Source organism: Magnolia sinica, chromosome 5, assembly GCF_029962835.1.
Source record: "Magnolia sinica isolate HGM2019 chromosome 5, MsV1, whole genome shotgun sequence".
Lineage (NCBI taxonomy): Eukaryota > Viridiplantae > Streptophyta > Magnoliopsida > Magnoliales > Magnoliaceae > Magnolia > Magnolia sinica.
Genome location: NC_080577.1, coordinates 112,187,425 through 112,331,603, shown reverse-complemented (window position 1 = coordinate 112,331,603; position 144,179 = coordinate 112,187,425). Strand labels below are relative to the sequence as shown.

General features: G+C 41.7%; 6 protein-coding genes across 12 annotated transcripts; 3 read left to right on the top strand and 3 right to left on the bottom strand.

The window, feature by feature from the left end:
* Positions 1-9,627: 9,627 nt before the first annotated feature.
* LOC131246747 (cell division protein FtsZ homolog 1, chloroplastic-like) lies at positions 9,628-29,225 on the bottom strand. 2 transcript variants are annotated; one of them, XM_058247130.1, is made up of 7 exons: positions 28,824-29,225; positions 12,877-12,888; positions 12,689-12,788; positions 12,270-12,499; positions 11,184-11,351; positions 10,831-11,064; positions 9,628-10,031 (listed from the first exon to the last, which is right to left on the bottom strand). In XM_058247130.1, exons 1-7 carry the CDS (start codon positions 29,208-29,210, stop codon positions 9,792-9,794), a joined length of 1,371 nt encoding a protein of 456 aa, XP_058103113.1. In that variant the 5' UTR covers positions 29,211-29,225; the 3' UTR covers positions 9,628-9,791. The 2 variants fall into 2 exon arrangements, with proteins under 2 accessions (XP_058103113.1, XP_058103114.1); XM_058247131.1 differs by lacking the exon at positions 12,877-12,888.
* Positions 29,226-33,241: 4,016 nt separating this feature from the next.
* Positions 33,242-39,605, top strand: LOC131246748 (thylakoid lumenal 17.9 kDa protein, chloroplastic). 2 transcript variants are annotated; one of them, XM_058247132.1, is made up of 4 exons: positions 33,242-33,581; positions 33,695-33,809; positions 33,908-33,977; positions 39,219-39,605. In XM_058247132.1, exons 1-4 carry the CDS (start codon positions 33,295-33,297, stop codon positions 39,437-39,439), a joined length of 693 nt encoding a protein of 230 aa, XP_058103115.1. In that variant the 5' UTR covers positions 33,242-33,294; the 3' UTR covers positions 39,440-39,605. The 2 variants fall into 2 exon arrangements, with proteins under 2 accessions (XP_058103115.1, XP_058103116.1); XM_058247133.1 differs by having other exon boundaries at positions 33,442-33,612.
* A 36,340-nt stretch (positions 39,606-75,945) lies between these two features.
* Positions 75,946-82,997, top strand: LOC131246746 (protein NUCLEAR FUSION DEFECTIVE 4-like). The gene is made up of 3 exons (XM_058247129.1): positions 75,946-76,504; positions 80,259-81,193; positions 81,876-82,997. The coding sequence occupies exons 1-3, from the start codon at positions 76,169-76,171 to the stop codon at positions 82,393-82,395; spliced, it is 1,791 nt and encodes a 596-aa protein (XP_058103112.1). The 5' UTR covers positions 75,946-76,168; the 3' UTR covers positions 82,396-82,997.
* Positions 82,998-98,726: 15,729 nt separating this feature from the next.
* LOC131246745 (uncharacterized) lies at positions 98,727-105,089 on the top strand. Of its 4 annotated transcripts, XM_058247128.1 has the most exons (4): positions 98,727-98,877; positions 101,825-104,145; positions 104,203-104,259; positions 104,290-105,089. In XM_058247128.1, exons 2-4 carry the CDS (start codon positions 101,992-101,994, stop codon positions 104,473-104,475), a joined length of 2,397 nt encoding a protein of 798 aa, XP_058103111.1. In that variant the 5' UTR covers positions 98,727-98,877; positions 101,825-101,991; the 3' UTR covers positions 104,476-105,089. The 4 variants fall into 4 exon arrangements, with proteins under 4 accessions (XP_058103111.1, XP_058103110.1, XP_058103109.1 ...); XM_058247127.1 differs by having other exon boundaries at positions 104,203-105,089; XM_058247126.1 differs by having other exon boundaries at positions 101,825-104,259.
* Positions 105,090-109,606: 4,517 nt separating this feature from the next.
* Positions 109,607-115,634, bottom strand: LOC131246744 (peroxidase 55-like). The gene is made up of 3 exons (XM_058247123.1): positions 115,375-115,634; positions 111,946-112,137; positions 109,607-110,365 (listed from the first exon to the last, which is right to left on the bottom strand). Exons 1-3 carry the CDS (start codon positions 115,576-115,578, stop codon positions 109,802-109,804), a joined length of 960 nt encoding a protein of 319 aa, XP_058103106.1. The 5' UTR covers positions 115,579-115,634; the 3' UTR covers positions 109,607-109,801.
* An 8,210-nt stretch (positions 115,635-123,844) lies between these two features.
* Positions 123,845-143,885, bottom strand: LOC131246743 (sm-like protein LSM7). Of its 2 annotated transcripts, none has more exons than XM_058247121.1 (6): positions 143,725-143,885; positions 141,990-142,056; positions 135,548-135,629; positions 126,994-127,065; positions 125,991-126,043; positions 123,845-124,197 (listed from the first exon to the last, which is right to left on the bottom strand). In XM_058247121.1, exons 2-6 carry the CDS (start codon positions 141,990-141,992, stop codon positions 124,108-124,110), a joined length of 300 nt encoding a protein of 99 aa, XP_058103104.1. In that variant the 5' UTR covers positions 141,993-142,056; positions 143,725-143,885; the 3' UTR covers positions 123,845-124,107. The 2 variants fall into 2 exon arrangements, with proteins under 2 accessions (XP_058103104.1, XP_058103105.1); XM_058247122.1 differs by having other exon boundaries at positions 141,990-142,042; positions 143,725-143,866.
* Positions 143,886-144,179: the final 294 nt, after the last annotated feature.

Sequence of the window (144,179 nt, the reverse complement as noted above, 5' to 3'; positions counted from 1 at the left end):
GTGATGAGTAAACCAGCTTGGCTTTCTGTGCGATGAGTGATTCACTTTACTAAATTCATAGATGTTAGACGAACCACACGTTTAACGCGTGTAATACCTCTTAATTTTCTTTTTAAATTTGATACTCTGGCAGAGGATATGGATGATACGCAGGCACTTAAAAATTACAAAAAAATTGCATACGTCAAGCGTCATACATCACGTAACTCTGTTTTGTTTATAAGGAAAGCGCGTCGAAAGAATGCGTGAAACCAAAATGCTGACGATAACTGACATAAGTTCGTTGCACCTCTGTCGGAACTCGAGCGGATTAGGTGTTGCTCAGGTTTCATCTTAGTCAGTGTACTCTTATTATGTGGGCCCCACCTTAATCAATTATTTTTATATCTACACCTTACATCTATTTTATCACATTATTTTATTACGTGATACAAAATAATAAGCAGGAAAAAATCTCAGGTGAACCACACCATTGGAAAGAGTGGCTCATGTGCATTAAAAGCTTTTTATGGGCCACCAAAGTTTTAGATAAGCTTATATTTGTAATTTCAGTTAATCTAGTTCTTTTTGACTTTATCAACGGTTGGATGGAAAATAAAATTACGGTGACCATTATTGTGGGCCCTAGGAAGTTTTTAACGGTGGGCATTGGGTCACCACCTTTTCTTTTGGTGTGGTCCACCTGATATTTGGATCTACTTAGTTTTTTGGAACACGTACCAGATTGGGCTCCTGCCAGGACTAAAGATCCTGCCTAAGTGGCCGACCACTGGGGTCCACATGCTGAGTTTTATATGGAATTTCAATGGCTCAAGTTCAATTTCAAAATCAAAGGTTAGGATCAACATCCAAGTCTACCACCGAGGCATGAGTACGGACCCGATGGTGATAGCTTAATTACGGCAACGAAGAGAAGATTAACTGTTCAACTCATGAGATTACTTAAAAAAAAATTCTAACATCTGATTCGTGGATGCTTGTTCGTTGAAGTAGGGTTGTCTGGTCTTTTTCATTTTTAACCGTCCAATAAATGTCCATTGATCTGAGGTGCAGATAATCAGATAAGCGTATTTATTGGTTCAAGAGACAATCAAACTTCGACACATTATTCGCACGGGATAATTTGAATTCACATACGCCATGTGAGAAATTTCTAAGTGGATGTATATCATACATCGTAGTCCGCCAGAGTATCAATGTTTTTCTAGGAATAAAAGGTTAGGCGCGGCTGCACTAGAGAATGCTAGTGGATTCGCTTCTCGGAGGAAGCGGTGGTCACGTGTGAAATATCCGAGCCACTCCAAAGGTGATCCCCGCCGTCAGTATACCATTTCTTAAAAAGGGTGGGCCACACGACCACATGGAATTTTAGATTGGTTGTCAATTTTTTAACCGTTGATATATGTTTTTGTACGTGTGTTAAACGTGACAATATGATAATATACGCCGCACTTTGAGAAGTGATCACCTAATGAGCGGCTCTGATTTCACACGTGTGCCTTTCTTCCGCTTGGTGACGAGTGCACGTACTCATTTCTCCCCAAGTCTATCTTGCCCATCACGAACCATCAGACGCACGCACGTGCCAAAATTGATCTGACCCGTGCATAAGGTGGGCTACATGGTGAATATGTTATGAAACGAAACGTAATCCACTCCACCCATCAAAAGGGCCAACCCTGTACGAAAATAATGAACGGTTTAAAAGAAGATTCCAACGGTCCACATTCGTTTTATGTGTGGCGGACCTGAGAAGTGGACAGTAATGACGTGGGTGGGATATTAGGGAAAGTTTACGCTGATCAGACGATCCTAACCATCTGATTTTGCCCATAGAGTTTGGATTTTGGAGTCTTTGGACCTTTGACAAATTTCATCTCTACCGTTCATTTGTTGCACACTAGTTCAGTGATCCAGGCCGTTGAAGTGATTGATCCCATCATGGATAGAACAAACACCAAAACGCCTCTACAATGGAAGATCATAGCCATCCATTTTCGGCCATTTCCTACCGTTGGTTTTTTGAACTCTAAACCATCTATTCAGTCCCGCGATTTAGGTGCTCCGAAGTGCTAAGATGGACCTGTCGAGATGATTTTTGGGATGATCCATCGACATTGTAGGTCCATCAGATCAACGATCCGGATCACGTGGCCACATGTCCCCTCGCAAGGACTCAGGACCCGAAGAAACTCCGCGTCCTCCGGCAGAGGATCATATACTATTCCTCTTTATCTAGTTTTTTCACTTTCCCGCGTGAAGATTCGGCCAATCACGAAGTGACGAACTACTTCTGTACACGTGGCGCGCGGGAAACCTGATGAACAATAGACGCGGAAGAATCTGATCCGTAGAATAAGGCCCTAAAAAATATTTTCCTGAAGGAGAAATCTCGTGATTTGGCAGAGTATGATACGTATACGCACGTACACGCAAATTATAAAACTGGCATAAATGTTCCGCAAATCCATCCATCCAAATGGTGGGGCCCACTTTATATGGGGTATAACACGAAAAATCAGATTGATTAAGAAATCTAAAATATCTGATTGATACATATATATTTATATATTGTACATGGACCGTTCATTACTGGTTAAACCATAAAATAGATATCCACCAATCAGCTACTAAGGACCATATGTTATATACTGTTTTCAAGTTAAGAACCATCGACAGTGGGGCCCACTAATCTACCGGTTTGATTTAAGGTACACATATGCAACGTGTGGGATTTTTGTGTGCATGAGTATGGATCGTGACACTCTACGAGAGTATAAATGTTTCACTTAAAAAACGCTTTCATTAGCTTTCAAGGGTTCAGATATTGTTCTTAAATTGGTATGTGGTAGGCTAAGCCACTCATCATAAGTGCGGGACAGTGATGCTTCCACGTGATTCATACCTAGGGCGAGCTACATTATTAGATATGCTCCCTCATTTTCACATTGCAAGTGTACTTGCCTCACACGTGGGAAAGAGTAGCACGTGAGTCAGATCGAAGCCTCTCCTTCTGAGTAGTTGGGAGGCATGTGATTTGATCCTTAGATGGACCACAGGAATTTAAAACAGATGAATGGATCAGAGAAATTGAAAAAGGGACCATGGTCTGGATGCACGTGTGGACCACCTGATGATCAGATCGACGGTATTGTTTTAGACAAGGAATCTATACACGAGGTCGCTTGATGAGCGACTCCTATCTTCCACACGTGTGGATCCTTCTCACGCGTGAGCGAATATGCTTGCAAAGTACACTCGAGTGAGGAGTTCGCTGAGCATTTCCCGCCACTTTATTCCTTGTAAATTGTAATAAATTAGAAGCCGTAATTAAATAATTGCAGAACTAATAATCCCTACACGCAGACGCAGTACTGAAACTTGATAGACATTTTTTTGTATAAATGGTCCACGACATTGGAATCTGAACCGTCCAATGGATGGGCCACATATCAGATGAAGTATATCGTAGATATCAGCCAACAAAGATCATCTAAACCATTAGATTAATGGATTTTTCTGGACCGTTGCCTAAACTTTTACTTTCTTATTCTTCTGGAAGTTAGGCGACCAAATGCCAAAAAGGTAGCTTATAAACGCCGGCCTATAATTAGAGAACAAATCACCTACAGCCGACTGTATCCTAAGTTACCATCCAAACCCACTTTTTCGCCAACACGTCATTTCCAAAAGAAATCTGAGCCATGGAAATAGTGGACCCCTGTAGGAAGATCACCTGGACGAAACATCAGTCCGTCCAAGTAATAATTCGGTCATGATCAATGGATATCCGACAATAGGGATCAAAGTTCGGTGTGGCCCTAAATGAGTGGATCAGATTTGTTTCTCACTCGAATGATCTTTACAGTGGGGCCCACTATTTGCACGGGACAGATGTTCTAAACAAGCAATAAACTAGTGCAGCCGGCCGTAGATTATCCTTCTGTATTAATTATGAGGTATTATGCAATGCTGACGTGAGGGTGAACTGTACTAATCGGCTCCCATGCATGCAGAGAGATCGTGGATATGCAATATCTGGCCTTGTTTTGGTTGAATAACCGTGGTTGTATTATCGAAGGGATAGGATTCTTCCAACATAGATTTTCTATGGTGCATGGGCCACTCACTGATTAAAGCATAGTATCAACGGTTTAGATCACTGGAAAATTGGTCCCACTTATACAAACTTATACGGCAATCGGTGCCGTGCAACCTTTCCACAGGAGCATTATAGAATAAATGATCACCTACTAACTTTCCATGCAGACTCATCCATCCATGTAAACAGTGGACCCCACCATGATGAACACCTGGTGCAAAAATCAGGCGGATCTTCTTATAAGAGAGTGCTGCACAATCAAAACCAAATGGTGGCCGATGGTTTACTCAGGGTAGAGGTGTGTCCTATTTAATGAATGGATATCCTAAATTTTTAAGGAAGATCATATTCATCATAGGGCCCACCGTTTTCACGGCTTGGATTTTCTAAAAGGTTAACAATTTGGCGGGAAATATGAGATAGCGTGCAGCCGTTGGATGTAGGTGAGCAGTTCTCGGAATGAGTACCCTCATAATCTATTGGATTATTGCGCGTGTTTAAGAAAAGTTTGATAAGGCCACACGCAACTGGAATCGCGTCTGTCCACACGAATTCGTACGTGCCAATATCGAACAAGTGCGTGCAATCGGAGATTTCCATCAAGTGGGTCACACTGTTTAGATCTTATGACCTTAAAAAAAGGCCCTTTTACCTGTCAGATGGCCTACTGTGTAGAAAAAAAATGGACGGCTAGAAAAAAATGAACTCACCTGAGGAGTAAAATGGCCTGATTCTTTGGTTAAGAGTATCTAAACATGTGGCCCACCTGACAGAAAGATCTGATCTCACACGAGTTGTGAACGTGTGCTTGAGTGTAGATTGATAGGCTCCACACGCGTGTGGGCTTAGCAAACCTAGTGTTTAAGATATTCAGGTAAGAAACTATAAGATATATGGAGGTATTATTCGAAGTCGATATTCAGTGGGATCTCATCTGCACCGTACATGTGGCATGAAAGTAAAGCGAACATCAGATCCCCGACAGAAGGAATCACAGGGTCCTGCTCATCGTCAAATCTCTATTTTGCTGACGACTGTCAGTGGGTCTCTCGTTTGGATGATCCCATCCGTCCATTCGAGTAGATTTCCCAAATTGGAACATCCCAACCCTTCGATACCGGTTAAATAGAGCAACGGTCCACATTCAATGCGAATGTTGAAAGTGTCATGAAATTTCAATCTGGGAAATTTCGAAGGCGTCCCATATCCATGAATGGACCAATCAATTCAACGGTCTATATCATGCTTGAAAGTAAACAACATCAGAAAACAAACATCCAGCTAATGAACACTCCTCCCAAGTGAGAGCGGATTGCATACTGAGTAACTCAGCATGCTCCCTGTGGGGCCCACCGTAATTTTTTTGTCTTATCCACACCGTTCATCCGTTTTCCCAGCTCATTGTAGGGCATGAGCCCAAACTTGAAGTATATCAAAGCTCAAATGAACCATACAACACAAACAGTAGGAATTAAACACTTACCGTTGAAAGTTGTTGGGGGCCACAGAAGTTTTGGATCAAGCTGATATTTATGTTTTCCCTTCATCCATCTCTTTGTGACCCTATGAACAGGTTGGATGATAAATAAACATCACCGTCGGCCCCAGGAAGGTTTCAATGGTGAAGTCATTATCCCCTCTGTTTCCTGTGGTGTGGTCCACTTGAACTTTGGATATACTTCTATTTTGGACTCAGACCCTCAAATGAGCTGGTAAAATGTACGGTCGGCGTGGATAAGACACATACATCACTTGTGGGCCCCACCCATGATTTTAATACTTTGAATCTTCAATAACCCAAAGAGAAATGGCCCACTTCATACTAAAATGGTTTTAAAGATCTTGATTAGGAAACCAACGTGAGGGATTATTATCAAGATCTCCACCACTAATTATCAGGATCAAGATGTCCTCATGGCCGTTGATCTACCCTCCAAAATTTTAAAAACCAAAGACCCAATAATGCATCTTTCCATCTTGACCGTCCATTTGGGACCACACATTGGACAGTCTAGGATTGTTCAAATGGTTCATGCAGCATTCATCTACGACTAATCCGAAGGTGGGAGGGGTGGGGATTGAAGACAAAAAAAGATGCAAAGAGGCCAGCGAAGATGGGACAGAGACTACACATGCTGACTTCACCTAACCAACTAAAGAGCATCTCCGCACGTCCTTTTTTTTTCTTTTCTCTTTCGTACCCTTGCTTTTGAGGCCAAAATTCTTCAAAGGGCCCACCTCAAGATGCCCCCATTCATACATGCATGACGTGGCTTCTGGTGCTTCCTTTTTTTAGCTTGGAGTACTTATCCATATCCGTTTGCGCGTGTACGTATGGGACGTGGATTGCGTGATGAAGCCTGCCTTCGTCGTGTTAGGACTGTGTGGGGCCCACCGTGATGTATTTGTTTTATCGATGCCTTCCATCCATATTGACAGCTCGATTTAGAGGATGAGCCCAAAATTGAAGATTATCAAAAGCTGAAGTGGACCATGCTATAAGAAAAAGTGGGGATAGTGACATCCACCGTTGAAATCTCCTATCGCTCGTGGTGATGTTTACTTGTCATCTAAGCTGTTCAAAAGGTCACATGGGACGAAGGGAAAACACTAATATCATCTGGATCCAAAACTCCTGTGGCTCTCAAGAAGTTATCAACGGTAGGATTTCAATTGACACTGTTTCCTGTGGTGTGGTCCACTTGGGCTTTGGATATACTTCGATTTTATTAATATGCCCTAAACTTATCTGGACAAACGGACAGATGGCATGGATAAAATACATACACCATGGTGGGCCCCATAGAGGTTTCATACTATGGTAAAGGGGGCTCACTGCACAATCCGCGTCCCCTAAACGGTGGTGAATCACCCACCTCACACGTGGCACGTGTATACATAAATCTGGACGGTCCAAATACGCTGGTCCATTGTGGATGGAGAGTAGCTTTGAGATAACTGACAGTCATCGTACGATGGGGGTCCCTACGGTAGGGGGTGCGCATAGGACGCGGATTGGGTGATGACACCAACACCACACATATCCCTGGGGACCGGACTCTGTGGGGCCCACCGTGATGTGTGTCTTTTATCCACACTGTACATCTGTTTAGCCAGCTCATTTTAGGAAATAATAGAGATAATGACGTCCACCGTTGAAAATTCCTAGGCCTGCACTGATGTTTAGTTGCGATTCAACCTTTTGATATGGTCACAAGGAAGGGAAAACACAAATATCAGTTTGATCTAATGTGTGGTCGGCTTAAGCTTTAGATATGCTTCAATTTTGGGCTCACGCCCTATAACGATCTGGTAAAACGGATGGACGGTGTAGATAAAACATATACATCACCGTGGGCCCACAGAGTCAGGTCATCAGGTATATGGGTGTTGCGGTCACCACCCAATCCGCTTCCGTGCGGGTCACATCGGATTGATGGTTAATAACTATCCCATTAAAATATCTATCGGCTACAAGCCAAAAGTAAGTCGGGTCTGGGTGACGTAGACCCGACCAATGAGTTGTGGATAGAGACGCACACGACTTGAACCGATTCGAGCTGGGCACGGCTCCACTCGGCTCTGCCATCCCCAGCACAAACTCAGCTCCGCTCGGTCCTCGAGCTAACTAGGCAGTTCAACTCGGTTCACCCAGCAACTTGGGCCAGTTCAAGCCGAGTCTGCTTGTGCAGCATTTTCACAAACACATGTACTGCACCTTCAAATTTTCACTGTATGTAAAGCAACAATAATGATTTTATAGGTATTTCATCCAACACTTTCTAAGCAACATTAAAAAAAAGAAAAAAAGAAAAAAAAAGTTTTTGTTTCATATACATATCTTCCTTTCCACCAACCACACTTTGTTAAGTTATTTCATCAAACACTTGGTGAGCACAAGCGGAATGAGAGCGGATTAGGTGTTAGAGGTCGTCATTTGGGCGTTGAAGATAATCGAGTTTGAGCTAAACTTAGGGTTTTTAGGGTTGGGCGAATGGCTAAGATGAGAAGACGGTGAGAGTTAGGGTTTTTTATAAAAAAAACCTATTTTTGACATCTAATTTTTATATATATATTTACTTAAAAATCGATTCGAGGTGATCTGAGCCGAACCGAGTTGAGTCGAGCTAAGTCAAGCTCAAACTTGAATCGAAAAGTTTTGAGCTCAATAAAACTGGCTGGACTCGGCTCAAACACAGCTTTAATCCGAGTCAAGTCAATCTAAGCGAGCTATCGAGGTAACTCAAATTGTGCACGCCTCTAGTTGTGGGATCTATATCGGGATTTCATACTTGGGTTTGAAGTCTCAAGCAAGTCTGATGCGACTCAACTGAGTTGATCCGAACTCCTTCGAACCCCATCTGGTTCGATGCTACGAGTCAACCCTCCCCCAGTCACCCCTGACTAGGGTGAGTCAGGCCGTTTCAGCCCCAACTTGGGTGAGTCCTGACTCAGACCCGAAAGAGTTTGGTTGAGTCTACGAGTCTTTTGACCATATACATTGGACGGATCGATGATAGTAGATAGGTGAGATGAAGAGAAAGAAATTGATTTCCCAAATCACTAATTTATAATTATTACTTACCCTGTGTTTGGTTGCCCCAAATATCACGATATTTCAAATTCTACAATTAACATTTTTCGTGGGACGGGCCGGGTCCATATTAGATACAGAGAAATCCAAATCAGTTGATGGGTGGGCCTGATTATGAGAGGTTCCAACCCGACCCATTTAGCAATCCCATTAAACTGTTGTCCCTACTGGCTCCAATGGTTTCCAACTGGACCTGATCACTACGGTGTCGGGTCCACTGGACCCATCTTCATGGTGTCCTCCAAGAATGGTCATCCTTGCATCACACGTGTGAATTGAAGCCCTCATCTGGTATCACCATTACATGGATAGATTGCCACTAGGGCGGGTCAAAATGCATAAACCTGACCCAATAGGCCCAACACCTGCAGTTCAATATTTCAGGCTTGGAAGCAGTTGCCATCATTTCGGTGCCACAGCTCAAAAACCAAAAATCAAATACAGTTATCAAGTGGGCCACACATATAGGTAAAATTTGAACCACTGGTCTATTTCCCCACCCCATTCCTCAAATTTGCAGGTGTGGCCCACTGAAACTTAAAGACGGTGGGGACGGCATGACAAGTGGCTTGATCTTTGCAAACCTATGGCCGGTATCCATGTGTGTGGGACCTGTTACGAGGTGAACTTGAGTGCCGCTGACCTGATTTGTTGCATTCTGTTGGATACCACATGCATAGAAAGGCAGCATCCTCTGCAATGTCCTTGTGCAGCGCTGCACTGGAATTATAGGGTCCCCACTCAGTAGCTGCAGTCTACTGACATGCTGGAATCCACACATGCAAGTTTGGAGATCCAAGATGTTGATCTGACGGGCCCCACCGAGGATCTCTCAGATTGCTCTGCCGGGCCCCAAATGCACGTGATCCTCGGCAAGTGCCTCCCATTCGATGAATGAAGGGAAGAAAAAAAATCACAAGATGGGGAGAGGTTATTAGAATGCATGTAAAATAACCATCAGCAAAAGGGATAAAACATGATTTTTTTACATTGTTTACTATCTCTAGAATTTGATTCATGAGGATATTCGAACTATTCTGTGAGGCATCTGCATGCAATTTTGTGAGAAGTATATCTTCTAATTCATTAATTGGCTCACAAAAAGGCTCTTCTGCTCGGGAAGGGCGACGGCTCGGGTACTGAGGCTGGCGTCTTAGCTCTTTTAGCATTCTGTGCTTCCTGTCTGGATGACTTGGGATCCATCAGGAGGGTCTTCTGAAATGTTTGAGAAAATCCAGTTGCAATTATCGTCACGTGGACCTCACCACTGTATCTGTCGTCAATCACCGCACCGAAGATGATATTTGCTGATGGGTCTGCCAGGCTAGTCACGATCTGCAGGCCAGATAAGCATTGTTGTTAGTTGTTTGCTTTGGTAGCAGTCATGGCAACCAAAAGGTGGATACAATTTCTGAGAAACAGGTTTCCCGATATCTTCAGACGTTAGAATTGGCTAATAAAGCAGAACAAGAAAAATAACTGCCATAGGCTCACCACCTGAAGCAAGCATTTTGCTCTCTCCTACAATCTTTACCATACACGATGCAAACATCTAAGGTGATAAGAATGTTGATCTGCTGGGCCACTGCAGGGATGATGCACATTTTGGCCCACTGAAGTTTCATTGCTGCCGTCCATTCTTTTTAACCACTATTGGAAAACTTGTTATTTTGGAATGGAAACTAGCAAGTCTCTCAAGTTGCATCTTCCACACGCCTCATATGCTTGGTAAGTTTAAGACTTGGCAGCCTTGGATATACGTTCAACCAAATGCTGATTTGGGGTACTTCCAAATGCTAAGCCTAGTGGTGGCCCACTAGATTAGTGGCCCTGATCACCCTAAAAGTGTCACATGCATAGTGAAGACGGAAGATAGAGAAGCATGCTTTCCTTTAGCATGGCAAGACTTTAGCGCAAACCTCTTGGGACACCATCCAGGACTGTAAGCCAGAATCAAGGGAGGGACAATCAACAGTTCATTGCCATCATCATCTTAGCCTCTCTGAGTGATGATTGACGGTTCAGACATTACAATTATTGAAGCTTGCTCAGCTTAGAAAACAGTGAGGAAAACCATCAAGTGAACCAAATAGTAATAATAATAGGGAAAAATGATTTGTTAGGCAGCATTTACCTGTGACACTCTGTTTACTTCTTGCAGAGTTAGGTCTTTGCCTCCAGTAATATTGTAGACGACACCCGTGGCCCGCTCTATTGACCTTTCAATCAAGGGAGTGGAGGTCGCCTGCAGCGCTGCTTCTTCAGCACGGTTCTTGCCTGTAGAAACCCCGACCCCTAGCATTGCAGTTCCAGAGTCTCTCATTATAGCCTTGACATCAGCAAAATCCACATTTACTAAGCCTGGAATCTGCATATCAGTAATAGAGAAAAGAACAAGATATCATTTTCAGATACTACATATGAGAAGTTCTCTGAAGAAGAAAAGAGAATTGAGGCCACGAACTCAAGAGGTTCAACAGTGCTCACGGTGATAATGTCAGAAATTCCTTGAACGCCTTGACGCAGCACGTCGTCAGCAAGAAGAAAAGCCTCTTGTAGAGGTGTTTGAGGAGGGGCAACATCAAGCAACCGATCATTGGGAATGACGATGAGGGTGTCCACAGATCCCTGCAGTTTTTCAATTGCTTCCAAAGCCTGCCCAAAAATATAAATAAATAAATAAAGCAAGGCATTGTTAGTGACAAAAAGGAGATCAGAAGCCTCAGATGGATGTGAATGTGATGCTAGTCTGCAAAGCATGTCCTGATGAGTGAGGACAAACATGTCAGGAACAGCTACCAACAAATACCATACAGTGAAGAAAGTACATAAGCAATATTTGGCAGTGACAAGAGGTATAGGGTCCACAAGTCTTGCAAATGTACAGATTGCTGAGAAGCTCCTACTGTGTGCACATGCGCAGGCGCATGTGAAGCATGTTCCAAGGAGTGAGGACAGACACGTAACAATAAATACTATACAGTGAAGAGAGTACATAAGTACAGATTGACTAGAATCATGTCAGGCTGTAGGGTCCATCATGAGTCTCGCAAAAGTAGAGATTGCTGAGAATGAGTTGGTGTATCTGTGTGTGGGGCCCCCAGTGTTTGGTGATCCAGACTGTTGATCAGAAGGGGCATGTGGATGGTGTATGCCCCAAAAATTCCCAGATCCTAATCCTTCAACCTACAAATACATAGTGTCAAGGAAAAAAAACAGCAATGATCCACAATTGATAGAAAAGGGCCAAAGGGATTAGCTACCGATCCAGGAGAATTTTGGGAAACCCATTCATAGTGAAGCCTATCAGATCAGCGATCTGGATCACTCAACCATGGGACCCACATGCATAGAACTGGGGGCCTCTCAGAAAACAGTGCATGCCCTAAGCTCAGGACCCTAAACTCCCTCCAGCAACAATTACCTGAAAAAGGTACTATAAAAAGTTCTATACAGGAGGATAAGACATCTACCACAGGAATGCAATGACAGAGAAAATAGTTCAGAAGATCAGCTACAATATGAGTGAGGAGTCCAGAAAGAGGCATTTGTCATGTGAAGAAAGACACAAACCTGTACAGCCCTTCGGCGACCTTCGAAACTGAATGGATAAGTGACCACGCCCACAGTCAGATAGCCGGCTTCTTTGGACAACCGAGCAACAACAGGAGCTGCCCCAGACCCAGTACCACCCCCCATTCCAGCAGCAATAAAAACAAGATCTGAATCAGCAAGGACTTCACAGATTGCATTTTTTGATTCCTCAGCGGCCTGCTCGCCCAACTCTGGATTGCCTCCAGTACCTGTATTTCTGATCAGAAAATCTGTCAATGACGATAGGAAGCCAAAAACTAATAATAATAATAGCCAAAGAAATAGATGTGGTTTCTACGGAGAAAATGAGCCTATCCACAAAAGATTTGAGATGGTACCGACATCGGAAATAAAAATCTCACATGAATATACCATGCCAACCCAAGAAATTGTCATACCTAACCCACGAGTTAGTTGTTCTCCTATTTGAATCCGTTTCTTTGCACTTGACTGCAACAAGGCCTGAGCATCTGTGTTGATGGCATAGAATTCAATTCCCTGAATATGGAATGAGAACCGTCAGGCTTGAAATGTAACTTAGAAGAGCATCTCAATGAGTAACAACAAACAATCTAACTGAACCTGCCTCTTCAAGTGCCTATATGAAGAACAATGTAGCAACATTAGATGGCAATTCAGAAAACTAAGAGCAAGTTTCTTCACGTGTGCTATGAAGATACCAGTAATTGGAATATGCCAAGGCTAAGAAATTACAATACTAGCAAAATATTGGAGTTCCATTAAAGAAATTTCATCAAAAGATCATTTCTCGATCATTATGCAACTGCCGTTGAATCTTTCGACCGATTGTTCCCAAGTCTCAACAGATATGCTCTATCCAGCAGCTCCTAGTATCTTTACAAAATTCTCTCTGAAATGCCTAGGTATTTTATCATGGATGATCTAACAGTTTAAAATGTCCGTTCTTTCTGTTTTTCTATTGAGAATGTTTTACCCTTGGGTGATGACCTTCTGTCTTCTGTCCTTTGGTAGAGAGAAGCCCTATCTTCTCAAGTAGATACCCAGATACTTCAAAATAGGCAACACATCTATATCAATGTTTTCAAACCAGTGCAGACTGCAGACCCCATACCGTTTTGGACGGTGGTTGAGTCCATACCTGTCCAACTGACAGTCCGATCAGTCAAACACATGACATCAATGTAAATTGAAAAAGAATAAACATTTGAAAAAAGTTATAATGACACAAAAATGCCAGCAGCAGGGGGATTGAATGTATGTTTAAGATGCCCTAGCTTCATCGGAAAAATAAATAAAGTTTACCTGTCCAAACCATGGTGTGCCATAACAGCACAGTGGCAACCGTTACGTGTTATGGGGTCGTAATGGCCATTGCAAAAAAAAAATAAAAAATGATCCGTAACAGCTCTAACGGGGCCAATACAGGTCTTCAAAAAAAAAAAGGCGTAATAGCCATTATGACCCGTATCATAACAGTAATGGTGGTGGCTGTTATGGCCACCGTTACCGTTACCGAATACCTTGGTCTAGATAGACCGAACAAAATGCATGAACCATATGGTTGGACCAGTTGACAGCAACAATTCATATCGTTTCTTGCCCAAAGTGGGTCCTGGTGACCCGACAGGTTTTTCTGACCAGTTCCAGTCCAACTGCTAGTCCCAACTCAGTTTTAAAACACTGATCTGTACTGTATCCAGTTTGATGCTTCAACTTTTTATGTAAAATCCAAAAAAGTTTCGCTTTTCCTTCTCCTCCTCTTCTTCTTTTTTGCACATCATAGATACAGTCCTCTCTTGCTCCACACTATGTGTAACATCCTTGATTTTCACTGTTTTGGATTTCCAAAAAATCCATCAATTTTTATTTTTATTTTTATTTTATTAAATTAACATAAATATTACTTAATGACCATTAGCACTCAATGTCAGTTTATACAGGGTGTACCAGTGAAGAACCGCACAAGTCCGATTAATCATGTAACGTCCTGTCCAACCAAAACAGTGTACTGGGGCGTCCACGTCGGACTTTTCGCAGGACCGAGCGTTTAAAACATTCGTGGTGGGGGTGCCATGAGCTAATTAATCTAGGATTAGCCCATTTGAATATGCCGGACAGGCCATGGCAAGACCAAGTGCGGGCCACCAAGCCGGATCACCATTTACACTGAGCAACAGCCCATGCGGGCTGTACCGCGATGCCGGAAGGTCAGAAAAATCTAGAAATTCAGGGGATTATAGGACTCACTGGGCTTGTGGACCATCGCGGACTGCGGGCCCAGCAGGCACTCAGAAGTGGGATCTGGCACTGACTTAGTGCACCCCACCCTCGCTAGGACCAGAATCTGGCGCTTGCAAATGAAATCGAGATTCCAGGCTATCCAACCATTGGATCTCTTCCATATTTATGGTGGAAGTCTAGTGGATTTTCCTACGCATGTCCACCAACTCTGGGACCCGATCGTGGGTCGGTGACCGTCGATCACAAATCGGACCCATACGACCAAACCGCAGGTCCGATCGTCCCCAAATTTTGCATGGCCCTTCATCGGGCCATGTAGCATCCAACTTAGAAATTTCATGGTCGGGGGACCACCAGAATCTCTCCAATCACCAGAATGGGCCCCACAGGGCCGTTTAAAGATCAGGACCTTTGACTCAAACCCCACTTTCGTCTATCCATTTATTCCTAAATTTTACACGGGCCCTAATCGGGCCATAAGGCACCTACCCACCAAATTTGGTGGCCAAAGGAGCATTAGGGCCACACCAACCCCAAAAATGTCCCCTAGTAGGCTAATTTGGGAATTTGAGAGAACTTAAGGCCAAAAGAGCCTAGTTTAGGGAATAAACCCTATCCCTCATAAATCCCTCTCCCATTTGCTACAACCACCAAGAGAGAAGGAGAGTAAAGAGGAGAAGGAGAGAAGAAAGAGATTTGTGGGACCCTAGATCAAGGTGGGGCCCCAAGAAAAGCCAACCCTTCCAACTCGTTGCCTCTCTTGCAAGGAGAAACTCCTCTCCTTAGCTTCAACAATTGTCCGCGGGTTGCCTAGGTGAGGTTTTCACCCATCCTTCTTGAAATCCACGTAGCAAGGTGGGTTTGGTTTGGAATTCTAACATGCAATAGCTTGGTTTAGGGATTCCGACCGATCGACCCGAAAGCCCTCTTTCCTAAGGCGTTTCCGAATCTCCAACGAACCATAGGTGCGGACTATTACTCCTAGGTGGTCTAGCACCAATTTCATTATGGGATTAATGATTTTGATTGCTTGGTTGAAGCATTTAGAGAATATAGAGAAGAACCTAGGATTTTATGCTTATTGGAGTGGTGTGGAATTATATGATTTATTTGATTTCCTCACATGATTTTTGTTCTCGTTTCTTACATGACTTGTTGTAAAATTTGTTGATTTCTTGTTAATGTCTTGTCGGATTGCTTTTATGATGTGGCCCTATAGTATGCATGCCTTAATTATTTCCGGTACAAATTGTTTTCCATGAGTTGTGGGAAGTGAGCAACTTCCTCACTAACACACACAACACACATGCACCATTACTCATAAGTCGTGATATCTTGCTTAGTAGATAAATTTGAATTATATGTTTGTGTGTGAGAATGTGATGATGATTTTGCTAGTTGATAACCCTGTCCGTTGACATGTTGTGGACCGCCATTTGAACCCTAGGTTGGTAAGAAAACAAGGAAAGTTGAGGCGGTCCCGTTGGTAGGACCGCCTTGAGGCTAAACCCGCGGATTTGGGCAAGTGCGTGTGGGCGACAGTAGTTGGACTACATGGGTTGCTCGCACCCGATGTCGTACCGCCATGTACTCTCCTGGACTCGTGCGGTCTAGCCTACTGTCTGACCAACCATGATTGTTAACCATGTTTGCTCACATCTGTATGGAACCTGTGACACCCTACAACCGAGGTAGCCCATCAATAATCCACTGAAAAATGGTCCACAGTCTCGTGAGCCGAGCATGGTGGAATGGGACACTGTGTTCGAGCTGTCGGCCTACGCTGGGGTGACGCGCCTCCACGTAGCGACCCCACATTCAGCACCCCCATGTGCTTGAAGTCGGGGATGGGGGAAACCCGACGGGGTCAAGGACCGCGGGGTCTCGGCCTCACGCATTGGGGGGCCTTGGCCTCGCAACTAGTTCAGGGCATTTGATATGTGGGGTGTGACAGATTCCCAAACTTGCTGGATGAATGGACTTAACTAATAACTCGGCTAACACGATCGTATCGCATCGCACTAGTTAGGGTAGTGACTCGGCAGTCGAGGTCGCATTGAGGGAGTGTTGGCATTGGCGATCGTTAGATGTTGTCGCAAGAGGGAGCGTTGTAGTGAGGGCATGCATCATATCATGCTGCATACATGCGCATTAATAAGATTACTTAGATGTATGTGATTATGTGCTCTTCATTAAGACCATATTAAAATTGATGTATATGATAACTTGAGATTAATAGCCTCCACTGAGTTGATCACTCACTCCAGCTCTGGGACGGTGTTTTAAAACACCAACCAGACCCATTCATAGATGCAGGTGACTCGGGACTGGAGGAGCCTAGCGAGACGAGCCTGGACGAGGAGGACGAGCCATCATACTTCCAGCTGATGGAGGGTTCTCCGCCAGCTTGATCGGCGGGATTGGGTCACTGAGCGGGGGACTCAGTCCTATTCTTTTGGTCTTGCTATTCTTTTGTAATTTTGTTGGGTAGCATCTTATGCAACCCATGTATTCTTTTGGACATGTATATATCTATATATATATATATATATATATATATATATATATATATATTTGTATTCGATCTATTTCATTTCAGTGGACTTGTGTGGATGTACTTCATGTTCCAGGAGATTCCAGGCTGCGCATTTAGACTGGATCGCATATTAATGAAAATTAGCTATAAGTGACCCCGGGAACTCGGGAGTCGAGTATATGCACGACCCCCGATTTTTAGGGCGTTACACTATAATACCCATATTCTTCAAAACAGGCAACTCATCTATATCAGATCCTGTTCATCACTTCAATTTTAAGTTTAAAATCCATAAGTTTTGCCACAACTTGTCTAGCCCATAGTTATCAAATGCCATACAGCAGACTGGTCATGTTTGATACAGTCTGCATCCTTTTAAAAAAATGGTAGAAATACGATCAAAAAACTGGGACACCAAAAAATCAGAATATAGAAAGTTCATGTTTAATGGATTCATCTAAAAATGGAGTGAATAAAATGTCCACACTCATATAAGATTAAAAATAGAAAAATTCAATTTGCAAGTAATAATGGTTAATTTTCTATTTTCTTTAGTAATGTCCATGGTAATTAAATGGTAGGCTAATGTCATTATTTGCCTCTCAACCCATGCTTTCCAACTAATTCTTATACAAATTTTTTTGCGATCTACAGAACTTCCCCACCTTCCACTCAATTCTATGAATGGATAATTATGACCAATCTCTATCTTTAAATCACCCTCAAAAGTTTTTTTTTTTAATAAACGACTTTTCTCTTTTCTTTTCTGTTCATTTTCTTTTCTTTTTTTGAAAAATTAAAAGAGTTTAATTCAGGCTTGCCTAAAAGAACGATTGTTTTGCCTATCCTTTAAAAGTACGCAGTTGTAAACGTTAGAGCAATTATACCTTTTTTTATTTTAAAAAATACGAGAGTTTAAAAAGACTGTCACTAACTATGGTCTAGTCATAATACCCAGGTATCATAACTCCAATCCACTTTGAGGTAATCCTTACATTCATTCTAGATAGAGTATAATTCTATTACCCAGTCAAATCCTTTAAAAAAATAATTAAAAATAAAAAATAAAATTATTACCCATTCAAGTCCAATCTTTATCATCATTCAGATTCATAGAACTCTTTCATTGTCTTGTTTGTTAGTCATGTTTTCATGCTAAATTATTGGTGAACATTGTCTATGTTGAACAGTTTGTCAGCTAACCATCAGTAACTCTTTTCTTAGAAATTAGGTAAAGGATCTGTCTAGGATCTAGAGGAGTTGTCGATCAACGATTGCCCTTCTACATCAATAGTAAGTCAACAAAACTATGCATCGAGGCAATGCACCGGCTGATTGTGAGCTCGGTCAGGTAAAGAAGGGTTGATGTCATGTAGGCAGCCAGGCATTAAACTATTGTGAAGCAATCATTAGAAAACCAACCCCAAATAGCTAGTAAACCATTCAGAAGAAGAAGGAAAAAAAAATCCCGGCTGAAACACACTCTATCTACCACCAAGGCACAGTCTATTATTAAGTCATTTAGGTGGTTTTTAAGAAAAAATGAATCACTATTTGTTTCCTAATTTACTTAGGAAATTCAAGTCGCAAGTAGTTAGTGTCGGTTTCTTAAAATGTCATAAACTTAAGACATAAGTTAGAAAGCCTACTCACAAGTATGGAAAATAAGGGCAATGAAGTTATTTTTTAGAGTCTTTTAAGAGCCAATAAAGATTAGACGGACTATCTGGATTGCTTAGGATCTTTAAGGTTCTAAGTCTTGTCAATTGTAGTATGTCATGAACAAATAACTTTTGCTAATTTTGGCTTTAGAGTGATCCTCTAGCAGTTGTAGGAATCAATCTTTTAAGATCATGGGCATGATACTCGGTCCAATTGGTGTGGTGCTAATCCAATTCAACTGCATGATACTATCCATAATTGTATTCTGTATCGGTAACGGTGGCCTTAACAGTCATCACTGCTACCGATATGAGTATAGGTCGTAATGGCCGATATAATGGCATAACGTCTGTTACAACCCCTATAACGGGTGGAAAAAAAAATTGTCCAAAAAAATCTGGAAAAATATTTAGAAAATCCATAATAATGTAAACATTCCAAACCTGCATCCATTTTTTAAAAACATGTTTATAGTAGCGTAATGGTCCACTCTTTAGTGAGAGTGTTCTATTGGATTGTCCGGTCAATTTATGAACGTGGTTATCTGTCTCTAATGTTTACGCATCACAATCAAGCATTAGAATTAGAAATCGGGGGGAAAATAAAATTAAAAAATCATATGTACCATTTTTTCTTTTTTGAAAAAATGGCCCTCATAACTTCTATTCGCCCAAATGAAATCGCTTCAATCTACTATTTCAATCCTAAAAACTATAGTACGAGTGGTCAAAATCTGCTATAAAATGATCCATGGAAAGTTTTTGGAATGAGAAAAGTAAAACAAATGAATTTATATAAAAAAAGAAGTGATTATGTTTTCAACCGTTACCCCTGTAACGATCGTTATGCTCTGTAACAGCCATTACAGCCCTTGTAATGGCTGATACAATCCCAAAAAACCAACTATGCCATTTTTTTTTAATGATGATAGGGTGTCCCCGCCCCATTTTAAGGGGGGACTAATCCGTGCAGATGCAGACAATCACCCGCAAACCACGTGCATCGGGTAATCTCGAGGGGAATCGACTTCGTGTCTGGGGAGAGCAAACCCAGGACGGTAGTCATTCGTCCAAACCCTAGATTCACCCTCATATCGTGTAACATCATGGTCATTACCCATATGTATCGGCCTTTATGGCCGTATTTTAACGGATACGGAACACCTATTAATGTGGTAATGTGACGCCCCGTCACTATGTGGTCACATGTGGGCAGGTACATGTAGGTGGACGCTGATGTGGGCGGGGCCTAAGCGCCTGAGCGAGCTACCAGTGGTTGGTAGGCTACTGTGCTAGCAGGCTACTGTACCCACAATGAAGGCGGAACCTTGTCCCACATTGGAAGAGTTGTCTGGAGTTGTGGTGGTTATATGTTGGGCTCCTCCCTCAACAGACATGACGCGTTTTAAAGCCATGAGATTCGGCAAAGCGGACAATATCATGTCCTGTGGGGGTAGGCCTTACAAATGGTATCAGAGCCGAGGACGGCTCTGCCATCGGTGGGGGATATTGTGACGCCCCCGTCACTGTATGGTCACATGTGGGCGGGTACACGTGGGCGGACGCTAATGTGGGCGGGACCTAAGGTCCTGGACGAGCTACCAGTGGTTGGCAGGCTACTATGCTAGTAGGCTACTGTACCCACAGTAAAGGCGGAACCTTGTCCCACATCGGAAGAGTTGTCTGGAGTTGTGGTGGTTATATGTTGGGTTCCTCCCTTAACAGACATGACACACTTTAAAGCCATGAGCTTCGGCAAAGCGGACAATATCATGTGCTGCGGGGGTGGGCCTTACAGGTAAGATGTAAAAGCAAGACATGACTCATTCTTCTTTATTGAAAATGGTTGTTTATATTGCATCCATGCTTGAGATAGTGATTTAAAGTGATACATAGTTTGATCATGACGATCCAACGGTACATCATGCATGACTAGGGTTCTATCTCTAGTCTACCATATCATTTCTTTTAGGCCGAGGCCTTGGGACTCAGTCCCAAGAAATACTTCGTGCAATGTGTTATCAGCATCATGAATCTCAAAGGCAACATTGATTTTCAATTTTTCAATTAAAGAAGAGAGATGCTCCAGTTCTTTCAGAGCAATATAAGTTATCGTTCTCTTAGTTGCATCGGTTGACTTGGACACTCCAAATGATTGATCTGAACTGTCCATTAAGTCTCATGACACATTTCACAGGCCACCGAATCACATTTCATAGGCCACCAAATCGCACTGATCAGATAATCCAATCCATCCTTAATTTGGACTTATTTTCTATACTAATGCAGGACCAATATATGAAGCCAAATTATGAGTGAGATCAATAAGAAAAAATAAATTAATTAATAAAAATCACAAATCATGCTAACAACACCACAAATCTCAAGATTCTATGAAGAATTTATACATAGTTTAAGGCTAAGTTGTCAAGCATCGTCCTACATGATCATTAAATATGGAAAACTAGGATCTAATGGATGTAGAGACATCCAAATAGCATAAGGTTAGGTCTAATTCAGGGAGGAAAACATGATAATACCTAGGGTTTGCTAAATCAAGATAAGGCTAAGTCTAGGGTTAGAGAAATTTGGGGAAGAATGAAATTAGGGCTTAATTGTGCCAATTGGATGAGAACATTTTGGGGATTTAGGTTGTAATCAGTGTTTCAAATAGCGCCCGTAGCGTAGCGGTAGCGTACGCTACGTAGCGTACGCTACGTAGCGTAGCGTGGCTGTAGCGCTACGTAGCGTCCCAAATAGCGTAAATCTAAGCTACAATGTATTTTTTTTACTATTTTAATTTTTTATTTATTTTTTCACGTTTTCTTTGTTTCTAATGTTGAGGAATGTGACACTTGTATTGTACTTGATACTTTTAACCTATGGGATTTTTATTTCTTTTCATAATTGTGACTAGTGGTTTCAATTAGACATTATTAATTAAAGTGGTTTGCTTAGGAAGTTGTTGATGCGATAATTATTTGATTTGGCTTATATATGTGGATTGGCTTTTGATAAATGATAACTAATAACTTTTTTGAACATGCTTATAATTGATAAAATGAATCATCTTTTAGGCATTTTTATATTTTTTTTTCCCTTTTTTTTCACTATTTATTATATTTGTCTCATTTTTAAATTAAAAAATAAAAATATCGTGTAGCTTACGCTACACGCTACATATTTACGCTATACGCTATGGAGGGCTAAGCGCTACGCATCACGATACCGCTATTTAAAGCACTGGTTGTAATTAAAAGGAATCAAGGTTTGGATGAGCTAGGGAATTAGGAAGATTTGAGAACTTATGGTTAAGGTTAGGGTTTAGGACTAGGATTAAGAAGGTTTTGATGGGGAATCAAAAGGAAAACAAAATGGGAAGAGGATGGCCATACGGACTAGCACACGGGGTGTCCACTCGAGCCCGATGTGAAAATGCCCCTGCATTGATCATCGCCGGTGAGGAGTCTCAAACACGAGACCTACTATGATACCACTTTTGAAGCATGACAACTAACCACTTGCTCTAAAACCTCGAACTGATAGAGTGTGGCGAATCAATCCCTTTATCTCATAGTCCAGGTCAGGCCCTTGGCCGACTACCCCTCGAGCCCCACTTGACATAGGTCCCACCTCACACGGCTGGCCACCCCGAGTGTGCCCTCTCACACAAACCACCCCACTCGAGGCAGGTGTGAAAATGCCTTTACATTATATACCCATCCTTTTTCCAAGACATGATGGGATGGTTGCGATTGCCTAACAAAAGCGATTATTTACAATTATTTACAATCCACGATAGTCCTTAACAAACAGATGGATCAAATTGTTAATTGGATCTATTTTCTTTAAACAATCTCAACCGTCCATATTAAAAAACATTGATTGAACGGTTAATATCTGTCAGACAGGTGTGACATTTACATGGTAGCCCGTGAAGTGTGCGTTGGACCTAATGAACAGTCTAGATCAATGGATTGGACTGGCTATGTGTCCCAACGCAACTAGGAGCACTATAGATTTTAGTGCTCTAAGAGAATTGGAGCATTTCTCAAAAGTCTTTAAAATAAAAATAAAAATATGCTCGATGCAAACCTTAGATCTACAATGGCTCAACAAAATCATCTTCAATTGCAAAATTCTAACTGTTCCAACACAATGTATGTTAACTGCATGCAGTAATTTCATTTCTCGGGTAACTAAATTCATAATCTCCAATTCACAAAAATAATTCAAAATATTATACATAAACTGCAAAATTAGCACAAATTGATGCATAAAAACCCTAGATTCTAAGTGGTTGTTTGGATGCCTATAAATGGTTCAAGTGGTAAATGATTTACAATTGTAAACCATTTATAGCCAGTCCTGTTTGGCTGTAAGCTGTAAATGATTGTCTGTGTTTTTTTTTTTTTTTACACACGCACGCACACACACTCACCCTTAGTGGGATTTCACCACCTATGGATACTCAAACCCTTGACCGAGTGTTGAAACACCTGAGAGCCTACCACTTGAGCAAGAGTAAGGATCCTAAAGGAGAACCGATCTATGTTTGGATAGCCCGTAAATTGTTTAAGTTCTATAAATGGAGAACCAATCTTTAAATTTAGCCATTAGGCTGTAAATAGAGAAACTATAAATGGAATCCCTCCTTTTTGCCTGTAAATGAGATGGGGGTAAATGCTTTAAATCATTTATAGCCTATGAATGATTTACAGGAAAGTAGACCACATCATAGAAAACAGTGGGCCTATATCGTTTACTAAGTATGCAATCACTGTCTCTACACGTGTCAGCTCCAGATGAGCGGGGTAGTACCCCGCCCTTACTCGTGTCGAACCTTCGTACGCGCGTTCCCATCAACTAATCTTTATAAAAACATCTTTCCTGACATTCTTCCGTTACTATGTCTATTTCTTTCTATATATTCCCTCTCGACATACTTTCTAAATTTTAAATACATGCTCTTTCTTTTCCATCAATTGCTTGTTTTCTCAATTGAAATAGAGAATAACAATGGCAATAAGAAAAGATGTTCTGCCCTTTGGGCTAAGGAGGCTGTCGAGAAGAAGTTCAAGTCCAATGACTTGAATGGTGCAATCAAGTGTGCCCACGTCGCTAAAGCTCTCTTTCCAGGCCTTGACGGCATTGATAAAATCCTAGCCGCTTATGAAGTTCATGTGGCTGCAGCCACGAAGAAAATCAATGGCATGATTGATTGGCATGTGGTTCTAGGTCAAAATTCTACGGCTCAATTGGAAATGATCAAGAAGCAGTATAAGAGAAAATCTCTTATGGTCCACCATAACAAGAACAAGTCCATAGCAGCAGATGGGGCCTTCAAGCTAATATCAGAGGCATGGAATGTATTATCGGATGTGGTACCCACGAGGATGGATTATGCCCCTCAGTCATCATCGTCAGGTCTTGGTTTTTCGAGTTGGTGCATGAAGGCACGCTGCCAGGGTATCCCAAATCGGTTACGTATCGGCCGTAACGGCCGATACGTAACGGTAACGGTGGGACCCGTTACGCGATACGGGGTCGAAACGGCCGTTACGGAATTCTGTGACCGTAACGGCCGTTTCGGGGCCGTTACGGACCCCGTAACGGCTGTGACGGGCCCTAAAAAAAAACAAAAAACAAAAAAAAAAACTCACCTTTTTTTCCTTTCTTTTCTTCTTCTTCTTCTCTTTCTTCTTCTTCTTCTTTTTCTTCTTCTTCTCGAGCAGCTGCGGCTGCGCCCTGCTGTGGCTGCGGCTGTGGCTGCGGCGGCGGCTGCGGCTGCGGCTGCGGCTGCAGCTGCTTCTTCCTCTTCTTCTTCTTCTTCTTCCTCTCTCTCTCTCACTCTCTCTCTCTCTCAATCTCTTCTCTTCCCCTTTCCCTCTTTTTTTCTTTTCTCTTCCTTCCCTCTTTTTTTCTTTTCGTTTCCCTCTCTGCCCTTTTTTTTTTTTTAATACTGATGTAGGAACGTGTCACGCAAAGACGAGCGCTGACACTCCTCGAGCTCCGAGTTGTACGAACGGTTAAAAGGAGATCAAAGTTATATGGGCTCCACAGTGATGTATTTATTACATCTACACCGTTCGTCTATTTTCAGAGATCATTTTAGAGCACCGCCCAAAAAATGACTTATATCCAGAGATCATCTGGACCACACCAAAAATAGCAACAAAGATAATGATTTTCACGTTAAATAATTCGTACGCGCACGGTAACGTTTATTTTCCATCCAATGTGATCAGACCCGAGTGGGCCCACTATGATGTATATTTTCTATCCATATCGTCCATCCATTTTGCCACATCATTTTATGTTAGGATTCAAAAAATTAGTAATATTCAAATCTTAGGTGGACCACACCATAGGAAAAAATGGTTATAGAATGCTCACTATTAAAATTTTCTTAAAGTCCACTGTAACATTTATTTTCAATCTAACTTATTAAGTGGGTCACATTGACGTGGATAAAGGGAAAACACACATGTCAGCTTGATCTAAAACTTTTCTAGCCTTCAATAAATTTTTAACGGTGAACATTTAATTATTGTTGTTTTTTATGGTGCAATCCACCTGAGCTTTGGATGTGCCTCATTTTGGGCTCATGCCTTAAAATTATTTGGCAAAATGAATGGACGTTATGGATATAACACATTCATCACGGGTGGGGCCCAAAAAACTTTGACACGTGTTGCACTTTACATCTGAGTCCCTCCTAATTCAAGCCTTAAAAAATTGTACACGAGACATATATTAACTTAAAATTTGACAATTAAATTATGGACTGCAATTGCTAACTCACAATGCCAAAATCAAATTACTTAAATAGTTTTAATTATTAATTTGTGAGTTTTTATTTTTTAAAATAGGGCCTTTTGATTTTATTTTATTTTTTTATGATTCACTATCCAATAAATGTCCACCAATTTATAAGTGGGATAATGACAATAAATGACATGAATTTGAGGCTGATTTGGAGAATAGATTGGTCCTCCAAGTCAGCCCCAAATTGGTAACGCCATCTACCTGAATTTAATTTCATTTTTTTTAAAGAACTATAGGGAGAAATAATATCAAGTTGTTAAGTATATAAATTACATATTTAAAAAAAAAATTAAATATATGAATTTTGTAGTCAAATTCAAGTTACCTGGTTAAAAAATTAATCAGACAGTCCGATACAACTTCTCACCAAATAGTGGACCGTTACACCACCATAAACATGTTCCAATTTATAAATGAATGCATATTTGGAATGCTTAGAATATTCCGGATTTAATCAATATTTTTTCATATTTTTTTGGCAAAAAAAAAAATTTGCGCCGTTACGAGCCGTTACGCCTCCGTATCGCCGTTACGCCCCCGTATCCGTATCGGTTTCGGAGGGTACCGTTACGCCAACCGATACCGATACGGGACACCTTGCACGCTGCAGATGCAACAAGGCATGTGAATATGATAACATTAAGCAATCGTTAATCACGTGTGTAGATTGTGGACGTAGATTCGTCTTCATCCGGCGTCGCTGCCACTTATATATGCTTCATCGATTTTTTGTTTGATTTGTTTATAGTCATTTGGTGATCAAAACGCTATGTTATTGTACAATCACCAGTTTCAATTGAAAAAAACATGCAGGATTTGTTTCATGTGAGCCTAAGATCCACTTATGCAAGTTGTTGATTTGATGGGTCTTATGTACTATGGTGGATGCTCTATAAATTACAGGAATTCAAAGTTCCTAATGCTTTCATTTTGGACTTTTCTTTGGAGACTGGTTTAATGCTTTGATTTTGGGCTTCTCTTTGGATATGGATAATATAATTTAAACCATGTATTGTTGGTCATTTTTGTTATTAGATATGAGCAATCATTTCTTATTTTTAAACCAGCAAACTTCTTAAACTCTAATAAGCTTTTTACATGTAATGGGACAGTCCAATGTCAGATCAGAACTGTCCATCAGATGATCCTATAAAAATTAGGCCGTTTCACACATCAAGTGGGGCACAACATATCGAAACAAATGAATGGATAGCAAAAAGCTTTAAAAGTCAATTTACGTTGCGGCCCAACCAAGAGAGATGAAGGCAGACATTCCAACCTTATGGTACAATACACGTATTTTATACGTGCATGTGCACTTGAGCATGGATGTTGTAATTAGCAAACTTTCATTTGTGAAGCTTGTCATGAAAGCATGGAATGTCTTGTCAGAGAAGGTATGTGGATTCCATTTACAATTACATAGCATTTTGATCACTGAATGACCATAAACAAATTTTTTTTTTTAAAAAAAAACCGATGAAGTATATATCAGTAGCGGCAACGCCGGATGAAGACGAATCTACGTCCACAATCTACACACGTAATTGACGATTGCTTAACGTTATCATATCCGCATGCCTTGTTGCACCTGTGGCATGTCTTCATGCACTAACTCAAAAAACCAAGACCTGACGATGATGACTATGGGGCAGAATCCATCCTCGTGGGTACCACATCCGATAACACCTTTCATGCCTCTGATATTAGCTTGAAGGCCCTATCTGCCACTACAGACTTGTTCTTGTCAGGGTGGACCATAAGAGATTTTCTCTTATACTGCTTCTTGATCGTCTCCAATTGGTCCGTAAAATCTAGACCTAGAACCGCATGCCAATCAATCTAGCCATTGATTTTTTTCGTGGCTGCAGCCACATGAACTTCATAAGCAGTTAGGATTTTATGAATGTCACCGAGACCTGGAAAGAGAGTTTTAGCTACGTGGGCACGCCTGATCGCACCATTCAAGTCATTGGACTTGAACTTCCTTCTCGGCAATCTCCTTAGCCCAAAGGACGGAACATTTCTTCTTGTTGTCATTGTTGTTCTTCATTTCAATCGAGAAAACAAGCAATTGATGGAAAGGAAAAAAAAAAGTATTTAGAATTTAAAAAGTATGCCGAGAGGAAATATATAAAAAAGAAACAGAGATTGTGACAGAAGAATGTCAGGAAAGACGTTTTTATAAGGGTTAATTGATGGTAACGCGCGTACAAATGTTCGACACGAGTATGGGCGGGTACTACCCCGCACATCCGGAGCTGGCACCTGTAGAGGCAATGATTGCGTACTAAGTAAGCTACTTAGTAAACGATATAGGCCCATCGTTTTCTATTATGTGGTCCACTTGAGCTATGATGTGGTCCACTTAAGCTACTTAGTAAACGTAGAGTATAAATGATTTCCCTGTAAATCCTTTACAACTTGCTCCATTTACAGACATATAAATGACCTGATGCAACCAAATGGCCACACGTGCCGATTGATCAAGATTCGAAAAAAAGGCCCGCATCTCATGCGAGCACACTCCGCACGTGTGTACAAGAAAAGGACCCCACCTTCCTTTTTTGTAGCCTTCATCACTTTCCATCTTTTCTCAAATCTCTAAATTAGGAAATATGTTCTTTCTTTCATATCTTTATTTTTAGGCAGGGAATAATCTTAAATATTTTCTTATCTAAGTATCTTCTTATTTTAGAAAGCTTTGTTACTTAGGTGCTTTCCTATTTCATAGATTCTTATTTTAGGTATTTTCTTAAATATAGAAAGCTTTGTTACTTAGGTGCTTTCCTCTTTTAGAGATTTTTTTAGATTTCATATCATTTATTAAAGATAGTAAGGTTGATTATAAATATGATCTATGTCCTATGGAATAATACAACTTGATCAATATTCTCTTTATGAAATTTTCTTCTTTTCTCTATGGTGGCTGTTGAAGGGAGGGAAAGCGATCTCTAGTTCTACACTAGAGGACCGTTGAGCTTGCTCACAGTCTTGCATTCGTGATCTCTAGCATCCAGCTAGAGGATTGTTGGATCTTTTCCACAATCTCTTTATTTTCTTATTGATTTATTTGCTTTCCCTTTCGGGTTTGCATTACAACCCCTGAAATAAAAACATTCGAAATCTCCAATCTTCCACAACAACATGAACATCACAGAATTCTACTTGAACAGCGAAACGAACATGAATCGCCATATAAAAACCCTAGATTCTTACAGAAACAAAACAAACCCTAGCTCTTCGCACGAAACGAAGGAATCAAGATGAGAGAGAGAGGAGAACCTGGAGGCCGCTGCCAATCATGCGGTTGACGGCATTGTTGCCACCACCGCCGATTCCAATGACCTTGATTCGAGCGGTCTCGGAAGCAGAGAGGGGAGAGGAAGAAGAAGAGCAGGTAGTGAGAAATGGTAGATGCCTGCATTTATAGGGTTTGGAGAGAGGAGAGAAGGGAGAGGATTTGAGGACAGAGAGGGGATTTTTACAAAGGGCGAGGGTAGAAGATGGAAAACGTAAACGAGAGGGCGAGAGTCTAGAGTAGAAGAGGGTGAGGTTTTGAGAAGCTACGGTGCTATCGCAGCACTGCATCTTCGCTTCCTGAGAGGAGAAGAAAGCACAGCTACTACACTTCCCTGTGAAAGGATGGAAGGAGAAAATGTTCAAGTACATCGCCTTGTATGGGAACTTTTACATACACCACTTTTTTTCGGATGGCGTGTTGTTTGGGTAGAACATCCTAACCGTCCAAATGGTGGACCCCGCTGTGAAGATCATATGGAGGAAAATTCGGACTAACTACACAATCGTACCACATTATTAGGTCTTTGTTTGTATTGCGGGCCCTACCGTTCATTGATCCGATCCATTGATATCATGGGACCAACTTTGAACGGTCCATGCGCCAAAATTTCTCAGACGAGAAAATCCCAATCCTTGAATGTTAGCCAAATAAGGGAAACGATCGCGTATGAGTTACCATAAGGTCGAGCTTTGTAGGGTCCACCTTGATGTGTCTGTGACATCCAACCCATCGATCAAATGCCCCCGCCCCATTGGAGCTGTCACTGGCCGGGTCTGGGTAGGTCTCAGCCCGGATTATGAACTGTTTCGGCCGGGCCATCGGGCCATTTCTAATAAAAAATCTACTTATTAAAGCCCAAGCCCGCCCCTTTGACACCCCTACTACCCATGTCAGGCTCAAACCTAAAATTCAGCCTAACTCAAAACACAGGTGGCCCACATTACACGAACTAACAGGAACAATGACAGACAGTGGCTAAGAATTTTAGATTGGGACTTTTGAATAAAAGTAAATGGCTGTGATCTGAGTCGGGCCCAGTCCGGATTAGTCCAATTAAGATCCAGATTTAGATCAGCTTTAGGCATGCTGGACTCGGTATCGAGTCCAGTCGAGTTCAATATCGAGTCAGGTGAGTTCTAACTTTGTCTGACTCAACTCGTGCCCAGCTCTAGGTGCACCCATACCACCGGAGACAATGTAACCCTTGCCACAGGCACCTTAACGGATGTATTCTATATCCACACTATTATTTCATATCATTTTAGGATGTTAGGTGGGACACATTAGAAGAGACAATGGTGAACACTCTACTATTGCCATTAAATTTTGTTGGGACCCACTGTTATGTTTTATAATGTTTATTTGCCATCCAATGGTTGATAAGGTCACGCAAACCTGGATGAAGGGAAAAAACAAATATTAGCTTGATCTAATATTTTTGTGGTTTATTAATAGTCAATCACCACTTTTTCCTATGGTATGGTCCACCTGAGAATTGTATATGCTTCATTTTTAGATCATGTGCTAAATTGACGCGATAAAATGGATGGACGGTGTGGATATAGAATACATACCATCAAGGTGGACCCCACAATAAGGGTCGCGCCTAATCGGCTCCCACTTCAAAAAAGCTTGACTAATGGGAAATTACATACACATTCAAATGAATGTGATCATTCTCTTCCAAGTAGGGGTTCACAACGAACCAGTAGAATCGTGGAACTGGACCAGAACTAATCTAGTAGTCCGGTTTGGTCTGGTTCTAGACTGCACCGATTTCGATTAAAAAAATCCGAGAACCATTGAATACAGTTTGGTTCCGGTTTAGGGGCTTATAGAACCTATCCGAACCTTTGAATCTAGCCGTTTATCTGAACCGTTAACCGAACCATTGATTTACCATGCTTCTATATAGGAGTATTAGGTGTAGAAATTTTTAAGCACACTTCTAGTGATGGTACTACTTGTGGTTGCAGTAGGGTTGTGAAAATGTGAAATTTATTCACTTAAAAAATAGGTTTAATGAACAACGTGTATGAGAAATGTATTCCTGTTTTTTGTTGCTGGGGTGTTTCAGGTTTCGAATTTTAATTAGAGGTAGCATACATGATTAGGCCAAATACATATTGTTTGGATTTTCAGTTTTTACAACTAGTGGCCATAGTTCATCGATCCAATTTGTTGATGTGACGTGCCTCGCTATGGGCGGATCTTGCACAAAAAAGTCTCCCAAACTGGTAGATCCTACCTATTTAGATCACTGAGCTGCACCCCCCCTTGCTTTAACTCATAAGCTAAATAGTATTGAGCAATCATTCAACCTGAGCATTGTGTATGATGTCTTTTTAATACAATATGCATTTTCCTGATGTCTTTTTAATATAATATGCATTTTCCTCCATATCTGAGACTCTGGATTCATATAAGTAAATTCAGACCCTCCAAATCATGGTCCCTTAGGATGGAGTGCATTCTTTAAAACATGCCAAATTCGTAGAGTCATCTGCCACATCGGTAGTGCTTGATGAAGGTGTTGACTTGACCCTGTACATCACAGACTTGACTATTTTATGGCTGAATTTGACAGCTACAGGTGAGGAACTTTTCACATGTTGATAATCAGTGTAACTTCTGAATTTGGACTAGATTTTACAAAGCCCAAAATTGTGGAACCGATCCGGAACCGAACTGAAAATCAGTGCGGTTCTGGTTCGATTATAGGGTGCTAATGGTTTGGTTCCGGTTTAGGTTCCAGTTCCGAAAATCCTATAACGGTTAGGAATGGTTCAATTCCAGTTTCACCCCAGAACCGGTCCAAACTGACCCATGTGCACCCATACCTCCAACGAACAAAAAAGTAAAAACAAGGTCTATATTTAACAAAGAAATGCTACGAATCCGACGGATAGAATCTTCCAAGAGGGATTTTTTTTTTTCTTTTTTAATTTTTTGTTCATGAACCATCTACAATGAGGCCCGTTGTACCAACGGCTCAGATATCTGGACCGCCAGCCCCACTCATACAAACTTAAAACCCGACCTTACTAGAAAATCTCTCGTGCCAAGCATGATTTTTCGAATACAAGAATGGTCTCGTCAAACTCTACGGTTAGGATCGTTTTGCCCCCAGAACTGATTCTACACCTGGTCACAGTCATGTTGGGGGCCGGCCTGCTTCCACGCTCTTTTCCATTAAGCCACCTGCGTGGTTAGAGTCCCTTAGACCAAATTCTACGGTTAGGATTGTTTTGCCCCCGAAACTGATTATATACCTGGTCACGGTCATGGCCGGGCCCGGCCTGATTCCACGCGCTTTTCCGTTGGGCCACCTGTGGGAGGAGCAGATTAGGTGTTACCAGGTAACCCAGTAGTGGATGTTTACCGGATTGTAGGGCCCACCTTGATCTCTGTCTTATATTTTATTAGTTTTTTCAGCTCACTTTAACGTGTGGTTCAAGAAAATGAAGCAATTCAAATCTCATATATACCACACAGTAGGCATAGTCTTGGAAACAAAGTAGATCTAAATATTAACTTTTTGTATTAAGCTGATATTTGTGTTTTTCTTTCATTTAGGTCAGTGTGACCTTATCAATAGATTAGAGGGCAAATCAACATTACGGTGGGCTGATGAAGTTTTTAACTGTAGATGTTCACACCATAATCCATAGCTCGAGTGGTAGACTAATTGAACATACCTCGTTTTAACACTGAAGTCTTGGTGGCAATTCCCTATTTGGGGTGACTAACATAAGTGTGTACTGACATGGGTTGTGTACATTATACTAACAAGCTAACCCAAAATAAAAAATAAAAAATGGTGTTCAATTGCCACTATTTTTTATAATGTGGTCCACTTGAGATTTAGATGTGCTATATTTTTGGAACCGTGCCTTAAAAAGAGCGGGAAAAACTGATAGACAGTGTGGATATACAACACATACATTATAATGAGCTCACTCGTTACAGTGTTATTAGGATTACTAATTGGGCTTGTTAGGCTCGGCCCACTTCAACTTCATGGGCTAATATATAGGTCCAAGCTCGAGTTTAGAATTCAGGCTTCTTATTCTGAAGGGCTAGGTTTAGGCAGTGTACAACAGCCCTCCTGAGCCAGTGGGACTTGCAAGGGCATTTTTGGGTTATACACAATATATAAAAATCTTCATTTATTCCTCATCTAACCAATCCAACCCATTCTCCCTTTTTGGGTCCAGCTGGAAGAAACGTCGATCTTGGGCTTGGGCCTACCATACATTTCACGTAGGCCGTAGGCTAGGCTCAGGTCCTGGGCCGGGTATCTGTCGAACAATGGGGCCGGGCTAGACAGAGTGTGGCCCAACCCAAGCCCGGCCCATTGGGACCCTTAACTAACTTTCCTCCAAACGTCAGTGGCGCTTTCGTCATCACACAAAGAAGAGAGAGGGGACAGATAACACAGTCCCGGAAGAAATGCCTCTGAATGCTCTCCTCATCTCTGCATTTCCACCCATCTCAACCTCTCCCAATTCAAATCCTTCAATCCCTCCATTTCTTCAAATTCCAACGGCTAATTTTCGACAGTTGAACTTTAGAACCACCACCCTCCTATCCAACCTAGCTTCCATTGCAATTGCTCTTTCTCTCAGTTCTCCCTCACCTTCTCTTGCAATCCCTTCTCTGAACTCCCAGAACCCTCTTCTCCCTCCCACCACTCCATTCTCTCAATCCCAGAACTTGCAGACCGGATTGGAAGATGGGTATTTGCTTTGATCCTGTCTCCTCAAATAGGTCTCTTTTTTTCATGAATTCGTCGTCTGAAATGCCCAATTTCATTTTTTTTTCTTTTTACTGAGAATTGTTATTTTCGCAGAAAAATCAGACCGTGTCCGTCAGTGAATCCGGGTTGCGTGTCAACAAATCCAAAGTCGTCGTCATTTGCATTTCCATGGATGATTCCAGAGAACGATAGGGATAATTCTGCTCAGGTATTTTGTTTTATGATTTCGGTGTTGAAATTTTGGGTCTTGAATTTTCAAATTTTGGAGTTGAATATGTTGATTTTTGGATTGAATTTTTGCTGCAGATGTTGAAGGATGCGATCTTGAAAACACAGAAGAATGCAAAGATTCAGGTCATTGAAGATACCCCATATGGTAATTTAGACTCAATTCTATAGCATCTAGACACCCACTTTCTAATTCCAAAAGTATAATATGGGTGTGTGCATAAAGAAAGGAGCATAAATAGCATTTCCATTTCAGATATGTTTTTCATCAAATACTAATTAGGGAAAAAAGAGACTCACCCACCTTACATGAGGCATACATGTGGATAAATCCAGGCTGCCAAATTACGTGCCCTGCTATCGATGAGGCATGGCCCAAAACTTACGATAATTGGATGATGCTAGCTGTTTGATCAGTGGCCTCAAATGGATTAAGAAATATAATTTTTAAAACGGTTGATGTCCAACAGGTGAGATCAAATGCTTGTAATATTGATCAGTGTGCGAAGCTCCATCCATTGGATCCCATGAGCTGGACAATCTGGATTGGGGCATACATATGCCAGTCACATGGTGGTGCCTGGGTATGGCAGAGGATGGTTTAATTCCTCTTAAATATTTTGTTAGAGTAGATTAGTGTAATCTTCCTAGATTATGATAACTTCACACACACGCGCACGCACGCATGCATGCATCTTAATATAAAAGGAAATATCCTAACCTAGGAGGATTACCCAATCTAACACCTAACGTACTCTAACAATGGGCAAGCCAGCAGCATTGTGAAGTTAATCCTCAAATTTCTCTTTCAGTTATTGCTTCTTACTACAATCGTAGAAAATACATTGTGATATTCTAACTGGAACAATTATAAGTTTTCAATTCTAACAAGTGGGGCCACTTATTTTTTGTGTCCCACGATGAACCATGGGGCAAAAATCTCCTCGACAAAACAATCATAGCCTTTCAATTCGTGGCCTGGTCAAGAAGAGTAATGTATCAACAGTTCATATTCACTGTAAAAGGTCCAAATATTAGTGGCCTGTATTTCCGTATTTGGGTGAGTCCTGACATGATCCATTGACAGTTGTATGCAATGTAGCAGTGGTTTTGATTAGTCAACCTTGGGCTGGGTCCACTCAAAGTTCATCTAGGTTGAGTCCACTTGAAGACTTGACCTGACATTGTTAATTTTCTTGGAATCAAATTGACAGTCATGACTCCATAACTAGGATCATGAAATGCATACATACACAACAATATCAACTAGAAAACCACGACTAGGATGCACGACGTCTCTCTCCTTGCTCGGCCTTGAAGATGAACGGCTCCGATTGTCGCTTCACGTGTCCATGCACAGTAGACGCCCTTGGCTCACCTTCTCCCCAATTCTACCTCAAGTGTGTGCAATATATGGGTAACCCCACATGTTTTGAGCTTGGTTAGAGAGGGCCAAGAGTCTCTCTTAATTTTAGGCTTGGATCCCTTTTCCCGTCATTGAAACCTAGTCCAATGTGGGCTCTCATTCCTTACCCATGTTAGCTTGCCCTAATGTGAAGTTTCCTTTTATGATTGAGCCTTTAAATTTAGAGCTCAAGTTTTCCAAAACCAAAGGGTCCCATATAGCCGGACGCATGTGTGTATGGGCCACCGTAATGAGGGACATGCTAACAGACATGACTTCATATGTAATAATTATATATATTTTTTTGAAAGATGAGATTATATTAATAAGAAGGCAAAACCAAAAATAAAAAATAAAAAATCCTGCAAAAGAGTTCCTTGGACTTTGAACCCTACCCAGCAGACACTCAAGGAGCCCACTCCTTGATCTATTGGTAGTGAAAGAACCCCACTGTTGGGAGAGGACTGATCCTCAAAATTCCAACTGTTCCTTTCAAGCCATAAAACCCAACACGCAACAAGGAAAGCAATTTTCCATCTCTTTTTGCCGAGCTTCCCTCCTCCCCCAACTTCCCAAGAACAAAGATGATCTTGAATGCGAAACAGCACCACCCAAGCAGCATCGGCTTGCCAAAGAATAACATTCCAAATATGCGTAGAGAATGAGCAGTGAATGAATATGTGATCAACAGACTCCGCATCCGCCATGCAAAGAGGGCAAACATTGGGGAGGAAGAGGCCTCTCTTTTGGAGATTATAGATGGTCAGAATGCGATTTCTTGCAGCCATCCAGATGAAAGCAGCCACTTTCAGGGGAGCTTAGTAAAACCAAACCAAAGCAGTGCAGCAGGGAAGGCTAGGAGGTTCTGGGTAGGCAAGGGTGTTGTAGAAGGACTAGATAGAGAACACACCAGACTTGGCAGGACTCCATATGATTGAATCCTCAGCCTCGGTGTCCACCACAAAGCCCTGTAACTGAGAAAGGAGGGAAATGAATTCAACTAATTCATTATTTATCCCTGAGGTTTCTACGAAAATAAGGGGACGAGGCTCCTCTTGGGGCAAGCATGGAAAAACACTCAGACATGGAGGACTTAGGGGAGGAAGAAATCCAGGCCAAGGCTGGGAAGGAAGATGCAAGTGCGGTGGAGCCACACCAATGGTCTCTAATATTTTGTCCATTCCCCACAGAAAAAGAAGCATTCTGGAAAATTATTAGGAAGTAAACACATTTAAAATGGGTATATAAGTAATAAGTATTATAAATTAACCTAAACAAATAGCTAAATTGCTGCGTAGCTTGCTGGTTGAGAGCGTGTCTCATCCTTACTGAGGTCGCGAGTTTGATTCCCACTCACCCCCCGTTTTTATTTGATGAAAAGCTGGCCCTGACGAGTGAGTGACTTGAGCCACCATCCCCATGAGGCATGTCCTCGACCCGACGAGTCTTCCCAAGTCAGGGCTGGGTCTGAGATTTCCTTAGTTAGGGCCGAGTCAATCTCAAAACTGAGTTACCTAATTCCTCACGTCCTCGAGCCAACGAGGCCTTCTGTGGGTCTGAGATTTCGTGGCCCCACCATGACGTATGTGTTATATCCACACCGTCCATCCTTCTTGGGTGACCATTTTATGGAATGAGACAAAAAATGAGGTGGATCCAAACCAGAAATGGAGCACACCAAGGCAATGGAATTGAATGTCTGCCATTGCAAGCTTCCTGGGGCTACAAAAGTGTTGGATCTTCCTCATTTTTGAGGACATGCCTTAAAATGATATTGCAAAATGGATAGATGGTGTGGAAATAATAAAAGTACATCCATGTATATCTAACCACCAAGAATACTATACAGATGGAAAGTGTAGTTGTAGGAGGAGTATTGCATACGACCGCTATTATGATTTACCTCTGACTATTGTAGTAATGATAATCATTACTCGCTTACCATATATTACAGCAAATTACTGCAATAATCAGTAATCCAAACACGCTCATGTGCTTTGTGTGGGTGAAATCCATACATTGGCAAGCAACCACATTTTTAAGTTCCTAAAATGCCCCTGGCTTTATTTAAAATGTCTTCCCATGTCCCTTTAATATTGATGTATGGATAATTTCATATCTAGGAAAGATTTTTTATACAATGGTAACTTTGATGTATGGATAATTTCATATGTAGGAAATTTGTTAAGGGTAGTCTAGTTATTGATATTTGTATATGTATACATGTCTTAGGGCCCAGCTCATTGAATTTATAAACGTTTTCTCCAACCTTCTTCAAGTTTCATGGCATTAATCTACACCTTCGATTTTGAAGGTTTTGCATTTGTAGCACCCTCTAATTTGCATACTTGCTCTATGAGCTTTTCTGAGGTTTGCTTATTCCCATGCATGTGAGAACCTGCCCATCCACATGGAGGCACACGTGCCAAAACAGAATGCTTGTGCTTGGTTTGAACTTTCCATTAGATGGACTGTACTCTTTAGATCTTATTGCTTAAAAATAGGAGCATTTCACACCTCAGGTGGACCACAACATACAGAACAAATGGTGGGCCAGAAAAATCTTTTAACCACTTTGTTTACTTTGTACATCGTGGCCCACCTGAATCTAAGCACATGTGTTTGATATTGGCATGTGTGCCTGCATGTGGATATCAGGTCTCCACATGGATGTAAAATTAGTGGAATCTCTGCACAATTTAAGTTATTAAATATGCATGTATCTCCATTTAAATGCATGTATTTGTTTATGTATGGTTTAAAGATGAATTACTGGGTGTGAAATGCTGGATTTGCTGTATGTGGGTCCCATGGTTTGGTGTGGGTTCACCCTAGATGTGGAATGCCACAAAAAGAATAAGATCTCTCAGATTGAAAGATCCTAACCTTTGATATTTGAATGTGGGAAATTGTATTGCTTCCTTAGCCATCTATTCATGGGTCGATAATCAAATGGTTAGGATCTTATAATGTGGGAGATTTTTGGGGCCATCCACCAACGAAAGTGGGATTAATTGATCAATGTTTTGGATTGCCAAAGCTTAAGCCCCCACATGCATTGAATCCCGCACCTCAAAAACCATAAAGTTGATGATGATTCTGCTATTGTGAAGTGTGTGGTATCTCATTCTCCATCCAAATTCATGTAAAAATAGTTCAAATCTAAAATGTGACAGTGAGTATTACTTCGAGTTAAGAGGATTTTTTATTTTTTTTTTCCGAGAAAAAGTCCCATCTCTCAATATAATGATTGGGTCGACCAGGTCAGGCCAGATCATGAGTGAAGTATCATGATTAGGTCGACCAGGTCAGTCCAATCATGCATCTGGAGGGTTGCCAAATTGAACTGAATGGCTGCGGTGCTCAATTTGGCCACTTGCGACATTTATCTCACTTGCCATTTCAAGCCAGACATGCTACATTCGAAAACTCCACAAACTCAACTTGTTTGGGTCGACTCAACTCAATCAGATTTCGATTTGATCACGACTCAGTGACTCAGTCGACTCAAATTGGAGAAACTCAGGAAAAAAAAAAAAATCGATCCAAATCACCAACATTACAGTATTTGTAAAATTAAAAATTTTGAACATCTCGGAGTCTGTGTTCACAACTAGAAGAGACTCAACCTAGTTACTCAAATCGATTCAACATTTTGAAACCTTTGTCTGACAAATGCTCTGACCCGCATTTAAGTGTATGTTTGGGTGTTCAAGGTTCCCAAAGGCTAACACCTGCCTAATCATGGTGGAGATAAGAACAGGACCTCCCATTCTTAACTCCTTTTCCTTGGCGTGGAAAAAGTTGCAAAACAGAATTCCACATAACGCTCATTCTTTTTTCTGCACCAACCCAAACACCAACCACATTAAGCATGCTTGGAAAAATCCATGCCAATGCCAATTTGTGGCACACCCAAACGCTAAGTAAACTAGATAATATATGGCTGGCTTTCTTTAATGACTATGTACCATTGCTGATCAGGTCAATACCTACAAGCTGAGGTGGATGGGGGTTTTGGCCGTGACGTGCTAGAGTTCTTGATCAAAAGGGATGTGGTCGTATACAGATCGATGGCCACAAAAGTCACATATGTTTATCCATTTACGACGGCTTTGGGCGATTCGAAGGGCCAAGAAGAAAGGATGAAGAAGATCCTGGAGCAGTTGGGATGGTATGGGCCCAGTTTCGATTACATGGACTGATTAGTGATTATCCATATTCGATTCCATTTCATGTTTGGATCACATTCATTGAAACAATATCCAATCAAATAGAATTTGTAGTATGGTAGCTTTCTATGAAGTTATCATCATGTAAAGAGCTTTCAGATTGGAAGATCCTAGCCACTAATCTTGGGCCCTTTTTTTTTTCGATTGAATGATGACTAGCATTTCTCTTCTTAACCATGCATGAATGCCATGAATTGAGAAGTTCGGATTTTCAGGTGAATTGTCCTCCTTCCCCTTCGGGACCACAGAGCGATGGTCCAGATGAATGAACTGCGGGACCCACTTATACAACATTCAATTTGATAATCCCATCCTTTCCAACCTGTGGCCTGTAAGAGAAATACTCATTCGACCCGATAAATGCCCAAGATCGGTAGCTAGAATCTTCTGATCCGAGGGATGGCATAATCCACCCATGATGGGGCCCAGCATACTAGTGGGCCCCACTTGTACAAACTGACATAACTGTAAATGATCGTACAATTCCAAGCTTTTCGTTAACTCTCAAGTAAAGCGACGTGCATTGGATGCTTGTGGTGAAAGTATGCCGTGCCCAGGTGAGAACGTTGGGTGTATGTGGTATTGTTTCCACGTTCATGCCGAGCAAGACGGTCAGCGGCGGCAGTGGGCCTGAGAAGACGGCTGTTCCAATCACCTGACCATCGGCTGCCTGTGGTACCTATGAAGGTGAAAGTGGGCCAGGTTGGGTTGCGCCACTGACCTGCTTGGGGCTGGATTTGAGTTGACCTCGTCGATTTTAGCTCATGAACTGAGTTGAAGACCATGGTTGAAAGACTTGGGTGACTCGGATGAACTTGTTCAGCCCAGATTCGAGTCGGTACTAGCTCGAGTCGGGAGTGGCTAGGATGGGTGACTCATGGTATCAAACCGGGCTGGGTGCTGCTGAATCGGAGTCGATTCGGACGAGTCGTATCGGATTCATCTGTGTCTTAAAATCATGCTGGAAAAATGGGCTAATAAGCTTCAGCCCAACCTGACCCACTTAATATCTAGGGTGTGTTTGGTTGCCAGAACAAGATTGTAGGTGGTGCCTTGTTTGATGAATGGTTCGGATTTTTGAACACATGGCTCAAGAACATGTGTGAGAGAGATGGGTCAATCCGCACGACTGGCCTGTTGGGCTGCGAGGCTTGGCCCACTCTTGCCAGTGTTGGGTTTCTTATCTAAGTCTGTGGACTGGACCTTAGCCTATTATGGACATGACAATTAGGGCTGAAAGTCGGGCGGGTTGGGTTGGGTTGGGTCGGGTCGGTGCTCAACCCTAGCCCAACCCAAGGTTCCTGTACCTCAACCCAAACCCAACCCAACCCAACCCAACGTCGGGTTGGGAATTCTCAACCCAAGCCCAACCCAAGCGGGCTCGGTCGGGTTGGTCGGTTGGATACATGATAATATTTTCATTATTACATTAGTCTATTGTATTTCAATACACATCTTAATTTTTGTATCTATAGTTTTATTAATTATATATGTAGTTATTTATAGTAAAGAACTTCATTTTTTTTTCTAAACAAACTAGCTAAAATAAGGGACAACTATTTCTTTAAAAGTCATGTTGTGTAGCACGCAATTTATTTGGGAGAGAAAAATCCGGCATATCTTATTAGCTTGAGTCATTGAAAATGATGTGGACCAATGAGACCCAACTACACTGGAATTTCCTATGCCTTCAACACAAACGATATACGTTCAATTATAATTTATTAGTAACTTATATATTGATCGGTTCGGGTTGGATCAGGCAACCCAAGACGTCAACCCGAGCCCGACCCAAGTTTTATCGGGTTGGTGTTTGTATAGCCCAAGCCCGAGATCGGACTCAATACATGCTCCCCGAGCCCAACCCAATGTCGGGTCCCTCACAGGTCAGTCGGGTTGAACCCGCCCAACTTTCAGCCCTAATGACAATAAATGGTAGGGATTAGATAGAAACAGGCCTGGCCCCATTTATAAATTGAGGTCCACTATTTTTTGCCAATGGGTATTTTTGGGCCTCAGCTAACTTAAATGGGCTGGGCTCTAATACCCAAACTGCCCTGCGGGCCGGTGAGGGCCCAGGTTCAAAATTTATGAGGTTTTGGAAGATGTGGGCCTCAGGGTCATCACTAGTATTCTGAGCCGTTGATTTGGAGGGTCTGGCCATGGATCACGGTTCTAAAGCTTAGTTCTTTGCCATTTTTCATTTTGTTGAATGTGGATTCTTTTCCCTCTCTTTTAACTGTTGATTTGTAGGTCAGCTGAGATGTACATGCATGGTAAATCCATGGCAGAGCTCATTAGATCAACGGTTTTGATCACCAATCGGCAAAGCAGTTGATCAGGTCAACTTCATCATTAGATGAGCCATGCTTTAAGACATGATGGAAATGAATAAATAACCAACGGTCTGATTGATTAGGGTCGAAATAGGACGGTTAGGATCATCTGAACGGGGAGATTAACGGTTATCGTCCATCAATCCAATGGACCTACCGTACAAGTAATCTGGACCGTCAAGATAAAAGCTCAAGTGCAACACTGCATTTCTTCCACGAATTCGAAAATCCTCTGTTCAAGGATTATAACAGCATACTCGGGCTTTTCAGTTTGTATAGGTGGGGCCCCTGGATTAGTGATCCAGACCGTTGGTTTGATGCGAGCAACCGTATAAAAAAATAAAAAATAAAAATCTAAGATCGGAATCTCCTAGCCACTAACATTGGTCGACTTATCATGTGGGCCACACAAATACGAACAGAATCAACGGGCCTAGAAAAATATGACCGATGGTTTATATTCTTGCGGCCCACCCAATCTGTGGACAGGATAGATTTTCGGACTTCCAGGCCCTGTCATGTTCAACGTTGGGCCCCACCTAATGAGCGGCTAGGATGCCGACATGTATGTCAAGCTGGTGTTGGATCGGCTACGCGCAGTCGCGCACTTGATCCAGTTCACTCACACGTGGGAACGACAGAACGGTACGTGATATCAGACCCGCTCATCACAAAATCAGGCTGATATGATCGTCAGGTGGGCCGCATATTTGTAGAGAAAATGAATGGTTAAGATAGACATTTGCGGCTCATCTAATAATCAGGTAGTCTCTGCCCAGTGGGATCGCCAGATGAGTGGCTATGATTTTAAACACGCATGCCAGGTGGCATGTCAATTGGAGTTTATTTACATGATTTTTCTGATTGCCATAAACATCTAATTCTTCTTTACTGCAATTTGATTGGGCCACATCATCTCATGCTGCATTTAATATTGTTGGTGCAAAAATCAAGTTCACCCTCTTTAGACTTTTGTATACCTGCACAGGAAGAAGACAAAGGAAACTTTAGCTAGAGTAGGGGATCCTCTGATGCCAAAGTCAAGTTAGGAATCTGGGTCTTATCGTATTGAGGGGTTCTAAGGGAGAGTTTTTGCGTACCTTTCACCCTTCAAGTGTCTCTCATTTATAGGAAAGGGATGATCCTGCCTTACGAGGATTCTCTCCCTGATTTCTAAGAGATTTGACTTAGCTTTGGCCGTAACCTTCTTATGGATGTTTTTCGATCCCGAGATCATCGGGATCGAGAATCATTTCTCGCAATTTTTGGAACGGTATTTAAGCTTACACCGTTTCTTCCTCGCTCGGCTCGGCCTTCACCGACTCAAGTAAAAGATGAGTCTCGGCTGGCTGTAAGGATAAAGCTTTCTGCTCCCTTGTCGGACGGAACAGGATCAACTTATAGCCGACGTTCTTCCTTAATCCGATATCCGACACTGTATCCGGCCTTGTATGGGTCGATTTTATGGTCGGTCAGGTTGCTTTTAGCATTCAGGGCCTCAATTGGCCCTTTTAGACATTGTTGCCTCATTAACCGAGCCAACTTTATGTGTTTTACTTTGCCCATGACTCCTGACTCTTAAGGTCTCGGTCGGAATTCGTTTCTCGAAAATCTGAGCTAAGTCTCTTCTCTAGGCTTCGTCTCGTATGTTGCCTCAGACTCTCGAGCAATGTGATGGAGTTGGTCCATTCCATCATTGGGTCTCCGGACTTGGTGTTTTTTCCCCAACAAATATATTGATGCTGACAATCTCAGTGATAACGTGGACCAAATAAGATTAGGGTTGTACATGAACTGAGTGAGCTTGGTTAGCTCGCTCGACTCGACTCGAACAAGCTCGATTTGACTCCGTTCGAAACTGAGTGCAAGCCGAGTCTAGTTGATTTTTTGAGCTCAACTCAGCTCAAATAGAATGCCAACTTGAATCGAACTTAGATGGGACAGTTTGGTGACCCGGTTAGTTTGAGATTGACGTTGCTCACCAAGTGTTTGTTGAAATGAGTCAAGGAAGTGTTGAGTGGTGGCAAGAAACTCTAAAATTTATGTTAAAATACCATATATAGATATATATATATATATATATATATATATATATATATATATATATATATATATATGATGTTATTTTGGGTTCCCACTGTAACCTGTGTTTACTTGTTGCTGCAGTTTTACATACGGTTAGAAATTGAAAGTATACTTTATCAGTTTGTGAAAATGCTGCACATGCTTCATCTTGGCTTAAACTTAGTTCGAATTGGCCTGAGCTGCTGATCGAACCGAGTTGAGCCAAGTTTGAGTTGGGGTCAGCTAGTGCCCGAGCTGAGTGAGCTGTGCTGACTCAATTTGACTTGTGTATACCTCTAATTACATTACAGAAAGATAAGAATTTTTTGTTTGTTTCAAGCAGAGGATCCAGATTCATCATAAAAAATTATTAATTTACAAATCGGTAGATTGTGACGTTTGATAAGCAAGCACTCCAAAATTATAAAAATATATTAACTCGAGTTAAATTTAAACCGTTCAAAGTGTGGGACAACGCATGGTTTTCTAATTGCGTGACTTAGACCACTCATTTGGTCTAAAGTCTTGTTGGGTCTTTTGCGTGGTGACTGGGACACAAGGGTTACTGATGCTGCCATTTGCCCAACCCTCTGTGGGCCCACATGATGTATGTGTTTTATCCATGCCGTCCATCCATTTTCCAAATTATTTTTGGACTATATCCCAAAAATGAGGCAGCTATAAATTTCAGGTGGACCACACCATAGGAAAACAGTGCTTAAGTGTCTATCATTAAAAACTTCTTAATGTTTATTTGACATCCAACCTGTTGATTAAGTCATATAAATTAGTATAAAGAGAAAAAACAAATATAAGCTTGATTGAAAATTTTTATTGCCCACGAAAAGTTTTTAACTGTGGGTGTTTAATCAACACTCTTTCCTATTATGTGGTTCACTTGAAATTTGGATTTACTTTAATTTTGAGCTCATGCCATAAAATAATCTGCAAAAATAAATGGATCACATGGATGAAACACATACATCATGGTGGGACTCACAGATCACCAACTAGCTACCCGAAGTATTGGTGGCCAAACCACCTCCTGGTAACTTACCCAGTCAAGCAAGTCAGGGACATAGAGAGTGACTCGTGGTATTGATTTGGATTTTACTCGACTGAGTCTAAGTTGCTTTGGACAGGTCGCATCAAACTCGAACTGAGTCAGCAATCCATGGACCAACTACAATAGTAGTTAGTCAATAATTCTAAAATGAAAATGATTGAATGATCTTGAAATCTAATTAATGAATAGTTTAGGTTACTTTGAAATTGCCGCCCATTTATTTAATAGGTTGGGTCTATATCAAAATAAGCCGGCCTATTTTATTTAACGGACGCACTTCAACGGCATCCAGTACTGCTTATAGTAGTACTGGGCAGATGTAGAGCTAGCATGGGACTACTCGAAATGACTAACTCATCTCGTCTAACTTATTCAAACCCGACTCGATTTGAATCGAATGGGTGAGTCGGTTCAAACTAAGTTGGCTTCGACCAATCTGAACTTAAACTGAGTCAATTCCGAGTTACCCAGTTACTCGACCCGAAACTCGATCGGTTAGACTCGACTTAGATTTGGGGGTGTGTGTGTGTGTGTGTGTGTGTGTGTGTGTGTGTGTGTAACTCTAGTTTTTAAGTATCTTTAAACCTATCTGTTGCACTTGACATCAATCCGAACTCAAACTCTCTCTCCCTCTCTCATCCTCTTCCTCCTCCAAATCCGACGGCCACCTACTACCATCACCTCTCTCTCTCTCTCTCTGAGTTGGTGTCAACTCAACTCAACTTGGTACTTTTGACTGGTTTGGACTCAATCCGGATCAATCAAAGACATACTGGACTTGGATTAAGCCAGGCATGCTGGACTCGATATCGAGTTGGGTCGAATTCGGGTCAAGCATATTTTAAAACCGAATCGAGTTGGGTCAGCCTAACTTAGTCTGACTAAACCCGATGCCCCCCTCTAGGTAGACGTGGGGCCTAGTGATGTGTTTAAAGGATCTAACCCATCAATTAAAATTTCACTACAGAAATCCCTTTGATTGAAAACTCAAAGCTAAGGCGGACTACATTGAAGGTAATATTTGAATTTCATTGAGGCCCACCTTAGTTGCGAAATAACCTGAATTTTTATCATACCCTTTATCTGGGAACGGCCTTGATTATATATAGACAATATAGTGGGCCCCATACTAATCAGTGGTTGACGTTCATGCTCAATATGTTCCATGTTATGTGGCCCATCGGAGTTTTCGATCAGACTAATTTTTGGGCTTTAGGGGTTTTCTGAGGTGATAAATCTTATGGACGGGTTGGATTCCCTGAACACATCACTATGGCCCTCCCTTCCATTTAGTGAATTGGGTTTTCTTATTGGTGAGTATTTGTTCAGCATAAAAGTTAAGAGGCAGGATTTTTCAATAATTTAAAAAGAGAGTTCCAAATCAGATCCAAGGACAAAAAAATCTTGTCCTACCTTAGATATATATAAGGGAGAAGTTAATTGCATTTACGACTCTTAAAAGGAAAGTTTTTAATGCAAATCTTCTCCAAAACTCAAAACACGTGACAATGTTCTTGGATCTTATTTAGCGGTTTCCAAGAAAGAACAAGTGATTTTAAGGTTATGTTAATTAATAGATATTAAGAAGTAAATCCAATTTAATTTAATTTTACCTTCGTCATGTGCAAATATTATTATTAACTTAGAGTTTTTGTTTGAGTTAATGAGTTTAGATTACTTCCAAGTCTTTACTATTTTTAATAGGTTCGTTATTTAAAAAAAGTTTATTAATTTAAGTGAAATTAAGAGTTTTTACTTATATGAGTCTTATCAATTGCATTGTAAAAAATTAATATATTTATTATTATCAATTTTATTAATTTGAGAGTTTTTTTTTTTTTTTTTTTTGAATTCAAACTTTTCATAACAAAAGTAAAAGGTAATGATCTTCTTCTTCCCTCTTCTCCATGCTTGTATTGTGTAAGAAAGTATATTTAAGTTATTTAACGAGGAACCACACAAGTTTATTACTTTTTAAAATGAGAATTACTTTATTATTTTGGTAGAGCAAGATAGTTTTTACACCGGTACTAAATGTATAATTAAAATATCATAAACTGTAACTAAATCATAAAAATCATGAGGACTTAGATGGATCTTGAACATAAAATATATAGTAATTTGATTATTTAATTTGCTGATTGGTGGTTAGTTAATGGATAGCCAACTGAAAAGAATCAGACTAAATTCAACAAATAATTACTTAAGGATATTAATTCAATCTGCATTTTGAAAAATAACATCTAATGTGAGTCTCACAATTTAAACAATTTGATATAAGAGATACATGCAATATGCGCGAATTTAAACGGTCCAAGTATCCATCATCAAAGCCACTCTCCTCTCTAAATTTAAGAAGAAGAAGAAAAAAAAAAAGAAGCCTTGGGTTCTAAAACATAAAGAAAAGCATGCATCCCTTGTTTTTTCTTTTGAATTTTTTATAATTATTATCATTTTTTAAAATTAGGATAATTGTAGTATAATTTTCATTTGAGTCATCTTTTAACAATCCAATCCAATGCGTATATGATGGGCCTCACTTTGAATGAGAGTAAGCTAAAAGCTATCGACACATGTCATGATATATATTTGACTCTTTTCCTTTGAGCATGCACATTCTCTAATTCTTTAAATGATCCAACGGTTGAAATATTTTGATCTAGGGGATCTTTTGGATACTCCAAATCCATGGTGAGTAAAATGCCACGTTTTTGTTGGACCCACCTCGATGGCTGTATAGTCCTTTTCCAAACTTTTCCAAACTAAGAATTTTCTAGACGTTGGGTTCTTGCTTTCTCTGAAAATATCAGGACACTTGGAATGATGTCGGTCTTTCAATGCAAAATTACAGAAATGCCATATAATAATCCAAAAGAGTCGGGATCAGCGTCACCTCATTCAAGATACGTTGTTCACGTGTTCTTTTGAATTGATGGGTAGAAAATGGACATAAAAATAAAGGGTCAGCGTTAACCTGATTTTGATGGGTAGGATCATCCTAGCATAACTGCCTGTAGATGACTGGAATCAAAAGAACGGCCTTAGATGGATGGTCCACATCAACTGCATGATGGTGGGTGAATACAGGAGGAAAATTGCCCATAAACCATGGTTTCCCACATCTAATGATATGCACGCAACTGGTGCTCTTTTATTGGGTCAAGAATACCTTAAAAGCTATTTCCAAGCAATTGGGGGAGCCGTTTCAACCAAGCTGGGGTCAGACTCGGTTAAGTCACGTCGTGGGACGCGGATTGCGTACTGCCCCGGCCCGTCCCTAGCTCCGACCGGGCGGGTCTGTGGGCGGGCCCACCGTGATGCATCTGTACATCCAAGCCGTCAATTCCTTTTCTCAGGTTATTTTAAGGCATCAAAACAAAAATAAGACAGATTCAACGATCAAGTAGACCACACCAAATAATAAGCTTGGTTGTGTTAAAATGCACAAAGCAAAAGCATTAAATGTCCGTTGCATTTGTGGTCCATTTGATCGTTGGATCTACCTCATTTTTGTTTTGATGCCATAAAATAATCTGAGAAAAGGGATAGACGGCTTGGATGTACAGATCAATCACGGTGGGCCCGCCCACAGACCTGCCCATTCGGAGCTAGGGACGGGCGGGGGTAGTACGCAATCCCGCGTCCCACGCGGTGATTGGCTCCATTCACTGGCCACTAGGCATGGCTGAGCATGCTTGACCCGATACCTTTTTGAAAGTTAGTGGGCCTCTCTTTGGTAAGCGTTCCGTGAGCCAATGAAATGGTGTCACATCATAACTAGGTTATCACCCTAGCTTGACTGAATCCGCTAGTATGGAATTGAAAGCGGATCCGCTGGTGACCCCAACTTCGCCCATATACCTAGTGACCAGTCTCTGCAAAGGCTACCATGGTGTGTGTTTTAATCGTCTATCTGTTTTGCCAGGTCATTTAGGGTATAAGCCTAAAATTGAAACGCATCTAAAACTTAAGTAGACCACACCACACAAGAAACGGTGGGGATGGTGGCTTCTATTGTTGAAACCTTCTTAGGGCCCACCATAATGCTTATTTGCCATTAACTTATTTACAAAGTTACACAGATAAGTCACACGCACCGTGATGAAGGGAAAACACAAATATGAGTTTCATCCAAAACGCTTATTGTCATAAGATGTTTTCAATGGTACGCGGTCAATCCCTGCTATTTCATGTGTGGTAACTCACTTAAGCTTTGGATATGCTTCATCAAAGTTTAAGTGTACGCTCAATTCTAGCATGGCCTACTTGAGTTTTAGATGTACTTCATCTTTTAGATTATGTATTAAAATGAGTTGGCAAAATGGACGGATGGTGTGGGTATAACACAAACATCACAGTGGCCCAGGTTTTTTTTTAAAATTAATTTCAGTTGGACGAGTTCACCTGCAGACTCTGACTGTAGTAGACTCGGCCATTGACTCGTTCAACCCGGATTGTAGGTATTGCACGCGTGTGCCTCGTGTGGATGGACAAGGGTAGAGGCGTGTGGAATTATCATCGCTCTATGAGTAGTTGGCAGTTTGGACCATTATCAAGTAGCGACGCCATTGGGTGGGCCATGATGCTGAAGTCATCGAAATGGAACAATCTTGACCATTCAACCGATGGTCTTTTCGCTTGCCAAGTTTGAACCGCTAACTGTTTTTTGTTCTAATCTTCTGTCTGCATGCTGCCCTCTTATGGATAGATACGTTCGATATAATATGGTTTTTGGTACTTTGGTTGCCAATCGGACAAAAATCCTGATCAGGTGGGCCACCAAGCGGGCTGTCTCGAAACAATGTATGCTGTGTCCCGATCAATACGCCCCCATAGAGGCAAAGAGACCATTTTCTAGGAAATGCTTATGTACATTCGTCTCCATCCAAACTTCCGTACAACCTACTCTGCTGTATACGTGTCAAGGGCTGGTGGTGCTGATGGTTCAGTGGCGGCGGATTGCATCCTAATCGGACCACTAGCGAGCTGTTGTTACTCGGTGCTCTGTGTTGGCTCTCAATTTACTTTTCTCGTGTGTGGGCGTGCTTAGAACGATCCGCAAAATTCAAACCAAACAATTTAACACCTTATAATTATACATGCTAAGATGAGCTAAATACTTGGAGTATGATTATATATGACCAAGATATGAGAAGATCGGTGACTTGTTTAACTACTTACAAAATAGTTATTAATTTGTTAAATAATTATTATAGGGTAGAGTTTTTCCTTTGGATATGAGTTGAACTTGACTTTCATGCTTTTATAAGCAAAAACAATCAAACAAAATGAAATACTTTACTACCGAACACAAGGATCAACTGGGAAATATTCTTATTGATGCTAAAGCGCAAAAGCAAATGTTTGGATTACAGCTACTTCTATGATAAAATTTAGCTATAATAAGGAAAGAAAAATTTAATTATTTCGTTGAATTTTTATGAGATGACTTGTTTTGTTGAATTATTTTACTATTTATAAATCTCTGTTACATTTTCTTTTCGGATGCTTCTATTCTTTACTTCGTTGATTAACTAAATTATTAACATGTTGGTCCTTTAAATCCTTTTTTATCATCTTAACATGTGTCATTTTTTAATTGCTTTTTTCACTCTATTATTTTTCACCTCTTGGACTTCTCGGCCGTCATCAGCTAATCTGTATCATTCACCTTAGTGTTAATTGTATTTTCGTAGAAAGTGTTCTAAATATTTTTAAAAATCTTTCACACACCATAAAATTTCCATGTAATGTCACATGTCATTTTCTAATTAGTTATTTAAGGAACAGTAAAAAACAATGTACAATACTATGTGAGTTCCATCATAATATTTGTTTTAACCTATAACAACCTGAGTTTTTAGGGGCCGTGTAAGAACTTGGCTCCCGAATTACCAGGTGTCATGGGTGCCTTAATGGGCTTCATATTTTAATTACATTTAGATGATCTCATAAATAATGGATGATTTAGCAAGGCATGGAGCAAGTACGTCATAAAACAGTATCAATTGCTACTAAATATAAAAATATCAAAACCATGAATCCAAATCATCTAAATAGGGAACTAGTTCCACACATACATGACCCAAAGCGAATAGGACCCTGGTCCATACCCTGTGGTAGCCCGAACTCAAACTAAAAGGATCCGTCGAAAGTCTGGAAGCAGGGAAGCTCCTCTTCCCTATCCTTGCTCACCTCGCTCGGCTCATCGAGCTCCGCCTTACCTGCATTTAGTAAAGGGTCTAGTTGGTGTTTTAAAATACCGTCCTAGAGTGGAAGTGAGTAGCTAACTCAGTGGTTACTATTAGCCTTAAGTTACAACAAGCATCAATTATACAATGAATTTAATGAAAGACATACATTTACAGATCCCCAACTAATCTTGTTAATGCATATGCATGTATTATGATATGATGTATGCCCTCACAACAACATTCCCTTGAGCGACTTCGTCTAATGATCGCGCATGACCAACCACCCTCATTACGACCTCAACTGCTGAGTTGTCAAATCCTAATTAATACGATGCATGGATAATGTTAGCCGAGTATTTAGTTAATTCCGTTTATCCAGCAGATTGAGGAAATTGGTACACCACATGTATCATTGCCATCAATTGGTTGCGAGGCTAATGCCCCTCAACGTGTGAGGCCAGGACCCCGATATCGAGTTCCTCATCTCCGATTTCAAGCACATGGGGAGTGCTGAGAAGAAGGATCGCTCACGGTCATTACGGAGAGGCTCGTCACCCCAGCGTAGATCGACAACTCAGACACGGTGTCCCATTCCACCATGCCCGGCTCTCAAGTCAGTGGATCGGTTTCAAATGGTTATCAAGGGCTTCAATGGTTGAAGGGTGTTTCGGGTTTGTAACACCCTGAAAATCGGAGGTCGTGCATACGCTCGACTCCCGAGTTCCCGGGGTTACTTATATCCAGTTTTTATTAATATGCGATTAATCAAGTCTAAATGCGCATTCTGGAACTTCTTAGAACATGAAGCACAAATGCACCTGCCGACTAAAATGAAAGAGAGCTAGCATACATACATATATATATACACACATATACATGACCAAGAAAATATATAAAGGGTCACACATGGTGTCACCCAACAAAATCACAAAGAATAGTATGTCAAAAGGAATAAAGCTGAGCCCTCTGCATAGCGATCCAACGACTCATCTACTGATCCGACGGGGTCCTGCTCATCAACTGGAAGTAAGGGAACTCGTCCTCCTCCTCGAGGTTCGCATAGCCAGGCTCCATGAAATCTGTATTACCTGCATCTATGAACGGGTCTGGTTGGTGTTTTAAAACACCGTCCCAGAGTGGGAGTGAATGATCAACTCAGTGGGTGTTATTAGCCTTAAGTCGCATCAAGCATCAATTATAATAAGAATTTAATGAAAAGCAATCAATCATAAACATCTATCTAGTCTTGTTAATGTGCATGGATGCAGGATGATATGATGTATGCCCTCACCATAACGCTCCCTCGTGCGATAACATCTAATGATCACCAATGCCAACACTCCCTCAGTGCGACCTCGACTGCCGAGTCGCCAAACTAGCTAATGCCATGCAATGATGATGTTAACCAGGTTCTTAGTTAAGTCCATTCATCCAGCAGATTTGGAAATCTAATACACCCCACGTATCAAATGCCCTGAACTAGTTGCGAGGCCAAGACTGTTCACACCCCAAGTGCAGGGTTGTGATGTAGTAATAAACTCGGTAAGACCGAGGTCGAATCCACAGGGACTGATACCTGTACGTTATCTGAAACCAAGTAGAACTAGAACTAGACTAAGATGTGATCTAAATTAAATAGAATTTAAGAAATAATTGTGAAATAATTATCTAAAACTTTAAGGAATTCAGAGGAAGGAAACTAGGGATTCAGAGGATCCACTTGTAGAGATCAGGGAGATCTTATGCCTGCATTAAGGATTATGGAATTCAAACTAAACTTACTTGATCTGATTTTCAAGAGATGAAAGGTATATGAATTTGAATGGATTCCATCACCAAACCATGCCTAGGAGACAAAGTAAACAACAGAATTACACTAATTACCAACCAACCAACAATGTATGAAGATCAGGAAAGGTACTGTCATCCTCCCATGCCCATGGAACAATGATGAACAACAGGGCTTCCTGACTTCATAAACATAAAAAAAAGGAAAAAGAAATATTCAAAGCCATTGCAAACCCATTGTAATTTCAGTCACAACAGACCATTAAAGACTGAAAAAATATTCCTTTAATAATCAACTTAAAACCAAATTCAGTTCAGAATTTTAGATTAAACGCACGAAATAGTGTCTCCCATCTCGCTACAGACTTCACCTCTTAGCCCTAGCTAAGAGGTTTAGCCACACATAAACATGATGAAGCTATATATAAAAAAAATAATAACAAAGCAGCAACAGAAATATAACAGGAAAAAAAAACAGAAAACCTCTTATTTGCTTCACCTTCACCCTTCCAATCTCAGATCCCCCTTCTCTCTCTCCTTCTTCTCCTTTTATAGAGCAAGGAGGGGTGGTAGAGAATCAACAGAATCGACCTGCTGGAGTGCGGAATCATTCGCAGCAGATTCCTCGCGGAACGCTGCTCTGCGCCAGGAAACGCATAATTTGATTGCGTTTGAAATCCGTTTGAGAGGAGGAGTCTTCCCCTCTTTGAAAACTGCCAACGTGGTGAGTGTAAGCACCCCTTGTATGATCGAATGGACGGTTTGGATCGATGATCTGTTCACAGACGGTGGCCCGCAACTGCCCGCAACTTCCGATTTTTCCGGACGCGCGTAAGGCTTACGCGGATGCGCTGACGTGTTCGGTGGGACCCATGGTGATGTTTCTGATGAAATCCACCCCGTCCATCAGATTCCTCTCGATTTTTCGGTCAGAATGGGCTGGTTTTTGTTAAGTTTTGGCGTGGTCCACAGATTTTTCTCCCTACCGTCCGTCTTGCATTTAGACTGTTAAAATCCGATCCACGTTTTTTTCTGGAAAAGTCTACCTAGGTGAGGGTCACGCCCTCCCTCTGGACTCAATGGACGGTCCAGATTGATGATTTGGATGAAAACTGGGCCCCACTGCACGGAACCGGCGGACGGTGTGAGTACGTTGTCCGTGATTGAGTTGGAGAAGAAGACGTCGGTCAGCGTGCGCTGACCGACTTTGAGGAATTCAGTGCACGGCCGGTGCACTTGTGTACCGTGCACACCTGATGCACATGCGGTGTTACGGAGATGTTCGTGAGAAATTCGCTCCGTCCATCCATATTGTCAGCTCATTTAACGCGTTGAGACCAATTTTCAAGCACATCTAGATAGCAGGCGGGCCCAAAATCAATGGTTTTATGGGCTGATATGTCCGTTGGGCCAATTTCACAGCGATCCAATGGATGAAATTTTACGTGTACGGTTCATTTATGGTCCTCAGGCCACGTATGGAGTTTCGAACTGATCGGATGGTGGGAACCCTATGATCTTGCATTCTAGACACTTTTCAGGCCACTTGAGCTTCAATTCCTCGATTTTCTTGGATCCCTGGCGTGCAAATCTATCGATCTTGGTCTCCTAGGGTCCGTCGCTTGCCTTGGTGACTTCAGACTGTTAAATTCATGCTTTTAGTATCCTTTTCTAGTCCAAGCTCGTGAATACACCCTGCATCACAAACATGATTAAATCAGGCCGTTAAACAATACTATGTTTGTAAATCCTGGCAATAACTGGGGTCTGATATGCAATATTTGACCCTCAACAAAGACCCTCCAATGTGTGAGGCCGAGACCCCGCAATCCTTGACCCCGTCGGGTTTTTTCTCATCCCCGACTTCAAGCACATGGGGGGTGCTGAATGTGGGGTCGCTCGCGGTCACAACGGGGAAGTGCGTCACCCCAGCGTAAGCCGACAGCTCGGACATAGTGTCCCATTCCACCATGCCCGGCTAACGAGACTGTGGATCAATATTCTATACGGTATCGATGGGCTATAACGGTGGTGGGGTGTTCCAGTTTCCATACATGTGTGAGCAAACAAGGTTAACAAACTAGGTGGGTCAACCAGTGGACTGAACCGCAAGAGCTTAGGCAAGTATGTGGCAGAACGACATCGGGTACAAGCGACCCATGTAGCCTAACTACTGCCGCCCACACGTACTCATCCAAACCTATGGGTTTAGCCTCAAGGTAGTCCTACCAACGGAACCACCTTCGCTCTCCTCATGTTCCTGACCAACCCAAGGGTAGGAATAGTGACTTATAACATGTCAACTACCAAGGTAACATCAAACATATTCAACACCCTGATCTCATATTGCTCAACATACAATTCAAATTTTCCTACAAGCAAAATCATTAATATTATAAATAAAGTGTATGTGTGTGGTGTGAGTTATTGAGGAAGTTAACACTTCTTCTATGTTGAGAAATCATATACACAAGAGCAATGAAATCATACGAAATATGAAGCAACAACGTATAAAAATCAATACGGCATGAGCATATGATCATCCATACATCGAATCGTGTGAGAAACATAAACGACATCATGAGAGAGAGAGTCAAACATATAAATCCATACCATTTCAACCAACATACAATTCCTAGGATTTCCTAGGCTTTCAAAAATAACATCCAAGCAATCAAAATTATTAATCTCATATTAAAATTGGTGCTAGGTCACCTAAGAGTAATAGTCCGCACCTTAAGAGGAGATTTCCATTCTTTGAGATCTTAGGGTTTGGGGATTTGGGTAAAACCACCATTTCCTAAATCAAAATCAAGAAGACAACATTAATGCCTATAAATCTACACTAAGTTGCTCTATTGAAGGGAAGTATACCATTCTTACCTCCTCTTCTTAGCATGGTGGGTTTGGTAGAGGTTTCCTTGGAGAATAGGTAGAGAGTTTGCAAGTTTGAGCTTCCTTGGGCCTCACTTCCTACCACATACTCTTTTCCTTTCTTCTTCCTCTCTCTTTCTACTCATTTCTCCTCTTTCTCTTCTCCCTTTTCTCTCTTCTTTCCTTCCTTCTTTAGGGCAATTTCGTATGGGGAGAAGGGTGCCTCAAATGAGCCCCTTTTATAATGCCAGTTTTGGTGGAAATGGCCCCAAGTGTTGGGTTTTTACTATACTAGACCTATGAGAGGGTTTTTCTAAGCTCTAGGGCCCACTATGAGGTGTACAAGTCAATATACATCGTAGGATAGCTAGCTCTAATGATGATCTATGTATGGATATGATTGGCCCACCATTTGGATGCGCCGATCGACAGATATGATAAGAAGTCTGTTCAACGGTCTCCGATAATTGATCAGGGCCGCGGCTATACGGATATGAGCAGGAAAATATCCTTACTCCATGGGTAAAGTTTGGTCACAAACTGACGGTCCGAAATCCTCAACTTTGCATAAGAGTGGACGACTCAATTCACTTAAGTTCCAACTCATTCCTTTAGGGTATTTGCACTTCTCATGCACTCGTCCTTCGACTCAAGTTGACCGATTCTGAACCGTACCCAAGTCCGATTCCCGCGATGGACGTCAAGCCCAATGAGACGGACATTATTCTATAGTTTTGGAACTAGTGGTCCACCAACGAGCGGTCTAGAGCTTGTTTAGATAACTAAGTTAGTTCTGGTGGCCCTCTAACCATGAAATTTATAGGAAGGTGTTCCTTGGCCCGATGAAGGGCCATGTAAAATTTGGGAATGATCAGATATGGGATTTGGTCGCACGGGTTTGATTCGCGATCAACGGTCATCGTGCCATGATCGGGATCCAAATTTTTGTGGGCGGGTGTAGAAAAATACATTAGACCCTCATCGTAAATTATGAAGAAATCTGACGGCTGAAATGTCTTACATTTCAGTTTTATTTACACGTACCAGATTCCAATTTTAGCATTGGTGGGGCGCATCTGGCAAGTGCCAGATTACACTTCTGGGTCTCCACTGGGTCCGTGGTCCGCGATGGTCCCCAAGCCTAGTGAGATCTATGCTCCGCTCAATTTTTATAATTTTCTGACCTTCCCATGTCACGGTATAGCCCGCACGGGCTACTGCCAAGTGTAAATGGCCATTTGGCTTGACGGCCCGCACTTGGCCCAATCACAACCCGAGTGGTCTACTCTAATGGGCTAATCCTAACTTAATTTAGTTATGGCACCAAACTATGAGTAGTTTAAACGAACGGTCCTGCGGCAAATCCTACGAGGACGCCTCAGTACACTGTTCTGGTTGGACGGGATGTTACATGATTAGCCGGACTTGTGCGGTTCTTCACTGGTACACCCTGTATAAACTGACATTGAGTGCTAATGGTCATTAAGTAATATTTAGGTTAATTAAATAAAATAAAAATAAAAATAAAAATTGATGGATTTTTGAAAATCCAAAACAGTGAAAATCAAGGATGTTACAGGGTTCCATATAGGCATGAGCAGATAGGGTTAACAAACATGGTTGGTCAGTAAGCGAACTAGATCGTGTGAGTTCATGCAAGTACGTGATGGATGACATCGAGTACAAGCAACTCATGTAGTCTAACTACTGTCGCTCATTCACATCCGCCAAATCCGCTAGTTTAGTCGTAGGATGGTCCTACCAACGGGACCACCTTCTCCCACTTCAGTTCCCTGACCAACCTAGGGGTTTATGACATTCAATAATATTTCAACAATTTAGGATTTATCTTCTATATGAGTGAAGTCATGCTCTCATACATTAAACATAAAATTCAGATTTTTCTACAATACAACTACTAATAAAATACGAAATTAACGTGCATGTGTTGTGATGGGTTACTGAAAAGATTAAGAATTATACATCATTCATAGCACAAACATACAACAAGGATTAAGGCAAGCACCAACATACAATAAGGATTTTATGCAATCAAACATGCTACAAGGAAGGTTATACTAAAATCACATATGGGATGAACGTGCCACACGAAAATTAAACCTAATCATGTTGAAGAACAAATAACTAATATTCAATCATTTCATGAAATTTAGGGGGACCTATCATGTAGGGTCTTGGCTAGGTTCTCTCTATAAATTTCTCAAGCATATCATTCTAACATTCATAATCATTAAACTCATAGTAGAATTGGTGCTAGGTCACCTAAGGATAATAGTCCGCACCTAATTACGATCGAAGAGTGGAGAGGCGATCCTAACGGTGCCGAGTCTGTAGGCTTGAAGTGTCAGGGCCCTACATGGTGTAGAATGCAAAGGGATTAAAGATAAAGCTGAAATTCATAAAATTAAAGGGAGAATCATCACATTACCTTAATTAGGGTGAGATCCCTCTTCCAATAACATGAAGTTTGGAGATTTTGAGGGAGAAGGGGAGAAAGAGGTCGGAATAGACGAGATCCGGCCGCCGGGGATGCATGCAAAGCGGTGGCTCCCACTTTCCCTCACACACACACACACTCTCTCTCTCTCTTTGTCTTCTCTTTTTCTTTTTCTCCATTTCTTTCTTTTAAGGCAAATTCGTATGAGGAGAGAGGGTGCCCAAATGAGACCCTTTTATAATGCCAGATTTGGTGTAAATGGCCTCAAGGGTTAGGTTTTTATTATACTAGCCTTATGAGAGGGTCTTTCTAACCTATAGGGCCCACTATGAGACGTATATACTGATATACACCATAGGATAGTTAGCCCTAATGATGATTTACGTATGGATATGATTGGTCCGCCATTTGGATGCGCCGATCGACAGATATGATTAGAATCTATTCAACAGTCACCGATGATCGGTCGGGGTCGCGACTATACGGATATGAGTAGGAAAATATCTTTACTCCACATGTGAAGTTTGGTTGTAAACGGACGGTTCGAAATCCTCAACTTTGCATAAGAGTGGACGACCCAATTCACTTAAGTTTCAGCCTCTTCCTTTAAGGTATTTGCACTTCTCATGCACTCGTCCTTTGACTCAAGTTGAGCGGTTCTAGACAGTACTTAAGTCCGACTTTCGCGATGGATGTCGAGCCCAGTAAGACAGACATTATTCTATAGTTTTAGAACTAATAGCCCACCAACGAGCGGTATAGAGCTTGTTCGGAAAATCAAGGTATTTTTGAAATGAATTAGGTATTGAGATTTCTCGTGGGTAATGATTAGGGTTTGGATTAACTATGTTAATAGTGTAACTTATTTATAGCTATTAAAAGTTGAGATTTGGTCATAATTACTTTAAACCGTCGGTTTTAGGCTAAAAGAGTAACAGGGTTGATTTGGTCTATTAGTCAAGATCCAGGCCTTATCTGACTCGGCTTCGGTTAGATCTTTAATTTAGTCATGATTGTCTTGATTAGTTAGCGACTGATCGATTAGATTTGGGTCCTATGTGAGTAAATCATGGGGCTACACCTGATGTTCAAGTGATCGGGCGAATTCGTTGGCTTCCTACGGTTGATTAATCGGACTTGTGCGGTTCTTTACTGGTATCACCCGTGTATTAACTAACATTAAGTGTCAATGGTCAATAAGTGATAATATAAGTTAATTACGTTAAAAAATTTAAAGATTTTTGAAAATCTAAAACAGTGAAAATTCAGAATGTTACGTAACCCCGCTATCCATCCATTTAGCTAGCATATTTTAGGCACTAAAAGTTGAGGTGAACCGTACCATAGGAAACAGTGATGATTGAATGCCCACCATAAAAAATTTATTGCGGCACAAAAGTTTTGGATCTAGCTAATATTTATGTTTTTCCTATATCCTAAGTTCACTTAACCTATTAAAATAAGTTGGATGGCAAATTAACATTATAGTAGGCTTTAGGAAGTTTTTAATGATAGTTATTCAATCACCACATTTTTCTATGGTGTGGTCTTGTAGACATCTCACTCAAACTAGCAACTTGATAAAGCATAAATGATTCTTAAGAATTAAACCTAAAAGCCCACATTTTACTTGAAACTCCAGCCAAACTTAGGTAACCCAAAAAGTCCAAAAGCCTGAAAGCTCAAAATCTAATCTGACTGGTGAAAAATAAAATGCAAGGCTAAGGATACTTGTAATTAAAATGGCCAACCGATAAATTTAGATAATCCATGATTCCAGTTCCACCTTGGATTGCGCACATATATGGAGAACTAGGTTTTGTGGATAACCCTAATAATTGGATCCATGCAAGTAAAAAATACGGTCTAGATCTTTAGTGGTTATAAAAAAAAAAGAAGAAGAAGATCCCGTGATCAATTTGGACCGTTTATAATGTGAATGACAATTTAATTTGCCATATTTTTTGATCCGGCCATCATAACATTCTGATCACTGGGTGGGGCCCACCTTGAAACGCCTGCACTTCCCAAGAATTTCTCGACTCAAGATTCCTGTCATTTGATCAATGGCCACAGAAAAGATACAACTATCTTATTATTTTTTCCTCCAGCCATCCGTTGCTTCTGTACATTGTGGCCCACCTAGGGAGCAACAGTATCTGATATTCAAGCATTAGGAAATCTAAATTTTGGCAAACTTAATAGATGGCTCGGATCTTAAATATCTATATTTGGCACATGTGCTGCATATAGACGGGTAGCAAGAGAGATGATGGGCTGGAGCGGAATAACGGTAATCAGGTACAGTACCAACGAGAATGTGACAACTGGCATCTAAAACAAAATTTAAAAGAGTTTTAAAAAATATATATAGAGGACACAACTGTCATTGTTTATGATCGTACCGTATCATGCCTTTATTTTTCATGAATCCTAAATATCGCTTCTTCTTTTTAAAATAAAATAAATTGTAGGACTTCTATGATAGTGGACCACTGTTTTAATGACAGCAGTGGCTGTTCAACCGGGAAGAGGATTGCGTCCTTCCCCGCCGTTTCCAGCTGGGAACGGGCAGGAGCTTTGAGTGGCCACCGTGATGTAAGGGTCTTATCCACACCGTCCATCCATTTTTTCGTATGATTTTAGGGTACAAGCCCAAAAACGAGGCAGATACAAGGCTCAAGTAGACTACAAAATGGGGATTAAACTCTTACCGTTGAAAACTTCTCGGGGGCCACAGAAGTTTTGGGTGGAGCTTATATTTGTGTTTTCCATTCATCCATGTCTATGAAACTTTATGAATAGGTTGGATGGAAAATAAACATCACCGTGGGCCCTACAAAAGTTTCAACAGTGATAATCATTATCACCGCTGCTTCCTGTGATGTGGTCCACTTGAGCCTGGTATCTGCGTCATTTTTTTTTCTTACAAGCTAAAATGATACGAAAAAATGGATGGACGGTGTGGATAAGACCCATACATCACGATGGCCACTCAAATCTCCTGCCCGTTCCCAGCTGGAGACAGGGAGGAGGCAATCGACGTTCGTTCAACCCTATGCTTTGGATATTTGTACAACAATCTCGACCATCAAACCATCTTACCAAGTGATGGAGCATAATCCATAACCTGGATCTGATAGTGCCTCGTGGACCGCTCACCATTTTGCTTTTGATTGGACGGTTAGGATTGTTTGTTCAGTTCAATTTTAGAGATTGGCTCCATCCATAATGTGCCCCACAATTTGAATGGTCTGGATAGCTGACCATGAGTGCTATATGAGGAGGACGAGCCACCACCATTTTCAAAGTGGAGGACAACCATCACAGGAATGTAGGGCCATTTTAAACTTTTAACATAGAAAGTGCGTAACACGCGTACATAAAGAGATGCTCTCCTGATAACAACAGGTGCCTTCAAGTGAACATGAAATGGGGCCATTTGGTGGGCCCCACTTCTGCCTATCGTTGACATCCACTTCGACCGTTAGATGAATCATCGTAGTTCCAAGGCACGAAATTAACCCGATGCTTGATTCAGGTGTCACCAAGGGAAACAATTGTGAGGGAATCCTCGCCCTTAATTTCACCAGGGCCCACCTGATGTATAAATGGCTTGATTTTTTATTATGTCCCTCCTCGTCAAGGAAAATTAAGGAATGAACGGTCCATATTCAACATACACAGCACATGGGCCCCATAGATGATCAAAGTTAGATGCATCCTTCTAATCGTCTCACCCTTCTATTTATTTTTTTTTGGTTTGGCGTGCAATGTGTGCATCCACCGTCATAAACAGGCAGTCCAAAAGCCAAGCTGATCTAATTGCCATGCAAGCCCCCACATGAATTTGGAGGATTCACGGAGGTGGGAGGATCCCTGACTGTGGGGCCACCATAGTGTATGTGCCTTAAATCCACGCCGTCCATCCGTTTTTGAGGGATAATTTAAACAATGAAGCAAATCCAAATTTCTAAGTGGACCACACCACACAAAACAGTAATGGTTGACTATTAAAAACTTTCTAGGGGCCACAAAAGTTTTGGATCAAGATGACATTTGTCTGGTCCCTTCATCCAGGTCTTCGTGACCTTATCAACAGGTTGGATGGTAAAAAAACATTCCAGTGGCTCCCAAGAAGTTTTTAATGGTGGGTATTTAATCAACAATGTTTCCTTCAGTGTGATCCATTTAATATTTCGATCTGCTTTATTTCGCTATCCTGTTGTAAAATTGATCTTTCAAAACTGATGGACGGCATGGATGTAAGTAATATACATCATAGTGGGCGCCCCACAGTCGGGGATCCACCGCACCTGGATTTTTTGTGGTGTATTATAACACTCTGAAAATTGAAGGTCGTGCATACGCTCAACTCTCAAGTTCTCGGGTATCATTTATATCCAATTTTACTAATTTATGTTTAATCAGGGTAATGCGGAATAGAGAATTACTTGAAACATGAATCATAATTCACAACTAGTCTACTGAAGTGGAAATGACTAAAAATATACAAGTCCAAAAATATAACTATGTGTCGCATAAGGCGTTGCCCAACAAAATTACAAAAATAGCATGTCCAAAAAGAATGATGTGCTGAGTTCGACACCCAGTGATCCAAAATCCGTCTACTGGGGCGATGGAGAACCGCTCATCAGCTGGGAGTAGGACAGCTCGTCCTCCTCATCAAAGCTCGCATGGCCAGGCTCCTCGTATTCTGCGTCACCTGCAACTACGGGAGAGTCTGGTTGGTGTTTTAAAACACCGTTCCAGAGTGGGAGTGAGTGATCAACTCAGTGGATGTTATTAGTCTTAAGTTGTAACAAACATCAATTATATTATGAATTTAATGATAGGCAAACATACATAAATACCTAATTAATCTTTTTAATGCAGATGTATGATAGATGATATGATGCATGTCCTCGCAACAACACTCCTTCGAGCGACTCCATCTAACGATCACGTATGACCAACCACCCTCATTGTGACCTCAACTGGCGAGTCACCAACCTAACTAATGCGATGCGGTCATAATCGTGTTAGCCGGGTTTTTAATTAAGTCCGTTCAAACAACAGATTGGGGAAACTAGTACACTCAATAATATCAATGCCTTAAACTGGTTACGAGGCCAAGACCCTCCAATGTGTGAGGCCAAGACCCCGCAATCCTTGATCCCATCGGGTTCCTCAATTCCGACTTCAAGCACATGGGGAGTGATGAGCAAAGAGATAGTTCGCGGTCACTACGGGGAGGTTCATCACCCCAGCGTAGGCCGGCAACTCAGACACAATGTCCCATTCCACCATGCCCGGCTCTCGAGTTAGTGAATCGATTTCAATTGGTTATCAATGGGCTCCAATGGTTGAAAGGTGTTCTACGTTCCATACAGGCATGAGTAGACATGGTTAACAAACATGGTTGGTCAGTAAGTAGACTAGACTGTATGAGTTTAGGCGAATACGTGACAGACGACATCGGGTATAAGTGACCTATGTAGTCCAACTACTGTTGCCCATACGCACCCGCCCATATCCACGGGTTTAGCCTTAGGATAGTCCTACCAACGGGACTACTGTCTCTCACCCTAGATTCCTGACCAACCCAGGGGTTTGATGATATTCAATAATACTTCGACAATCAAGGTTTATCTACTAACACAAGCGATATCGTGCATTCATTATTTCCAAACATAAAAATTCAGATGTTTTTACGATGCAAATGCTAACAATATTATGAAATAAATGTGCATGTGTATTGTGTGGGTTAATGAGAAAGCCAAGCATTTCATATATCTTATAATATAAAAAAATACACAAGGATTAGAGCATCAAACATGTTATGAGGAAATATCATACAATAATCGAGCAAGGAATGTACAAGCAATCATCAAATTCATACCTAATCATGCTGAGAAACATCAAACATTTCATAATCATTCCATATTAATTTGGGGAGAACCCAAAGTATAAGGTCTTGTCTAGGTTTATCTAGATTACCCAAATACATCACTCAACAAGCAAAATCATTAGATTCATATTAAAATTGGTGCTATGCCACCTAAGAACAATAGTCTGCACCTTGTGACGTTTCGCCTAACTCATGGCGCTCCTTGGGTTAGAAAATTGGGGAAAATGGTTCCTTCCAATCGCAAATGAGGCGGATTTGGCGAAGGAAAATGATCGACGCTAGGGCTTGATTGAAGGAGACCGATGAAGGGAAGCACTAAAGCCTTTCCCACCATACTCTCTCTTCTTCTCTTCCTCTCTCTCTTCTTCTTTCTCTCTTTCTCCCTTTCAGGGTAAATTCGTATGGGGAGAGGGGGTGCCCAAAGGAGGCTCTTTTATAATGCTAGGTTTGGTGTAAATGGCCCGAAGGGCTAGGTTTTTACTATACTAGCCCTCTGGGAGGGTCTTTCTAAGCTCTAAGGCCCACTACGCAGTGTACATATTGATATACACCGTAGGATAGTTAGCCCTAATGACGATGTACGTGTGGACATGTTTGGCCCGCCATTTGGATGCACCGATCGACAGATATGATTAGAGGTCTATTCAACGGTTACCGATGGTCGATCAGGGCCGCGGCTATATGGATATGAGAAGAAAAATATCCTTACTCCATGTGTGAAGTTCGGTAGTAAACCAACGGTCTGAAATCCTCAATTTTGCATTAGAGTGGACGACCTAATTCACTTAAGTTTCAGCTTCTTCCTTTAGGGTATCTGCACTTCTCATGCACTCGTCCTTTATCTCAAGTTGAGTGGTTCTAGATAGTACCCAGGTCTGACTCCCGCGATGGACGTCAAGTCCAGTAAGATAGACATTATTTTATAGTTTTGTAACGCCCTGAAAATCGGGGGTCGTGCATATACTCGACTCCTGAGTTCCCGGGGTCACTTATAGCTAATTTTCATTAATATGCGATCCAGTCTAAATGCGCAGCCTGAAATCTCCTGAAACATGAAGTACATCCACACAAGTCCACTGAAATTAAAGAGACCGAATACAAATATATAAATATACATGTCCACAAGAATACATGGGTCGCATAAGACGTTACCCAACAAAATCACAAAAAGAATAGTAAGACCAAAAGAATAGGACTGAGCTCCCTGCTCAGTGACCTAATCCAGCCAATCAAGCTGGCGGAGAACCCTCCATCAGCTGGAAGTATGATAGCTCGTCATCCTCTTCGAAGCTCGCCTCACCAGGCTCCTCAAGCCTCGAGTCACCTGCATCTATGAAAGAGGTCTGGTTGGTGTTTTAAAACATCGTCCCAGAGTGGGAGTGAGTGATCAACTCAGTGGGTGCTATTAGTCTTAAGTTATCACAGGCATCAATTATAATATGATCTTAATGAAAAGCATGCAATCACATACATCTAAGTAATCTTATTAATGCGCATGTATGCAGCATGACATGATGCATGCCCTCACCACAACGCTCCCTCGTGCGACACCATCTAACGATCGCCAATGCCAACACTCCCTCAGTGCGACCTCGACTGCCGAGTCGCCACCCTAACTAATGCGATGCATGTGATCGTGTTAGCCGTGTGATTAATTAGGTCCATTCATCCAGCAGATTTGAGAATCTGATACACCCCACGTATCAATGCCCTAAACGGGTTGCGAGGCCAAGACCCCCCAATGCGTGAGGCCGAGACCCCGCGGTCCGTGATCTCGTCGGGTTCCTCATCCCCGACTTCAAGCACATGAGGAGTGCCATGAGAAAGGGATCGCTCGCGGTTACTACGGGGAGGCGCGGTACCCCAGCGTAGGCCGACAGCTCGGACATAGTGTCCCATTCTACCATGCCCGACTTACGAGGCTGTGGACCAAATTTCAAGTGGGTTATTGATGAGCGACAACAGTTGTAGGGTGTTCCAGGTTCCATACATGTGTAAGCAAACAGGGTTAACAAATAAGGTTGGTCAGATAGTAGGTTAGACCACCCGAGTCGGGCGAGCATGAGGCGAGTGACATCGGGCACAAAGGACCCATGTAGTCGAACTACAGCCACCCGAACACACCCGCCCAAACGCACGGGTCTAGCCATAGCATAGTCCAACCGATGGGACTACCGTCACTTCTCAAATTCCTGACCAACCCAAGGATAGGAATAAGGACTCATAGCATACCAACTACCAAAGTAACATCGAGCATATTCAACACCATGTTCTCATGTTGCTCAACATACAATTCAAATTTCTCTAACAAGCAAACTATTAACATTATGAATAAAGTGTATGTGTGTGGTGTGGGTTGGTGAGGAAGTTAACACTTCCTCTATGTTGAGAGATCATGTATACAAGAGTAATGAAATCATACGAACATGAAGCAAACAACGTATAAAAATCAACACGGCATGAGCATATAATCATTCATACATCAAATCATGTGAGAAACATAAACGACATCATGAGAGAGAGCCAAACATATAAATCCATACCATTACAACCAACATACAATTCCTAGAATTTCCCTAGGCTTTCAAATATAACATTTAAGCAATCAAAATCATTAATCTCGTATTAAAATTGGTGCTAGGCCACCTAAGAACAATAGTCTTCACCTTCGAATTCGTTGGAGGCTTGGAAACGACTTAGGAGTGTGGATTTTGGGTCGATTGGCCGGAATCCCTAAAACAAAGCATTTGCATGATAAAAATCCATGAAATCCCTTCTCAATACATGGATTTCAAGAAAAAGGGGGGAGGGGTTTTACCTAGATGACCAACGGACGATTCTTGTGGTTGTGGTGGAGGTTTTCTTGGAGAAGAGGTGGAGATTTGCAAGGTTGAGCTCCCTTCGGCCCCACCATGAACACCACCTTCCTTCACTCTCTTCTTCCTCTCTCTTTCTCCTCCTTTCTCCTCTTTCTCTTCTCCTTTTCCTCTCTTCTCTCTTTCCTTCTCTAGGGCAAAATCGTATGGGGAGAGAGAGAGCCCAAATGAGGCCCTTTTATAATGCCAGGTTTGGTGAAAATGGCCCCAAGTGTTGGGTTTTTACTATACTAGACCTATGAGAGGGTCCTTTCAAGATCTAGGGCCCACTATGAGGTGTACACATTGATTTACACCATAGAATAGTTAGCCCTAATGATGATCTACGTATGGACATGATCGGCCCACCATTTGGATGCGGCGATCAACAGATATGATTAGAAGTCTATTCAACGGTCACCGATGGTCGATCGGGGCCAAGACTATACGGATATGAGCAGGGAAATATTCTTACTCCACGTGTGAAGTTTGGTCACAAACCGACGGTCCGAAATCCTCAACTTTGCATAAGAGTGGATGACTCAATTCACTTAAGTTCCAACTCATTTCTTTAGGGTATTTGCGCTTCTCATGCACTCGTCCTACGGCTCAAGTTGAGCGGTTCTGGACACTACCCAGGTTCGATTCTCGCGATGGACGTCAAGCCCAATGAGACAGACATTATTCTATAGTTTTGGAACCAGTGGCCCGCCAACGAGCGGTCTAGAGCTTGTTTAGAAAATTAGGGCATTTCTGGTGGCTCTTTGGCCATGAAACTTATAGGATAGGTGCTCCATGGCCCGATGAAGGTCCATGCAAAATTTAGGGATGATCAGATATGGAGTTTGGTCGCACGGATCTGATTCGCGATCAACAGTCACCGTGCCACGATCGGGACCCAGATTTTATGGGCGGGCATAGAAAAATATATTAGACCCTCATCATAAATTATGAAGAAATCTGACGGCTGAAATGTCTCACATCTCAGTTTTTATTTACACGTGTCAGATTCCAATTTTGGCATTGGTGGGGCGCATCTGGCAAGTGCCAGATTCCACTTCTGGGTGTCCACTGGGTCTGTGGTCAGATGGCATGTACACAACATGGTAGATACCACACACAGTTTGGAAGATTTGAACGGTGGAAGTTCCCATCTCAAATTTCTTTACATGGTGTGGCCCACCTGAGCGTTGAATTAGCCCCAATAAAAAAACCCTTCCAAGCAAGGATGGATCACCTGATGGACGGGGTGGATCTCACCCACGTGAAGTCCTCCATCCACGTCAGCGAATGGTCACGCGCCCACGTGACCACACGCACTCACGCAAGTCGTTTTCGTTATTTTCCGGATGGGATTGATGCCGATGGCCGTGACTTGGGTGGGACCCCGGAACCGGCGATGTGGGTGCTACCCTGATTGTGGGGCCCACATAGATGTATGCGTTGTATATCTACGCCGTTCATCCTTTTTAAAAATCATTTTATGCCTAACGTCCAAAAATGAAGGAGACAAAAATTTCACGTGTACCACACCACAAGAAAAAGTGGTCAATGAAGCCTACCATTAAAAGCTTCCTAGGGTTTAATATAATCTTTATTTAACATCCAAGCTGTTGATAATATCACAGAGACCCTGATTAATGGAAAAAAATAAATAGGATCTTGATCCAACGATTTCGTGGCCCACAAAATGTCTTTAGTAGTCATTCACAACTGTTTCCCATTGTATGGTCCACCAGAGATTTTGATCTTCTTCATTTTTTTTTTATCATCCCATAAAATAAAATCCAAAACGGATGGACGGCGTAGATATACAACGCATAAGTAGACGTGGGCCCCACGGTGAGGGTACCAACCACATCTGTTTCCGGCGTCCCATCCAAGTCGCGCCCGATACCGACAACACAATCTCCCTTTGTTGATAGAAATAGCTGCTGTCGACGCCACCTCCTTCCACTCTTTGTTGATAGAAATAGCTACTGTCGGCGCCACCTCCTTCCACTCGTTGTTGATAGAACAGTACAAAAACTGGCCGTTGTCTTACCACAATAAGTACAAAAGAGTGTGTTTTATCAATAGTATGGGTTTCAGATGTAAAGAAGAAGGAATAACCGTTAGTAACTAAAAGAAAAATCTCCTGGTTCCTAGTTTCACTGGGACACTTAGGAAATCTAATCCATTGATCTAGACTTTTCACTAACTCCAACACACATTTCTTGGGATACCATGAAAAAATAAACCTATTACGAGAAATATTAACCGTTCGATCAATCTATGGCCTTAAATTAGACGGTCAAGATCATTTAAACAAAAATAGGTCTAAGAAGAAATTTGATCCATCCATTTGTTAGAGACCATTATGGATTGCTTATGATTATAAAGAATCATTTTTTTCAGGACATATTAAACTTCCCGTTAATGGGTTGAAAAAATGATGGCTGTAAAAAATTAGACCAAATAAATAATAGATGAATCATCCTATTAGATTTATTTTTATAATTTGACTATTAATATTTTTATTTACTTAATTAACGGTTAGGATTGATTGATGGGGGTATAAATTTGAAAAAAATACAAATATGAGCACTATAACTTAGAGTACTATAAGAGCACCATAGCATTTCTCCTAACTAAATCCGGTAAATCATACCTTCCCCGATTCCGTACGATCTAGTGGCATCCTTGTAATTTATAAAGCATTCGATGATATTTTACTGTCCGCTTAAGTCCAAACATCCAACAAAACAAAACTCCAAGAAACTCTAGAAGCGCGTGCCTGACATGCGGAGGATATCTCAGCCGTAGATCAAGTGAAGCCATTGATCATCAAGTGGGCCAAAAGTGTACATCTAAATAGGACCGCTTCTCATTTTCTCCCAACCGCATTTGTTTTGCACACGTGTGCAGCCCACCTGATGATCAGATCGACCTGGTTCTTCGAGACCTGATTAACGGCTTAAATGTCGAACACGTGTTCTCAATCCCATCGTAAGCGGATATACTTACAAATCGATAGCCACGTGGGTGGAACTTCATTGAGATCTACCGCGTCCATTAGGTAGCTGCCTCATTTTCACCTTATGGTTAAGCGGATATACTTACAAATCGATAGCCACGTGGGTGGAACTTCATTGAGATCTACCGCGTCCATTAGGTAGCTGCCTCATTTTCACCTTATGGTCCGAAAATCCTGACCATCCAGAGCCCAGGCAGGCCACACCCCAGGAAAAACAAATTGGGAGAGGACACCTACCGTTAGTTTTGCGTAGGGCTTACCATGGTTATATTCCATCCAGTCCATTCATTTGATGTGCCTCATGATAATGAAAGAATGACCAAAAGAAATCACAGTATTCCAAAACCCGGGTGGGCCATGCCAAGCGACTTTAGAGATTTTTAGTTACAATTTTATAGGGATGGCCCACCTGAGTGTTGAATCTGCCTGATTTTTCAGATGAATGGAAGGGGCTCGAAAGACATGTTAGCTACGTATGCAAGCGTTTTTTTTTCTTATGTTTAATTATCTGATTATTGTATATGTGACTTTTGTTGGACGGCAGGACACTGTTCTGGTTGGGTGGGACGATACACTACACCTGATGTTCAAGTGATCGGGCGGATTCGTTGGCTTTCGACGGTTGATTAATCGGATTTGTGCGGTTCTTTACTAGCTTCACCCCTGTATAGACTAACATTAAGTGTTATTGATCACTTAAGTGATATTATAAGTTACTTAATAAAAAATAAATTCAAGGATTTTTGGAAATCCAAAACAGTAAAAATTTAGGATGTTACAAGTTTTGGAACTAGTGGCCCACCAATGAACGGTCTAGAGCTCGTTCGAAAAATCGGAGCATTTCTGTAATGAATTAGGTATTGAGATTTCTTATGGGCAATGATTAAGGTTTAGATTAATTATGTTCATAGTGTGGCCTATTTATAGCCAGCGAAAGTAGAGATTTGGTCATAATTATTCTAAACTGTTGGTTTTAGGCTAAAAGAGTGACGGGGCTGATTTGATCTATTAGTCAAGATCCGGGCCTTATTTGACTCGGCTTCGGTTAAATCTTTAATTTAGTTATGCCTGTCTTGATTAGTTAGCGATGAGTTGGTTAGATTTGGGCCTTATGTGAGTAAATTATGGGGCTAAACTCGATGTTCAAGTGATCGGGCGGATTCGTTGGCTTCCTACGATTAATTAATTGAACTTTTGCAAAATTCAAGAACTTTTGAAAATTCAAAACAGTAAAAATTCAAGACGTTACATGTATATTGTTTAGTGTAGCCCACCTATTTAAGCGGAAAGGATGACATTTGGTGCACCCAAACGCAATCGAAACAGAAAGTTTCCATGAATGTACGTTTTAATGGCCTGCTCATCTGGCTGCTTGGACAACGCGCCCAGCTTGGCTGGGCCCCACCACCCACTATCGACTGGACACGATTCATCAACTCAATTTGCGTGCCCTGGGAAAAGGATAAAACTTTGATACTCTGGCGGAGTGAGGTGCTCCATGTGCCTGCGCTTGTAGATTGTTCACGTGGAATAGATTCAACTCTCATTAGACCATTAAATCACCGGCTGACGGTTTAGATTCGTTTTAAGCTTCCGATTTAACTGAAATGATGTCCAAAATGGCAGATTGGTGGACATCAAATGAACGGCTAAAATGAAACATGGCCAACAATCTATTTCAACAAACCAATATCCATTAATCAAGGGTTGGGATAGACCAGGATGGTTTGATTTAAGTTCCATGTATTCCACGTCTACAATCTATGACTGCATGCGTATGAAGCATACCATTCCGTCAGAGTATCAAATAACTACTCTCAGAAGAGCTCTTGGATCGATCCATTCATCAGGTGGTCCCCTTATCTCGATAATCAGGCCGCCTGGCGTGTCAAACACGTGTCAAATAAACGGATGGTTGAGAGAGCTGACCAACCAAGTGGGCCACATGTGCACGTTGGATTTGGACGGTTGATCTTAACCACACTGTTATTTTCTACGTACAGAAATGATTACACGCAGTAAAGTAGCCTTCTCTTTCCAGCCAACCAACGTGCGGTACATGCCTTGGATTCCAGAGACGTGCAAAAGGTGGGCCTTATAATGGATATCACCTATAATGAAAATCGGGTCCATCCACCCGTTGGATGGGCCACAACTAATGACTGTCTCCACCTGATTTTCGTACCAAATGGTATAAGTGGAGTGGCCCACTTTCGCACGGATGTGATATCCGAAGGGGTTGAATCTCCCACACGTGTGCCACATTGAGTCACGTGACATCGTCCACTTGTTTGATCTCTCCAGCATTTGCCCCACCAGTTGATGTACTGCTATTTTCACTTTGGGAATGTATCCATTGGATTTGGGACTAGTTTCAATGATCCAGACCATTCATATGATGGCCCACACCATGGATGGCTGACAATCGAAAATCTTCAATATTGGAAGATCACATCCATGGCTTGCAAAACAACGGTTAAATGAGATGGTCCATATTCAAAGAAAAATAGATGATTAATCAAATGGTTGAATTATTTCAATCTGACCTTTTTAATATGTTTCCTTGAGGCCCATAATATGAACGGTTTGGATCAATGAAACACCAGATACAAGGCTACGGTCCCTGAGAGAAGTTATTCGCTAAGTGGGACGTACATGCATCCAATCCACCCCGTCCATCAAGTGAGCTATCACATTTTTAGCGTGGATCCTAAAATTCAGCCAAATCTAAGATTTAGATTGGTCAAACCATGGGAAATGGTGTAAAATCGGCCTTAGAAACTTTAAATCACTTGGTGTGGCCCAGAGAAGTATTGGAATATCCTGATTTTCTGGAATTTCACTTATTCTGGTGCGTTCGTGTCAGATGAGTGGATTGGATGGCATATACACAACATGGTAGATCCCACACACAATTTGGAAGATTTTGAACGGTGGAAGTTCCCATCTCAACTTTCTTTTCATGGTGTGGCCCACCTGAGCGTTGAATCAGCCCGAATTTAAAAAGCCTTTTAAGCAAGGATGGATCACCTGATGGACGGGGTGGATCTCACCCACGTGAAGTCCTCCATCCACGTCAGCGAATGGTCACGCGCCCACGTGACCACACGCACTCACGCAAGTCGTTTTCGTTATTTTCCGGATGGGATTGATGCCGATGGCCGTGACTTGGGTGGGACCCAGGAACCGGCGATGTGGGTGGTACCCTGATTGTGGGGCCTACATAGATGTATGCGTTGTATATCTACGCCGTTCATCCTTTTTAAAAATCATTTTAGGCCAAATGGCCAAAAATGAAGGAGATAAAAATTTCACGTGTAAGAAAAAGTGGTCAATGAAGCCTACCATTAAAAACTTCCTAGGGCCTAATATAATCTTTATTTAACATCCAAGCTGTTGATAAGATCACAGAGACCCTGATTAATGGAAAAAAATAAATAGGATCTTGATCCAACGATTTCGTGGCCCACAAAATGTCTTTAGTAGTCATTCACAGCTGTTTCCTATTGTATGGTCCACCGGAGATTTTTATCTGCTTCATTTTTTTTTATCATCCCATAAAATAAAATCCAAAACGGATGGACGGTGTAGATATACAACGCATAAGTAGACGTGGGCCCCACGGTCAGGGTACCAACCACATCTGTTTCCGGCGTCCCATCCAAGTCGCGCCCGATACCGACAACACAATCTCCCTTTGTTGATAGAAATAGCTGCTGTCGGCGCCACCTCCTTCCACTCTTTGTTGATAGAAATAGCTACTGTCGGCGCCACCTCCTTCCACTCGTTGTTGATAGAACAGTACAAAAACTGGCCGTTGTCTTACCACAATAAGTACAAAAGAGCGTGTATTTATCAATAGCATGGGTTTCAGATGTAAAGAAGAAGGAATAACCGATAGTAACTAAAAGAAAAATCTCCAGTGTTCCTAGTTTCACTGGGACACTTAGGAAATCTAATCCATTGATCTAGACTTTTCACTAGCTCCAACACACATTTATTGGGATACCATGAAAAAATAAACCTATTACGAGAAATATTAACCGTTCGATCAATGGATGGCCTTAAATTAGACAGTCAAGATCATTTAAACAAAAATAGGTCTAAGAAGAAATTTGATCCATCCATTTGTTAGAGACCATTATGGATTGCTTATGATATAAAGAATCATTTTTTTCAGGACATATTAACCTTCCCGTTAATGGGTTGAAAAAATGATGGCTGTAAAATATTAGACCAAATAAATAATAGATGAATCATCCTATTAGATTTATTTTTATAATTTGGCTATTAATATTTTTTATTTAATTAATTAACGGTTATGATTGATTGATGGGGGTATAAATTTGAAAAAATTACAAATATGAGCACTATAACTTATAGTACTGTAAGAGCACCATAGCATTTCTCCTAACTAAATCCGGTAAATAATACCTTCCCCGATTCCGTACGATCTAGTGGCATCCTTGTAATTTATAAAGCATTCGATGATATTTTACTGTCCGCTTAAGTCCAAACATCCAACAAAACAAAACTCCAAGAAACTCTAGAAGCGCGTGCCTGACACGCGGAGGTTATCTCAGCCGTAGATCAAGTGAAGCCATTGATCATCAAGTGGGCCAAACGTGTACATCTAAATAGGACCGCTTCTCATTTTCTCCCAACCGCATTTGTTTTGCACACGTGTGCAGCCCACCTGATGATCAGATCGACCTGGTTCTTCGAGACCTGATTAACGGCTTAAATGTCGAACACGTGTTCTCAATCCCAGCGTAAGCGGATATACTTACAAATCAATAGCCACGCATGTGGAACTTCATTGAGATCTACCCCGTCCATTAGGTAGCTGCCTCGTTTTCACTTTATAGTTAGAAAAAATCCTGACCATCCAGAGCTCAGGTAGGCCACACCCCAGGAAAAAAAATTGGGAGACGACACCTACCGTTAGTTTTGCGTAGGGCCTACCATGGTTATATCCCATCCAGTCCATTCATTTGATGTGCCTCATGATAATGAAAGAATGACAAAAAAAAAATCACAGTATTCCAAAACCCGGGTGGGCCATGCCAAGCGACTTCAGAGATTTTTAGTTACAATTTTATAGGGATGGCCCACCTGAGTGTTGAATCTGCCTGATTTTTCAGATGAAAGGAAGGGGCTCGATAGACATGTTAGCGACGTATGCAAGCGTTTTTTTTTCTTATGTTTAATTATCTGATTATTGTATATGTGACTTTTGTTGGACGGTTAATAATGAAAACATCCAATGGTCTCTTTTCAACGAACAAGGAAAATTCTGAGTTCCACAATTTAGCGGTTTGATTTGAGTTAATGTATGCCACGTGTACCAGTTCAAAGTGCCTGCATATCATGCGCCTTACGCAGCCAGAGTATTAAATAGCTATCATGACTGCTTATCAAGCGTCAGCGCAGCCAGAGTATCAAATACGAATAGACCGGGAACGTCCACGCCCGCCACTTGTTTTATACCGCGCGAAAAACACTCGAGTTCTGTGGGATCCACCGTGTTGTAGATGTAAAATCTACTCCGTAAATCAGATGTTAACCATTATTTTCACCGTACATACATGTTTTATACTTGATTAAACACTCTTACACGTGATTAACGGATTTAATGAAAGATTTACATCATGGTGGACCCCACACACAAACCTACGGTTGACATCCTATCCCCTTGTTCCATGTGATGTGGCCCATTTATGCTTTGTATCTCTCTTATTTTTTGCATCAAGAACTAACATAAATGAAAGAACCTGATAGACGGAGTGGATTTTATAAATAAAACATGGTGGGTCCCACAGACTTAGATGTTTTACGCAGTGCGTAAAACAATGATCTAGTGGTTCCAATTCCATACAAATCCGCGTTCGAGCATTTTGTTTCTCATATACAAAAGGAAGAGAAAACCAGCTGAAACTCTCCCGTCTTCTCCTTATCATCTTCTCTATCTCTGAAATCAGCAAAACCCAGTTTTATATTTCTTATTTCAATCCAACCCAAAAGAGAAAAAAAGGAAAAGAGAGAAGAGAGAAGATAAAAGCACACCTTAGAATCCCGAGCTGTGAATTTCTGTTTTATATTGATTTTTTATTTTTATTTTTATTTGGGTTCTTTGAGAAATGCGTCGATTTCAGGAAAGCTTCGGTGCATTCATCAACAGCCGATGGCTGGTATTCGTCGCAGCAATGTGGGTGGAATCATGCGCTGGCGTGGGCTACCTCTTCAGTAGCATATCGCCGGTAATCAAGAGCAATCTCAATTACAATCAGCGGCAGATTGCGAGTTTAGGTGTCGCCAAGGACCTCGGCGACAGCATTGGATTCCTCGCCGGGACCTTCTGCGAGGTCCTGCCACTCTGGGGAGCTCTGCTCATCGGGGCGGTGCAGAATTTCGTCGGCTACGGATTGGTTTGGCTGACTGTGACGGGTCGCACGCCGGCGCTGCCGTTGTGGGCGGTGAGTTTCTCTATCGCGATTTTCATTTCTGTTCTTATTTTCGATGATTTGGTGGCTTTAGATGAATTGGGTTTTGTTCTGTTTTTCAGATTGTTGAGTGATTCTCTTCTGGGGAGATTATGGGATTGTTGCATGTTTGGATGATCTTTTTCCCCCTTTTGTTGGATTTTTTTATTTGGGTGTTGAATTGGGTCTTATTTTATCATGGCCCACTGATCAAAATCTAACTTGATTGGATGATTTAAGTCCTAACCATCCGATCAGTGGACTAAAAAAAGGGAAACTGCAGGTTATTTCGATTGGAAAAAGGAATGATCAACAATCTGAACCATCCATTCGGTGGGCCACTTCTTCAATTGCATATGATTCTGAAGAATCGGTCCAATTAAATGATCCTGATCATGCATTTATGGTTTGGAAAATGATTATCTAATGAAGAACATTATTCAAATTACCGTGATCATCCGATCGATGCCTGTAAGGTGGGCTGCACAGAATGGATGGTCCAGATTGATGCAATGGACAGATGTCCAAATGCAAATAGTTGCGCTGATATAGTGAAGTTACAGTGCACCTGGTTCCATCTGGACATATGCACAGTCCTTATCATCAATCTAGACCGTTCATCTTGTCAGCTTACTTTTCATGGGCTACCCTGAAGAAATTACTGTCCACACTATTTTGACCAAAAAAAAGAAAAGAAGGAAAGAAGTCCAGTCATCAATTTGAACCGCCTATTTGGCTGGCTGACTTGGACTGCTGTCTGTCTACAGAAAAATATCTGTTCTGGATAGGCTATCTGGGATATTCTATCCTTGATAGCATGTCCTGCATGTTATTGGTGGGGTGCTTGAAAATGGATGATGATGTGTAGAACATGTGGGGCGCTTGAAGATGGACAATGGCACATGTAGGGCGCATGTGCACATTGACACATTGGTACATGCGGCACATGTGGGGTGCTTGAAGGTTGAATGACACATGGCAGTGGTTGAAAGGTTGATGGTGGCACATGTGGTCATGTGACACACGATGCGTGTGTAGAAAACACATGCACCAGGGTGTACTGTCATGGATTGGAATTTCCATCAAGATATGCAATCCCACCTTTTCATAAGGATATGCCCTTTTCGCTTGTTGAGATGCGCTATCCTCATTTAATTTGCAACTTTGCAAATAATGGTGTTGCCAAACTAGGGATAGAGCTCTCAATGGCTAGTTGTGCCTTATAAACTATACAGGATAAAACTTTTTGCTACATCCAAACAGGCCCTTTTGGATCCCTTCAATAAACAATCCCAACCATTCCATCTATGGACCTGGAAAATGGACTTCTAGCAAGAGGGCCAATGTTCAATTCTTAGGATCTTCAAATTGGAGGTGGTTTTTGCATATTGACCTATTCAGAATGGGGTGAATTGAATGCAGAGTCCAGATTGTCAATATGGACCGACCATGTGCCGAAATTCAAAAATAGATTTGTGGGTGGTTGTGAGTTTGATTTGTTTTTCCAATATGTTTTTATGTTTTGATGCATGGAAGGAGAAAATTATTTGTTACTTGAATTGAATATTTCATAGTGATAGGAAGAATATGTGATTTCTTGAAAATAAGCAATTTTGCAAATGCTGGAACCTGGAAACCTGACATCGCATCCATACATATATGCATGCTTATATACATACACGTATGTGTGCATGCAAGGAACTGACCCAGTGCCTCTGGGGCCATGGGAGGTAATGTGCATTGATTACATTGATGTATGCAGCATACAATTGGATTGATACCATTCATTCGGGACGTCCATAGTGAATGAACCATAGGCCGAATATCGCACACGTACAGAGCCTTGTGGGATGCATGGCTCTTATCAGTACAATGGATATGATGCATGACATAGGGGCATGGAAATTCCATTCCTCTTATAGGCATTGGACCTCTTCCTCTGTCTCTCCGTCTGTGTGTGTGTAGAAAATGGATGCATTGTCGCCTTTGAAATAAAAAATAAAAAATGGATGCATTGTTATTTGTCTCCAAGATATAGCCTATTGATCATGTTCGTTGATCAATGAAGAACTTGGGGTAGACCTTTGATCTGCTTGATTTTGATCTTCTCTTCCCTACTCTCCTCGTGAAATATGTAGATGGGCTAGAATTTGCTATCTGAGGGTAAGAAGAGAACCAAGACTTCCCATACAGAGGTCTCTGGAAACCCTAACCCATCAAGTCTCCACATATTTTACGAGCATGCCACAATTAATTGATTCACACAACATGACATGTGTGATTGGCACACCGGCTCTGATATGTTTACACAATCATAGGCAAGTAGGCCGCACCAGTACACCCATATCCTTAATCCGACAGCCTTATTCAATCCTGTTTTCACAAACGGTTGTTATCTAAAAGTGACTCATCAAAACAAGTAACTCTGACATGCATAACTAAAGATGCACTGAAATTTTATAACTACCGTACAAGTACATCAAAATACAAGAACAAAAGATACCATCACCATCATCATCTTATCCTTTCTCCTTGCAATTTTGTGGTAGCTTGGTACGAGTTTTACAATCAGCTGCCAACCAAACATCAACCGCCTCTTTTACCTGGGCTAGGAGAACAAAAGATAAATATTGTTAAAAAAAAAAAAACTAGGGGCCTTTTTATTAAGCAAGGAAAAATTGTAATGATTGATTCCATTTTTAGAGCTATGTTTGTTTCATAAGCAGAAATCTACAATTCATCAAAAAACAATCACCTTGAATCTGGTGCTGGAGAATTGCAATGGTGGAAAAAAGGAGAGAACCAAGACTTCCCATAAAGAGTTCTCTGGATCCCTAACCCGTAAAGGATTCCTTTGCCATCAGGTCTCCACACATTTTACAAGCATCCCGTACTTAATTGATTCACACAACATGACATGTGGTATCTGCGCACCAGCCCAGTCATGTTTACATGATCACAAGCAAGTAGGCCTCACCACCCATATCCTTGACCAATGGCCTTATTCAAGTTGGTTTTCACAAACGTTTGTGATCTAAAGCAGCCCGTCAAAACAGGGAACCCTTACATGCATAACTATAGATGCACTAAAACTTTATGACTAGTATACAAGTACATCAAAATACAAGAACAAAAGATATCATCTTCATCATCATCATGATCTTAGCTTTTCCCCCTGCAATTTTGTGGTAGCTTGGAATGAGTTTTAAAATCAGCTGCCAACCAAACATCAATCTCCCTCTTTTACCTGGGCAACAAAAGATAAGTTTTTATTTACTTTTATTTATTTTTATTTTCTATAACACACCCACATACACCACAATGGGCTCTCGAACCAATGACCTCAGTGTTGAAACTCGCAGAGTCTACCATTTAGCCTTGAGCAGGGACCCACCAAAGGGCCTTTCTGATTAGCAAGGAAGCAAAGGAGAAGAAACCAAAAAGCAACGGAAATTGAAATGATTGATTCCATTTTAGAGTTATGTTTGTTTCATAAGCGGAAGTCTCCAATTCATCGGAAAACAATTGCCTTGAATATGATGCTGGAGAATTGCAATGGTGGAAAAGGCTAGTGATTACTTCCTGGTATCCATAGTTCTGTTTGCAAATCAAACATGAGAAACCATCTTGTCAAAGGAAATCAATTTCATTTCCTTTCTTTTCCTTTTTCTTCATATAGGCGATGTGTGTCCATATAGGCTTTGAACACAATAAGTGTTCTTTTTGTTGATCGAGTGTTGATCTGCAGATGTGCATTCTTATATTCGTCGGAACGAATGGAGAGACCTACTTCAATACTGCTGCACTGGTCTCGTGTGTCCAGAACTTCCCCAAGAGCCGGGGCCCGATAGTGGGGATACTGAAGGGGTTTGCTGGTCTGAGTGGGGCGATCTTGACTCAGATATACGCAATCATAAATGCCCCCGATCACTCGGCCCTCATATTCATGGTCGCCGTCGGGCCAACGATGGTAGTCATTGCTCTGATGTTTATCATCAGACCCGTTGGAGGACACAAACAAGTGCGGTCGTCCGATGGATCGAGCTTCACGTTTGTCTACAGCATATGCCTGCTTCTAGCAGCTTATTTGATGGGCGTCATGCTTCTTGAAGATCTAGTTGATTTAAGCTATACGGTGATTGTGATTTTCACGGTCCTGTTGTTCCTGCTTTTACTGATTCCGGTCATAATTCCCCTCCTTTCGAGCTTCTATTTGGACCCGTCTCCTTCCGAAGAGAGTCTTCTTTCAGATCCTCAGAAGCCAGAACTGGGAAAATCAGTTCAAAGCACAGATGTAAATGAGGTTGTTCTAAGCGAGGTGGAAGACGAGAAGCCAAAGGAAGTAGACTTTCTGCCTGCGTCGGAGAGGCAGAAGCGAATCGCGCAGCTGCAGGCGAAGCTATTTCAAGCGGCTGCTGAAGGGGCGGTGAGGGTCAAGAGGAGGAAGGGTCCACGTCGAGGAGAGGACTTCACGTTGACACAGGCACTGATAAAGGCGGATTTCTGGCTCATGTTCTTCTCCTTTCTATTGGCATCCGGATCTGGTTTGATGGTCATTGATAATCTGGGCCAGATGAGCCAGTCGATGGGGTACGATAACACCCACATTTTCGTCTCCATGATCAGCATTTGGAATTTCCTCGGGCGTATTGGCGGTGGCTATTTCTCCGAGATCATTGCGAGGTATGATCATTGATCTGGGTGTGTTTGGTTGCGCCGAATTACAGTGATTGATCATGAAATATCATGATATTCAGTGCAAGCAAACACCCCCTTTACCATAATGGATATATTTAGAAGTCTATAACTTAAATTTAATTGCACTTCCCAACGATAGTTTAGCTGGATCTGCAAGATTGCTTGAATGTTTTCTTGTTGGATTCCACAATCATGGACGTGGGCCCTGCCTCTGGTAACCTAAGCAATCGATTGATGGGTCGTTTTCCAATATCTTTGGTATCAGATTATCCTAGCCGTCAGTCGAAAATGAGCATTTAGGACCAGTAGTCCCCATTTAATGGACACCTGGTTGGACAGCAGCGGCGTTTGATAGGGAAACTTTTGCAGTTTCTCCCATCCATCATGGCCCCCACCACATGAATGATATGGATCACATAGAGGCGGGAACCATGTGTACAGTTCAGTGGCTCTGAGCAAATTGCTTGATCAAACGCTCTAAATTTCCACATTGGTAAGGGTGTGTTTGGTTGCACCATATTTCATGTAATATGATGAAGATTTGCACCAAATGAGACTGATTAATCATGAAATAGGTGCAACCAAACACGCTGTAAATCACAGTTTGGAAGTCTTAAGAGGATTTCGATATTAGGCATCTTCTGATCTAGTGAGATAATCTTAACAGGGATTACGCATATCCAAGGCCGGTGCTTATGGCTGTAGCTCAGGTTGTGATGGTTGTCGGGCACTTCTTCTTCGCTATGGCATGGCCAGGGACAATGCACGTCGGTACCTTGCTGATTGGACTCGGATACGGGGTCCACTGGGCGGTTGTCCCTGCTGCTGCCTCCGAGCTGTTTGGCTTGAGAAACTTTGGAGCCCTGTACAATTTCCTCACGATAGCCAACCCTGCGGGATCGCTAGTTTTCTCCGGCCTGATTGCCAGCAGCATATACGATCATGAAGCAGAAAAACAAGCTCACATGCACAAGCATGGGCGATATTCCTCGTCGATGCTCGGGAGGATGCTGCTCGATAGACTGCTAGATGCTGATGATCCACCACAGTGCGAGGGGGCTGTATGCTATTTCCTTACCTCTTTAATAATGTCGGGACTCTGCATTGTTGCAGTCTTCTTGAGCTTGATTCTCGTGCATCGGACAAAGATTGTCTATGCCCACCTTTATGGAAAATCTCAGACCTGAGTTTTGCTTGCAAGACGTCGCGATATCACAACTACGCCAAGTTTGGCTGCTCAACTGAATCAGATTGCAGTAGTAATACCCAATTCAAAGCGGGCCTTATTACAATCGAGGGTTTGTTTCATCATCATTATGAACTAAAGGTGTGCCACACCAGCTTTGGCCGTTTCCTATATAATGAAATGGATAATTTGCAATTCATTTCAATTGAGCATCCAAACAGCTCCATTAGTTACTAAGATGGCGGTTTTAGAAGGAATTTGAACGATTTGATGTGGGAAATCGATTGGGTTTGCATATCAACTTATGATTTGTAGTGTGCACCATTTGGAGATGATGTTTGATTGTTTCTCTTGACTTTATGATACCTTCCCAAAAGAAGAGAGAGCAAGGCCAGATGAATGGTTCTGTGTAATGTGCTTCTTAAAGATGTATTCCAATCCTATCGCCGGGCATGTAAGTTACTCATCCCAGATGAATGTTTCTTTGTAATGTGCTTCTTAAAGATGTATTCCGATCCTATCGCTGGGCATGTAAGTTACTCATCCTAATGTTGTATTTTTTCCCCTGCTATTATTTTTTATGCATGCTTTTGTTGTGCTTGATGTTTGTGATTCAACCTTGTACATTGTTTCTATTTATGGACTAAACTCTCATTCATGTCTGTGTTGGTGTTTGAGTTCATTTTGCCCGTGTTGGTGTTTCAGAATCACCATCATGAGTCGCCGTAGTTGGGCCCGCATGCTGAAATGATCCGATGATTTAAACGGTGCTTTTTCTCCACACTATATGAATGAGATATGATTTCAAGTTGAATGTGAGCTATTGAAAGTTTTCTTTTCAATGTTCTAAATTCATCTGTGTTTCTTACAGTTGCTCATATATTAGAGCATCCCGAAGATGGACGGGAATATCAGTGGACCATCTTAATGTGTGGAACCCAAATGGGGCTATGCATGCTTGGATCATGAATCACAACATGGGCAAAACGAATTCTCATGTTGATGGTTTTGGTTTCTTTAATCAGGTGTAGAATTTCAAATCCAATTGGAGGAAAAAGAATAGTAGTAGCTTACCTGTTATGCTCTGATATTAACTTCTGTCACGCTCCAAATCTGATTTCCAACGCTCATTTGCCGTAAATCGAATTCGGTGCTAACAGCTTCCATGACACCCTAATTTCGGTTCTTAGCTTATGCCAAGTTCCGAAATCAGAATCTCACAAGGAGGATTTTTAGTGTGATTTTTTTTTTTTTGGGAAGCATAACCATGAATGTACCATAAGCCAAACATCATCATATACATCCATTATAAAAGAATTTAAATACAATATTAGAAAGGGAAATACGGTACATATATAAAAACTTCAAAAGGTCAAGCATGTGCTCTTTCCTCACTACTACTGTTGTCTAGCTTAACCTGCATGTAAACAACGTGCGTAAGCTTACAATGAAGTTTAGAGAGTGCGTGTATGCGTGCACGATAGGTATGACAAGTATAATGATATCAGAGTATGCGGAAATGATGGAGAGCTATGCTGCCAAGTCCATGAATGTTAACGGTCAAACCAAGGTTATACAAAGTAAAAGGCCATCAAGCCAAATGTCATTTATAGTAATGCAATATAAAAATGCATGATGAAGGAACGAGTCGTAGTGAGCAGTATCGTATGCCGGTTAGGGGTCTCGCACACAGGATTACAACACATGTTAGTCCTATAACAAACATGTAATGTAATTCCAGAATGATAGAATCCTAATCCCGAATAGTCCCATACCTATTGGGGATCGGGCTTATGATTGTATAACACTGAATTATATTTACACATCTACAATCTCGAGTGCTACATGAATGTATGGTTATCATATGTCACACGCCAATCCTGGTGTCTAATTAACATCTCATAACAGTTCACAATTATATCATCATTGGGGTCTAATACACTTCCGACATTAGTTACTGCCCATCGCGCGCGAGACCAAGCGAGTGCAAAAGACTTCACTATCCGCCTCTTCAGTAGTATACGAAAGCCCACCCATTTCATGAGCTGGTCAAACTCAACCTAACATGTAACCCTCTTTACCGAGGCGGGTAAGGTCAAACCCCTTCCAATCGACCTCGACACAGTGAGAGACGCGGCCTACCAGTATCCAACCCTGATGCGCTCATGAATCCACTCGGTTTGAACATTAGAGCATCCTACTGGTACCACATGGTTTAGGGAGTTTCACCCAGGGATGCCTGTGACGCCCTGTAACCTCAATAGTTTTCGGTGTCCATACTCATATATGCTAGTCATATCCTGATTGCGGCACTACCTCCTTGGTATTGCTAGGAAGTAAATGCAACGTGTCATACATAATGCGTCATGCATGAATCACACTTTCAAGTCATGCATAAAGTCATATGATGGGATTTGAAATCCAAGGTAGAAGCTTGGATTGCATCTAAAATCCTTTCAATCATATTATCTACATCACTGTAATTACTTGAATAGGATAACCTATGCCATCCAAACATTATCCATGTAAATTAATGGTTAAAAATCATTGGTTAGTCATGCAGGTGTGATCTTGTGCTTGTGCCGCATCCGAGACTTGGAATTTCATCATTTTCAAGCGAAGTATATATTTCAACGGGCTTTTAGAACTATTGTGTCAAACATTATATAAGTACACTACTTAGAAATATTAAAGTTAATTTAATAATTAAATTCAAACCCATGTTAATATTAGGGCTGTACACGAACCGAGTTAGCTCGATTAGCTCGCTCGACTCGACTCGAAAAAGCTCGATTCAACTCGAAAAATTTTTAAACCGAGTTTGAGGTTGCCCGAGCTCGACTCTCGACTCGGATTGAACCCAACTCAAATCGAACTCGGATCGAACTAGTTCAGTGACTCGGTTACTTTGATATTGATGTTGCTCACCAAGTGTTTGATGAAATGACTCAACAAAGAGTGGCCGGTGGCAAGGAAGGTATATATATGAAACAAATACTTCTTTTTTTTTTGTTGCTTAGAAGGTGTTTGAAATACCTGTAAAACCACTTATGCTATTTTACATATAATGAGATTTTGAAGGTGCAGTCCATGTGTTTGTGAAAATGCTGCACAGGCGAACTCGACTTGATCTTGGCTCAAATTGGCATGAGCTGTTGACCGAACCGAGCTGGGCTGGCCAGTCAAGCTCAAGGACCAACCCAAGTTTGAGCTGGGGTCAGCAAATGGCCGAGCTGAGTCGAGCTGTGCCCGGCTCGACCTGTGTACACCTCTAGTTAATATACATGCATAGCTACTATTGGATTACAGAAAATTCTGAATCTATGGTGATGAACATAACAGAAGGATTCCAAATTCAGGGGGTTCCAAATCCATGCACCCAAACAGGGCCAAGCTCATCAAAACCGTGGTACGACCAACCTGAGTTATGCGGGACTTTGGCTTTTGGCTAATTATTTCACCCTGACGAGGCACATCATTCATTGAGGGGATGGCATATAAACAGCATTGTAGGCCCTACACTATTTTTTGGGTTACCTGAGTGTTGGATCACCATGACTTTTGGGTTGCAATCGTGAACATGTGGCAGTGTAGCTGATGAATGGGGTGGATCTTATGAAAGTTTCAGCTGTTTGAGTCTTGTTTGTTTTTAAATTCACATCTGTAAATCATTGTAATTGTAAATGGGTACATAGACGGCCTGGCTTTTCACTTTAAAATGGGGAAGGGGTGAAAAAAAATTAGAGCCCACTTGATGTATGTGGATTATCCACACTGTCCATCCATTTCTCCATATGATTTTAGAGCTTGAGTTCAAAACTGAGGCAGATCCAAAGCTCAAGTGGACCACAACACACCAAATAGTGGGAATTGAACGCTTTCTGTTGGGGGCCACAGAAATTTTGGATCAAGCTGATATTTGTGTTTTCCACTTATCCTTGTATGTATGACGAAATGAACAGGTTAGATGACAAATAAATATCAATGTGGGCCCTAGGAAGGAAACACTCCATCAATGGTGGATATTTTAAGACCACTGTTTTCTTTGGTGTGCGCCACTAGAGCTTGGATCTACCTTGCTTTTGGACTCATGCATTAAAATGTTCCGATAAAACGGATGGACGGCAGGATATGTCACATACATCACGGTTGGGCCCACAAATCTTAAACAGTGCTTTTGGTATATCTGTTTTGGAGGCGGAAATACTCGCTCCCAAGTTGGCGTTTGAAGGATGTCCTTTTGGTATATCTGTTGTGGGGCCCTCCTTGATGGCATCAGTTCAGCATCATTTCACAAAGAAAAAAACTTCGATGCTCTGATAGTGTGTGATGGATGATACTCAGGCTTTTAGAGATATCAGGTGTAGAATTTCAAATCCAATTGGAGGAAAAAGAATAGTAGTAGCTTACCTTTTATGAAGATGACGGGTTGTGTGCATGTGGGGCCATTGTTTGGTACTTGAGATTGTTGTTCTGATGGGTCCACCATAAAAGTGGGCCCCATTTAATTGTTGTAGGTATCATAGTTCTAAACTTGGTGACTCGACTCAAAACTCAGCCCAGTCGACTTGATATGACGAGATTTCCAGCCAAGTCAGAGAAACTCACTACTGAGGGAGATTCGGTTCTGAACTTGTCGAGTCAAATTGGTCGACTCAATGGGACCCGGTTTGACTCGAACCGAGTCACTCTCGTTCATATGGGTTGTGTTGCTCATTGTTTTCGGCATTTCGGTCATGTGATAAGTGTAGGCATGCTTGAATTGAATTTGTAGCTTCATTCAAACTGAACAACTATAACCCTAAACATCGAGATAGGCAGATATGTAGTATATAATCGAGATCGAATGAAATCGGCCGCCTATTCAGCCACTCGCTCATTATATAAATATGATCCTGCGATATTCAAAGGGTAGGGTTCATCCTCTAATGATGGATTGCACGTTTGACTTCCATACGAAAGAACTTTTTAATATGATATAAAAGAGAGCGTAGACTCAAATTACAGCTAAGATTACTAGCTATTTGATTAATGCTATGGATTATACTACGAAATCAGCATACTCATTCAAGTCTATTTTTCATTATGGTGATTTTACAAGTTTGCATGTTAGATGAATAATAATATTTATTCAACCTACGTAATTTGCATTCATGCAGTCCAGTTGAGTCATTGAGTCGACTCTCAGACTCGACAGAGAAATTTTGAGATTTTGGGTTTTTGAAATAGGCAAATGTGGTAGCAGGGTCTGGGTCCTTCTAATGGGCTGTGCAGGTGCAGTCATATCTGGTCATCAGGTGGGGTATGTGTTAATGAAAATGGGCATATGTGACGGGGCATTAAAACCTGTGGATCATACTTGAATGAAAAAGCTAGCACTGGTACTAAAACCAGTCACATCCGGTGATGGGGGTGGGCCATGTTTGTATGGGAAAGAGGGGCACTAAAAAAGTGACCAAGGTCCATATTTGTCATTCTTGTATGACCCACTGCCAACTCAATGGCTGGATCTGCGTGATTTTCTAGCCGTGCCCACTTGATGAACAGCCTAGATCTTTCACACGTGTGAAATTGACCATGGCACATTGGGTTCGGTTGTGCAAGTGGTCCGTTGGTTGGAAGGTCCTGACCACTGTCAGTCGCATCTGACAGTATGAAGACGTTGTAGATGGGCGGGGTTGGCCCATCAGATTTTGGGTTCTGTCGTAAGTGGTTGGGCTCAAGCCTGTAATAGAGTTCTCTCTCTCTCTCTCTCTCTCTCTCTCTCTCTCTCTCTCTCTCTATATATATATATATATATATATATAATTGAATATTTGATTTTGGGTTGTCAATTGGGTTGAGTTGTTAAGTTGAGTTAGGTGCGGGTTGAGTTAGGTTGAGAGCAGACCCGACTCAACTCAAGGTAAGCTCGCCTCAACTCGATCCATTAGCTGCCCTCGAGCTTGACTCGAAAGGTTTGGCAAACAAGCCAAGATCCAATGGTATGCTCGAGGCCAACCTTGAGCTCGAACTCGAGGAGAGCACGGACAAGCCAAGCTAATCTTGACCCACCTTGACTTGACTTGGCTCGATGTACAGCTCTAGGTAGAGGCCTGTAGGTCAGATATGTGCCTGATTTCAAGCCCGTTGATGATTGGGCTAGGTCCGTCCTAAGGCCCAACTCATGCATTTGAGCCAGTAGCCCTTCCGTCCCAAAATGGGCGGGTTCGGACCTACAAAATCAGAAGGCTGACGGACCGTTCCGAAACACTTACCCTAGGCGCGGCCTGTTGACAGCCCTACTTGCACCTCTTGATATGAGAATGAGGGGTTTCAGTGATCAAAACCGTTGATACGATGGGCCTTCTGAGATGAAAGGTTAGGATTTTTCCCATCTGAATAATTTTTGGTACCTTACGTATCCATGGGCGGGTCTACTGTAACAACGGTTTGGATGACTGAATCACGGGCCCCACTTGTATTATGTGGATGGGAAACAAAACATTTGCTGGGATGCCGATTGCCTGGTGGATATCCCGTGACCTGACGTGAAGAGATTTGAGCAGCCGTAGAGAAGAGGCCCACGCAAATGGGAGTGGTGTTACCCGGGTGACACGTTAGTAGGTGTTGACCTGACCGTGAGGCTAACCTTGGATGTATATGTTGTAATCCGTCCCGTTCATCAGCTTTTCCCACTCATTTTAGATAATGGTCCCAAAAATGAAGCAGATCTAACTTTCAAGTGGACCATATAGTAGGGATTGAATTCCCACCATTAAAAACTTAATGGGGACTGTAAACGTTTCGGATCAAGATGATATTTGTGTTTTCCCTTCAACCATATCTGTGTGACCTTATCAACAGGTTGGATGGAAAATAATCATTACTGTGGGCCATAAGATGTTTTTAATGGTAGGCGTTCAATTAACACTGTTTCCTGTAGTGTCATCCACTTGATATTTAGATCTGATTCATTTGTATCTGCCCTAAAATGATCTGAAAAAACTAATGGACGGATTGGATATACAACACATACATCAAGGTGAGCCCTACTGTCAGGGCAACACCCAGTAATGTGTTACTCAGGTAACACCTAATCGGCTTCCCACGGAAACGGAAAGGTTGCAAAACAGAGAAATATCAAATGCCGGTTTTATGTTCAGTTACAAGGCCCACTGCCAGAGTGCACGTGAGTACATGACCTGTCTGCCTGACAGTGTTACCTGTGGACAAGATCTAGACCATTCATTAGGTGGGCCCTATCATGAAGAGTCCGTCCTGTACCACGCGACGTTCAAGTAGAATTACCTAATTAGGCATGCGGAATTCTGCATGTGCATGTTAAAGAGGTGTCTGAAAATTGGTCAGTATTCAGGTACTATTGTCTCAGAAAAAAGTGTCCACATCTATACAATGGACGATCCAGATATCACACGCGTGTGGCAGGTTCAAATGGACGGTCTTAACATATCTGATGGTATCAATAGATGTTTAAGATGAAGGGGGCAGAACCAGTTTCACTCGAAATAAAGTGTATTTAGGTAATTTGAATAGGTGTTGTGTGGTCGGATTTCTGTTCAACTCTCTTGCTTTTCAAAATAAGAGAAACTTTAATACTCTGGGAAGTGAATTGATTGGTACACCAACCCTGAAAACGTGTTTTTTTTTATGCTAGTGGAATAGGGTGAGCTCGAATTGAATGCTACAAATCACATTTTTTTATTAAGATGGATCTAAGTTATATATATTTAGCTATTTGATTTTTTCAATTAGTTGATTAGTAGATAGTTAATAGACTCACAAATGAAATAGTCATTGATATAAATCTAATAAATAAATGTTCACTAATTTTTTACACCACGTTGTCTAATGAGAAGTCATCATGTGTTGGCACTCACGTAAGAATGATAACGGGAGAATTATACTCGCACCAGAAAAGAGTCATATAAAGAGATTGAGAAACGTAGATGATTGAGAAGGAAATAAAGGCCACACCCTGATGGCTTTTTCATGATCAATATTTAAGGATTTCAAATATAACAGCTTGTCTAAACTAACTGCTATATTTAAGGAAACAGAAAGATCCTCCTAAATACAATGAAACAGAATTCAAATAATAAATACAAAGTCAAAAACAAAACTTATTGAAAACAATATCAGATAAGATACGATGGCTCTATTATGCCCCCTCAAGATGGAACTCGAGAAGAGAGTCCAATCTTGGTCTTGAGAGTAAGAAATTGTGTCCGAGAAAGGGGCTTTGTCAGAGCATCAGCAAGTTGGTCTTTACTGGAAACATGAGCAACACGTAGACGACCCGATTGAACTTGATCACGAATAAAATGGAAGTCAATAGCTACATGCTTCATTTTCGAGTGGAAAACTGGGTTGGAACATAGAGAAGTGGCCCCAACGTTGTCACAGTAAATCACTGGGGAATGAGAAAGAGACACACCAAGTTCATCCAAGAGAGAGCAGACCCAGTTGAGTTCGGCAGCAGTGTTTGCAACAGACCGATACTCTGCTTCAGTGCTGGACCGAGAGACAGAACGCTGCTTCTTGGAACTCCAGGAAATCGGATTTCGACCAAGATAAACAATATTGGCACTGGTGGAAGTGAAATCATCTTTGTTCCCAGCCCAATCGGCGTCAGAGAAGGCATGTAATTGAGCAGCAGGGAAGGCATGTGGAGAGTCACGGTAGAGAAGGATACCTTCATTAACTGAGCCACAAAGATAACGAAGAAGTCGCTTAACAAGAAGCCAATGATCTGAGGTTGGTTTATGCATGAACTGTGACAATTTATTGACTGCAAAAGCAATGTCTGGCCGAGTAAATAGCAGATATTGCAAACTTCCAACTATGGCACGATATTCAGATGGATCACTCAGTGGAGAACCAGAGTGCAAAGTGATTGGTGGTGAAGTAGGAAGAGGGGTGAGAACAGGTTTTGCTTCCATCATTTTGGTACGAGCAAGAAGATCCAGTATGTAGCGCCTTTGAGAGAGCAACAGACCATGAGGATGTGAGATAACTTCCACACCTAAAAAATAAGAGAGCTGCCCAAGGTCTTTTAATGAAAACTGTTGAGATAAGAGAGTCACAAATTGTTGAACAAAACCATCATTGTCACCCGTTATAATAATATCATCGACATAAACCAAGAGATAGATAAGGTGACCACCATGTTTGAGAATGAACAGAGAGGTATCAGCAAGGGAGTTCTGAAAACCCGAGGTTAGTAGAAATTTGCGAAGCTCAGTATACCAGGCACGTGGGGCTTGCTTCAGACCATAAATTGCTTTTCTTAGTTTGCAGACATAAGAGGGATTATCAGGATCAACAAAGCCTTGTGGTTGTGACATATAGACAGCTTCAGAAAGATAGCCTTGTAAAAAAGCATTGTTGATATCAAGCTGGCGGAGAGACCATTTACGACTAACAGCAAGACTGAGCACAAGGCGTACTGTAGTTGGCTTGACCACAGGGCTAAAAGTATCATGATAGTCAACACCAGGACGTTGATGAAACCCTTGAGCTACTAGGCGGGCCTTATACCTGTCAATGGAACCATCACAGTGTCGTTTAATTCGAAAAATCCACTTACAACCAACTATATTGTGACTGGAAGCAGGAGGCACAAGCTCCCACGTTCCATTTCGAACAAGAGCATCATATTCTTGAGACATGGCCCGACGCCATTTTTGATCCTTGAGGGCTTGGGTGGCAGTGGTGGGTTCTGTGTCCGGTGGTGGAGAAAGTTGAGTGGAAAGATTGAGCTTTTGAATAGGTTTGCGAATGTTATTTTTGGCTCTTGTGATCATTGTGTGGGTGGGAGTTGGTTGATGGGTAGAGGGAATGGAAGTGGTGATATGGAGAGGAGGTGGGTCGGATGAGGATGCAATGATGGTGGAATTAGGTGGCAAAGATTGGCTGGTTGTGACTGAGGGTAAGGATCCACTAGAATGTGTTGGTCCCACACACAAGGGCTGCCTAATAGGTTGCACGGCAAATGGGGTGACATCTGATGGCGAAGTTGCTGGTGAAGAAGCAGCTGTTGGCAAGGGCACATGAAGAGGTTGAGGAATCCAGGTAGACACCAGATCTGGTTGGGTAGGAGATGAAGGAGTGGATGCTTTTGAAAATGGAAACACTGACTCAACAAACTTAACATTCCTAGAGACATATGTTCTAGAGGTGGGTGGATGGAAACAAAGATAAGCACTTTGTGTTAGAGAGTAACCTAAAAAGACACATGGTTTGGAGCGAGCATCAAGTTTGTGTGAGGAATAGGGGCGAAGCCATGGGTAGCATAAACATCCAAAAATTCGAAGTTTTGAATAGTTTGGAGAAGTGCCAAAAAATTTTACAAAATGAGATGAAAGATCAAGTGTTGGGGTGGGCATTCTATTAATTAAATAAGTTGCAGTAGCAAACGCTTGAGGCCAAAAGGTTAAAGGTATGGAAGCATGGGTAAGAAGAGATAAGCCTGTTTCAACAATATGCCTATGTCTTCTCTCAGAATATCCATTATGTTCAGGAGTGTGTGGTGGGGTAGTGAGATGAGAGATGCCATTGATAGCAAGAAAGTTAGCTAAAGCTAAATATTCACCACCATTGTCTGAATAAAGTGTGCAAATTTTGAGTGTGAAGTGGTTTTCCACTATAGCTTTAAATCGGATAAAAACATCTTTAACCTCAGATTTATGCGTTAGTGGATAAAACCAAATGTATTTAGTGAAGTGATCTACAAAGATGACATAATATTTAAAACCATGATCTGATAAAACAGGGGAAGTCCATACATCTGAGAAGATGATTTGAAGAGGCCGAGAAGACACAATAGAAGAATTAGAAAAAGAAAGTTTGTGACTTTTATTGCACTGACATGCGTTACATAGAAAATCAGAAGTCAATGATGTGGAGGAGTTGATTTGACAATGAGAGAGAATGTGCTTTAAAATAGGAGAGGCTGGGTGACCTAGTCTATGATGCCACTGAGAAGAGGTTGTCTTGACACTGGAAAAAGCCAACAGAGGAGAGTGAATTGGAGTAGAGGATGGCCATTCATACACCCCATCTTTCGTTTTGCCCTTCAAGAGAGTTGCCCTCGTGCGAAGTTCCTTCATAATAAAAGAAGAAGATGAGAATTCAATGGACACATTATTGGAGAGACAAATTTATGAGATGGAGATTAAATTTTTCTTCATTGTAGGAACACAGAGAACATTGTTTAAATGAAAAGAGGTGTTGGGAGTGTGAAGAGAGATTGAACCCGTGTGAGTGATGGGGAGGCCAGTGCCATCGCCGATCATGATATCATCTGAGCCTGTGTAAGGTGCATGAAGGGAGAGATTGGACAAGTCTGCTGTGACATGATGAGAAGCACCCGTGTCCAGTAACCATGTTGGATTGTTGGAAGAAGTATTTGCAGCAAAATGGGCTCGAGGCTGCCATGGTGTTGGAGAATTTGTCGTTGGAGCACTTGCTATGGTGGATGGTGAATTAGGAACAAGGCGATAGGATGGGCACTTCTTGGCTGTATGTCCCTGAATTCCACAGATTTGGCAGTGACCAAGATAGGGACGAGGAGGCCGAGTGTTTCTACTGGAGTTTGGTCCAGTGTTGTATGCAGGGGTGTTATTGGTGTAGTTTGGCGACGGGCGCCAGCCCGTGTTGATGTTTCTGTTGTTGGATAGGTTGGAAGGACGCCAGCCATTGTTGGATCGATGTGCAGGATTTGCCGAAGCCGGAAAGTATGCAGGTGTAGACTTGGTTCCGGGTAAAGCTGCTTCATAATTCAAAAGTTTTTCATGAAGCTCGACAAAGGTGATCGGAGTGTCTCGAGCTTGGACGGCACGAACAAGTTCTTTATACTCATCCCCAAGCCCATCTAGGATTTTCTCCGTGAGATCATCTTCCTCCATTGGCGCTCCAAGAATTGCAAGCTCATCAGCACGAGCTTTCACTGTTTGCAGAAAATCTGTAACAGTTTGAGAGCCTTTGGTTAGATTTTTCAGATGAGTTTTTACCTACTTAATGCGTCCTCGTGACGGCTTAGCATACGTGTCTGCCAAAATCGTCCAAGCTGCTTTAGATGTTTGGGCGCTAGCAATGAAAGGAATGATAGTGGGAGAAAGAGATCCAACAAGAGCATTTAGGATTAATTGATCTTGTCGAACCCATAAGATGTGAGCAAGATTTGGTGTAGTGGTGGCGTTGGACGTAACAGTGGCTGCTGGACATGGTTTTGAACCATCTATGTATCCTAGGAGATCATATCCGATGAAGAGGGTTTGAAATTGAAGCTTCCAGGAAATGTAGTTGTTATTGGTGAGTTTTAGTGGGGCTTGAGCTGAGATATTGATGGTGATCAAGGTTTGATTTTGTTCGTTGGTGTTGTGAATTGTAGGTTGGGATGAATTTGTAGTCATGACGGGGGTGGCTTAGAGAGGAATAGAAAAAAAAATAAACTGCTCTGATATCATAAAGAGATTGAGAAACGTAGATGATTGAGAAGGAAATAAAGGCCACACCCTGATGGCTTTTCCATGATCAATATTTAAGGATTTCAAATATAACAGCTTGTCTAAACTAACTGCTATATTTAAGGAAACAGAAAGATCCTCCTAAATACAATGAAACAGAATTCAAATAACAAATACAAAGTCAAAAACAAAACTTATTGAAAACAATATCAGACAAGATACGATGGCTCTATTATCATAAACACTTACAGATTGGCAATTCATAGCCCACCAAAAGCAAACTTGCTCATACTTGTACGCACGTATGTGATAGAAAAGATGGATATCATTCAAAGGGCATGTGATCGATAAACATGCAATATGTGTAATATTTAGTGTACATAAGAAATTTTCAAAGACCTATTGATAGTGGATTCCTCGCAATTCAATTCAGACACAACACAGCCATCTCATATCAGAAACATATCTATGAAAAGAGAAATTTTCTTGGGATAATCAATATTTTTTTTAAAGCAACAAAGGAATGAGAGTGATTAACGGAAAGCCCATTCGAGATTATAAGCAAATCATACAAGGCGACACCATACACTGAGAATTTCATATTTTACTAGGACACAATTGTTGCGCAATTAAAGATTCAAAAGGAAACTACGACGCAACCACCGCCTTTATAAGCTTATAAAAGAAGCACTCGAAAAAGAGTTTCGGGCTCTCACCACGCACAACCAATCTCTTTACTGTGCAATGTTGTTTATCGGTAGTTTAGCTTTTTAGTCTAGATATTCTACTTCGGTCCAACCATGCTGCAATAAGTCTGGAATCGTTAATTTAGTTTAATTCCACAACTGTACAACATGATCATTACAATACACTATAGGAATAGGTTAAATATTCATAACTACCATCATCAGATCTTTTATCATCGAGTCCTTGGTAAATAATTAGCCACATCCCGCTAACTTCACACTATGCATGTCACAACCATTTGGTATTTTTCACAGCTGTTTTGCCAGTATTAGTCGTAGATATTTACTGCTTTATTTATTTCTTTTTTCGTTGATTGTATTGTTTATTTTTTCAAATCAATAAAATCAGTGGTCAATATCATTTTAAAATTTGTCCATTCATTATTAATTCACTGAGAAACTTGCTACGCTATCACCGTTGAAAGAAAAATCCTTACGTCAAGACAGAAAAGAATTCATTCTGAAAGACTAATCCTCCCCTTCTTAAATCGTCTAATCCTTGTAACAATTGGTGGCTAAACCATCAGATCAACCTTTACGGGTCTAATCCTAATCCATCTAGTTTGGCACCTGGCATCATAAGCATTCAATCAATTCAAGTCAAATACAATTTTGACACTTCTGACATTATTTTTAATCACATACGTTTGACCAAATTCAGGGCATTCATAACATGTGTCGCCACACGTCCAGATTGAATAACAACACTAATTAAACATTTAGAAACACTGGATCAACCTAAATGTGAAAACTAACCCATTTAATGTAGGTGTTACAACTTAGGGATGACACCATGGAATCATAGGGTTTGTGCGTATTTATTATTATTTTAGATGTTTGGTAATCCAAATTCTTTAAAAGAGCTTTTTTTTAACCCTCTCATCAAAGCTCTATCTTCAAATCCACTCAATTTCATATAAGATAAAACTCACTCAATACCACACGAGTTTAAATCTATGCTGAGATGCAAAGAATATGAGAGAAACACATGGAAAAATAATAACAATATTTACCTAATGATTTTTTACACGAGACACTATGGAAAAAAAGAAAAAGAAAAAAGGATTCCATATCTAAGGATCCAGCATGGAAAGCAAGGACAATCTTTATAGTTATTAAATAACAACCACTTAATTTATTGTGCGAAAGAGTAATAAGTATGGATATAATGATTACTCTTCTAAATTCAAATATCCAAATAGTCACCTACCCTATTAATGGAGTACTCAAATTCTTTTTTCAAATGAAATCATTGTATCCAAACATGTCCCAAGTATCAACCATCACAATATGAGAGTATCAAGTAACTCTAATGGTTTTAAGACTTAGATGAGTTAGATGTAGCTCATCTAAATTTGACTCAAACTCCAATGGTCTAGACTAATTGAATTAAGTTAACTCGAACCCGGTGAGTACTATCTTGACACGATCGAATGAGCTCCAACAATTCGGACCATACTAAAACAAAACTGAAACCACCTTTGATAAACTTGTACTAGAAACTAGTGGTGGATAACTGAGTGCTCCGCCTAGATAATAAATTTGATTGTTGTAGTCGGACTCTATTATGAATTTCTGACCACATTCTCCATAGGGCCCTCTTCTTTCTTCCTTCTCCGAGCTTGGGTTATGGAACAATGAACCAAGGAGGAATGAGCAAGTACGAGTCGCCTGAATCTTATAACCATAAACTCCTATTTCTCCGCTAGGGCTACTTGAAAACAACTCTTATCTCTTTACACAATAATAATAATAATAATAATAATAATAATGTTTAAACACCACCCATGTAAAAACCATGGTACATACAATGAAGTGGAAGGTGATGTGATGATGAGATGGAGAATTAGAGAATGACCCAAAGAGGTGGGCCCCGAAGTGACAATAAGAAGTTCACGCCCAAAGCACCTCTCAATGGGGTTGGGATTCTTTTGGGTGGTCCATGTGTTTCTCCTCCTCACTCCATGCAACCTCCTCCACTAGTTAGTTTAACCAACCAAAGGTGTTGTCATACCACTTTTCTCACGTTTGCTCATGTATGGGCCCCACATGCTTATTAATTCTCCACACATGTTATATGAAATCTTTCACATGCAGCATTTTATTTTATTTTTCCATTGGACTTTCTCTCCTTCCTCAGTGCCAGGAAGAAAAAAAAAATGAGTGGACACTTGAAAAACGCTCATAACATGTCACCACCTTTATAAGATCTGAGCCGTTCATCAAGCAGATTATCTGTGGGATAAAAGGTTGCAAAAAAAGTTACATTGATCGGACGATCAAAACATCGTAAGATCAGATAAGGGGGGAAAAAAGTCAATCAATGGTGCACATTCTCTACAAGTGAAGAAGGGGTTGGGACAGTCCAATTAGTGCTGATTCTTGGGATATCGCCCATCCATGGTATGGTCTACAAGATTAACGGTTCGGATCTCAAATATGAGTCCATCAACACCGTTCTCTTTGCAACTACTACTAGAACGGTCTAGATGAACGATCCACTAGATACTTTTCTCTCCAGTAAAAATTTAAGTTACTATATTTTAGGCAAGTGGTAAACATGACCCATTCCTAGGGTTAAAAAACTAACCCTAGTTAGGGTTTCCAACTCTGGGTTAGGGTTAAGAAAACTACTTACAAAACAAGGTAACCTTGTGAACCGTCCCTTTTCTTCTTTGCAAGAAGGCCGGACTACCGGAAACAGTAGACCACTGGATCCCACACCGTACATTGTGGCCTAACCTCATGATCAGATCCGTCCATCCAATATGACTTACTAAGATGGCATATTTTCCAAAATATCCCTTATCAGACCACGTTGTGGACCCCACCATGGTCTCGAAAAGCACAGTGAAAAGCTAAAACAATCAGGATTTAAATTCTCAAGCAAATGGCCCATTAACTGGACGGTCAGGATCATCAAGATTATCGGATCCATGCAATCTTCCAACAGTGGGCCACCATGGCATCACAGCAAGATGAACAATTCCATCCACCGATGGTGGACCCCATGTACGGTGAAGGGCCCACGGGACCACAGTTCCTGGTACTCCCGCGGGGTACTATACCATTAGTGGGCCCCACCGAAGGGAATTTGGTTTAGGCCTGATGGGTCTTCTTGACAAAAGGCAGTCTCGTTTTTATTTTTATTTTTATTTATTATTTTTTGATTTGGGTGGGAAAAACAGGAAGAACGGGCGATGGAGGTCTTCTTATGGCGGCCTTCCGATTCAAATTCCTTCAACGGCGGAGATTTTCTCTTACTGGGTATTTTCTCTCTCGTTTCCTTTTTTGCCTCTCTCTCTTTTGAATGAAATTTCACAACCTGTCATAGACTGAGGACATAGATCAGATGTTCTAGGTTTTCAACCAGAGTACGAAACTAGGAAACTGTTGAAATTGAAATCCTCAGATCACAGCCGTTGGATCTTCTCGAACCGTCTGTTCCTGTAGATCTATGGATGATGTTGATGTTTGGTTGGGCTTTTGAAGCCATTTGTGAAGCCATTTGTGAAACGGGTTTTTGTTTTGTTTTTGTATTGATTTTGTTGTCTGAGTTCTTTTTATATTTGAATATTTTGGTAGTTTGATTTAGGTTTTTAGGGTTCTAAAGAAGAACACTGGAAAATTTAGGGTTTTGGGTTTGAGGGATTATACAGTACTGTTGAAAAAATTGGGCCTTTTAGAATCCATCATATGATTTGGCATAGATGTAAGCTGATCCAGCCATTGAAATAATTAGGCCCCATCTTGGATTGACATGGGCCTAAATTACAGTGATTTGATAAACTGGCCCTTGATTTTGCCTTCTTAACCTAGGCATTTGATCAATTGGTGTTCATCAATTGGATGGCTAGTATCATCAGATCGATGTTATTTTTGGGCCATGCTGGATGCATGATGGTGCTGCAATTGATTTGGGATGGTCCGGAGTGAGATACATGTATGCCACATGTGGTATGATTTCTCTCTGGGTGATGAAGTTTTCGAATGCCAGTCTGTTTCTCGGTCACCATGTGAGCACAAGTTGGAAGGTTTGGATGAATTAGCAATGGCCACAGCATTAGAATTTGAGTGTATTTTTGTTGAATTGGGATTGTTTGGAGTGCTGAGCTCTTCAATTGTGATTTTTTAGGTTATGTGTTTTTCGAGAATTAGGGCTCGGTGGATGAGGTGGGTGGATGGTTTTAGTATTTTAGACAAAGAAGGGAGTGGAAAAATTAGGGCCCATTTGCATGATGGGTTAAAACAGTTTAAATCTCATTTCTTCAAGTGGACCTGTCAGGCATATGGCACTGATTTTTACAGTTCTGCCTGAAATTTGACCAGTGATCCAGATCTACTGTACAGATGCAACCCACCTGAAGTGTGGAGTAACATGATTTTCAGGTCAGGGATACCTAGTGGTATGACCACCTGGAGAAGCACTCGGATTGCTCCCACATGTACCACTATGGCATGCACAACTGATGAATGAAAACCAGGCTTTTTTTAGGCCATTTTTCATTTCCCGTGGAAAAGCTACAGTGGAACCCTTGACATAGGCACTTAACTTTGTGCTTGGAGATGCATTTAAATCATTTATACAAATTTACTGCTGTCATCCAAATGGGACCTTACGGTTTTGGTTTTTCATACAAATCCGAATGTGGGTCTGTTTGTATGTTTATCGTATACAGTCATGGGTTCCACATTCATGTAGGGATCTAGGCATCAGATTTGCTTGACCCCCAAATTCATCGACACGGGGATACATAAATATATAGAATATTATTTTAGGGTTTTGCTAATGTCCCTGAAGCTTTCAAATGACATTGGATGACCTATTGTTGATTTGAACCGATCATTCATTCATACAACTAGGAGCAAGCCATTGTGCGAAAATCACACCAATCAGATGTTCCTAAACATATGATCAATAGCATGGAAAATGGATAGTCAAGATTGAGTGGAGAAACAAAACAAGTCCAATCATCATCTTGAAACATCCATTTGGTTGATCCCACTTTGTATTACTTATGATTCCAAAGTTGTAGTTTGATTTGATGATTTTAACTATGTGATATACGGGTTGTAAACAACGGACAATTGTAATAAATGGACCCCATTCAAAGGGTTAGATTATCCGATCAACGTGTTTCTCACACCATCGCTTGCTCCCAATGGTACTATTGAGTGAACCGCCTCAATTGATGATTGGGAATCCCACATGTCATTCAAAAAGTTTGGGGATGTTGATAATGTCCCCATAAGCGTGGGGACGTTAGTAGAACCGTTTTTTATCTTAAAAATAAATGTTTTGGTTTTAATTAATTTTAATATAAAATAATTGGTTACAACTGAACCATATCCATGGTGGATGCCATAACCATACCTATGTAATGTTGGAAATGCGATATTTGACAAGGCCTCTCCCAAGGGATTTGGAGGATCTTGGTATGTAGTCATTCCCCATCCATTGGTGTCGAGTTTGAATAAGTCGGCATTGGTTTTTTTGTCGGAATTTGATTTCTCATGTTGTTGATTTGAAGTTTTTTAGGGTCCGTTTGGGTAGGGGATCTCACATAATCAGGATTAATGGCAAGGCCCATGCCCTCCAAATCAGATTCACCGCAGTAGAGGCATGCTTTCCTCTGCATAATTGCAACTAGTGTCATTTTTAGTTTGTCCAAAAACCTCCATGACTGCATTTATTTGGAGGAAAGTCCTGTTTTAGTGCAGCGAATCTGATGCGGAGGGAATGGGGCCCACCAAAATCAGGCGTAACTTCGATTTTGTAGAATTCCCTACCCAAACAGACCCCAAGTCGTCTTTTGTGGATGACCTCATTTGGGCCTGTTACATTTGATTTTTATTTTTACGACCTAGCACAACTCCAATGCATGTGGGCTTATCATCGAAAATTCGTGCAGCCATTATCTCTTACCATCTGAAGATGGTTGGCAGGAGTCTGGCAGCATTTCAAAATTCAAAATTCAAAATTCTGAAAGTTTTTTATTTTTTAAAATTTTTAGAAATGCATGTTAATTCCAAAAGTTTTTTTTTTTTTTGAAATGCATGTTAAGTTTCCCATCCCCGGTTTATGGATGGTGGGAGATGTGTTCACCGATTCCCAATAAAAATGCAGCCCACGGTGTGTTCCCTAGTCTTACACAATCTTGCTAATTTTCTTAAGTGGGGTCTCTGATCTTTTGATTTTTCTCCTTTGAATTAGGGTTTGGATGCTCAAGGCAGAGCTAATTGATTGGAAGCATGGGCAATCTTTAGCTGGAGAATCAGATACCGGTGGTTGAGTTGTTGTTACTGTTGTTCATGTGGTGGGTGAATTTCCCAAAGGCTTGAGTAAAAAGGAGAGACAGAGACAAAGAAGAAAGAAGAACAATGTCGGAATGCAATCGGGATGAGGCCACAAGGGCCAAGGAAATCGCTGAGCGGAAGTTCACAGCAAAGGACATTGCGGCGGCCAAGAAGTTCGCTCTCAAAGCCCACAATCTGTACCCCACACTCGAGGGTCTCTCGCAAATGATAGCAACTTTCGACGTCTACCTTGCATCGGAAAACAAGATAAGTGGGGAAGTTGATTGGTATGCTATTCTCAATGTGAATGCCAATGCCGATGATGATACAGTGAAGAAACAGTACCGAAAGCTCGCTCTCACACTCCACCCAGATAAGAACAAATCCATCGGTGCCGAGGGGGCTTTCAAGCTTCTTTCTGAGGCTTGGAGTGTGTTGTCGGATAAGACTAGGAGATCCACATACGACCAGAAGAGGAACAACGTGAAGGCACACCAACAGAAAGCTCAGCAGCAAAACAAAAACTCGTCCGCTCCTAACGCTAATGGTTTTGGCAATTTTGCCAAAACTGGTACAGCTTCGAATGCGAGGCCTCCGAAGAATGCAGCCCGCACGACCCCCACTGCAGCCCCCACTCCATCACGGCCGGTGAAACCCAATACTTTTTGGACTGCGTGCAACCGGTGCAAGATGCAATATGAGTACCTTCGCGTGTATCTCAATCACAATCTTCTGTGTCCCAATTGCCACGAACCCTTTTTGGCTGTGGAGACGGCGACACCGTCGAATGGTTCCAATGCCTCCGTTACCTTTTCTTTTCCCCAGCAGCGGCAACAGAATGCAAACAAGAATGCTCATGCCGTGGGTAGAAATACATCTGCTGTTCCGAATGTGGGATACACGCACCACACGAACTTCCAGTGGGGCCCATTCTCTAGAACTGCCGGCGTTGCGAGCGCGACTGCCTCATCTTCTGCCGCAGCTCAAGCCGCTAATGTGGTTCACCATACATATGAGAAAGTGAGAAGAGAGCGTGAGGAGGCTCAGGCGGCAGCTAGAAAAGAGGAGTCCCACCGGAGGAAGGGTTCTAGGAGGCAAGCAAGCGGCTCCGTTGCAGTGCCCCATTCTAATGCTGCTTCTAGTGGTACTGTAGTTGATCGAGAGCGTCCCGTTTCAAGAGCAGAGAGGGTTGCAAAGAGAAGAAGAGGCATAGAAGAAGATGCAGATGGCTTAATCCGGGATCAATCATTGTTCGAGACACGAACTTCGTTAATGGAGAAAGCTAGGATGGAAATACGCAAGAAGTTGAATGAATGGAGTTTGGCTGCTGCTGCCAAAGTTGCAGAAAAAGAAAAGGCAACAGCGACAATAAATGTTGACGCTTGTCATCCAAAAATATCAGACGCAGCCTTGAACAACAAGGAACCTAAGAAGGCTGCTGATTCAAATACAGCACCCCGCCAACCATTATCGATAGTTGTTCCCAATCCGGACTTCCATGAGTTTGATAATGATCGGACGGGAGCATCCTTTGAAGCCAGCCAGGTGTGGGCTGCATATGACGACGACGATGGGATGCCCCGTTTCTATGCCTTGATTCACAAAGTGGTTTCTCTGAAACCCTTCAAGATGCGTTTTAGCTGGCTCAACTCCAAAACAAACAGTGAGCTGGGCCCACTGAACTGGGTTGCTTCTGGTTTCACCAAGACCTGCGGGGAGTTCCGGGTGGGCCGCTATGAACTCAACAACAATGTCAACATCTTCTCCCACAAGGTTAGGTGGGAGAAGGGCACACGGGGGGTCGTGAAGATCATGCCGAAGAAGGGCGACATTTGGGCTCTTTATAGGCACTGGTCACCAGATTGGAGTGAGACTACGCCGGATGCAGTGATACACAAGTACGACATGGTGGAGGTGCTCGAAGATTACAGTGAAGAGGGCGTGTCCGTCACCCCCTTAGTTAAGGTTGCTGGTTTCAAGACGGTTTTCTGCCAGCACCCTGACCCTTCAATGGTTACAAGGATACCGAGGGAAGAGATGTTCAGGTTTTCGCATCAGGTCCCATCTTGGTTGCTTACGGGCGAAGAAGCTGAAAATGCTCCAAAGGGGTGCCGTGAGCTTGACCCCGCAGCTACTCCTTTGGAATTACTTCAGATAATAACAGAAACCAAAGAAGAGAAGCGGGTGGAGAATACCATACTTCTTCATCAGGTAGTAACAGAACCTAAGGAAGCGAAGGTGGTGGAGAATACCGTACTTCTTCATCAGGTAGTAACAGAACCTAAGGAACCGAAGGTGGTGGAGAGTGCTGAACATCTTCAGGTAGAGTCAGAGATTACCGCGCATCTTCAGGTAGAGTCAGAGATTACTGCACATCTTCAGGTAAAGACAGAGATTAAGGAAGAGAAGGTGGTGGAGAATACCAAACTTCTTCCAGTAGAGGTAGATATTATGGAAGAGGTGGTTGAAAATGCCGAACTTCCTCAGGTAATAACGCAATTGAAGGAAGAGAAGGTGGTGGAAATCAAAGAAGAGAAGGCAGTGGAGACTGCCGAACGACAACAATAACAGCCTATTATCTGGGGCCCTGACCCGAATGGAAGACGAACACCTTCCTCGCATTGAATGATTAGCTTCTTGGCATAAAAGTCAGAAAGCGGCCTGTTCCAGCAGTTTCCTCTTTTGGGTTTTCATGGCCATTGCATTATCTTCTCCTTTTACCGACAACATGGATTCTGATGTTGGGATCCAAGCTGCCGTCAGGACATTTGCGTCAAGCAGGCCTTCTTCTAACCTCAATTTTGTAAGGCAAAGTTGCATGGTTCTTGGGAGGCAGCTGTGGAGGCCATGAAAGCGTGCGGGTGTGTGTTATCATGGCGGACATGTTTCCTCCCTAACAATCAGCAAGGCGAGTGCATCCGCCTCTCAACAAGAGCGGTCTTCCTTTGGAAGGACCGTGTTCTATCCGTTGCAGCTAATAGTCGATCCAGCCAATGCACAAGCTGGTAATCATTCTCATGTATCTTACAATGTTTACTAGCCGAAATTTCTTCTTTGTTATTCCTCTACTGTGAGGCAATTACATCTTCTTTTCAATGCTTGTCGACTTCTATTTTGTTGGTTCTGATTACAGATCCAAAACTATAGTGCAGATTATAATTTGATGTTGATCAATTACTCTAGTCATGTGTTCACATGCTATTACTGTGTTCGTAGAAATTGGACCTTTTTACCCTGCTGGTTTTTTTTTTTTTTCCTGAGCTTTGCTAAAGCCCACATGGGTTTAATAAAGCTCATGCACACACCACACGTGCCAGCATGGCACGATGGTTCCGAGATCCAATCCATCCATCAGAATATCAGCGCTATATTGATGTCCTAGCCCAAGATTCAGGTTAATTCACTGGTCAGGTGGGCCACAATTTTCAAACAAATGTAGGGCTATGAAAACCTTGGCTGAAGTTTTCTAACCCATCCAACCTTTTATAATATTGGGTCCCACATGCCGATTGGAATTATTTATTTATTTATTTATTTTTTTTTGAGAAAAATTTTTCATGGTTTGATCAACTTGATTGATGGATTAGATCCCACACCTATGTGCCATTCCTAGCACGTGTGGCGTGTAGATGAGCTTTATTTCACACGCATGTGCTTAGCAAAGCTCCATTTTTTTTTTTTTTTGCCTAACATCAGTGAGCAATTGAAGAGATATTATTTAATGAAAACGACGACCCAACAGGGAGCGGATTAGGTGATACCCCGGGTCCACCGAGGTGGGTGGGACCCCTGACTATGGGGCTCACAATGATGTATGTGCCTTAAATCCACACCGTCCAACCGTTTTGAAAACTCATTTTAGGGCATGATCCCAAAAATGAAGCAGATCCAAATCTTATGCCCACCACACCTCAGGAAACAGTAGTAATTGAATCCCCACCATTCAAAACTTCGTGGGGGGCCACCAGAATGTTTATTTGCCATACAGCCTGTTGATAAGGTCACAAAGATCTGGATGAAGAGACCATACAAATATCAGCTTGATCCAAAACTTCTCATGGTCGATTACCACTATTTCCTGTATTATGGTGCACCTGAAATTTGGATCTGCGTCATTTTCTGGATCATGCCCTTAAAATGCGCTTTCGAAGCGATGGACGGCGTGGATGTAGTCAAATACATGACAGTGGGCCCCACAGTCATGGGTCCCACCCACCTCGGTGGATCCGGGGTCTCACCTAATCCGCTCCCGACCTAACTAGAACAGGTGGGACCCACCTACCCACCCTGGTGAACCTAAGCCATTCATCTTGCGGATCCCATAATGGGATGTGCCATGCTCCAAGCATCTTCTCCATGATGCGATCAGATGGAATGTTACAGCCCACGGTCTTTGACTTCTTGGGGGCATCCACGATGGGGCCCACCAGGCACATGTGCCAATATGAAACACGTGCGAGATCTGAGATTTCTGTCAGGTGGGTGACAAATATTTAAATATTCTGGTGGGCCACGACCGATAAAAAGATATGGGCTCCTGAAAAAGAAGAAGAAAAAAAAAAAAAAACTGTTTTAACCAACCATCAGTTCACTTTGTACATTGTGTCGACGTGTGTGAAATCACCTCAGAGGATCTAAAGCATTGTTCCAACCATATGGGAAGCTCAGATCTCACGCATGTGTACAATGTCGGCACGTATTCCTGCACACGTGTGGAATTAGCAAACCTTGCGGTGCTAGTTAAACAACTAGCTTATGCAGTTTTGAGATGTAAATTCCAAGCAACAGAATTCCAAGCATTTTCTTCCATTTATTGATTTTATATGAATTCTGTTGCACCTGCAGTATTTGATGTTTGATGCTACGAATCTCAGGAAGGAAAACAGGAATAGCGGCTTCGTCCAACAAATTTTGTGTCAATAGTCAGCGTTCAATCCCCACTGTGGTCCACTTGAGTCTTAGATCCCCTTCATTTTTGGGCTTATACCATAAAATTATATGGAAAAATGGATAGACGGTGTGGATGAAACCCATCATGGTGGAGACATGTTGCCAATGTACAGTTTGCGTTTCAAAAGGCAAAATGTGGTAAACTTGCGTACTTAAGATGGATGATGACACATGCGGCACGTGCCATGTGCGGTAACATGGACAAGGTCGAACCAGACAGCACCTTGGACCGGGTCCTACCTGTCTATTAATTAATCAGGGCATAGATCCGGTACATGTCGGGCTCATGATCCGGTGATCTAAATGTAGGCTTAAAAATACAAGATTTACCATTCTTCCATTCATTAGTTGTAAAAAAAAAAAAAAAAATTGATAAAAGAAAAAAGACATCCCATATAAAAATCTCCATCTCATGTAAACACTGCACCGATCTAATAATTCCAGACCATTTCATCAGTGGTCTTAATAATGGGTGGTTGAGATTATTTAAATAAAAATAGGTCCAATCTACAAATTGATCCATCTATTTATTAGGACTCATTATGGATTCTTTATGATTCTAAAGAATTACTTTTGTTAGGGCATTGTAAACATCCCATACACGGCTTTGAAAATGGACGGCTGTAGAAAAAAAGGCCAAATTAAAGACGGATTGGATAATCCGATCAGTAAGACTTTTGTATGGTAGCCTACGAAATATTTTCTCCATTTAATGGACCGTTCAGATCGATGGAATGGACAACCCGCGTGAACCAGTACAAATAGGAGCACTATAACTTACAATGCTCCCACATTTCTCTTCAAATATTTATTATATTATGAAAAATAAAAAATAAAAAATTGCTTGATTATTAAATATCTAGTCGAGCCAGTATGGACTCAGGCTCGGCGAGTCTTCCAATTGACTCGGCTGAGTTGGACATCGAACTGAGTCGAGTTTTAGAAATCCGCATCCATGGCCGAGTCGATAATCCTAGTCGGATTTTGCTAATATTCTAGGGTCTTGACTAAGTTTGTCGGGTCGAGTTGACTGAGTCGTGACCGAGTCATGACCCTATTGAATTTTTGCTGCCTATCATAGGTCCGATTGAGTGAGGTTTCTGTTTTTATCGAGTTTTCAATCATCGCTACTATAGATTGCCTGCGTTTCCGGGTCTGCATCCACATCAAGTATATCTGATCAAAGTCGTGATCTTATCTAGATGGACGGTCGAGATCGAGCATCGAATGGTCCAGGTATCCTATGATGCGAATTGCACCATATCATTCCCGTACATTTATCTTGAACCGTTGATAAGGAATAGAGTGAGAAACAAAAAGAACAGTTGCTTCATCTGCACATCTTATTCATATGGAGACAAGATCATCTACAACCGATCGTGATAGGTTGGTTCAAACTACAACCGATCCACGTGCACATGTATCAACTCCCAAGCGTGCGTGTCCAATCCATTCAAAACGTGGGTCCCACCATGAAAATCACCAGGTGCAAAAGCCGGTCTAGTCAAATAAGTGGGCGGAGTCTAATTTCACTCAATTTATTATTAAGTAGCTTATCCAAAGATTATTGTAATATTTAGTTGAATTAAATAAGCTATTTAAAAATTAAGAAAATTTAAGATAGAAGACTTATAGAGAGTTGCCCATCCCGTTTCATCGCAGACACGCACATGAACTCAGCTTGCCATGCACTCATGTGTGTTCATTGACATAAATTAAAGTTATAGTGTAGCCCCCACGTAATCATTAAATGGTGCTTAACTTGTAACAACCCCACTGACACTGTACGATATTGTCCGTTTTGGGCACGCACGCGTGCCTACACGGTTTTGTTATTGGGGTTTCCTCCAAAAGCCCTTATATAGGGAAGGTGGGAGCTCCACATATAGCCCAGGGTCAGAGCGCTCATCCATCTGATGTGGGACTAATCTTACCCAACACTCTACTAACTGGAGCGTTATTTTCGAAGTCTAACCGATTCCAAAAGGACCCGGATGACAACCCACGTTCGCACCACAGCCAGGTTGCAATGGGGTGTTAGACAACCTCTAATGCAAAAGGCTACAATTTAAATTCTAAGGGCCTGTTTGGGAGCGTGGATTTGGAACCCACGGGATTTGAAATCCTCCCATTGTGTTTGGTGCCATGGATCAACTTTAATAAAAAAGTAGCTATGCATGTTATATTTTTAGGGGTTTGAATTTAATTACTAAATCAATTTTAATAACTCTTATTAGTGAGATATGTAATTTTTGACACAATGGTTGTGATAAGCCCGTTGAAATATATGCTTTGCCAAAAATGATGAAATTCCAAGTCTCGGATGGGCCACAAGCATAAGATCATGTCTAAGTGACTAACCAATGATTTTTATTCTTTGATTTACATGGACAATGTTTCGACGGTGCTTGACAATGTTTGGACGGTGCCGGACATCATTAGTGGACCATGTGCCTTATAGAATGATAGCATTGCGACACACATGTTACACCTGGAACTATTGAAATGATTTTAGGTGTAATCCAAGCTCTCACCCTAGATTTGAAACCCTCGTTTACTTTATGCTGCCAAACAAGTGGGGGATTTGAAACCACATCTCCTCAAATCACTTCGAATCCATGGTGGCAAACGACACCAAATAATAATTAAAACCACAATTCAAAATCAATAATAATATTAAATTTGGAGGGAAATCAAAATATTAAAAATTCCACTTTCCTTTTAATTTTAATATAAATTTTAAAACAAATACAACATGAACTAGATATTTTGATGATCTTATTTGGGTGGCCCATCTTTGTCAAGCCCCAAATTGGGTGATCTTAGTTGGGTGTACATGCTAGACACACCGGCCCATGCAACGGGTTGTAGCTTAAGCTAATCTACAAGCGGTTGTTGGTGATCATAGCCCTTCTGTTCCAATCAAACAATCATTTCTTTTATCTTATGAATTAAAGGCAGAGCAATCTCTCCTAATCTCTCCTTGATTTCCCGTCTTAACGGCCGTCCGTCCAAGCTTTATCATCGCAGCCGTAAACGCCGTCCCGAAGTTCCCTGAGTTCGTCGCAAAGTCATTCACCGTCGGTTTCGAGGCGGGGTCTGTAAACAGCACCTCATCCGACGTTAACAGCCCCTTCCCAGCCACCAAATTCTGGTAGTAGACGTTATCGAATATGTTCGGAGTGGTGGGGTCTAGGTTGACCGCGACGGTGGGGTCCACATTGCGAGGGCAGGCGGTCATCAGCTGCTGGGCGTATGTTGGATTGAGGGAGGGATCTGGTGGGGAGGAGTAAAGGCGTTTGGCGAAGCGGTCGCAGTGGGAAAAGCCGATGGTGTGGGCCCCAGAGAGAGCGATCATGTCCGTCTGTGTGAGGTTATTCTTGCGGAAGATCCAGTTGAGAAGGTTGAGATCGAACGTCGGCTGAGGGAGGTTGCCAGCGACGAGGCCCGCCTGTGAGATGAGGCCATCACGGCGGCCAAGCTCCACGATCCATCCTGGGCCTCCAGACTGATTGATCATGTAGAAGTATATGTTAGAAAAATGTGTTGGATATTCCAAAAGATAAAAATAAAATAAGGTTTAATTATTTCATTCCGTAATCATGTAAAATATACGCTGTCCTTAGAGTGGTCTATCAATAGTTCAAAATGTTTTTTTATCATTAATCATTAATTTAAGCCATTTTTAGTTGTTGGATCGAAAGATGTGATTGTTGGATCATTATGACTCATCCATTTTTAAACCGAAGTGTTTTTTAAAGTTGCTAGTTATTTTAAAAAATAACTAACTGTTTCGTATTAATAATTTAACTGTTTTTAGTCGCCTATAAAACTTTGGCTCATTTCAGACCCATTGTACCTAACGCCACTACACTGGGCACTTTAACACGCAATGCAAGTACCTCAATTTCTAAAAGTTCCAAGTAAAACACACGTCAATACATACACCACAATTTTCTTCTTTTTCATCTTCTTCGATGTAGTACAAAAACACACACCTCACTTTCAATTTAAAATTTTCAGAAAGCATTTGGGCGAATTTTTGAATATTTGATTTTTTCAAAAAACCATAAATTTCAACTGTATATATCATATGGTGGGCCCCACTTTCCCGTGATCCATATCGTTCATCTGGAGCCCTCTTATCAGTTATCAATATTAACCGTCCAATTCTCTAGTGAATGGATAGTTCAGCCAATAGTCCAGAAATAGCGGATCACATGGCTCAGATTTTCTTACTGGGGAAATTTATGTGGCACTATATGTATGATGACGGTTCCCGTTAGATGAACGGTCTGGATCATGGAAAGGGGTGGCCCAATTCTCTTTTTGCTGGCTGATTTGTATGTAGCCCTATTAAAATGTAGGGTCCATCCCATAGTGCTGATCCAACCGCTACTTTGGGTCCATCCTGATGTGTGCATGATATCCGATCTGTCAATCAGGTGCATCGCCCCAAGTTAACCTGGGATCTCTAAAATAAGGCTGAATGGATATAGGTGGGCCACGTCTAATGGAAGAGTTAAAATCATGCTTAAAATCTCTAAATTCGCTTGGTGTGGCCGGCCTGAGTTTTGGGACGAACCTATTTTTGATGTCCCTTCATCCTGGTGGACCACATCTGATGAATGGATTGGATGGCATATACATAACACAGTGGTCCCCACAAGATTTTATTGGTTGGGTATCCTCTCCCAACCGTTCCATGTGGTGTGGCCCACCTGAGCTTCCAATCAGGCTGATTTTTGGCCTCATGATCTCACATCTAGGATCACACTACATGAAAGGGTGGATCTGGAGCACATATCTTGGTGGGCCTCACAGTTCGGCACTATGTGATAATTCTTCTCACTATAGTAGGATCACAGGGGATAAGATCCGATACGAAACAACCACAGCCAAACTTCACTATGGATGAATGTCATCACCATCCAGCCCCACTTGTTTGGACCTCTTGTGTCGAGTCATGACTCGCCCGAGTCGACTCTTCCGAGTCGGACGAGTCTCCAAACCATGCTGTTGATGATTAAAAGATTCACCCATAGCAAAACTTCGTTATGGGTGTTTATGAATAGATGGTTATAGTACCAGAAGCACGACATCTCTGGCCGCAATAGCCAAAATGTCGGCGCAAGAGACCATGCCCGGGCACTGAGCTTCAACGGCTTGTTTGGCCTTGATGACGGTGTCGAACCCATCTCCAGCGAGGGACTGATTATCCGGTGCGTCCTTTTCGGCATCTCCATTCGGCGATGAGATCAAGATCGATCCATCACAGCCCTACAAATCAAGAATAGTGGAGGTGTTTGAGTTAATGTAAAGGCTATAAATTAGAACGGCTCATGGAATATGAACCGTCGCGATGGTGTGGCCCACTGGGTCCAGAGGTGGATTTTGGTACCATAGTCCATGAGCCCACTGGATGCAATTCGTATAATTTAGGCTATTGATGGCTGTCAATTGCTCGGGCCTGAATTTGGGCCCCAAATGCGGATTGTGTGGTGTACCCAACACCACGAAGCTACGTGGTGTAAGGACTTTGTGGGACCCACCGTGATGTATGTGTTTTATCCACACCATCCATCCGTTCTGCCAGCTTATTTTAGGCATCAGCCCAAAAGAAGTAAACAAAGCTCAAGGGGATCACACCACAAGAAACAGTGGGATAATGATGGCCACCGTTGAAAACTTCATAGGGCCCACTGTCACGTCTACTTGCCATCCAACCTGTTCATAGGGCCACGAGCTAGATGAAGGAAAGCACAAATATCAGCTTGATCTAAAACTTCCTCGCCCCAAGAATTCAGGACGCAGTTTGGCTAGTGGTGGGTGCTCTGTGGGCCCCACCATTATATATGTTCTATCCACACTGTCCATCCATTTTTACAAATCATTTTAATAGTTTATCTTATAAATGAGGAAGATCAAATTCTCAGGTGGACCACACCATAGGAAAACAGTAGTGATTGAATGTCTCCTATTAAAAACCTCCTGGGGTCCACTGTAATGTTGATTTGACATCCAACCTGTAAATTAGGTCATACGGATATCGATGAAGGTAAAAGCTTGATTCAAAACTTCCCCCCGGCAGTTTTTAATGGTGAGAGTTCAATTAACACGTGTGACCCATTTGAGATTTTTATCTACCTCAGTTTTGTGTTCATACCATAAAATTATCTGGAAAAAAAATGGATGGACGGCATGGATGATACACATATATCATGTTGGGGCCCACAGAGCACTGACTAGTGGCAGGGTGAGTAGCCAATCCGTTTCCAAGTTTTCAATGGTAGCGTACAATTCCACATTTTTCTGTGGTGTGGTCCACTTGAGCTCTGGAAAGCTTCAATTTTGAGCTGGAAAAACGTAGAGACAACGAGATAAAACACATAAATCACGAGCGGGCCCCACAGAGTCCGGTCACCAAGGATATCGGTGGTGTTGGGGTCACCACCCAATCCGCTTCCCCGCTAAATAGGGTGCTGTGGACAGTCTGGAACTGTGCAACGGATCATATTCGTCCAGAGATATTGACCATACATGCATTGGGCCCTACCTTTTACACCGATTTAAGTACAGTCCATGGACTTTCAGCCCATCGAATGTAGACAAGTTGAAATTTTTTCTATTGTGTTTTTAATCTTGAGATATGGACCCCACCCTCGTTTGGTAATCAACACCTCTAAGTAGGTGGTGGGGTCCATCTATCAATAGAGTGGTTTTGATAGTTCATACCTGTACCTGATTCGGACGCGGTTGGGTGCTACCCTCACCAGGACGGACGCGGATTGGTTTGGTTGCTGCCCGCACCAGGACATAGCTAGAGACGGTCTGTCCTGACAGGGGTTCTGTTGGGCCCACCTTGATGTCTATATTTTATCCACACCGTCCATTCATTTTTTACAGATTATTTTAGGGTAAGAACTTAGAAAGGAGGTAGATATAAGGAATAAGTGGACCACATCACATGAAGAAGTGGGATTGAACGGTAACGGTTGAAAACTTCTGGCGAGTTGAATTGAAGTTTTGGATCAAGCTAATATTTATGTTTTCCCTTCATTCATATCCATGTGACCTTATGAACAAGTTGGATGGCAAATAAACATTACGGGGGGCCCTAGGAAGGTTTCAACGGTCGGCGTCATTGTCACCACTGCTTCGTGTGGTGTGGTCATCTTGAGCCTTGAATCTGCCTCCAATACAATTTCATGCTTTAAAAATGATCCGTCAAAGTGGATGGACGGTGTGGATAAAACACTTACATCACGGTGGGGCCCATAAATCTCCCAGGACCGTCCGTATCTAGCTGGGTCCCGGTGGTGGCGGCGGTACCCAATCCGCGTCCACCTGATAGACCACTGCCCATCCACAAGAAGAGGCATTGCCATATCAATCACGTGTGTGAAATCTGAGCTCTAGATCTGATCGGAAATAATGCTTAGATCATCTGCGTAAAAAATCAGGCTGTTTCACTCCTCTGCGGGACCACAACGTACAGAATAAAATGACAGTTAAAAGTAATCTTTTATAGCCATCCATTGATCTTCTATACTTTGGCCCACCAGAAGTTTGAAAGGCCCTGATTTTTAGGCCAGAAAGTCGATGGAAAGATACAATCAAGCACTGGTGTTCTGCATTGGCACGTGCGCATGCATGTGCATGGGCACGTGTGTCGAGTTAGCAGACCTTCCAACCACAGACACACGACTCGTAATTATAATCAAGCGTTCACATTTTACGAAAGAAAAAGAAAGTTAAAAAAATAAAAGTCAAAGCAGCTATTTGATGCTCTGCCAGAGTAAGATGCTCCATGGACGCGTCTTGCGTACTGAGTAAACTATGTGGGGTCTACCATAATTTATGTATTTTATCCACTCCGTCCATCCATTTTATCAGACAATTTTATATCTAGAACCCAAAATTTAAATATTACAAATATCAAATGGACCACACCACAAGAAACAGTGTGAATTGAACGTCCACCATTGAAAAAATCATAAGGGCCACAAAAGTTTTGGATCTAGCTGATATTCATGTTTTCCCTAAATCCATCTTTGTGTGATCTTACGAATAGGTTGGATGAGAAAAAAAACATCACTGTGGGCCCTAAGAATGTTTCAACGGTCGAAATCGTAATTCCCACTGTTTCATGTAGTGTGGTCTACTTGAGCATGGGATATGCTTCAATTTTAAGAGTGTGATCTACTGGAGTTTTGAACAACCTTCAATTTCATGCTTAACATCTAAAATGAGCTGGACAAACGGATGAACGGTGTGGATAAACCAAATACACTCACAGTGGGGTGGGCCCAACAGAGATTGAATTACTTGAATGCCACGTATGCAAATTTTTTTTTTGCAAGAGTATCAGCATCAGCTTCCCCTTTGAGACAGAGAGAGAGTAGATTGTGTGCTCATGGTGGGAAGGAATCTCAGAATACATTTCAAAAAAATCGCATTTTAAAATGTATGCTGGATTCGTTCCCATCATATCTATATAGATGGCGAGAGATATACCTCAACAAAGCAATCGTGGAAGAAGAGGCGGAGAGTTGCGGGGACGGTTACGAACGTTTGGCTGAGTTTGGTTAGGACCGTCTGCCGTACGATTGCTTCAACGGCGGGGCAGCTAAATGCATAGAAATTTTGAACTAGCTGGGCCTCTCCACTGACCAAGATCATCATCACCGTCAAATAAAATGACCATCTTAATCTCTCCATCTCTTCTCTGTAAATGCTTCTTTTGTAAGCTTGTTCAAGGTACAAGCTTACAAAAGAACCAGTTATATATATATATATACATATAGAGAGAGAGAGTAGTAGGATTTTGTTTTGTTACAGAGAATTAATTAATAACATATAGACAAGGTATCATAACTTGCCGTGCTTGGTTATCTTTCTTGACAACGTGTCACTTTTTAGAAAATAAGACCATTGAAATAGTAGATCTGATCATGAAAATCAATTGGGACAAAAATCAGAATGTTTGTGTGATTAATTGGGGAACACCGTTGGAATCAATGGACTACCGAAGGTTAACTCGATATAAAGATGTGGACCACTAGTGAGCAGGACAGCCTGATTTTTGATATGGGCGTTTTTCGTGGTGGGGCTTACTATTTTCATGGTACTGATTTAATAGAAGAATGTTTGAGGGAAGGATTGTACGATGCCACGAGTTGTGGTAACGTTGCCCATTTGTGTATGGTTTTCTTTTTTAAAAAATGCAATGGCTGTACTCTATCTTTTCTCACACGTGCCAACGTGGTACGTGTATGAGATCTGTTGCAGTTCACTACGTGGGACAGAGAAGATATGTTCCACGTACAAAATTCAGGTTGATCTGATCATCAGGTGGGCCACACGCGTCTACTCGTGAGAGTATGATTTGTCTCTCCACGTGTATTTGATTATGTGGGCTCCAGCGCTATGTTCTGTGGCCAGTACTTAGGCGTGAGGGGATCAAGGAAACGGACGGTTAAATGGACATGAATAATGGCTACTCGCGAGGGTATGATCTCTCCCCCACAAGCGCCAACGTTGGATGTATGTAAGAGATCTGTGCATTTCACTTGGTGGGCCTCAGTTCCACATACAGCTGAAGGGAATCGTCAATCGTACACGTTCCACTTGTATGTGTAGCGATCCTGATGAACAGACGGGTCTGATTTTCAGTACACATCACATAAAACCTGAGGCCCACCTGATGAACGGCCTGGATCTTGCACAGAACTGCCACGTTGGTGGGGGAGGACGGACTTGTGTACATTTGGTGGACGGTTAATATTTAAAATATCCGATGGTCGAATTTCAACAAAAAAGTGTCCACGGATAAGAGGTTAGGATTGGTTGTTAACCCAATCTCAATTTTGGGTTGTTACTTAGAGACAGTGGTTTCCGCTTTAGTTTATCCATGCCACGTGTATACCATTTCTAAGTGCCTGCGCATCAAGCTCTGCAGCAATCCTTGTCTTGTTCATGTGTTGGACCAATGGGGTATCGACACGTCTTCATATCTCATGCATGTGATTTCCTTGTGCTTGCTATTTAGAGTTTCGCTAACACCACTTGCACCCCTCCTACACGCACCTCTACACACAGCACACGTGCCAAATACGCAAGTGTGTGGAACATCTGACCGGTTCATTAGGTGGCCCTCGACGGGAAGATGAAAATACAACCCGGAAGGCCCGCATATGAACCGCTTGCATGTTTCTGTATACCGGGCGATCCTTTTATACATGGGTGGCCAACGTTATTAGTGATGGACCGGCCTCATTCTCGCATATCGCTATCTTTGCTGTTGGAGCTAACCTTATGGACGGTTCGGATGTGCCACACATGTGATCCGCTGGCACGTATGATGCAAGTAAAGGTGCCTATAGAGAGGGTGCGTGTGAGGTATCGAACGGCTGTGATTTTATATATGGTCTGACGTAAGGTCTAAAGCGTGATTGTGGTTAACGTATTGAGATGAGCACTGCCTCAATTTGAAATTGGTTCAGAACAATGGGTTATTGAGGTGTATCAGGCAGCCCATGTTCACTCTTCCATATTTGCCAACGTGGCAGATGACATGAGATCCAAGCCGTCCATCAGGTGGATTCCGTTGTCTAGATATACTTAGCTAGGAACTTCTCTGGCCCACTCATTAGATGGATGAGATTATTAGAAGCAATTGGACGGCTCATAAAAACTAGGCCAATTGTTTGTACCCGATAAATGGACTGACCATCTTTTTTTTGTTACGAAAATGTGAGGTGTGGACCCACCTGATGGATGGATTGGATATCATGCTTGTATTCCATACTCGCACATGTGATGGTGTGTAGAAGGCTGCTTGTACACGCGTGTGGGTTTAGCAAATCTCCTAACTATTAGTTTTAAATGGGGTTGTTAGAATCCGAACGAGCCTTTCGGTGCATTTCCTGCCTGTATGCATGAAAGAAAGTGACACCCCATCAAACACCAGATGCATCTGAACCGGTCCTCATCCATGTATCTGAACACATGGGCATCCCTATCGATCGATCCGTACCGTCCATTAGGTAAGCACGCATTTCATGGACTACCATTCAAAAATAATGCCAAACAGACGGTTAGATCCATCCACAAATTGGTATCCTGTTTTATAACCATCCGTTTTTCTAAGCCATGGGGTGGTAAGTATTCCTAATAAAAGTAATTCTTTAGAACCATAAGCAATGCATGATGGGAACCTTAGTTTTTATAGGACTTGTACAGCCATCCATCTTATATAGGATATTGATCGGATGGTTAGAATTTACTGATCGGGGTGATTTTCCAGTTGTAGCCGGATAATGTTGATCTGGACCTCATAAACAATCTAGATTTACATCAATTGGACTGACCAACGGTCTTGATACAACTAGGAGCATCATATCTTATAGTCCTCCGAGAGCACCGAATCATTTCTCCTTAGTTTTATAGTGCGAGATTTGCCATATGCTAGCGAGATCTAAGCTGTCCATCATCTTAGTCCAACTGTTTAGATATAGTGTCCAGAGAATTAAGTCCACCCACTGATTAGGTGAGCGATAATTTATGATTCATAAACGGACGGATAAAAAGAACTTGGCCATTTTTAAGCCGTACATTGTTTATAACGAAAATGAATCATCTGATGTAATTTCACACACAGAATGTTTGGTGCAACTGAATTTAACGGCCCTCTAATCCAAGATTAGATGCTTCTAGGTCACTAATACCAACCGTCTGTCTAAACTATATATATATATATATATCCTCTGGAGAGTAGATAGAGGTTCAAATTGGCATGTGCAAAAGGCATCTGATCCGTGTGTCATGTGGGCCCCACAGTGTAGATTGAGTAGGTCAACTGTCAACAAGCTAAGAGCTATTCTTTATGGGGCTTGATTTATTGGGCATGTGATATGAATGGTTGGTAGTACTTCTTATGATCTGGACCGTTCATTGGGTGGAATTCACCTTGGATTGGCCACAGAAGAAAAATCTCATTAATCAGATGGCAACCTTTAACCTTTGGATGGGTTAACGTATATACGGTTAAAAGAACGTTGGCAACAGCTCTGCATCGAGCAGTGCAAGGTCCACCAATCCGACGGCTCCCTAGTTATCCGACTTACCCGCTGTGGGCCTCACCTGAAGAAAGGTCTGATCATGGAAAGGTGGGCCACGTTTCAAAATCTGACGTACATATATGTACAAGTTATCCCTTATCCACCACAATATTCTCAGTTCTGAATTTTATTGGATGTGGCAATTCGTTAGTATTTTTGAGCCACCACATTAGGAAATGATATTAGGCGACCTAACGACTTAAAGACCACACAACATGTAGGAAAAAAATGCATAGCTCGTGGGACACCTAAAATCATGAACACTGGGACATCCACTTTACATATGGGCCCACTTCCCCATCTTATATAATTCACATCGAGGGCCCATTTTGCATCATCGATGGCCCATGAGAGATAAATAGCAATTGGACAATCCTAACAGTTCAATAGAGTTCCACTCGTACGATGAGGACCGTGGATCTTTTTAGGCTGTATTGGACGTATCAGATCGTGCAACTGCTGGGATACTTGCATCGTGGTCCATCTAAGGTGCACCCAAGTAGTTAAGGGCTGTGGATACAGCTGGTGGACCCTATAAATTTTTTGAGGTCCCGCGGACTACAATTTGGGCTACACCCGTTGAATGAAATTGTACACGTGCAACGTGTACAAGTGGCCAATCGAAGTAAACGTATTCGTTGTGGTAGGTTTTGGAGTACTCGTGTAAGCTACATTGACATGAGGAAGGAATATTCTACTGTGAGAGTTCATACTAATTTTAAGTTGTGGTGTCTCACTCTCCATTCCACCGTACACGTGGCGTGATTCCAGTAATCTGGACCGTTTAAATCGTAGGCCTCATTGTAAATCGAACACAATCCAAAGCAGACCCCATCGAACGATCTTAACCATCTGATTTCGCTCATTGAATTTGGACTGCTGACCCTTTTTTCGTTCATCCATTTGATAGTCGCCAACTAGATGGATAGGATCATTTTCACCAATGTGATTTTCGGCTATACTCCCTCAAAGGTAGGCCCTATGCTTTTACGTGCATGCATGATGTCACCACGACTTAAGAACTAATGACGAACTATCATTGTATCCCACATTTAATTACATGTCTTGCTGATGCATACCTATTTTTTACCGACTCCCCCCATATGCGTGGGGACATGGTTTGGTGATCCAAACCGTTGATCTGACGAATCCCACCTGGATAGGATTATCCAAAAACCTCCCAGATTTGAACGGCTCAACGCTTCCTAATATTTGGCTGTTTTTATTCCGCTAAATGTTGATCATCAACGTTATTCTCTTAATCATAATTCGTAGGCCACAATAACCAATGGTTGGGGTCTTCCAATTCAGAAGAATTCTGGGCTAATACCCTTCTGGGGGAGAGGCCACCAAATCAATGGTTTGGATCATCGGAACATGGGCCCCACATGTAAGGAGCCCTATCCATCAACAAACCACATTTTTGCATAAGAGCAGCGTCCTATCATTTCCTGTCCCCCACCGCCAAAAATTAACAAAACAAAGGGACGATCATGTGTATAGATGTCAGTGGGGCCCACATTTCATCACCTTTGATATCGATCTGACGGCGATGGTAGCCTCCATTGAAAAATATCGATGGGTGACGTTTACCACTGATCGGTCCTTTAGCTTGGACCAACCAAATCCAACCATGAAGTAGGTTCTTGCATCCTACCGCGTGTTAATCTTGCAAATGTGTGAGAGTTCCAGGCCGTCCATCACGTGGGCTCCGCAGCAATGGATGGTTCATTTGAACCATTCCTTTCTTTCATACATCATATTCTGGCAACAGAACAATCATGTTGAGTCCACCTAATGAACAGCCCAGATCTCTCACGCACATTTCAATGCAACATGTGAAATGTGAATGGAAGGGCGCGGATTGGGTACGACCCCCACCAGTACCTAGCTAGAGACGGACTGTCCTAGCAGGGGCTCTGTGGGGCCCACCTTGATGTATGTATTTTATCCATCCATTTTTGACGGATCATTTCAGCGCATCAACCCAAAAAGGAGGCAGATCTAAGGCTCAAGTGGACCACACCACAGGAAACAGTGGGGTTCCACCTGCCGTTGAAAATCTCACGGGGACAACACACAAGTTATGGATGAAGCTGGATCCTTACTCTTACTTGGGTAGTAGACTCTCAGGAGTTTCAACACCCGGTCAAGGGTTCGAGTATCCATGGGTTGTGAAATTCCACTAGCGTGAGCGTGTAGGGTGTGTGCGCGTGTAAAAAAAAAAAGAGTTATGGATGAAGCTGATATTTATGTTTTCACTTCATCCAGGTCTGCCTGACCTTATGGCAAATAAACATCACGGTGGGCACTAGGAAGGTTTCAACGGTAGGTGTCATTTGTCACCACAGCTTCCTGTGGTGTGGTCCACTTAAGCGTTCGATCTGCCTCCTTTTTCGGCTCATGCCCTAAAATGATGTCAGTGGTGATCATCACATTTCTCATTTTATTGTGTTGGGTCAATGGATCTGAATTCCACTATATCCCAAGGTGGGCCACGGCATCTCATCACCCTTAGATCATGACAGATTGGGTAGGCTGGAGAGACTAGGTCGTGATGACATATCCTATTCAGGTCAACCGTTAAATAAATGATGGTTGTCATTCTCGACTTGATAGTGATGACCCATCTTACAAAGCACAAAGAACCGATGGCTAGTATTCCAAACCACATGTAAAACACGAGTACGAGATCCAGAACATTCTTCTGGTGGGCCCCACCATAGTTGCCCCATGGCCCAAAATTCATGTTGATAGGCGAACTCCAATCAGAGGGATCTACACAAACAATGGAGTCATTCAATAGTCGGGCAGAGCATGGGGGTTGATACTCTGGCACTTTGAAATTGTACATTTAGCATATATTAACTCAATCAAGCCGTTCAACTTGTGACCATTTAAAGGATCATACAGAAATTGTCTCGGATTGGGCTTGGACCATTAGTATTTTAATCAGAAAATGGCAAATGGAGATCTTCCCTAACAATAATTCAAAAACCCGAAAACTCAACTCAAATCATGTCTAACAAGTAACGACTGATATTTAATTATTAAATTAATAAATAATAATAATAATTAAGTAATAATAGTGATTTTTTATAACTGGTAAATCTAAATATTGAAATACTAGTTCATAGAGAGGAAATGCTTGGACTGTTGTTAGAATTAATTGAATCCCTTTGACAGGGTTTGAGGTTCTAATCTCTGCACTCCCACCTTTATTGAAAGCAATCACCTATACTGACTGACTCAGCTCAAGTTGTGCCGAGTTTATCTTTCAAAACTCTGAAAGAATGAATGAAAAAATAAGAAGAAGAAAATGATGAGAAATTTGAAAAAAAGGGTAAATACTCTCTTACATCTCTCCCTTATTTTATTAGAAATTGTCTTATCATAAATAAATAATAGAAATACCCTACTAACTTAAACAAATGGACTCAAAATACCCTTACAGCTCAACATCAATGAGTTGACTCAATGAGTCTAGCCAAGTCTCAATGAAGTCAAGGTCGCAAGCGCGTTTCATAGTGACTCGGCTCAAGATCTCATCAAGTCAAGCTGACTCGGCCAAGCTTTTGAACTATGACCTTAACACTAATAAATGAAAGCAAACACAACCATGCAGCATTTTGTTTCCTATAGTCAATTTCCACCATAATAGAACTAAAGAGGCTCTTATACCAGCTGTTAGATTTCTTTAAAAACTAAAAAACCAAAAGACCCACAAAACAATACAAGCATAAGCCAGCAAGAATACGAAGGGAAAAAAACAAAAAACAAAAAGCAAGAGCATTCTTGGAAAAAAAAAAAAAAAGAGAGAGAGAGAGAGAGAAGATAAAAGAAAAAGGCCATAGGTAAGCTGCTACAACAACAACTCAGAAATTTACATCCTATCTAAATCTTGAAGCATTTTCAATTTCCTTATCTTACCTCAACATTTCAACACCAATTTCAGGTAACTACGAACTGATTTAAGATCACTAAATGAAAATCTGAAGACGTCTACCTAAAAAGGATTTCAGCAAACTAGGAACTGATTTAAGATCACCGAACGAAAATCTGAAGCCGGCTACCTAAAATGGATAAAAGATGTTGCCAAATCATTGACACTCGTAACAGTATATCGTTCCCCCAAAATGCCTAAATCCAACACTTTCATATTCATAGTATCAAACTTTTATTAGAAAATTTTCTGACCTGTGACGAACTTCTACCATATCTGAAAATTTTATCACTATCACTATCACTATCACTACTCCCCACCCTACTGTTAACTTAAACATTGCCTGATGATCTGGTCCACTTGGAAGTATTCAGCACCAATTTGTAGCGTGAATTTGATGTGTAACCTCTCTTTGATCAGCCAAGAAGGGCTATTGTATGTTTCCAATTTCCCATGGATTCACAAATCTTCATGGATTTAGTTTAAACTTCAAGAGATAAATGGAAGAGAATGCGTTCGCCTAAGAGATTGAAATGGTGCATTGTGGCGCATGTGCCAACACAGTAAACATTTGCAAGATCCCAGCTATTCATCAGATGGGCCCCACCATGAATGTGTGCTGGCCTGAAAATCAGACTTGTCCTCTCATCGTAGGGTGGGCCACATATGTACGAGTGTTTCTCATTTTTGTCTACCAGCACACCCAACTGGTGAGTGGATCAACCTGGTTTCTGGGCAGTGCATATCATTGGGCAGTGCATATCACAGTGCAGCCAGAACGATGAGTTGTCTGAATCTCACACAGGTGTGCCACATTAGCATGTGTACCACAAATCACTTCTTTTACCTCTCCTTACAAGAATCAACCTTAAAAGTCCGATGGAAGGCACATGCCTCTATTTGCGAGACTTCTACAATCCCATTCACTTAAATGGCACACTGAAACCATTCAAAAAAGATTGCACAGTTTAGAGATTGTGTTCCATTACAGAGTCGAACCAATTCCAAATTTGCTATTACAGATTTTGCAAAGATGATGTAACCAACATCATTACAATCAACGGAATCTCAATTGCCCCCTCCAAAATCAAAATAAAATACCATTCCTAAAATGGTGAAGATAGAGAAGAGAAAAGAGAACAGATACCAACTAGTCTACACGAGCGGGTAATTAAAAGGATATGACTAAGCCCCATCTGGCTGGACAAAAGGGTTGGCAATCTCATCCGTCCCATCCGTTGGTGATACAAGCATCACAGCAGTCCCCCGACATACCTGCAGTAGTAAAATAGGCAACAGTGAAATATTTGCTTTTCTACATGTATTTTTCTTTTTCTTTTTCTTTTTTTTTTTTGTTTTCTTTTTCTTTTTTTCTTTTTCTTTTTCTTTTTTACTTCTTTGCAAGTTAGCAAAACAGAGAGATCTGATGAGATTTGAAAACAGGAAAGTGCATCAAGTACAAAGAAGACATCAGTTATTTCTCTTTAATTCTTTTTTCTTTTAATGAGGGAAGTCCATCTGAAAGTAAACAAGTATTGCTAAGAGCCCACGCACACTTCTTGAAGTGGGCATGCCTACCAAACTGTCACGTGTTTGTGACATCTGAGCCATGCATCGGTGGGTCCCATCTTGTATATGGCATTGGCCACAAAATAGACCATCCCACTCGTCAGGCAACAATTGGCAAATTTTGCCATCCATTATTTTCACAGGCATGACCCACCTGATGAGTGAACAAGCATGATTTTTGGGCTAGCTCAGCTACAATGTGGACCCACCTGATACATGGATGAGATGTCCAAACCATATCAGATTGGCGTGTGTGGCCACATGTGGAGATGCATGTGGAGGTGCCCGTAGGCTTAGCAAAGGTGGACTACAAGGAGCCATATGTTTCCTCTCAAGAGGAAGAAAATGACTTAGAATGAAACTTAGTACTCGGTAGCATACACTTTTCACACACACACACACACACACACACACACACACACACCACAAAAAAAGAAAAAAGAAATGAAGGATGGCCATGAAGCCCTTTAGATTTGGCATAGAGAAAAACGCAATACACCAACAGGCAACCTGATGCCTGATCAAACATAAGCAATGAAAAGGATAACTTTTTTTTTTTAACACACGCACACACCCCACACACTCACGCTAGTGGAATTTCACCACCTATGGGCACTCGAACCCTTGACCGGGAGTTGAAACTCCTGAGAGTCTACCACCCGAGTAAGAGTAATGAAAAGGATAACTTACTGAGCCGAATTTTATGGCCGTGCTTCAAATAATAAGAGGGACTGTGATTTTCAGGTGTTAAATCCTAGTTGCAGAAAGAAGCTAGAATGGTAGTACACTGCCTGATTAGGTCAAAAGTGTTCGGATTTGCAAAGCAGCAGTTCTAAAAATACCAGGAAGTGGAAACACCTCGGAAGCAAGAACCAAAGAAGAGCGAGATTCGAAGATGTTTGCAGAGTTTTATGTGATCATCATGTACCACTCAAACAAAAAGGAATATTTTACAGGACAGCGATAAGACCAGCCATGGTTTATGGGACAGAATGTTAGGCGGTCTATGAGGATATTCAGATAGATGAGTGGCAGGACAATTAAGGATGGAATTAGAAATGGATGCATTCGAGGGAATTTAGGAGTAGCACCAATGGGTAATAAAATGAGGAAAAGTAGACTCAAATGGTTTGGTCATGTGCAACGGAGACCAAGAACTGAGCCAGTTAGGAGTAAGTTGGTACAAGATGGCGGCTCTGAAAGGGCAAAGGGAAGACGCAAAAGGACCTGTGTGGAGGTAGTAACAAAAGACTTCATGACCTATGGTCTAACTGAAGTTATGATAGGGCAGAAAGGCAGAAAAGGATTCATATAGCCAACCCCAATTAGTTGGAATTAGGCTTAGATGATGATGATGACGACAACGACGAGTGCTAGTTATATTTCAAAAACTTCAACCATTAGTCTTTCTGATTTTTAAAGACATCTATTTCTTTATAAAATGACTGTAAAAAACAATTGAAAACCTATACACAAGAATAGATCAAAAGAGAGCTTACTATTAGACCAAGGCGCCTGGTCTGGTCAGTAGTCTTCAGTGGATCATCCGGATCTGCGGTTCAAGAACAGCAAGCATTAATAAGTACTCTCTTCTCGCATGCAATAGAAAGACAATGCAAGCAAGAATGAATGCAGCAAAGAATTATCAGAGACAATGAGAGTTATTTTCAGATGGAAGGGAAGTGGCATTAGAGCTAGTGGCGCAAATGACCCATGGCTCGAGTTATTCAACTGATAGTTTCATTTTGTTGCTAATGGCGGTAGTTCACAGTCAATGCATGTGGTGATAGGTACTTCTCTGGATACAGAAATTAAATGACCAACTTTATAGAAGCGAAGACTTGAATGAGGTAGCATCTCTATATTCAAAGCTGAATAGACAAGCTGAAATGGAGATGATGGTTGGCGAATCCGGTGTGGTCCAGTCAATTAGGAGAGGCTACAAAGGGGCAGTGAATGACTGGCACACTAGTAACAGAAGCAGATAAACGAGGCTGGCCATACAGCAGAGATCGTAAGAAGTTCAATGTTCAATCACCCCTGTACCAGCAATCTGCCTGTTTGAATGGGATCATGGCCCCAGTGAAATCTGCAGCTATCATGACGACCTGATTGGATGCGCCCCAAGTTGATATGGGTTGATTATTCCAGCAGCCAGCTGGACTGGCCACTTTGCACTTGAGAAGGGTCAGAGGACAGAAGCTGTGGTAGGTGGGCTCCATTTTCCACCCAAAAAAAAAAAACAGTAGTGACATGAGAATGGGACCTACTGGTTCTTCTCTTCTTTTCTTTTTTCTTGAATTTTTTTTTTTCAAGTAAACTTGACACCGTACTAGTTCTTAACCCAATATTGATTTGGGCTGCTTCCAAATGCACCCTAGTCAGGTACAACTCATCAACAAAATCTCTTTGATAAATAGTAGCCATAACTTCCAACTAAAGAATCATGAGATAAATACTTCTTTGATTCAATCTTCAAAAACAAAATAAATAAATAAATACCTCTTAGAAACTCTAGTGCTTCATCGAGCACTAGGTTAAGTAACTGATCATATCCTTTCAGCGTCCCTGTCACTATCGGAACAAAAAGATCAGTCAGTCATGCACTTTACGTTGGATTAAGAATAACCACATGTCATTTAAATCAAGAACCTGAAAGAGTGTGCATGACCAGGAATCTAACTTTGCAATCTCTCCAAAAAAGGGTGATAAGAAATGCAACATTAAAAAAAAATAATAAATAAAAATAAATAAAAAATAAATAAATAAGATCAGTCAGTCATGCACTTTACGTTGGATTAAGAATAACCACGTCATTTAAATCAAGAACCTGAGGGCGTGTTTGGCCGGGCGCTGGATATGGTATTAGATGGGATTAGGAGGTTATCTTGCGCCATCTCATCCCATCCCCCGTTTGGGATGGCGGGATGTACCTCGCCCTCGTAAACACCGCCCGTAGCTAACATGGATTCTGCCAATCCCAGGATGTGAATTTTCACCTCTATGTGGGGCCCACCAAGATATCAATGAGATATCCACTCCGTCCATCATTTTCACCGGCCTACATTTAGCCATAAACCTGTTTTAAGGCAAATATAAAACAGTGAGTGGGGCACACCACAAGAAGCAGTGTAGATGCAAACCCATCCATTTGGGACAGTCCAAACAGGCTGCTGTATATCCCATGGGCTATCCCAAACCCATGGGATCAAGGGACAAACACTGACACCACCATCATTACCTTAAAATCCATTCCATCCCACCTAATCCCATGGAATTGGTCCGGCCAAACACGCCTTGAAAGAGTGTGCATGACCAGGAATCCTAACTTTGCAATCTCTCCAAAAAAGGGTGATGAGAAATGCAACATTAAAAAAAAATTAAAAAATTAAAAATTAAAAAAAAGTTATATGGCTCAACGATTTGCTTTTTGAAACTTCAAATAACAATGAAATTTCTATCTCCATAAAGTACAAAGAGAAGTTACTGTAACCACACTCGGAAAAAATAATAATAAAAAAATTTAAAGGCAACAAACTGAAAATGCATTAAACTAGAAAGAAAAGGGATACAAAGAGAAGATAAAAAGGGAAAACAGGGAAGGGCACAACATGGAAAAGAAAGGAGCAAATCTGCTGAGATAGCAAAAAGCCCCTAATAGCCTAAAAAACTAAGATCAAAATTATTCAAATCCTTAAACATTAGTAGCCCATTCGATCACCATCTTCTTAGCCCTAGAACCCACAACCTTAGCGGTAGAAGAGTTATCGTTGAAACATCTTTCATTTCTTTCTTCCCAAACGGCCCACCAGATAGCAAGAATGGCCATGCACCAGATGATAGATTTGATTTTCCCAGGATTGAGACCATTCCAAGAAGAGAGCAGATTGGCGGCCGATTCAAGAGTGCACTAATTAACCGAGAATCTCTGACAAAACTCTTCCCGAACAAGAGACATGAAAGAACAATGGACCAGCAAATGATTCACGGATTCTGCCTCGCGCATACAACACAGACTTATATTAACAATTTGCATGCCTCTTAGCAAGGTTGTCAATAGTGAGGATTCTATTGCGACCTGCAAGCCACCCGAAACAAATGAACTTAGGAGGGACATGGTACTTCCAAATGGATGGAGAAACGTCCTGCAAAGGGTGCAACGCAGAATAGATGTAGGCGTAAAGAGACTTGACGGAAAAAGATCCGGATTTCTCTAACTGCCAGACAAGGCTGTCGGGCTGGCTGCTGTGCGGCATAGTCTTAGAAATGCAATCCTGAAACATTTGATGTCCTAGAAAGTTTAAGCTGACGTGAGAGAGCAACATCTGCTGATGAGGATATCTTTATCGAGGGCAAGCCGGTAGATTTGAGGAAATTGAAATTTAAGAGGTTCTTCCCCAACCTATAAGTCTTCCCAGAACTGAATAGAAGAACCATTGCCTAAAACATAGTTGTTGTTCCCGATCACTGGACTTTCAGCTTTAAGAATTCCTTTCCAGATATGGGAAGCCTTATAGAACAAAGAGCCTTTAGGCCACCAACCACCATGGGAGGAGCCATACTTGCCTCTGACAATCGAGGTCCACAAAGCGTCCTTTTCAGAGCCAAGTCTCCAAGACCATTTCCCTAGCAGCGTCGAATTAATGACTTTCAGATTCTTAACATTTGCACCACCTTCCCTGAACAATTTACATACTTTGGTCCACTCAAGCAAGTGAATTTTCCTCTGATTTTCCTTACCAAACCACAAGAAATCTCTTCTAATTTCATCGATAGACTTTAAAACCGGGCCTGGACATCTGAACAGTGACGTGAAGTAGAGAGAGGTTAGAAAGGGCTGCTTTGATCAGCGTCAGGTGACCACCCATAGATAAATAGCGGCATTTCCAAGTGGCCAGGTACTTTTGGAACTTGCCGATGACCCTATCCCACATAGATTTCGACGGGGATCCCACTGAGAGGGGGAGACCAACAAAGGAAGATGGAAACGTATCTACATGGCATCCGAGCGTGGCTGCAAACAACTTGAGAGTCTGAGAAGGAACATTAATTCCAAGCATCTTCGATTTACTCATATTAATCCTAAGACCAGAGACCGCTTCAAAACAGCACAGGGCAATCAGGAGGTTCTCGATGCATTCTGCCAAGGCGTCAGAGACGATAAAGGTGTCGTCAGCGAATTGGATGTGAGTGAGGGGGTCAGACAACCCAGGCATCGCAACGTGGAGGTATCCTTGCTCCTGCCCTCTAATTAACATTTTAGACAACGCCTCGCCGACAATTAAAAAGAGAAGAGGGGAGAGGGGGTCCCCCTGCCGCAGCCCTCTCGAGCTTTAAAAAAAGCCTCTGGGGGATCCATTTAGAATAATGGAGAAATGAGCTGAACCAATGCACGCAGCAATCCACCTTCTCCACTTGGCCCCCAAACCCATCCGAGAAAACATATAGAGAAGAAAATCCCAATCAACGTGATCATATGCCTTGGCCACATCTAACTTGCAAAAAATACCCTTCAACTTCGACTTATGGCAAGAATGGAGGACTTCATTAGCGATAAGGGCTCCATCCATAATATGTCTACCTTTGATGAAAGCATTCTGATTTCGCGAGATGAGATTCCCGGTAACTTTCGAAAGCCGAGAGGATAAAATATTAGCAAGGATTTTATAGGGGCTCCCTATCAAGCTGATAGGTCTGAATTCAGAAAAAGAGCTGGCCCGAGCCACCTTAGGAATAAGGGAAATGAATGAAGCTCCGAGCCCTTTCGATAATCTACCTCTACTGTGGAATTCGTGGATGAAAAGAAGGACATCTTCGCAGACAAACTCCAAAAAAATCTGATAAAAACTAATCGGGAATCCATCAGGCCCTGGGGACTTGTCCCCTCCCAAAGCGTCAACTACAGCCTTGACCTCGTCTTCAGAGAATTGGAATTCCAACAACTCAACCTCAGTAGCCTCCAGTTTGTCAAGGAAATATTGTCTAAGCGCGGTCTGACCCAGTTTTCAGATGACAGAAGCTCTTTGAAGTGACTAATGGTGAGATCTTCGATCTCCTTTTTGTCCTCAATTCTGTTCCCGTTGTCAAATATCCTGAGGATGGCCTTAGAGCGGGCATGCATATTGGCCATGTTATAAAAATAAAATGGAAAGTTGTATGGAAGATGTTGCTAAGCGTTTGCTTAAACAATGAACTTCCCACAAGCCAATTGAAAGAAAATCAATCCCCACAACTAACTTGTGCTTACAGGTTATATCAGCCAAAGCTTCCGATGTTGAACTAGCCAACGGCATTAAATGGACATTCCCATTAAAGCACTTGAAGTTGCACAAATAGTCATGACACAATCTCACATATTGTATTGTTTCAGTGCACAGAGATTATCAAAACTCGAAATATTTGCAAGCATTTATGAATTGCTGACAATAATAATAAAATCGAATAACAACTAAATTAGATTGAGTGCATCTAGACCCCATAATGGCCGTTACAGTCTCTTTTTTATTGAAAGAAAAATCCAAAAAACTTGTATATGCCCCTTAACGTTGAAAAACAAAATCCGAAAACCCTATATTTGCCCCATAAAAGACCATTACAGGGCTATTACGGCCTTCATAGGTGGCGTAACAGGCCGTTAACGACTATTACATGTCATTTTCTTTCCATAACAGCTATTACGGCCATTATAACCCCGTAACATGTAGCGATTGCCACTGTTACCTTTACATAACGGCCTTTGTGGCCCTGTAACGGCCTTTACGGCACACCATGACCTGGAGGGGCTCACCCGTTCACAGTTCAAATGTCTCGACACAAATCATGGTGGGGCCCACAGAGCTCGACCTTACCCATAAGAGTTATATAGGAGCATTTCCCTTCCAAACTGGCCCTCAAGGTTGCACCATTTTTCCTTTCTCCTATTTTTCTATTTTTAACCAATTTCCACCAACTTATTCGACTAGGCTTGATCTCCACAGGATGGCTTTTTAAACACTTGATTTGAACTTCAAACCATCAGCATGCACATGCATCAAAACTACCCTCTCTTTTTCTTTACACACGCACCCGCCACACACGCCGCAGTGGGATTTCACCACCTATGGGTTTCGAACCCAAGACCTCGTGTTGAAACTCCTCGGAGTCTACCACTTGGACAAGGACTGGAACCCTGCATCAAAACTACCTTGACTTCATTGAATTCATAATATATATATATATATATATATATATATATATATATATATATATATATATATATATATATTATGAATTTGAATAAAATTGTATTGTGATTGATACGGATACAGCAAATAAAAGTGAAGACCATTTGATGGGGACATCACGCGCGCACGCGCACTCACGCCGCCCCCCCTACGCACGTACGTACGTAGAAGGAGGACCCCACCATCGATCTGACTCGATGACGACGTCCAGGGAGGGCCTCCTATCTAGAAGTCAAGTTTTGGTTCAGAAAAGTGGTCCGATAGTCAAGAAAAGCCCACCATGGGATCTCATGATCGTAGCCCACTCGTCGGATTGATTTCGTATTTTAGGTTTTGCTTATTATTATTATTTAGAACATTGTGAACGCTTTAGATTTCTCTGTTTGGTTTTTATTTTAGTTTACTTCATCGCCAAGTAATAGGTTGCACACATGGTGCGAGTTTTGGGGTATAGGATTTTCCTTATAAATAGGCACCCCTTGTAGTTCTTTTGATTCATTGAAGTTAATAAAAAAATTCCTGCTTTATTTTTCTGCTCTCTTTGTGAGTTGTGGAAGAATTCAAAAGTGGGTGCGAAGCCCTCCCTTTTCGAAGGGCTAAGTACCGTGGTGCGAAGCCACATCAATCCCAATCCACCCCCATCTTCCATCATCTTTTTTTCATCTTCCCCCACCATCCGTACTTCGAATTTGTCCTTTTGTTGCATCAGATTTCTAGATTTCGGCCCGCAGGCGAGCTGAAACTTCGGCGGAGCACCACGCACAAACCGTACATCGGATCGAGCTGAGATTTGAGAGTTTTAGAGTCCATCCCTGGCCGACCAGGGCCAAGGTGGCCTTTTTCTGAATAGTGGGCCCCACACACTTACGGCTGGGATCACACGCACGTCCGTCTGGGCCATTGTTGCTGTCCACACGCGGGATCATCTTTTGGCTCAGGTTTTTATCCTCTTTTATCCTCTCATAACCGTTTTTCATGAATCCTAACCCTAGATTACATGATCCCTAATTGACTTACCCCTTTTTATCACCTTAGGGTTCCTTGAATTGAAATTAGGAAATCCCTTGGATTATGGACTGATTTTTATGCATGAGTAGTTGATTTTATTTCCCTTTGACATCATTTGGTTTATAATTTTTATTGGTCCAGTCCTAGCCTATGTCGGCTTAGATTCCCCTTTTTAATTGAATGTTTGGACTTTCATGTGGGACGTGGAATTTGTGTGATTGTTTCTGAATTAGCAGGATCTAAGCCTGAAATCTTACATATCATATTTAATTTTTCATGTCCTACATCACCATTGGACTACAAATCAAGCGCCATCCATACCTTCCTTTCTTAAGAAAAACAGAGGTGCCAAAACATTCAGTTTGTGCTAGGAATTCACTGCATGGAAGTTGGCTAACTAAAATGCAACCTCAATCAAGGTGTCCCGTATCGGTATCGGTTGGCGTAACGGTGACCTCTAAAACCGATACGGATACGGGGTCTTAACGGCGATACGGGGGCGTAACGGTCCGTAACGGCATAAAAAAAAAAAAATTTGCCAAAAAAATATAAAAAAATATGTATTAAATCCGGAATATTCTAAGCATTCCAAATATGCATTCATTTATAAATTGGAATATGTTTATGGTGGTGTAACGGTCCACTCTTTGGTGAGAAGCTGTATCGGACTGTCTGATTAATTTTTGAACCAGGTAACCTGAATTTGACTACAAAATGTATATATTTAATTTTCTAAATATCTAATTTATACACTTAACAATTTAATATCTTTCTCCCAGTAGTTCTTTAAAAAAATGAAATTAAATTCAGGTAGATGGCGTTGCCAATTTCGGGCTGACTTGGAGGACCAATCTATGCCCCAAATTAGCCTCAAATTCATGCAATTTATTATCATTATCCCACTTATGTATTAGTGGACATTTATTGGATAGTGAATCATGAAAAAAAATCAAAAGGCCCTATTTTAAAAAATAAGAGTACACCAAATAACAATTAAAACTATTCAAATAATTTGATTTTGGCATTGTGAGTTAGCAATTGCAGTTTATAATTTAATTGGTAAATTTTAAGTTAATGTCTTTGGTACAATTTTTTAAGGCCCCAAATTAGGTGGGACTCGGACTGTGAAGTGTAGCACATATGTCAAAGTTTTTTGGGCCCCAAGCATGATGAATGTGTTATATCTAAACCGTCCATTCATTTGACGAGATCGTCTTAAGGCTTGACACGAAAAATAATACAGATCTAATTATTAAAAAGCAGTGGGGGATTGAACGTCTACCATTGAAAACTTTCTTGGGATCACATAACTTTTAGATCAATATGAAATTTGTTTTTCCTCTTCATTCAGGTCTTTTTGACCTTATGAACAAATTGGATGGAAAATAAATGTTACGGTGGGCCTATGAATTATTTAACGGTGAAAATCATCATCTCCGCTGCTATTTTTGGTGTGGTCCAGGCGTTCTTTGGATACGATTCATTTTTTAGGTAATGCTCTAAAATAATATTTAAAAATAGATGAACGGTGTGGATATAATAAATACATCACTGTGGAGCCTATAAAACTTTGATCTCCTTTGAACCGTTCGTACAACTCGGAGCTCGAGGAGTGTCAGCCCTCGTCTCAGCGTTACACGTACCTACAGCAGCTTACGCTGCCAAAAAAAAAAAAAAAAGAAGGAGAGAGGGAAACCGAAAAGAAAAAAGAGGGAAAGAAGAGAAGAAAAAAAAGGGAAAGAGGGAAAGAACAGAGAGAGAGAGAGAGAGAGAGAGAGAGAGAGAGAGAGAGAGAGAGAAGAAGGAGGAGGAGGAGGAGGAGGAGGAGGAGGCCGTAGCCGCAGCCGCAGCCGCAGCAGGCCGAGAAGAGGAAGAAGAAGAAGAAGAAGAGAGAGAAGAAGAGGAAAAGAAAGGAAAAAGGTAAGGGTTTATTTATTTATTTATTTTTTTTCCAAGGCCCGTAACAGCCGTTACGGGTCAGTAACGGCCGTTACGCCCGTAACGGGCCCGTAACGGCCGTTACGTGTACAAAAAAGGGACTCGGCCGATACGGCCCCGTATCGCGTAACGGGTACCACCGTTACCGTTACGTATCGGCCGTTACGGCCGATACGTAACCGTTTTGGGACACCCTGACCTCAATGTTAAATTCCACTGTCATAACTCAGTCTCAAAGACAAAACAGAACCAAAAGCGGCATAAAATCAGCCTCCAATTTTTTTCCCTCAACCAACACAGAACAAAGATTTCCATGAAGATAACATGAGAAAATCCTTATGCTATGTCACCAATGTATGGATATGAGTGCAATTGGACTCACTCAACCCCAAAATCCTAGGGTATGGTGACACAGTTTTATCTCTAATATTTATTTATTTATTTTTATTTTTTTTTTTGAGAAGTGACGAAATCTTATAAAAGAGAAAAGATACAAGAGGGATTGGCCCGCTGAGATAGCAGACCAAAATGCCTATATAGAAGGAAAAGAAAACAAAGTATGCTTGTTAATTTTTGCAACACAGATCCCACATAAATATCAGTGTTGTCTCATGTTCAACAATGCTCATTGGGAGTTTTGAAGGATGTGGGAATTATAGTCACTGGGTGTAAATGCACAGACAACTCTTTCTATTGGCAACAAGAAATATTACTAATTCAAATTGGGATTAAAACAGCTACCATTAAGGCGACTGTGCTTAAAACACTAGATGAGAAACAAATGGTCATACAGATTAACTTCAGGATGCGTGTGTGAGTGTGTGAAGCAGTGGAATCGAGTTGTGGCTACTGAAAGGTAAGGGATTAATGAGATATCAAGGACTAACCTTGTCTTCCTCCAGTAAGCTTAACTTGGACGCCCTTGTCAACAAACTTCGCCAAATCTAGAACTGTTTCCTTCCGGCCTGACTGAAACAAAGAGAAAGTTATAGGTGAGTATAATGTCTATGAGTATGTGAAATCAATCAGAGAAGGTGCCTGAGGAAAAAAAAAAAAAAAAACATAATGGAAAAGATTTAAAACAGATGATAAAACAGTCGAACAAGCAAACCTTCAAGGAAAAAAAGGTCGAATAAGCAGTAAATCAAATTAAAATTTTGAAACATACTAAGAAATTCCAATGATTCAGAATCTCAAGTCTTATGTTAGCATTCTACTTTATCCTGACATAACAACTACATGTTGTGGCTTAATTCGTGCATGCATGCCAATATCCGCATGAACCATGGTGTGCCGTAAAGGTAGCAACCTTTACACATTACACGGTCGTAACAGCCGTTACAGAAAAAATGATCCGTAAAGGCCACTATAGCCCCCATAACGCTCTATTATGCCCCCATAAAGGCCGTAATGATCCATTATGGGGCCACACAAGTTTTTCGGACTTTAAATAAATAAATAAATAAAGACCATAACACCCATTACAGCCCCTGTAACGGCTGTTACATCCTGTATCGTTAAGGTAACAGCGGTGGCCATTATAATCACCGTTACCATTACGGAATACCTTGGCATGAACAGAAGCACCAGCAGACAAAGAAACTCCATTCCTGCCTTTCTGTCAAATATACATGACAGTTTCCCCTGCACCAACACCACATGCCATTGGTACTACTAACAGCATCTGGTTAATGAACAGTGAGAAATCAAAACTTGGTTTTAGAGAAGTGACTTCTGCAGATACAGAAACCAATACAACTTGTTTCCACTTGACTAAGAGCATTTCCCACTCAGTCAGGAAACAAAATTTGCAAGGTTGACTACAAGAAATGACTAGTGAAACTGAGTCGCCTCGGCCAAGACTTGTATATTAAGCGAGTTTTGACTCCTTGATTACCAGGTGTCTCACAAGCCCACACAACCTACATCACAAGCATTCCATGATGACGAAAGACAACTTGCTTAAAAGGTTCCAAAAGTTTTGCAATTCAGTGTATAATCAGAGTTCAAAGGAAGCCTTTCTATTTTTTTTAACATGACCATGCCATCAAGAAAGTAACAACCAGGGACGCGGATTTCCTGCGAAAGCGTTTCGCAGGAAGTTCCTGCGCTGGAAACTTGGGTGGGGCCCAACGTGATGCTTTTGAGAAATCCACTCCGTACATCCGTTTTCTGAGCTCATTTTAGGACTTGACACCAAAAGTGAGAAGGATCCAACACACAAGTGGGCCGCACTAGAGTAAAAGGTGGGTAGGAAAATTCCCACCGTTGAAAACTCTCTGAGGTAAAGAGTGATGTTTACATGAAATCCATACCGTTAATAACGTCATTACTACTGGGATGAACTGAAAACACAAACATTAGCCTGATTCAAAACTTCAGTGGCCCCACGAATAATTCAACTGTGTACGTTCAATACTCACATTTTAGGCCCACTTGAGTATTTTATACGGTTCATTTTTGGCCTATTATCCTAAAAATATCTTGTAAAACGGATGGCCGGGGTGGATTTCTCAAAAGCATCACGTTGGGCCCCACCCAGGTTTCCAGCGCAGGAACTTCCTGCGAAACGCTTTCGCAGGAAATCCGCGTCCAACAACCAGCTACCCTTTTATTGACACTAGGGAGAACACGCACACGCATAAGCAAGTGCAGGTTGAGCAAACGTCCACCACAATGCATTAGAGGGAAGCATGTATGTGGGACGGGAATAGTCTACGCCACCTATTTTATGCAACGCGTAGAGCACCCCAGCTCTGCAGGGCCACAATGTTGTATATGCAAAATCCACATCGTCCATCAGGTGATAACCCTTGTGTTCATTGTACACACAAGGGATCAGCCAGATAAAATAAAAAACAAACCTCATTTGGGCCACACCAATGTGAACAATGTAAAAATGTTTTCCTTTTTTTTCTCTCTTTTTTTGAAGGATGAAGAATGCAAAAATGTGCCCAATAGCTTTAAGTTACATACAATGTGGCCCCCCACCTGAGTTTTGGATCAGGCTGATTGCTTTTTTAATCTTCCATTCATCCTTGTGAGCCACACCTGATGAACGGGCTCAATGAAGGATACGCACCATGGTGAACCCGCACACAAACCTATGGTCGGTGTCCCTTCATTGTTCCCTTTGGTGTGGCCCACTTGAGTTGTCTATCTGGATGATTTTTGGCCCCATGACATACATTGAATAACGCACCTGATGGACGGAGTGGATGTCACACAAACCACACAGCATGGGTGTTTTACGCTGCGTAGAACAGGTGTTGTAATGTTTTTTGGTCCGTGCGTGTACAGCAACACATGTAGACGTTGGTCCACATGGTAGTATAGCACAAGGCAGGGAAGAGACCCAAACCCTTTGTTCCATAGGTCCCACTATTTCCTGGGTGTCAAAACAAATCATTCAGGTTGACTCATCGGATGGTCCCTTTTTTTGTGACAAACAGACAATCGGGAATGGTCTACTTAAATTCCGGTGGTTATCACATGTGGATACCCACTTCCCATGACCTATAGTGTCCATAAAGCAGGGCCTGTGGAATGGGTGGCTCAGAGTACATCTGCATTGTCACTCGCCACATGGGTCATGCAGTTCAGCCATTATCCAAGCGAGTCTACAGCAGCACATGAGGTTATGCAACCACATGCATACCAGACAAACATGTATGTGTGGAATTGGTAGCATGGTCGAAGATGCGAGATCCAAACTGTCCACAACGTAGGTGCCACTGTCCATGATGTCTCTCCTAGTAAATCAAACCGGTTCACTCATCGGATGATGCAAACTTTGTGTAATCAACAAATGGATAGGAACAATCCGCTCAAGTTCTTGTGACCATCACATGTGGTTCCATAAATTTCTTTGGCAAAATTTCCCTAATGAGTGGTGTTATGGGTAAAAATGGACTGACCAAGGAGAAGAGGTCAGCTCGGACATCTGTGCTCGTCACATGGTCGGCTAGCGCCGAGCATGACCAAAGAGCTCCTCAATGGCTAGAAAGCAGTAGTCTACTGCTGGGAAACCCGCCTATTCCTTGAGCTCGACCATCAAAAGATGAAGTGCATCTGCTTCCATCAGACAACGAGCTCTTCCATGGTCCCATACATTTCTAAGCTCTTGCTCGGATCATCTCTTAATAAGAGCCCTCGAGGTATGACTCAGTAATGAACAAGATGTCGAGCTGCTACACTCAGGGGAGCCCTGCATCGTACAATAAGATGAAGATGATAGGTCATCCCCAATTTTGTCTGTATTCTTCTAAGGAAGGGAACTCGGTCTTAGTGCTTCAATACGACGTTCAAGGGCAGGTCGGCAGGTCGGTGATCTGCTTAATGATTAATAGAAAACTCGACCATAACCTACTAAAGAATCCAAATCAGCAAACTACTCCTTGGGGCAGCTATGTAGGCCACCTCGGATGCTTGACCTCGGCCTACTACTACATGTTTCCTCTGATTCCAACTACTCAGATCTTATTGAAGAGATCTGCCCAACATCTCAGCCGAAGATCTCGGAAGATAACCGCAACACGGGCCTATCCGAGATCTCAGCCGAAGATCTCGAAAGATAATCGCGACACGCTCAGGATTCGATTTGGCCATCTACGCCACCGCCCCTTTCAACTATAAATAAGAGCATCCCCAATGGTGAAAGGTAACGCACAAACCACACCAAAAAACCCTACGTTCTACTAGACCTAACTTGCCTGTCTAACTTTGGCATCGGAGGGTCCCCTACAGTAGTCAGGGTCTCCATTTGTCTTCTCTTGCAGGTATCAAGTGGTCTAAGGAGGGCATCCAGATTTTTGCATCAACAAGTGGCTCAGATGATTGCACATGTAGTCTCTCATGATGTGCGTAACAACAATGCTCTCTCTCTCTCTCTCTCTCTCTCTCTCTCTCTCTCTCTCTCCGTGCAGCATAGATTACCGCGGAGAGGATTCATGATTATCACTGGAATCATTGCCTACCAGCTTACATTTCCAGATAGATCAAATTCTATGACTATGAGATGCAGTGAATAACAGGGAATGCTTGCCTTAGTTATTAACGAAAACCTGAGTCTATAACAGGTGCAGCTAAACTCTTCATGGATCTACTAGTCAAGAATCACGAGTGTCGTCTTATGAGTTATGAGGAATTATAGGATCTTTGACCCAAGGGTATGCACCGTATACTTGGGTTTTCAGTTTTTATTAGAGGCCCATGGGTCAGCGATCCAAACCATCGATGTGCTAGGCACAAGCGTGGATGGACCATGCCCTAAAAATATCCTATCATTTCAATTTGGGGCCTCCTAATAGGCAGATAAGAAAAGAGATACAGCTAGGATCTTCCATCATCATATAATCAATCATGCTATTTATTGCTTGAGGTTAAACAGTTAAAGATCCCATTTCGTTTGATGAAGTCAGATCCAATCAAAAGCAGTGCCAGCTGCCATTTATGAAACAAGTAATGTAAGCTCTGGCAGAGAAAACACTCGTGCAAGAAGGGTTTGGGTGGGAGTGTTGCATGGACTATGAAGAGATACTTGAGTTGCTACGCCTAGCAGATCTAGAAGCTGCAATGGCTTTGGCATGCCAAAATGGCAGCAACTTGAGCAAGCGAACAGGAACAAAGATCCATTTGCCATTATCAGAGAGGAGGTTCTTAACTCAAGGTGTCGTTAATCCACTACTAGCAAGAATCCAATGGAGATCTGAGGACACTATCAATAAGCTCGAATACTAAAAGCAAAATCACAGTATTTAGTGATTAAATATCAACTTGAAATGCCAGTATTCTTCTCTTGAGTCCTTTCTCTTTACATTCATAAAGATATGCCAACGAGACAGCTTCCTTTGGCGGGAAACAATGGGCTCCATCTTTCTCCACACGAGAGCCTAGCCAAGGGCAATCGCACAAACTACTCATGGGCATGAGTGCCAACATGGCAAAAGAGTGTGAAATCCAAATGCTCATTCCAATCTATATTTCAACATATGCATGACATTTGCTTGGTTGGTGGGGAGAAAAAAGGTTCTTACAGTTGACAATCTTAAAAGGTGTGGCATGATAATCCCAAATGTGTGCTTATTACGCAATAACAACGAGTTAGTCGATCATTTATTTATCCATTGTTCTTTTCCATCAAATATCTGGATTGGTTTTTTCATTCCTTTTGGAGTCTCATGGGTTAATCCAGGTGCAGTAAATCACTTTCTTTCGGCTTGGCATGGAGTGGGAAAAAGTAAAGTCAGGAAACAAATTTGGCATCTATGTTTATTAGCAGGTCTTTGGGGTATTTGGATGGAGAGGAATAGCCGTTGTTTCAAAATTCGTAGGGGTTGTCCCCTGGAAAGTTTCAATAGGGCAAAACAAAATGATATAGAATGGGCACATGCAGCTAATATTCTGGGTGCTGATCAGTTTCCAGTTAGTTGGTTAGAGTTGTAAAGCTTTTCATTTTGTTTTCTTTTCCTTCTTTGTATTCTTTGGCTCTTGGCCTTTTCTTTTAATAGAATTCGTTATTTTATCGCTTCAAAAAAAAAAAAACATATGCATGCAACCAGTCGGGAGTAGGTCTGATAAGATATCATAAGTTCTCGAGCCAGGATGAATTTGGGGATTCCTTGTTCGCTGAAGCATCATCATTGCTTCAATGTATCAGAACTGCAGCAGAGTGTCGCTTCTCTCCGATTATCCTCTAGGGGAACTCCAAGAATGCCATGACGTGGATAACATCTGGCACATTTCCATGGAGGTGGGCGTATATTCTTGAGGAAGCAAAAGAAATTAGTTCCTGAGTTGGAGCTTCATTTGCCCGTATTGTGTTCCGCAAATGACTGTGGACAATTTGGCAAAAGAAGGTACAGCAAGGGACTCCATTACGGATTTCGGAATTTGGCAAGCCTCTTGCTCAGTCCTGGGTGTGGGCAAAGGCAGGCTCTTTTTGGGTTTCTGTTTTCTGAAGGGCCGATGCCTATCATACCAGCTGTTGATGACCCAGCAAGCTAATTTTTGGGCCGATGCACATATACTAACTCAAGAGGACAACAGCTTGTTTGCTCCTCAATGTGCATGGCCAAATGAGGTAACAATGGAAGCTGGCGAAAAACATACGTGATGGATGGGCATCCCTTGGCATCAAGAGAATTTCCAGCAATATTAATATTTAAAAAATACATATTTATACAAACGGTATGTAAACTTTCAACAGCATATTCTGCCCTTCATTACAGCACTAGTTGCAAGATTATAAACATGATCTCTCATCACCTTGAATTGTAAATGAAGAAAATACATATAAATCCATGACCAGACCTGCCAAAGGAGACTTACCATATTGTAGTGTCTTACCTCCCCTCTCGCTCCGTCTCCCTTTGTCTGTCTGTCTTTCAGAAATGAACTAAAAACAGCGGAAAAAAAAATTAAAATTTAAAAAAAAAATTAAAAAAAAAACGAATCACTTAAGCAGCATAAACACAAAATTCATGCCAAATAACAAAATATACATCGATTGACATAATTCAATATTTATCAGCCACAAAATATTAATATAATTATTTTTGGGATTAGATGCATTGATTATAACTGCTTAAACTTTTAAACAGGGCTAGACTATAACGTTAAACGCATACGCCTTGGTTACAAAGCACTCTTTTCACACATGGCACAAATGTGCAGGATACAGACCGCTCTCAGTTGTGGGGTCCTACTAAAGTACCATGGATGGAAATAGCCAAAGAGGAATTATAAGATAAGTAAACCGGTCATGCATTCCAACAGCATACATGTATTTTTAATGCTGAAAAGTGGGGCCCATGGTTCAGTATTCCAGAATCACGACCATTGGTTTGTTCTCTCACCGTTGGGTTATACCCCAAGTATCTCCTCGATTGGACAATCTTAATCTTTTGATTCGTGGCCTACATGTAGATAGCCAATAACATTGATGCAGCCCAAGACTAGCCACGATCAAGATATCCAATCGATGGAATGGGTCCATTAAACTGTGTGATCAGTTAGAGGCCCCACTTGATGGTGCTATCGATCTGTGGACGGCTGGACGCATATGGTCCATAACATTGAACTATGTCATATATTTAGTAATGAGGCCTCATCGTGAATGGGCCTGTTTGGATTAACAATCACCATGGTAATGTAAAGGAAAAGCGCAATGAATACGAATTCATTTCCCTGTCTCTTGACAACATCTGCATTTGACCGCCAATTCCTATGTTTGGTTTATTGGTAGTAAATTTGTAATGATGGCATTTTTCCATTACTGTAATGTCAAATCATCACATTCATACACTGATGTCGCCGTTTGGATTCAAGATTTTCACGGAACACCGTGAAAACATGTAGTGATCACAAATTCCATGTCTCCTGAAAACATCTGCATTTGACTGATGACTCCCGTGTTTGGTTTGGTGGTGTTTAAATTGTAATGATGACACTTTTCCTTTACATTACCATGATAATTGGTAATCCAAACAGGCCCTAACCGTTTTGTGCGCAACGAACAATTTCGGCCATCCATTTGGTGTTCGGTCTTGATCATCTGATCAGTGTGATTTTCGACTGTGTTCCATCAGGTGGGGTCCATGGTTTGGACAGCCCAGGTGCATCCACATGGGAGAGTGTACACTTTGTACAGTGAATTTATATGAACCCTAACTGGACGATGCGCACATCATACTCGGATTTCAGTCTGAACAAGTGGTGCCCATGATTCAGAGGGCCAGAACATTAGATGGGCCACTCCATGGATGGACCATGAAAATCTCTCAGATTGGAAAATCCTGGCAACCAATACTGGGCCCTTTTTTTCCAGCTGAGAGTGTAGCCTTGCTGCATCCCTCTTCTAGGCCGCCTATCGGCAGGCCACTAATCGAAAGGGCAGGATTGCCCTATCGAGAAGATTCTCGGGGCGTGGCCCATCCACGGTGGGGCCCAAAAGACCAACCGTCTGTATCACTGAACCATAAGACCCGCCCGTACAAAATAAAAACCCTAAGGAAACAGAATAGAGAGAGGGAGAGAGAGAGAGAGAGAGAGAGAGAGAGCCTACTTTTGTTAGCTGCTGTTCTCTTGTCTTTTGGTGGCGAGAGATAGAGAGGAGAGACGAAAAAAAGATAGAACAGAAAGGCTTTGCCAGCTTCTTTCCGTTCTCTTCCGCTTCTCCCGCTTGCAGTATACTTCGATACTCCGGCAGATTGTATGATTTGATACGCGGGCCTGGGATATTACACGCGTTGAATAATTTTTACTTAACCGAGAAGGGGGGCCTTGTATTCTAGTAAACGGAGATGAAAGGGTAGAATTGTCAGTAAATAAAGATAAATGATATTTGAAATATGTTTAGATAGAAGTAAACGTAAGTAAATAAAATAAAATAAAAGTATATATTCTTGTAAATGAAATCCCCTCAACAGAAGAAATGATTCGGCAGTAAAAGGGTTAAAAGGCCTTTTTAAACTCTCTTAGAAAGTTGTAGGTTGTAAACTATAAGCCTGCCTAGTATAT

Bases quoted from the DNA above. Each gene is read 5' to 3' on its own strand.
- LOC131246747 (XM_058247130.1), bottom strand. From the start codon at position 29,210: ATGTACTTGAACATTTTCTCCTTCCATCCTTTCACAGGGAAGTGTAGT. The intron at 12,500-12,688 runs GTATGACAATTT...TCAGAAATACAG, and splicing joins ACAACTAACTCGTGGGTTAG to GTACTGGAGGCAATCCAGAG. The intron at 10,032-10,830 runs GTAAATGCTGCC...TCTGGCCTGCAG, and splicing joins AAGTAAACAGAGTGTCACAG to ATCGTGACTAGCCTGGCAGA.
- LOC131246744 (XM_058247123.1), bottom strand. From the start codon at position 115,578: ATGGAGAGATTAAGATGGTCATTTTATTTGACGGTGATGATGATCTTG. The intron at 112,138-115,374 runs GTATATCTCTCG...CTTGATTTGTAG, and splicing joins TCCACGATTGCTTTGTTGAG to GGCTGTGATGGATCGATCTT. The intron at 110,366-111,945 runs GTACTATAACCA...ATGATCAATCAG, and splicing joins CCAGAGATGTCGTGCTTCTG to TCTGGAGGCCCAGGATGGAT.
- LOC131246746 (XM_058247129.1), top strand. From the start codon at position 76,169: ATGCGTCGATTTCAGGAAAGCTTCGGTGCATTCATCAACAGCCGATGG. The intron at 76,505-80,258 runs GTGAGTTTCTCT...GTTGATCTGCAG, and splicing joins CGGCGCTGCCGTTGTGGGCG to ATGTGCATTCTTATATTCGT. The intron at 81,194-81,875 runs GTATGATCATTG...TAATCTTAACAG, and splicing joins TTCTCCGAGATCATTGCGAG to GGATTACGCATATCCAAGGC.
- LOC131246745 (XM_058247124.1), top strand. From the start codon at position 101,992: ATGTCGGAATGCAATCGGGATGAGGCCACAAGGGCCAAGGAAATCGCT.
- LOC131246743 (XM_058247121.1), bottom strand. The intron at 127,066-135,547 runs GTTAGTCCTTGA...TTGTTCCGATAG, and splicing joins GCTTACTGGAGGAAGACAAG to TGACAGGGACGCTGAAAGGA. The intron at 124,198-125,990 runs GTAAGCTCTCTT...TTACTACTGCAG, and splicing joins CCAGGCGCCTTGGTCTAATA to GTATGTCGGGGGACTGCTGT.
- LOC131246748 (XM_058247132.1), top strand. From the start codon at position 33,295: ATGCCTCTGAATGCTCTCCTCATCTCTGCATTTCCACCCATCTCAACC. The intron at 33,582-33,694 runs GTATTTGCTTTG...TTATTTTCGCAG, and splicing joins CAGACCGGATTGGAAGATGG to AAAAATCAGACCGTGTCCGT. The intron at 33,978-39,218 runs GTAATTTAGACT...ATTGCTGATCAG, and splicing joins CATTGAAGATACCCCATATG to GTCAATACCTACAAGCTGAG.